The sequence below is a fragment of the Tinamus guttatus genome, unplaced genomic scaffold (assembly GCF_059628265.1).
Source record: "Tinamus guttatus ecotype Peru unplaced genomic scaffold, ASM5962826v1 Tinamus_guttatus_pri_ptg000079l, whole genome shotgun sequence".
In the NCBI taxonomy this organism is placed as follows: domain Eukaryota; kingdom Metazoa; phylum Chordata; class Aves; order Tinamiformes; family Tinamidae; genus Tinamus; species Tinamus guttatus.
The window spans coordinates 25,329-147,224 of record NW_028288613.1 but is presented as its reverse complement, the minus strand read 5'-3'; the positions used below and the strand labels follow the sequence as shown (position 1 = coordinate 147,224).

The 121,896-nt window shown below is 37.3% G+C and overlaps 3 protein-coding genes across 5 annotated transcripts; 2 read left to right on the top strand and 1 right to left on the bottom strand.

Annotated features, from left to right (window-relative positions):
- Positions 1–377: 377 nt before the first annotated feature.
- Positions 378–71,650, bottom strand: CFAP46 (cilia and flagella associated protein 46). The gene is made up of 60 exons (XM_088520008.1): positions 71,602–71,650; positions 71,224–71,372; positions 70,145–70,276; positions 68,919–68,983; positions 68,231–68,395; positions 65,567–65,690; positions 63,707–63,801; positions 62,765–62,872; positions 61,665–61,764; positions 59,485–59,583; positions 58,027–58,217; positions 55,989–56,217; positions 54,793–54,913; positions 53,278–53,401; positions 52,393–52,523; positions 50,724–50,866; positions 50,132–50,265; positions 48,580–48,792; positions 47,192–47,405; positions 46,705–46,854; positions 45,738–45,845; positions 44,025–44,206; positions 41,929–42,060; positions 39,863–40,028; positions 38,081–38,165; positions 37,819–37,957; positions 37,008–37,191; positions 35,178–35,337; positions 33,344–33,567; positions 32,329–32,454; positions 32,045–32,098; positions 31,806–31,967; positions 31,263–31,411; positions 30,006–30,104; positions 29,627–29,756; positions 28,653–28,799; positions 25,680–25,880; positions 24,340–24,446; positions 23,320–23,508; positions 22,637–22,769; positions 21,645–21,833; positions 21,125–21,313; positions 20,284–20,418; positions 19,199–19,378; positions 18,447–18,614; positions 16,207–16,304; positions 15,845–15,924; positions 15,311–15,453; positions 14,172–14,293; positions 13,672–13,751; positions 12,488–12,652; positions 11,080–11,156; positions 10,520–10,580; positions 10,394–10,429; positions 8,481–8,583; positions 7,628–7,740; positions 4,041–4,122; positions 2,331–2,467; positions 1,720–1,800; positions 378–570 (listed from the first exon to the last, which is right to left on the bottom strand). Exons 1-60 carry the CDS (start codon positions 71,648–71,650, stop codon positions 434–436), a joined length of 7,989 nt encoding a protein of 2,662 aa, XP_088376134.1. The 3' UTR covers positions 378–433.
- Positions 71,651–78,493: 6,843 nt separating this feature from the next.
- Positions 78,494–87,678, top strand: TCTN3 (tectonic family member 3). Its single transcript, XM_088520023.1, has 11 exons — positions 78,494–78,638; positions 78,953–79,061; positions 79,136–79,254; positions 79,890–79,925; positions 80,338–80,412; positions 80,514–80,639; positions 81,693–81,788; positions 82,019–82,116; positions 82,422–82,587; positions 83,369–83,506; positions 87,266–87,678. The coding sequence occupies exons 2-11, from the start codon at positions 79,022–79,024 to the stop codon at positions 87,485–87,487; spliced, it is 1,116 nt and encodes a 371-aa protein (XP_088376149.1). The 5' UTR covers positions 78,494–78,638; positions 78,953–79,021; the 3' UTR covers positions 87,488–87,678.
- Positions 87,679–98,119: 10,441 nt separating this feature from the next.
- On the top strand, positions 98,120–119,862 carry ALDH18A1 (aldehyde dehydrogenase 18 family member A1). Of its 3 annotated transcripts, XM_010228403.2 has the most exons (17): positions 98,120–98,240; positions 101,564–101,787; positions 102,741–102,890; positions 102,986–103,090; positions 103,954–104,112; positions 104,684–104,774; positions 106,817–106,941; positions 109,482–109,626; positions 111,443–111,516; positions 112,210–112,309; positions 113,337–113,557; positions 115,085–115,222; positions 115,319–115,514; positions 115,639–115,760; positions 116,922–117,108; positions 118,502–118,597; positions 119,637–119,862. In XM_010228403.2, exons 1-17 carry the CDS (start codon positions 98,147–98,149, stop codon positions 119,816–119,818), a joined length of 2,409 nt encoding a protein of 802 aa, XP_010226705.1. In that variant the 5' UTR covers positions 98,120–98,146; the 3' UTR covers positions 119,819–119,862. The 3 variants fall into 3 exon arrangements, with proteins under 3 accessions (XP_010226705.1, XP_010226712.2, XP_088376146.1); XM_010228410.2 differs by lacking the exon at positions 98,120–98,240 and having other exon boundaries at positions 101,539–101,787; positions 103,954–104,106; XM_088520020.1 differs by lacking the exon at positions 98,120–98,240 and having other exon boundaries at positions 101,539–101,787.
- The last annotated feature ends 2,034 nt before the right edge of the window (positions 119,863–121,896 follow it).

Here is a 121,896-nt window from a genome sequence, read left to right as displayed (position 1 = left end):
TAACCTCCTTTAAGAACTGTGTTTCTCACCAGGAAAGTATTTCTGCCTTTTTTTACTGGAATTTTGTGTCTAATTTAAGATATTTAAACTCAAAAATCTTTTGTAGTAGCTCACATTTGTCCAAAAAGGCAATACTGGAGTCAAGGTAAATAGATATCTAAATTATTCTTTTAAAGGTTTCACTGAGTTCAGAAAAGCACAGAATAGTAACTAATTGAAATATGAAATATTGAAAAGGCAACTTTGATATTTAATGCAACTATTTTAATATGAAACTGCTTATATCTAAAACAGAAATCAATCAATCAGCAAAACATACATTTTCTTAAGCTGATCTCTTAGGCTTTACAGAAAGGTATTGAGATACCTTCAGTGCAAGGCATGCACCATGTACCCTGTTGTAGTGTTCCTATTATGAGAAGTCTGGTATAAGTTATGTAATAACTACATTGGGTAAACCATATAACACACAATTAAAAACTGATGGATGAATTGCAGTAAAATCTGGAGGAGTAGGAATGTTCTGCTCTTCTGCTTTCTCTGTAGGAGAATTGTGAGAATCCTCTTCCACTAGGAAAAATAATTTTGAAATATTGTTATTTTCAAATATGTCTGAGTATGAGACTGCTTCGAAGTGCAGTATTTTAACACTTCTCTGCTTAATAACCTTCCTCTCTAAAATATAAATAAATGCTGCTATATCCAAGAAAGATTTTTTGAAAAAAAATAGAAAGAATCAAGCAATACTTACAATCTGACCTGTTCCCCTCTTTAATTATACGACAGTGTAATTTATAATCACTAGAATTTATTTTATTTACCCTTAAGAGCTAAATCCAATACCACAAAAAGGATTTTTATGATTTTATAAGGTAAACATCTTTTATTTGTAATAGCCAATATAAGACAAAAATGCTTATGTCCGCTCCCACAAGATGCCAGGCAGTGCAGGCTGCCTAAGGACTGCAGGTTTAACTTATCTTTTTGCATTGTATACCTATAGGACTAATCCACTATGCACCACAAAAATAAATTTACATTGTGCATGTTGTGCTGTTGGCCTAACTTTTCACATTACTTCACTTTGTAATAGTCCAGTGGAGTAAACATTTTAACTGTTTTGTCAGCTGTGACCAACTTCCAGAAAGAAATTTTACATACTTAAAATATTCTTACTCCAACTATATTATCAATGGTCTTCCCACTTTTGATCCTTACAAGGATTCTTTATTCTTTTAATTCTTATAAGAAGTGTCACAAAAAGTTGTCTCATTTGAAAGATTTCAAATATACCTGCAGACTACACATAGGTCTTCAATAGAATCAACCAATTATAACAGATACTTAAGAGAAAAAACAGGACTAAGATATCCTTGTACATTTTAATACAAATTGGTGAGAAGGTAGTAAGGACATATCAAGGTCTTTCATTTATTTATTTATGTAGGGTGCAGATGCAAATGAGTTGAGATTTCAAACTGATTATCTTCTAGTCTGTACAGTTTGCTATTTTTGCATTTTACTTTAAACAGAAAAGCTTTATCAGATCATTATTTAATTCAAGGTATACAGTGATAATTCAGTCCACAGCTCGCTCCTGCTTTTACACGAAACAAAAAATAGCAATACCTAAAATTATGGATTTACTGATTAAATACTAGGTTTTAATTCTGTTAAAAGACAATGCTAGGCTTTTGTATAAAGTTTTTCACTTCTTACTTTTAATTGAGTTACTGTGGATCTTCCTCTTTTGAAGGATATTGACTGTCTGCCCAGTTGTCTTCCCAATTCTCAACAAATCTGGAAAGAAATATTTTATGAGTTATTAATGAAAAATTTTGGGGAAAATATTTTTTCAAATAAATTGTTTAAAGAAATTACTTAAAAGAAATTAGAAATGAAGAAAACTTAAAGAAATTTACTTCTAGAATTTTTACTTCGTATCTCTGAGGGTGGCAGTTATCTTTGGGCTTTTTTGGTTGGTTTGTTTTTCCTTCTGCAGCTACTCTTCCACATCAAAATCTTAGTCCTACTACAGGACCATAAACGCTTCCTCCACTAAACTCGTTTCAGTTCCTAACAGGTTATTTTTCTGTTTGAAAGATCAAGCTATCAACAACACATGGTCATTCCTGTACACTCTTCACCTTTTACGGAGACTAAGTGGACTAGACCTAGAAGACTAGCCCAAGGAGACTAGGACTTCAGACAAGTTTTGGTAAAAAAAAAAAAAAAAATCATCACAGAAAGAGAGTAGATACACACAGCATATGAGCACCTGTGTACAAAGGCGTGAATAAATTCATACACAAACAATGAAGAATACATACTCTCAGATAAAATTTCTAGTCTTTCTGCATTCTCTTGCAGAGTCGTGTACCACTGGTTGGCTATTATAGCACGAACACCAATAAGGCTTAGAAGTATTGCTGTCTCTGTTGGTCTCTCCAAAGCAATACGTGCACAGCTAAAGAAAATCAAAAGGAAGAGAATAATAAAATTATTTGAATTAAAATATAGAATTAAAAGTTGACTAAAAATATATCAAGAAATTAAGCAAATGATACTTCTTAATAGATGGGGAAAGAATTTTTTTGAAAACTTTCGCCCTACAAAGAAAAATGCCAGATTGAGTTTTTCTTGCATGGTTGACACAGTACCTTATATTTAATATAAAGAACTATTGTAACTTCATCACTACATCTTCACATGATGGAACTTAGCCAGTGGATTGCTCCTGACCCTGTCATAGTACTTTTTTGGACATCTAAACAGATGGCAGTGGAGGAATAAACACGTAGACTGTTACAAAATACTGCAGAATAACTTCTACAATTCAGGGAAAATGATGGGCAAATTGTGAAAATGACTGTTTGATTTTGTTTAAGTTCCTGAAGGGATAAAGAAAACATTGCATTAAGAATAAGTTTGCTCTTTGGCATGCTTCATTTAGAATGAGCATGGCAGTAATTTTGGATGCTTAAAACCAAATCACTTCTAGAGTGGGATTCAAATTTCTTCTCCGGAATATTTAAGCAAGTAATTTGTTTTAATGCTGGACATGAATCTCTATAGCACTGAAACGGCAATAACTTAGAAGCTGAATCTTGCTTTTGTCAATCTCTCCTTTTCACGGTAATGTTAGCAGAAGATGGTAACCAAAGTTTTCTACTAACGTCCATTAAAATGATACTTCAAAAGCAAAGAGTGGGAAATTCACTTGTTTTAGGACGTAACTGTTTTCAGGAGGGGAGAGAGGATAATAATAATAAAAACACAAGGTTTTTTTAAACAGATACTTGTCTATATATGTACACAAGTTTTATATCGTACTTATATGTTACATTGTAACATGCTACACTGTAACATGCAATTACATGTTACATTGTAACATGCATTGTTGCATTCATTGAACTTGTTGAGAAACGTCCATGCTTATTAACTATATTTTTAGGAAGAGTCTTTTTATATTTCTCATTCATGGAATGAATAGTCAGAAAAGTCAAAAGGATTGTTGCAGAGCTGAGGATTAGATACAAGCTTGAGTTGGCTGCCTTAATATGGCTGTCCCAATGATGATGTGAATAGAAGTACCTGCATTTTGATTTGCTCTGTGTTAAGAGCATAATTTGGCTGCCTGAAAATTCACCATACATTAAATAACAAATGATTAATATCTGGGCAGTAAAACTATACTTAAACATATTTATATATTTTTAAAGATCGTTATATCTTTAACAAGAATCTTTGGAGATTCTTGAGATCAGAATCGGCAGGTAAGGGTCACAGCTAACATTTGGTGTCGTATTTTCTCCATCGGAGTATTTTCTCCGTTACTGCTGTACCACATACCTTTGATCCCATACGGCCCCTATGTAATGAATGGAACAAGAAGAGTCTGACTCCACATTTAGATGCAATTCTGAGTACTTCTGTTTGTGGAAGTAAATGAAAGTAAAGTATTTGTAACTTAATTTTTTAGCTTTGTTTTATAATAAAAATAATTACTGTAGAGTTTACAAGAGTAACTTTCATCCTACCTTTTGTGGATATCAGAGTTCATCACTCGCTGATAACTTTGCTTTGATTGCATCAGATCTAAAAGTATCATCAAATGGCATTCTAGAAAAAAACAAAAGGATCTGCTTGAGTAAGTGTATTTGCACTAACAATACTGTTTACCATAATAAAATAAAACAGACCTTTCTTTAGTTAACAACTTTCTTAAAGTACAGTGTAAACAGCTAATACAAAATTAATATTTTTCAATCAAAATTCAAATATTAAAGTCAAATATTAAGGAAAAGTGCCTCTCTAATATCATCTTAACATTATCTAGTATAAATTTGCTATACTTTCCCACAGTGGCTAGCAGGTTTGCCTATGCCACCTTAGTATAATTAATAACAAGGTCCGTGTACCATTTAATTACAGCTAGTAATTGATATGATTCCACATGATTCCATTCTAAAATCACAGAATTTTGTGTTGGAAGAATGAAAAAGTTATTGACCTTATCTCCCTTCTTCAAGGTATGACTGATGACCTTCTTCAAGGTATGATGAGTGAACAATGAGTTAACATTTGAAACTGCAAGACCGCTGCTGACGGGCCAACGACATGAGGTGGAAACTTCTGTGTACTTTCTCGTAACAGCAAGGTAGGGAGGTGGAAAGCCTTGTGAAGAGGGGTGATCTTGCTTTGCTAAAATTTGCGAACAACACCAAACTTGCTAAAGAAGCAATACAACTGCAATACTCGCTGAAGAACTGAAACTTGTCTCGCTGATGGTTCGAACAGCAGATAATCTTACAGCACTTGCCTGCTGATACTGGAAGAATCACCTTACAAGGATGACCATATCAAAGTCATATCTTCTTCCTTGTTATGGTGTAAAGGACAGGGTCCTTAGAGCAGGGATCAGGAACAGCACCTGACCAACTCCTCTGGCCGGACTGTGAGTAGCCCTGCCCTCCCTCTACCTGGCATGCTGGGCTAAAGTAACTTGTTGCAAGGTTGAGAGGCCCCTGTATGCTCAGGGGGAAGAAACACTATCACATTTTATTAGGACAAGCAGTATACTGAGCTTCATTTACTTGTGCTAATTCCTGTTTATCAATTGATAAACCAATCCCCTATAACAATCGTGCCCGTTAATGGTGGATGTTGTTATCACAAAGATCTTGCACTGCTGAATAAAATCAACTAACTCAAGACCAGCGGCTGTTGCCGATCTGGATTATTTTCCTGCCACCTTTAACAGGCTAGCGTGACAAGGACCAAGGAACATGCAAAACATTCCTTAAGGATGTTTTCCTTACAGGCCACCAGTGAAATAAACTTGAATATTTTCAGAAATACAAAGCTTTCCCAAGTGCCTGGTTTGCTGCAGCTTAAACCTACTACTCATAGTCATAGGCAGATAGAGCATTTAATTAACTTTCTCTTTTGATAGCCTTTAAGATACTTGATCCACCTCCTGATTCTATTCTGTAAAACTGTCTCTTAGGCACTCACTTGTTTATGATTAGCTGATCATTTCTACTTAAGTTTAACACCATCCTGTAGCTTTTACTGAATTACATCCTGTTATTTAATTTGAATTCTAATCCTGCATTTCAGGAGTTCCTGAATTACCTCCTTCTCAGGCTGTTCTCATTGCCAGGTTCAGCAAAGATATCCTCTATTTCATCATCCGAATGATCAACAAAAACATGTATTGGATCCAGGTTAGAGCCCTCAGGAACCAAGCCTGACCCAGTCTTACACTGCTTGCCACAGAAAACTACATCCCATGAGCATATTTTTCAAATATTTTTGCTCCCAATCAATAGCATGCTCAATAATACTGGATATTTCCTCCCACCTTGCCTATGGGAATTTCACGTGGTAAAGTCTGAAAGAGTATCACACAGTGAAAAAGTAAGACTACTACACATTCATAGGGCTTATTCCCATTCCATGGAAGGAAATGAGATTAGTTCAATGCAACTTGTTCACTACTGACCTGGACTACATTATTTGATTTCTTATTCTCATGTATTTTCCAGTGAAATTATGTTCTGGAGCTCTCCTTCATCCTCACTTTTTAAAGACAAGAAGTAGGTTTGCCTTTTTCAAGCACTCTGTCACCTGTACTCTGTGCATTTGGTAAGAAAATTAACTAATGACCCCATAGATCACAGCACTCACTTTCTGAAGTATTCCATAGTAAGTATCATTGCAAAATAAAACAAAATTTAACTTCATCACACAACCCAAAATCTACCTATCTAATTTTTTCTTTCCTTATGTTATCTTTGCTAAGTTCAAACACCTGCTAGGGTAGAGCAATAGTTTTAGTGAAGAGGTTTTAGCATAGACCATTTTAGAAGCAAAGAAAGCATTACAGACTTTTCCCTTACTAAGCTGGGGAGGGACAGTATCAATGGAATTCCTTTCAGGACAAAGAACCAGAAAGTATAATGAAGTGTGGGTTCCAAGCTTGCAAAATTGCTGTTATCAGCCACCACAAAAGACCTCCATAATTTTTTATAAAATGAAGTGTCTGATGTTTGCTAGCAATTATCAGACTACATATTTAATGCATTTTATATCATCCTAGAAGATCATCACAGTACTTTAATAACTCACAGTAATAACTAAATAAGATTTTTACAAATGCTCTCAGTTAACTTTTGCTGTCAAATCACAGAACAACTAGAAGTCACTTGCAAATAGTATTCTCTATACATTTGTATTTTATTACGCTGTATGTATTTCTTTATGTTTGTCATGCTTTGGCATGAAGTCATTCATACTGTTTAATTATTGGTGTATTCCCTGTCATAGTTTTACCCCAGGCCATCTATCACTGCCACAATTCTCTGGGACATGGTTCAAGGAGTATCATCAACCATAACAGTCCCCCAAAGGCAGCACGAGGAGAGGAGAAGAGCGCAGTTTCACATGCTCAGCACAGTCCAAAAGGCAGCTAACACTTGACCTGCTCTGACAACTCGGCTCTGAATTCAGTGTCTTCAGGATGTTCAAAGGGAACAGGAGCACAGAGGATTACTGGGAACCCAAAATACCCTCTTGAGTCGGAGCCTCATGCTCTAACACGAGAAGAATTAATTAGCTGTGAGGAGGCAGAAAAAGATACCTTCTCAGACTCTACAAAGGTTCCCCAGTACAGGGAAAATCACTCTGTATTAATCCAGTATTCAGGACAGTTCTGTGTTGCCTGCATGGGGCAGACGGGGTTTGGTGAAGTGGTGCTGCTGAGGTTGTTCTCAGCAGTAAAAAACACATTCTTAACAAATACTTGGTTCAAGAGAAAGGGAGAGGAGTTAGTGGAAAGCTCAACAGATGATGGCTCAACTTTGAGAACTTCTGTAATTTAAAATCCTACTGTTTGGAAAAGGAGAAAGAATTAAATCATTTGCGAGGAATAAAGAGAAAGCTGTGCAGAAGAATAAAATAAATGCAAAGTTTTTTCAATTAAAATACTCAATCTTGAGAAAAGAGCTTCATTGCTTACTTCAAGGATTCATAATGACAAGGTATGAAATAAACACATTTTTGTTATTTCTGGGGGGAAAAAAATGTCCTAATAAAAAAATACTTTGGAAGTTGCTTATCTCACTTGGGATGTTCATAGCAACCAGCCTGTTGAGCAACATATGAGACAGGAAGCGCTCCATCCCATAGAATACAAACGCACTGCAGTTGGTCAGCAGCTGCTCCCATTCAGCCTGGCTGCAAAGAAAGGAAGTTATTTTTATGGAAATACTGTACAAGAATATTTTTCAGAAAACATCCATAGCAAACACTTTAGAGTTAGTTGCTCTTGAAATATTTATTACAAAAGCAAGCATACAAATCAAGGAGACAAACAAACCTACAATATTCTATACAAAGAGTAGTAGCTCATACAAACTACTGCCTTATTAGTTTAATAAAAAGGTATACCTAATTTAGCAACATTTCAGCTCAGCAAACAACAGATAGACTGTATTTCATGGATAACTAACATGGATAACTCTGAGAACCCACCAACTCATGCATTTATGTAACTCTGAAACAGCAGTATTTAATCTAACTTTCCAAGGGAGTATTCAGGGTATGAAGAAATTCCGTTTTGAGAAGAGATGCAAATATTCACCCTAGCCAACAGCAAAAGCTATGCAACCTCGCAATAGTTCTATCTTTCTAATTGTTGTGAGACATGAGGGTGCCTACACCACTGCGTATTTAATATTACTAGAGAAGATTTTAAAGCACCAATTAAACAAAGAGTTATAAAGAGAGGTCCAGGGACGACTGTGTTGTCTCATTTACAGCACTGATTAAGTCCTTGAGATATCTTTTAGGCTTCTATTTCTATGACCATAAAAGTAAACTGCTCCTATAGAGAGTGAAGGGAATAAATTGGGAAGCAACACCATTATAAAAAAGAAACACAGACAAAAAATGAAAGTAGTTGAAATATTACAAACCTTGGAGCATGTGTGTTTCCAATAACTCCTTCCCACTGCAATGTAAATGGGTCATGGTATTTTTCTAGGATTTCGTTTATTTTTTGTGAGGGACTTACAGATTCTGCAATATTAGAATTTAATTGATATGAGCTCAGCATACGAGAAGGTACAATGCACAATATTAATTTCAAACATTTTAAAATGACAATATAATATTAAGCCTCATTTAAGCCATATTAGATCTCATTTTTTTATGACAAGAAAGTCTACTTTTTAAAGCTGTAGTAATTGTGACATTTACCCCAACCAGGTACAATTGCTTGTAATTGCCACTGGAAGGGATATTTTGCAACTGAGAAGGCTAATTCAATAGACAGCTTAAAGACTGAAGAAGTACAAAGAATAAACTCCAGCCACCCTGAGAAAAGTGTCAAGAGTTGAAAATATCAATATTGCTTGTGTAGTTTTGTTGCAGGGACTCTGAGGACTTAAGTAGATAGAAAAAACAGATCAGTTTCCAGAATCCTCAATTTAAATAATTTCAGAAAATTCCAAATTGACCTGCATTTTCCAAACTTATCTAATGGTAACTCATCTTCTCCCTTGGGATTATATTTTCCTAATACTGTAAATTAAAGATACTCTCAAGTCCAGATGTTGGGTTAATTGTAAACAGCAGTGAATTTTTATCTGCTGTGAAAGTGAAACTGCGAACATATGCAGATGTGTGCCAGTATCTACTGACTGTTCAGTAGTTTCCTCTGAGTTGAGATTAAGTGTCACAAAGATCTTTGTTAGATCGTTTTTGGAGTTCTACACCCAAGTAAGTTTATTAAGAAATGTGACTCCATTAAGCTATCGGATATAATTGGAGAAAAAGTGAGGTTAAATTGTATTATTGAAATATTTTGTGTCAGACTGAATTAATAGAACTTGTGGCTTTGATAAATACACTCTACAAGAAAATGGTAACCATTACAAATATCCTAACCCTAACATCTGTCTTAGGAACCTTCATCTCCCCAAATTAATTGTAAGGTGACATGCAAAGGTTTGATTTGCTAGACATGCTTTATGTATATATAAGCAAAAATATATATAAATTATGTATCCTATATACAAAAATATACTTCATTTAAGACACTAGCTTGAAATATGCCGTAGAAGTCTGCTGAGTTCCAACATCCCTGTCCCAATGCATTCCCATTCAGTACCATTTACTCTAAGTCTATTCATAGCTTTCATGCAGATTTCTTCCATAACAAAGATTATACAAAGCATCATATTCTTTCAATTAACCTATATCCTTTCTGGCCCTACTGATATTGAATCACAGAATGGTTGAGGTTGGAAGGGACCTTTGCTCCATCAGGGACACCCAGAGCACAGAGCACGTGGTCACATCCAGGCAGGTTTGGAAGATCTCCAAAGGAGGAGATTCCACAGCCTGTCTGGGCAGCCTGTGCCAGGGCTCTGCCACCCTCACAGGAAAAAAATTCTTCCTCACACAGAGATGAAACTGCCTGTGTTTCAGTTGGTATCCATTACCCCTTGTCCTGTTACCGAGAAGGTTACCGAGTGGTGGCCAGTGACAGAACAAGGGGTAATGGGTATCTCAAAAAACACTATTAACTAGTTGTTGAAAGAAGGCTTGTGTTTTCAACTGGATAATATAATAAGAAAGTAACTAAAGCAATTATTTGTTCAATATTTAGTGATATGAAAGAAATAGTAACAGAAACATTTTCTTTCCTAAACCTGGTTTTATTGTTTCATTGATGCACCAATTGACTGATGACTACGCATTACCGTTCTGATGAAAAGCTTCATTTTTTTGTCAACCGCTCAATGTCATGACTTCATTTTCAGTTACATAATTTTTAAAATTGAGTAGGTATTATTTAATATTATTTAGTAGTATTCTATATTACCTGCTTCTCTTCCTTCATTATAGGGATCCACAATATCTGATACACAGTTAAGTGTAAACAATGGAATAAAAATAATGGAAATTTATCTTAACTGATAGACTTAGCTAATAGTTTGTGAAAGGATACATTTGAAATTATGGGTATCAACAGACAGGCAATTAGAAGGTAAAACACGATTAATGGATGCCTACAATTACAAAACATTGATATTTAGAAGGTGAGATTTAAAGCAGAATGATATCCAACTGCCAACTGAAATTAAAAGCATAAGATACATTATATTATCTATCTATAAAAGATTTATTTCTAAAAAATATGGTTATATTCTATATACAGTGTACCATATTGTTAAGGGGAGGTAGTTCTGGCAACTTTAAGCACCTCTTCCTGGTGGATTGTTAAATACATCACATTTACATAAACAGTATGATCTTCCAAGAAACAACAACTCTGCAGTTATTGCAAAATCAGTAAAAAATAAAATAAAATAAAAAGATTCTTATGGGACTGTATAATATTTATTCCACTTCAGATTCCTAATATATATAATGAACTTTTCATGAATGCAGATCAAGAAAATATAATAAAAAATTATAGAAACTACTATAATTCTATAATATAAGCATACATATTACAGAGTAAAAATTAATCCTATGGAGCTTATTTAAAGAAGTAGGACAGTTTACCGCTTTGACATTCTTTTTCTGATCAGCTTTTGGTTTTGGTTCTTTAGGCATCTCAACATTGTTTTTCATTTCAATCTCTGTAGAATTGAACAATTGACAGTTTTAGAAATCAAAAATTTCTTGAAAATTATTTGTGTTTGTAAGGGTGTAATAACAACACATTAAGCTAGAGAAACAAAAATTTATTTCATGTAACAGAAACACAAGGACATACCGCAAACCCTCTTATCTAAAAATGGCTTAAAAGTGGAAAAGAAGCTGAGACATTACCCCTTAGACCCCTTAGGACAGGTTTTATTACATTTAGGAGGATAGAGCTGAACAGTAATCAGTGAAGCCCTTCCTAACCTATTAGAGTACTTATTCGTCATTGATGTTATTGGAATAACCACAGCTTCAGTGAAATATGCAGAGATTATCAGAAAAAAAAAGGTATCTCACATGTTAATCATTTTTTTTTTCAGGGATTTTAAAAGAGGACAAGAAAACGGCTTATTTCTCACTATATGGATGGCTATTGCCCAAGTATGGCTGTCAGTTATCACTGGAGTGCCCTGGAAGCTGGGGGAAATTTGAGATATGCATTAATACTCATTTGGCTATTGCTTTTCTTTCAGTGCACAGAGGCTTCACAGCTACACTTCCTCTCTTTTATTTGCTTCTACAATTAAGTTTCACTTTGAAAAGTGGTAAAACTGAAATGAAAAAAACTACATGTTCTAAAATTCCTATTTCTAATAGACATATAACAATATGTGAATGTGTATGTAGTTTAAAAATGTTTTAAACCCAGATTATCCATACTTCCCTATTTGTGGAAAAGAAGCTTGGAATAGAAAAACACAGGATAAATTATACTTAAGGGACCAAATATTACTGATGTGAACACAGTACAGGAACCTCTGCGTTGCAGAATACTTTCATGGTATAGAATGAAATTTTCTAATCCTATTTTTTGTCTAGACTCACTAGGTTTAGTAATTTAGTTAGAGTTTAAATGTGTTCTTTTATATGACTAATATACTAATATATATGACTAATATAACTTTGTTTTTCTGTAACTTTGGTAATAGATAAGCAAAGATACAAAGTCATACATAATGTAAGTTAAAGTCTTTCTTTTTCTTTCAAAATCCCTAAGTTATCTTAGAATCCACCAGACTTAACTTATTCTTTCATAGTATATGTTATTTCAAATTAGCTAGCACTGAAAATATATTACTACAAAACACACACTATATGTTGCATTAATACTTGCATTACTGCACATTGCTAATATTTGTATTACAGCCCAAATACTAGGAATCTATGGTATATGACAGTATTTCCATAAAATACATTATACCATTCATATTCTTCACATTTTAAGTATCTTGCTTATCGCTTTATCATACTAATTTAATAGTACCTGATTCTTCTACACACATTCGATTGTAGAGTATCTGGAGAGAAAAATCTCTGGATACAGAACATACACCCTCTTCTTGAAAGATACTCAGTGCTTCCAAAGGCAATTCCATAAGTATTGTATCTACCAATAATACCACACACAATCCAAACTCCACAGATGTACCTGAAGAAATACAGCAAGACTGAGATTTAGTATTTCTCAGTATGTATACCAATAGCTGAAGTTATTTGAAAAACTTCTATTGCATAATGCTTGAAACGCATTTCACTGTGAATAAAGTGTGTTATACAATTATATTTCTTTTGATGTAGCTCTCCCTAAGACGCAAGCTTGTAAGCATATGAATTTGTGAGAACTAATTCTTCAGAGGAAAAAATATCCTCATATTAATAGCCACACCATCCTAAAGTCATGTGCATGCAATGTAGGCAAGGAAGAGATATTTGGAAATGAAACACTGTTTGACTTAAAAATTATGCTTGGCTTAAAAAAAAAGTTTTAAAAGATCTCCTATCCAATGCTAACTATATCACTTTGTTGGAAGTTTTGTTTCTGTTATTTAGAAAGAAGTACTAAGTACCATTATGCCAACATTTTCCCATTTGGTACAGAGAAACAACAAATTCATGAAAGACAGGTTATCTTAGGTCTTTCCAGAATGACAAAATAAACCAGCTGCCACGTTGGAGAAAGAAACTCTTTGGAAAAAAAACATAAACAATTGCAATTTTATTTTTTTATTTTTTAGTGATTTTTAATTGTAAACTTCACTACCCCACACCATGAGGCAAAAAATCTTGTGATGGTCCACAAGCATTGCGAAAGTTCACTGAGTCAAAAGGAGGAAAACATAAAATATACAAAGGGATGAAGAGAGTGAAGGAAGTTCTCTTTCTATTAGCCTTTCTCCTGAAAAGACTGGTTTGTGATAAGGCCATTTTTCTTGGCTCTCTGAAACCTGTAGTTTGGAGGCCTTGGATACATGCATATCCTTCCAGCATATAAGTAACCGCTTTGGAAATACACTAAAATATTAAACCAGGCATAGAAAATGAATGCAGACAAAATCTTTTTTCTCTCTCCCTGACTTCAGAAAACCAAAAACTATAACGAAGATCAGCATTCTGATATATGTATTTACATATATTATATCCATGTATTATCCTCAAGAAAACACATACCTTGTATTTCAGTGCGTTTGGTATCCTTATCTTTCACTTTCATTTTTCCTGATTCAGTTGAAACTGATGCAGTCTGTTCTCTGGGAATATGAACATTGAAAATATAACTAGCATCAATACATAAACAAGTAAAGGTTTTCACAGGAGGCATAAAGAACAGGCAGTGCAAGCTCAAGGAAATTTAAGGCAGAGAACATATCCCCTTTGGAGATCCTAGCCCTTGGAAAACCCATCCTTAAATTGTTTAGTTATAATGTTTCACCTTCAGATCAATATGCTATGATTTGAGCTGGAGGAAAATGCTTTTTAGAAATGGATATTAGCATTTTATATTGTATATATAGTTACATAGTCCTCTTAGATTTGCATATACTATCTTGAAAGGAGTAAAAGGTCCATTCCATAGGTTCTATGCTTGCTAAAATCATTCCTGTATCGGTAGGGCCTGGGTCACAATTTTATTTCCTCAAATGATGATGAAACAATTCTGAATGTCTTACCTCATATCAAGAAAATCAAACTGTGACAGCACTGGTTTCAGATAGTCTTCCATAACTTCCACTATTTCAGAGAAATCTGATGTAAAATCCTGTACATTCTCATCTATTTTGTCTGTGGGAGACTGTCAAACAAATTTCAGTAAAAAATAGAATATTTACAAAATGGTATTTAGCAAGGACTTAAGGTGCAATATGTTAAATTGAGGCTACATCAGATTAATTTAATCATCATGAATTGGAAAATATGAATATATCAAACCAGTTTCAAAAAACCCAAGTGTGAACACCTATATATTCACTAATAGAGTCAAAATTAATGTAATTGAGAATGACAGGGGACAAAGACTTACATAGTGAATGTGTAGAACACTTCCTGTGATCTTGCAGCTTAAAAGTTTATACAAAAGCCACAGGCTTTTGCCACTGTGCCTTTACACTACACAATGAAATTTAGAAACAAAGTCTTTACAGAACTGAAACATCTTGTAGGAACACAAAACTTGTACAAAACTAGAATTTAAGAGTGTTCAAAGTCACAGATATAATCTGGAATCCAATTAGGTATGTCCTTGAAGCAGATGACAGTAACGGATTCATATTTCCTGCATTCAGATAAGCACTTACACTGAAAGAGATACTGTATGCTTTAGAAAGAGACGGTCCCATGTTGGGAACTGATAATTCTCTGGCTAAGTCTAATTTGTTTCAATTTAAGAGTTGAGTTAAATTTTTGGGGGGATATCTGGGGCTCTCCTGTAAAATCTTTTTCTTTATCTAGAATTAAAGGTGTGACAGGCAATGTGCAAAACGCAAACTCAAGAGTATACAGTACTTCATTTTTGTGGGATCTGGACTCAATTATAGCAAGTTTACACTGCACTAAAATACAGAACATTTCAAACCTTTTAAATAACATATTGAGATAACAGTGGAAAAATAATAGTAAGATTAAATCATAAGCAGAGCACAGACAGAATTTTTTAATTATGAAGCGCACAGATACATTTGCAACAAATTGAAATTTTATATGTGTGTATCTGTGTGTGTGTGTGTGTGTGTGTGTATCTATATGTATTTCTGACAACTTTTAGTACACGTTTTTCATCTTATTTTAAATATAAGATAATCAAATATATTACCTCATCTGTTTTGGAGACACACTCTTGCAAGTTTTGACTGCTAGTTTTTTTAAGACTATTCATCTTTTGCTGCTTGTAAAGACGCACTTTTTCCAACAAAACACAAAATATATCAGGATTCATGGGAAACCGAGAAACTTTAGCTTTAAAAGGAGGAAAGACCATTTTAAGACACTTAAAAAAATCATATTTCTAATTGAAGAAATGGTTATAGAGAGACACTCAGGATCTAAAACAGTATTTCTCGGTTTTCCTCGAGATATGAAATAACGGTTTACATAAATTTAGCACAGAATCTATACAGAAATATACAATTAAAAATCACTTGATATTTACATATAATAACTTTGGCCTTCAAATATCAATATAAATTATATAAATTGTGACTAGACACATGGCAACTGACTAGGAAACACCTTCCTCTGGTATTAATAAAAGTTACAACAATTATCTAAAATAGCAATAGTGAAACATATGAATCTGCTAAAAATACCAGGACAATTATTTTGATTCCTTAATATAACAGGCACTTACCCATTGGCTGAGTGGGCTTTCCTCTTTGTTGTGCAGGACTTACTTTTGGCTTCTCAATCACTGAACTGTACAAGTTTGATCTACAGAAAGCAGAAAAATGGTGAGTAGATTATCTGGTTTATTGGTAGGAAGCAATTTTATCAACTGCTGATAATTCAACAAATCTACAAAATTTAGTGTGAACAAAGTAAGAAATGTAAGGAATTCTTTTGTTGCTATATATCGAGTAAAAGATATTTTTGTTTGCATTTCCATGACATAAGAAAAGTTAATAAACAATCAATATAGCTTTTATTCACTGGTATAGAAAGATGACATTGGCACCAAACAAAATAATAAGCTGAAATGATGAAATTTTATACCTGTCTTCTGAATGCTGAAGGGTAACTATGTAAAAATTAGGTGGCAATTCATTCATGATATTAAAATGTTCAACAGGAATACAGAGATTTTTCCATGCCTGCACAATAATTCAAAAGTGACATTAGTTTCATACATTTTATAAAATACTCTCTCTATTCTATCACCAGAAGAAAACAGTAATTCTAGAAAAGAAGGTGTCTTATTTGGAAAAATAACACTCACAGAACATATTTTTGTGCAGTCCGTAAAAGATTAGAAATATTATCCTAAGCAAATTACAAATAGCTGTAATTGTTAGGCCACTTGATAACAACATGATCTTTTTGGCTGCTACACTACCTATGATGTAAAAATATTATCTAATAGTAAGCAGATCAGCAAAGGAGGGAGCAGAATAACTCATCATAACATCCACACTCATTTAAATCCTTCACTGTTTTGTTAATAACAGACATGTCACTGAAAAAAACTATATAAAATAATTATACCTTATGCTAAGAATGTGCAGCTGTTTTTGAGAAGACAAAAGCAGAAACCCCACGGGATATGACTAAACCCAGAATTTAGTCTCCAGATGAAATATTGGCCCTTACACAGCAAGCACTATAAACATCTCTGACAAAGCTAAGTCTAAGCATTCGTATTTATTTATTGTCCAGGTCGAAGTCTTTCCTGTGCTCAGGCACACTCCCTTTAACCTACTCTGCCGATGTGTGCATCACAGAGCTGCGAAGAACTCAGGAGCACAACTGTATGCTGTATACACTGCTCAATGATTTTTACTTCCAAGTACCTCTACACTGGTCATCTGGACTGCATGCCTACCTGTGCCTGGAGCACATCAGACACCCAGCTCAGTTTGTGCCTAGAAGGAATCCAGCTCATGCACTCACTGCTCCACGATGCAAACCAAAGCACAGTAACCGAGAACAGTCAGAAGACTGACTTTGAAAAAGCACACTCCTGATCAGAACTGAAAACTACCACTGTAATTTAAAACCCCTCTAGCATACTCTGAGAGAGCAGAGCTTCAGCGACCACTTTGGCTTCCTGAACCCCTGGCTGCCTGAGGTCATCCTGTGTAACACGCAGAGATAAGTAGATGCCTCGACTGAGCACTTTTGTTCCCGAGCTACGGAAGCACATGGTGCTGCTGCTAAATCTTTTCAGCTCTGGTATCTTCTACCTTTTAGATGATTACTGCAACTCAAATCAGTGTCTGCTAAATCAAGTATTATCCTCCCTTCTCTGTTGAGTAATACAGAACATACAGGAAAGAGCCAAAGTAAATAATATGCAAACATGAATTTTTCTCATGCCTCATTGTATCTCTACTTGCCGTATTTCGTAAATTCTCCTGGACCTGCATAAATGCCTGTCAGCTAATCCTTTGTAGCTAACTTCCTATAAGTTCTTTTTTTTTTTTTTTTTACTTAACTTTAAAGAGGTTTTTAAGCTAGGATTTTCTAAGGTTAGTTTTGGTATCCACTTTTATATCTTAGATATATGAAGAATACATAGCTTTCAATCAGTTTATATCCAAAGACTAAGAATATTTCTCTCCCAGAAAAGTTTAACCATGATTTGCTCCATGCATCATGAATTAGATTTTTACTGGTTGGTTTCTTTAAACATCTGGTTTTGCACCACCACAGTTTTCTGATGGCCAGAAACTCATGAAGAGTTTGCTAACAAAACCCCCAAAGCTACTTTATCGGGATCTTTTCATAGGGTAACACTTGCCCAGGTATCTCAAGCAAGGTGGTTGATGGGGGTCTCTGTTGCAAGGGTCCTTTGCAATGGTACGTACAGCTGGATAATTCAGTGTACAATGATTTCAATGGGTCGTGCATGCAGACATGCACAACTCCACTACCAGGCTACACTAAAATAGTTACTACAGGACAAGCCTGAATTTCATCTTTATATCTTGCTTCTAACTTAAAGTATATAGCTTTTGGCACACAGATAACATATCATAAGCAAAACTATAGGGCAGTGTGTTCAATACTAACAAAAACAGAATTTCAGTTCATAACTGCATCCACCAAGTCAATACCATGCTTCAAATTAAGAAAACAAAAATATTTAACAGAGTCCAAAGTAATGAGAAAAAATATTATTTAATTCCAGAAATAATATAACTACATAAAACACATGCATGTGTGTGTGCGTGTTTCTGTATAACTGTATAGCATACATATAACCTCCTCTTAAGTAGCACTACTTGAAAAGTTACCTTTGAAATAGCAGTCAGTTGCTGTTCCACATTTTTCTGAAGATCACTTGTATCTCTGTTTTGTTTTAAGTGGTTCTGAAAATGCAATAATGCTGCCAGCTGTGAGCTGCTGGTGTTTAAAGTAGCTGTTAGAAGAATATTCCTCATCATCGTGGAAGCTAAGCAGCTCTGTAAAATTTTTATATTAGTTTATTTTTCCCCACCAAAATATGTTTATATCTAGTATATGTTTATATCTAGTGTATATATATGCATATATGTATATATTGTATAAACATGCCTATTATTTATGTTTACAATGTAAACAATAATATATAAGTTTGGCAATAACTTATGACTATTTCTTAAAAATTAGTAGTTAGAACTGACTTCTTTGTCTGCCTTTATCATGTATATTCTTGCACTTAGTCTTCAAAGCTCAGTGGAAAGTACTATGCTCTGAATGCAGCCTCCAAGTAAGCTAAATCTTTTCCATGTTTCTGTGCTTCTGCAAGGGCAATACTGGCCTTTTATATTATCTGTCTTATCACTTGTTTTAACAGGCAATATACTGACACATTCCAAATACGCTATATATATATAAAATATATATATTTTAGACTTAATAATATAAATATATGAATACGTAATTATCAACAATACCACATGTTTTTTATACAGGGAATTAATGATCAATTTCTAGGCAACATTAATAGACATTTTTGCACATATAATTTTTACTGGAAAAACCTGTAATTCATTAGCTGTTTTACCTGATGAAGAGTCAAAAACTGGCTTGTCAAAACTGGATCAAACTGCCCAAAGCATTCAAGCATTTCAAAGCTAGCAGGAGCCAATACATCAATAATATTATGGCGGAATGCAATAGCCATGCATTGTAGCAGAACTTCACTGGATTGAGAAAGATAGTTCTGAGACGATCTATGTTTCTTCTAGATAATAAAAGTGTTTTTATTAAAATGAGCATTAATATTATATATCTGCTATATGTATATGGATTACGAGTGTTTTAGAAAAGTTAAATACTTTTTTGGTGACAACTTTTAATGTTTTTTCTCCATTTTGAGGTATTTAATATATATTCAAAATATGTAAATATGCATCTGAATCATTCTGCATAATATTATAAAATAGATACTTAAAGAATTATTAAAAGAGCATTTTTTTCCAATATAAAACATGTACTTAGGGAACTAGTACTTAAATTACAGCCAGTGTGAGCTCTTCAGAACACAATGTTGACTGAATTTTCAGTCACTTCTCAATGCAGTTGTTTCTGTAGTTCTCAGTACGGTTGTTTCTATTGACAGTAAATTATATGTAATTTCTTAACATGAATAGTTACTGATTATGCCTCATTAAAATACTATTAATTAGCAACCATACTACCCAAATTCCTAGTGAGTTTTGATTTTTATCACAGAGCTCAGCTCAGCTGGTAATATAGCTTAAATTTAGCAACGGTTTTATAGACTTTTATGCTAAAAAGTGTCTATTAAATATGGTTGTTCTATCAATTGCAAAATGCTGTTCCCCCAGAAAGGCATGTCTGTGCAACAAAAAGAAAGTTGCCTGTCCGTTTTCTCCTGGTGGATACGTGCTGGGTCAGTGTGAATCTAGAAAGGCAAAAAAGCTCCACAGGAACAATGTAGCATAGCATGCATTAGGAGGTAGGAGAGAGATTCATAGTAGAGTGGAGATGGATAGGTCATTTGTTCTTTCCTAAGGTCACCTCTATAAGCTATCAGCATTTCTACCAAAGAGAGCAAGGTAAGGTGACCGTTATTCCATAAAAAGGATGCATTCAAATTATTATGCAAGCCAGTATGCTAAATACCTTTAATTCCTGTGTTTTCCCCCTATATTTATCATGTTGACATTTTCTGGCTGATAAAATATTGCTCGTCATTTCCCTTTCACTGCATTCTGCTGAAGTCAGGCAAGGTTTTGTGCTGTCTGATTTAGCTTCCTCCTATTCATCATAAAAGGAAAAGAATAATTAATCTTCATTAAGAAGATTTCTTCATTAAGAAGGTTTCATTTCTTTTGGGAAAGTCCAGGTAAAGATGGAACTCACCTGTGTGACAAGAAGGCATATGATCCCTTGTGGTGAGTGATTTAGCAACAACACCAGGCATCAACATTTCTTAATATGCTACCATGATAATTTGAACAATACAAGCTAAAAAGGGCCCCAATATAATCTCTGAGATATCTGAGGTTTTTTCCTCAATTCATTTCTTATGAACAATATAACTAAATAGTGTAAAGACTCAGTTTTTCCTTTCTTACATGCACAGTGAGATTTGCTTTTCGAATACAAACCAAATATGTTTTGTTTGCACTGTTTGACCTACCTAGCCCTTTAAAGCATTCAAGGATTTTTTTTTAAGTCTGTCTTCTACAAATACTGGAACTATTAAACCTCAGGAAAAAAAAAAGAAACTGATAAATTATGATTATCTGAGACATGGCCAAATACATGAGGATGGCATTTAGGCAGAGGCACTTTCCTGAAATTACTTGTTTTAGGATATATTTTTATTATGATTTGCCTGCAAATTGTAAAACCTAGACTGAAATAAACAGTAGTATTGTAAGAGTATATTACAGAAAAAATATTTTGGTAGACAACTTTACACAGAAGAATTAACTTTCATGTGGAAAAGAATGCATACCGTAACATTTGGCTGCCAGTAAATCTCTGAATGTAGGGGATCCATGGTAACAGCAAGTAAATGAAGAGTTTTTCCAGTAAGACAGAGGCATTTGGATTTGATGTCAGGACAACCTCTACAGAGATTCTGTACATGTGCTAACTGAGCCAATGTAATGTGACCTATGGTGTGTTCTATATGCTTCCAGACCTAGGAAAATATATAGATATGTTTATATGCTTATAAATACATGTGCACACATATTTTAAAAAACATTACATATTATTTTGCATACAATATAGGCATATATGCACACATATTTGTAAAATCTGATTACACCTACAACTACAAAACAGCTGTCTCTTAAGAGGTACACAAGTGAATCAATTATTCACAAACACAAATATAGGTATTTGCTTTAGATATGATATCTGAGGTGTGTAATATTGCAAAGGCAGAGGCTTCATTATCTGGGAGAGAATATGGGGTAATATTCACTGGTCTGATTTAGTGGGGCATTTCTTAGCTCTAACTGTAATACCTGTTCGGCTGAATCATCTTCAGTTTTAACTCTGATGAATGCTTCCACGATTTTATGGAGTGATGTCTCTCCTACTTTTTTGAGCTTTTTTTCAGTAATAACAAGATGAAAAATATCCAGAAGAATTTCCACGAATTTTAGTTTCCTGTTAGACAGCTGTCTCTCTAACGGGATACTAATATTTGTAGTCTGAAATACAAATAAAGGAAAGTAAAATTTTATATTTTTTTTCATATTTACCTGCTAAAAAGTTAGACAGTTTTATTTCTAACTGAAGAAGCATAAGTTTGAACAGCAACACATCAATAGATCATAGATATCACCATAAACATAATTCAATAACTTAGAAGATAAACTTCAATGTCAAATGTACTACAAGGCAATGAGAGCGGCTGCGTGAAAGAACAGTAGTCAGGTTTTGCTTCATGTGTTTTATGCCCTTGGTAAAAATATGTAATTTCAAAGGAGATGTAAATGTGTATATAAAAATGGAATTTTAAAATTATTGCTTTTGGCAGCAGTTTTTTCAAGCACAGAAATATTCATCCTTTGAAAAGGCAAATAATGAACTAGATGTACCCAAAATACACCGAGTATTTAAGATTTTTTATGCAATATTTTGTGTAAAAATTTTATCTCTTGAAGAATATACACTTCATTATGCAGAATTTTATACTTGTGACGTACTTAGAAAATAAATTGATTGAAGTATCTCCAAGCTTAGAATTTTTCTATTGTAACTTTTACATAAATTTTCAAATTAAATAAAATTGATGTAGTCAAACACATGCTGTCATTCTGTTTGCCATCTTTACCTATTTAAACAGTATATTCTTCAAGAATGGAATGTTTCCTTCTGTATTTCTACAATGTCTATCACTGACCAGAGGAGGATAATGCCATTTGGAGCATTCAAGAATTATCTAAAAACATATGAATAGTAAAATTAAATTAGATTTTTTTTCTCTTAATAGTAAAACATACAGTCATACCTCATTAACTGCAAATAAGCTAGAAATATTATTAAACACTTCTTCTGCTTCATACACTCCCCTCTGAGCTAAGTTATAAGCATTTAGATAGTGACTATGTTTTTCTTCATTTCTTGTCTGCTTAGCAAACATCCTAAAAATAAAAAAAGAGAACAATAATTTTGAGAATGTTTAATGTAAATGCTAGATAAATTAAATTTGCACATGTATTTGTTAAGGGCGCAAACAACGAAAAGTAAGCATTTTCTCATTGTTTTTCAAGGTCTTGCTCTTGGAACTATTCTTTCCACTCCTCACTGCTGCAGTAAGGAAAGAGCCCAAGAGAGGCCGGCAGGCCGGGCATTGCTTGGGAGTAGCTCTTCACAGGGAAAAAGCCAGAACAGGGGAGTACGTAACGCGGTGAGGTCTCCAGAACAGGGCATGCTGCAAACCGGCGGGGGCAAAGCATACCCTGCTTTGTATTTCTGCCATTATAGCAATTCCTAAAAGTCTACAAATGCCTAAGAAGGATTGTTCTGGCTGCCAGTATGCCTTTACAGATGGGAAGACAGAAAGCTAGCTTAGTGGCTTCAACCCTTTTTTGGATCTCAACAACAGTACATATTACTAGCGCTATATAAGATTAACCCAATTCAAATTTAATTCAAATTAAATGAAATTTCCCATCAAAGGAATAAACTTACCTGTGAATATTTGCACATTCTAGCAAGATTTCAGCACTGCAGTTTTTATATCCATAAAAAAAGAAGTCTCTCTCAATCTGAATTAGTTTGTCATAAGGTTCCTGTAGCATATGTGGTAACTCGGAAGACTTGGCAGTCTTATTAGCAGTCATATAACCTTGGGCGAAGTGTATCTGAATAAGTGTTTTCCTAGAAATAAAAATTAAGTATAAGATAGTCAGAAAGCACTGTTTGTGTTTGAAAATGAATAGATTTCTGGTTTTTTTTTCACTATATAAATCAAAATAAATCTATAAGAAATCTCTTAATTCTTTAAATTTGGCCTGAAGAATATAAAATATTACTTACTCAGATTGGAACTGAAGAGGCAGTTGTTTCATTTATCTACCTTTTCAGGTTGTTTACGCTTTATCAGTTATATCATAAATACATCTGAACTGAGAAGATCATTAAATATTTCTAATACAAAAGCTTCAGATTTTAGGACACAGAAGTAGGTATGAATATTGTATTTTCTTCTTTCTTTATCTATGCATTTTAAACTTTCAGCATATGTCTTAATGCACTGTGTTCAAAATACAAAATAAAGTCTATACTTTGAATTTCAGTGTCACCAAACTGTTTAGATTCAACATATAAAGACATTGATCATGGTGAGGAAATACTAGGCCAATGCTGCAAACCACAGTAGTGCTGTGGAAATATCTGAGTTTAGGCACCTTTGCATGGAGAAATTTATCTTGCTTCTTTGGGTAATCTACACTATGAACTATATACGACAGGTTTTGGTACCTGAGCTACCTTACTAACTGAACAGTAAGTAGGGCTACATACAAGAATGACATTATTAGAAAGGAAACTTAAAGGAAAACAGAATAAGTAGAAATTGCTTGGAAAAAAAGAATGAGAATACATGGAATACACCATACTCAAATAAAGGTGAACAGTGAAATCACAATAGTCCTTCACCATAGCTGCACACTGGAGGCTGCATATACTTCAACAAAAAAAGACAGTTACCTGGCTTCAAGGGATGCAATCATAAAATGCAATTCAGATTCTCTGTTAGGCCTTTTTAGCAAAGTAGATCTGATTACATTTACAGTGTGTTCCAAAATTCCACAAGCCTGCACAGAACATCATTTTCATAATGTTATTTTAAATGTCTATGCATAATATTAAGCATTTATTTAGAAAAACCTATATTTTCTCCAGGAAATGTTAAGGATCTGAAATGCTGAAAATCTGAAATGTTGAAATTCCCTAATATTCCCCAAGATGACTGATTATGAACAACTGTATTTCCTAATTTTTCACTCATTTTTTGTATTTCTTCATAAAATGTAATTTTTTAAGACAATTTGAGATATATTTGTAATTAGGTATTTTGATATGATGAAGGGGATGGAGCATGTATGCACAAGGAACAAATGAAAAAGTCAGGTCTGTTTAGTCCCTAAAAGCCAAGGCAAAGAGTGGCATTTTATTTCTCTAATAAAAGGTAAATAGAAGATGGAGCCAGACACCTTTATGGAGGTGCATAGCAAAAAATGAGGGTCAATAAATCCAGCATGGAACCAGAGAAATTTGAAACAGGTATTGCCACCCGTGGATGTAAAGTAGGTCCCTAACTGCTAGTTTTGAATGAAAAAGCCACTGAGATGATGTTCAAAATGTCATCAATGGATTTAACCATAAATGAAAAATTTGCTATTGCAATGATATTCTTTGGTAGCACTGGGGAAAAAAAAAAAAAAAAAGAAAAACCCCAAACAACTTCTGTAGTAGCTATAGTGCTAAAAAACACAGCAAATACTCACACTGTACCCAGTTATTTCTGTCTTTTAATTTTTGTGAGTTTTCCTCAGAACAAAAAAACTTCTTTATATGGGACAGAATGGCACAGACAATCAGTAAAGGACAGGCACATCACAGGCACAGGCACAACAGCATTATCTTAGCACAGAAATCCATGAAAGTTAAAGGTTGAACAATAAATAGATATTTTATACATATAGGGGTTGAGTAGAAAAAGGTAATTACTGTAGTATCTTTCAGGGTCTCCAAATGAGTATTTGAAAAGGAAGCAGGAAATAATATTGAAGGACAAATAAATACATGCCATTTGTTATATATACAAGATTACAACTGCTGTTATTTTGACAAAAGGATACACAATTTAGGAAAAAAAACTTCTGTAGTTTAACACTTATTCTTACTGATCATCATCTGTTTGGAATCTGTAGCTAATATTTTTTGCATGCAAAACAGAGAAAACACTAAGCACATGTACATGTAATATCTCTCATCACTGAAAGCTAGGCACTATTGCCAAAAAGTGAAGAACAATAGTTCCTTACTATGCTCTGCTTTTCTTCTTCCTCTTCCTCCAGGATTGCCTCTACGAGACTAAGAGTGCTGTTGTACCAAAATTGCTCATTTCCTCCTAGTAGCCGTGCTTTCTCAAGGAGTGCTTTAGCTTGTCCATGTTTTTTTTCCAGGTTAGCCAACACAGCAAATAAATACAAGCACCTTGACACATCATACGGAGCCCTCAATTCCTAGGAAAGATCCATTACAGCCATTTATATTTATTTATTCCTATTCATATTTTACATAAAAATCACAAATATCCACATAAACGGGAAGTCAATGGTAGTTTCCTCATTCAGGTTCAAAACTCGCTGCTTACTACTTATGTTACACAGAGCACAGTTCTTCAGTTACTTACTACTCATGTTACTTATGTGTTGAAAAAACTCAGGAAGTGGCACTTCATATCAAGAACACTTTTTCAAACTTCAAATTACTTTACTTTTATGTTCCCAAATCTTTTACTTGACTAGCCAGACCAGCAATTTTTCTGATATTACTTTGTAGATAGATCTTTTGCTTTCATTTGTATCTGATGTTGAAGCATGTTGCTCATGCTGGCCGTTGTCTCGAAGCACATGGAGGACAAGAAGGTGCTCAAGTGTAGTCAGCATGGATTCACCAAGGGGAAATCTTGCCTGACTAACCTGATAGCCTTCTATGATGAAATGACCGGCTGGATAGACGAGGGGAGAGCGGTGGATGTCGTCTATCTCGACTTCACCAAGGCTTTTGACACCGTCCCTCACAACATCCTCCTGGGCAAGCTCCAGAAGTGTGGGATAGATGAGTGGACAGTGAGGTGGATTAGGAACTGGCTGGATGGCAGGGCCCAGAGAGTGGTGATCAGCGGTGCAGAGTCTAGTTGGAGGCCTGTAGCTAGCGGGGTCCTCCAGGGGTCAGTCCTTGGTCCAGTCCTGTTCAATTTATTCATCAATGACCTGGATGAAGGCACAGAGTGCTCCCTCAGCAAGTTTGCTGATGACACGAAACTGGGAGGAGTAGCCGATACCCCAGAGGGCTGCGCTGCCATCCAGAGGGACCTGGACAGACTGGACAACTGGGCGGTGAAAAACCTCATGCAATTCAACAAGGCCAAGTGCAAGGTCCTGCACCTGGGGAGGAATAACCCCAGACACCAGTACAGGCTGGGGACGGACCTTCTGGAGAGCAGCTCTGCGGAGAAAGACCTGGGTGTCATGGTGGATGACAAGTTGACCATGAGGCAGCAGTGTGCCCTCGTGGCCAAGAAGGCCAATGGAATCCTGGGCTGCATTAAGAAGAGCATCTCCAGCAAGGCGAGGGAGGGGATCCTGCCCCTCTACTCAGCCCTGGTGAGGCCGCATCTGGAGTATTGTGTCCAGTTCTGGGCTCCACAGGACAAGAGGGATGTGGAGCTGCTGGAGAGAGTCCAGCGCAGGGCCACAAGGATGATCAGGGGCCTGGAACATCTGCCCTATGAGGAGAGGCTGAGGGAGCTGGGCCTGTTCAGCCTGGAGAAGAGAAGGCTGAGAGGGGCTCTAATCAGTGTCTATAAGTACCTCAAGGGAGGGAGTGCAGAGGACGGTGATGGTCTCTTTTCAGTGGTGGCCACTGATAGGACTAGAGGAAATGGCCGGAAACTGAAACACCAAAAATTCCATAGGAACTTAAGGAAAAATTTCTTGACAGTGAGGGTGACAGAGCACTGGAACAGGCTGCCCAGAGAGGTTGTGGAGTCTCCTTCTCTGGAGATCTTCAAAACCTGTTTGGACGCAGTCCTGTGCCACGTGCTCTAGGTGACCCTGCGTGTGCAGGGGGGTTGGACTAGATGATCTCTAGAGGTCCCTTCCAACCCTAAGCATTCTATGATTCTATGATTCTATGAAAGGGGTGATGAGAATAATTTTTGTAAACTGGGAGAGAGAACAGCAGAGTTCTAAAGAATTGACCATGCCATAACCTTATGCTAGTTGTAAAGTATATACTAGCAGTGTACCAGATACCAGATACAATGTACTGTATAGTACAGACAGAATACTAATACATAGAGACAAACACAGGATACTAGTAATAATGAGGTATCTATAAAATATACTGTCCTCCATAATGTCTTCTGATCTTTTCTCAATGAACAATACCAAATTTATGCTTTAATAAGAGAAATATATTTTTCATGTTAAAAATACATTAACAGTTTTCAAATTCAGGTGGCATAATGTTTTAATAATCATATCTTTTAAAAAAACAAAGGATTTCTTGCAATAATTATGCTAGATTCCAGTAACCTGCATAGCCAAGGAGACTTGTAATGGAGAATAGGAGATACAAGATACGGTTATCTTTAACATAAATTCTTCATAATATTGAGAGGCTAAGTAGCTTGGTGGAACATATGGACACTTAGAATTCTGGCAGAGCTGATACAGAAGTCGTAATTTCAGCATAAGTAGCTGTTGCTAAAAACACAGTTAGCAGTAAAACCGTAACCAAGTTCAAAGTAATATAATCAGACTTCCAAAAGATCATCCCATTTAGAGGATGAGGCTAAATGTTCTCTCTCTTATGAACAAGTCTTGAATGTCTCTTAACTACACATGACAACAAGGTTTGGTCGGTCTCTGGCCTTTTGATAGCTACTGCAAAGTACCAGAGATGCTGACACTATTTTACAAGTTGAAATAATCTTTGGACGGTACCATATAGCTGGAGTCAAATTCTGTAAAGTTAAGTTTATCTGATTTATATATGTTCATACCAAAGTTATATTTTTTTTTACTTAAATTTTTATCAGCAATATGGATGTTTTGGTTAGTTTCTTTTAGCTTAACTACAATGTCCCCTCAGCTTAATAACATTTCTAGCAGAGATTTTAAAAACAACTTTTTTTGCTACTTGATTATGAGAAATGACTGCATAAAAAATGAACACTTTTTCTGCAGATATTTTACTAATTTTCTTTTACTTCTTTATTTCTGTACCTGAGTTGCGGTGAGGGCCTCTGAAAGCAGCAGTCTTGCTGGCTGATACAAGCCTAGCTGTATTAGTACTTCAGCTTTTTTTATCCATATGTAAGGGAAAGAAAGACCACTCAGTCCTTTTCCTGTTACTGCATTTAACTCCAAAATCTGCAAAATAATCAAGTACTAATCCTTCATAAATTTTAAAACAAAACTAGATTAAATACAAATAGATATCAATTATCCTATGCTATCCTTTATACATCCCACAATCACACTCTCTTTTCTAATTTAGGAATTCAAAGTTAAACCACAGGACAAAGAGGTTTATTGTGAGATTTGGATCTCATAAAAAGGCATTCAAGTATCAAATATAGAGTGGTACAATTAATTTGGGGGAGATTAACTTCAGATCTGGTACTGTATGGTAGAAGCTGACTCCTGGTAAGAAAAAATTACGAGACATAAAAGAGATCATTCAAAAGGACTTAGCAAAAACACATTTGATGTGCAGAAGAATGAAAGAAGGTACAAATAGACCGTAATGATATGACAAAAACGAGGGCATAAATGCCATAAGAAGCATGAAATTGGAGTTCAGCGTAAATATCTATAAGGCAATCTTTTCTCTTCTTAAAGAAGGGAAAAAAAAAACAAAGCTCTAACACTTGCAAGCCTTTAAAACAACGTATGATGGGGAACAAAACAGTATGCAGAGATGTAGCCGAGGGGAAGAAAAGATAGCCCCAATTCCACTTTTTTGACCTTGTATGAATACAGATTACACCCCTGCTGCTCAACAATACAGGAGTGATATACCAAGCAAATCCAACTGACATTCAGCTGACACCTGTCATCAGAATTTTAACTTGTATATTTTTTTTTGGGAATTGATGTGCTTCTGAAGTATAAAAAGATTTTAAAACAAGTTGACAAACAAAATAAATCTAAAGTTGAAAAATGACCTAATAAGGAAATGAATAAATATTAAAAACCTTTTCATTCGAAGTGACCACGTTCTCATCTTTACTACTATTCAGCTTAGCATTTTCCAAAAATGCTTCACTTTCTTCCATTTCAGCATGCACATTTTTTTCTTTTTTCAATGCAATCTCTTGTCTACACCTACATTGCAACAGAAAAAAGTAAATTGAAATATATTTTAGAAGTATTTTATCATAATATATTAATATATTATGCAGCTTTCCTAAACATTCTGTGAAGAGATACGAAAAAATCACACATTGTATTTTAAAGCACAAAAGGTATCACATTTGTGTTAAAAGACTATACTTTTACTATTTTTTTTCTGTTAGCTCTTATCAGTTGTAGGAAAAAAAGCTAAATACGCCCCTCTATAGTAGAAATACATACATTGCTTGTTCTAATACACTGATGAATGTTTCTCCAACAGTTCTCTCATGATATGAAGATGCTTCATTCAATTTTAAATCTGAACATATGAGGGCGATTCTAAGAAAAGAAGAAGAAATATTTAAGAAATAATCAGAATCTCCCAAATGCTGCTTCACATAAACATATGCCAGAGAGGATATATTTCATGTTTCCTAGTCCTTTTGTCTTAAATATTAATTAATATTGGCAGTATCAAACTTTTAAAACAAATTTGTTCAAAACGAAATTAGACCTCAATATATGCAAATACACTTACTAAACTGCTATTTGGTATACATACTGAATAGCTTTTCTGCATTGGACAGAGTATTTTTTATCCCTCCATCTAGAGATTGAAATAAAATGAAATAAAAACATATCTTGAGATGTCAAGAAAGAATTGTGTAGCAAAGCTTGGTGGTAGATTTCCTATTACTAAAACAACTTTATTATTGTAAGACAGTAAACTTGTTATCAACTGGTGATTCAGATAAACACATATCCATTTGTATATGTGAATATTTATCTATTCTAACTTGTAAGATTTCAGAAGCTTAAAAATACATTCTCTGATATTCCACAAACCATCTGAAATTAAGCAATTATTAATTACTGTCTATAATAAGTAAACATTGATCAATACATGCCCAAAATGTGTAATAAATTATTTTAATTAAAAATAACAGTAACTTGGAATGCAAAGGCACTTGCATGCATATTCTCTATTTTTGAATCGAAATACTCAGGGCTTAACGTGCTTTAAAAGAATAGAATTTTAAGCACAAAGTAAATATCATAAAAAAGAGAATGATTGCTACAGTTAGCGATGTTTATTTGGGTTCTAAAGTTGAAGACACAACATATGTCTGATGCAGAGTCTGGCATTTTGATAACTTAAAAGACAGTTTATTGAATTTTGCTTGGTCTTTGCTTTTTTCAGCTAGGTGATATAAAACGTCAAAAAATTATTCACTTGAAACTGGCCTGAATTTATAATCTTGCATATCTTTTCTAGTAGAGGTCAGGTTTAGCAATAGATAATTTTATTGTATTGAATGCTAAAAAAATCATAAGTCTTAATTAAAATGTATCAAAATGAATAATAAAAAAACTTACAAAATTTTAAAAAATTACAACTATGAAACAGTAACTATTATAAACTATTTAGCAAAATACTCATAGAAAGTCCTCTGCATTTTGTTCCTCTTTTATTTAAAATAAATAAAACATACAAACCGAAGATGATAGAGATCAGATAGACTTTTACATTCCACAACTTCACTAGCAATGACTTCAGCCAGCTGAAAGATGGGAAGAGTCAAGTGGGGACAAAAAAATTTCTGTAGCTCTTCAGCTAAAAGGTCAATAAAATATAAAGTACAAGTCTAAAAAGAAAAAAAAACAATTCATTTAATTAATATAGGCATAATTTCACAGAAAATATATTTCAAATGAATTTTCAGTTCAAAACTTTAAAGTTTAGTTCAAGCTAAATTTTAGTTTATTTAAAAAAATCTTAAATGAGCTTTCAAATTGAAAAAGCAGATAATTATATAGAAATTCAGTTAATTTTATTCTCTACGATAAGTTCATTCCAGAATATAGAGGATGGTCTAACATTTTTGAAGTAGTAACAAAAAAACCCCTATGTATTTCTGACAACTGTCCACGCCTATTTTTCACCTCACAGGGATAAAAATGCAGCATGGTTCTCTGCTATTCTTTTTTTTTTTTCCCCCCCAAAACTAAGCACTTTAGAATGTGGAGGAGCATACTTACAGGTTTGGGGAAATTTTCCTCATTAATACCATAACTATTTGTTTTCTGTTTGAATGCCTCTCTGATTTCACTGGGACAGTCATAGCTAGCCCATTCTTCCACATTTGCTGGTAAAATTGATTCTTTCCTTTTAGGCTTCTCTTTCACAGCAGAAGCTTTAACCTATGATTAAAAATATTCGTAAGACCAAAGTTAGCATTTTTGCTTCCATTAAGTATTCAACTAACATAAAAAGGTACCTGTTTAGTATCCTTTGAAGTTTTGTCTCTTTTCTGACCTTTAGACTGTGGGTTCTGCCAAACAGCAATGTTTTGATCAATGCAGCAAACAAAAAGAGAAAAAAGAAGAAGCACCCATAAACTGATGACCTGTCAAGTCTGTGAGACCATGAATGAAGATACGATACAGACGCAGAGACAAAACCTACAGAGAAGCTAGAGTTTTCATAGAAAAGCATCTCAACTATTCAACTCGTGACCCATGGCAAACATCGCCTAGAAAACAGATGGAAAGCGATTCTTACTTGTTTCTCTTCCTTTTTGTCCTTTTCTTTCCTAGATGCAATAATTGACTGCACACTCTGAAGAGTAGTAAGTTGTGAAGTCTTTGATATTACTTTCAGAATAGGTGTTGATGCTGACAGAGAAACCTAGACAATAAAAATAATTCCACTTTTTTCACTGAAAATTGCTAATTAGCATGATTATTCAATGTATGTCACTACCTACAGCTATCATAAAGCATCACACAACCTAGTTTACTTAACAAAACTTTCCTCACAAAACCAAAATTTCACTGACTCATAGATAATGCCACTAGCTCTGCAAGCATTTAGGAAGAGCACAATAATGCACTTAAGTAGTTAACTAATTTGACCAAACAAATTTACTCTCACTATATCAATAGATGATACCATCACTGTAATAGATAATACTGCTACTTGTTAACCTACATGGTTGCAAATTAAGCATTTTTTGTTGTTGTTTGTTTGTTTGTTTTTTGAACAACCAGTCTAGGCTGCTTAGGACTCTACAGTGAACAAATTTCACATGAAAGTGACTTTGCCAATATGAAAGAGAAGAAGTATGTTCTCTTTCTGGATTGATCTTTGATAGTCTTCTAGGGAACGTTATATAACAGAAGTTTCTAAATATACAAAAATACACATATTCATTTTATATATTTTGTATATTAATTACAGTGATTTGAAATAAAATTATGTAAGCTATAGCTTACTGACTAGTTGAAACATCCCAGCGATACCATTAACTCTATTTTGTCTTATATCTACTGATTTGAGACATTAGTATTACCAAGTATAGATTTTGTCCCTTCAGAGATTTTTCTAATACTCAATGCATAATAATTTCTCCTTTGTTTATGCTACAATTTTTATTTGACACTTAAAAATGAAAAACCCACCAACTATAAAATTGGAAACAGTATAGTAAAGATATGGTTAAAATATTCAATTAATAGCTGACACTGTCCACAAGGTACCTCAACATCTGATGGCCTCATTTAACAGCTGCTCTCACCTGCCAAATACGAATGATGCAAGCATATGCCATCAAACAGTGTTGCTGATGAAAAGGAGAACTATGACCAAAAATTATAGCCATTAAAGTATGTGCTCTAAAAAAAGCTTCCAATTGCCTAATATTACTCAGATCTTCCAAAGCAATTGTGGGCATCATACCACTTCCTCCAATGTCCATCTTCAGATTTTCTATAGGCAATAATTTCATTAAAGTATTTTTTTCTGTTAAAAAACAAATAATATGTCTCAGTCTCGGTATTTACAGAGTCACAGAATGGTTGAGATCATAAGGGACCTCTAGAGATCATCTAGTCCAAATTTAACAGTTAATTCAAAGTTAAATATCTTAAGTGAAAACAAACATGTAAAACATTATTAGAAACATGGAAAAATGGGAATCTGCTTACTGAAGTTGTTCTTCCTTTTGTGACACAATGCTATCTGTATCACATTTTCAATTATTAATAATGAAACAATTATGTAAATTAAGTCATAAAAGTCTAAAAAAGAAATGGCAAGCACACCTTTGACTATGTCTTCTTCATCATAAATCTCTGTGAAAGTCATTTTAACTTATCTTCAGTCATTTAAGAAGTGTTTCAGTCAAGTTTGGTATTTACAGCAAATAGCTGGCAAGGACGACATCCTAACTACCTTTATCTTAGCTAGTGGCGAAAGTACATTTGGCCATCATTCACTTCCAAACCAAAAATCCCCAATAATTCAGTGGGTCAATTTTAAGCAGTCAAAAATATAGCTCAGGCTCATTGCTGCACCTATAATGAAATGTCCTGATGGCTTCACAAATACAAAAGATGCTCCGCTACTCGAACCATCCTCCCTTGTGCTGTATAATTCTTGAATTTTTTTCAGTAATAAACTCATATACTTTATGTACATTCCAACTTTCCTTGAAGTTCACCTCAAAAACAACCAATTTTGAGGATTTTCAGTCTGAAGTACCATAAAGCCACAATCCTCCTTCAGTGTCAAATTACTGTATTACAACACTATATTAAAACACAAGGCAATGGCATAACACCAGCCAATAGTCCACGGTGATAGATGAAGTTGGAAATCTAAAAAAAAAAAAGCAACAGGCGAAACTAGTGAAGTTTGTACATGACTGCCACAACATAAGCAACATAGGGAAAGGAAGGTAAGTGTTATGAAGAGTCCAGCAAGCATAAACAGCCATCTGAAAACTGAATGGAAATATCAATAAAGAAAAAATTAAAAACTCTAAACTGCCATGAGACTGTGGGTAACACAAAAAATATTAGGAGAATATTGAGAGTGTAACTTTAATAATGTAAGTGATACTAGAGACATCACAGATTTTTCTTTTTCATTGCAACACCACAAGTATTTTTGTGATCCATTTAATTTATCTAGAAGAAAATAAGTCAAGAGCAGAGCAGATGTTGGTTATTGCCACACAGTACAGTTTCAGAAGGTGCTCTTTCAATTAAATAGTGCTGCAAAACTGGTTGCTGGGATCATGCCACCTGGACCTCCACACAGCTGCATCTGAAACCTACGGCTCAGCATTGCTTTCTGCTGGCACCTGCCAAGGGAGGAGGCGCTAGCGCCCACACCGGAGGGACAGCAGCTCTGCTTGTTCAGAGCAGGGCCCCAAGAGTGGCTCTGGGTGGCCTGCTGGCTTTGCAGACACGATTAAGCTTCCCTTGAAAGAGTTATTGAGAATACCAGAGAAAGTAGAGCCACATTCCCACATTGTTCCTCATATGCGCCAGCTACACTGTAAAATAAAACAACCTTCTGCATTTGTTACTAAGAAATTAATTGGAAGGCTATATGTATATACACACCTTCTCCTTGGGAAGGTGGCATGGAAGATTTCATACGCCGCAAGATATCTACTGCCCAGTGGAGAGTTTTAATAACTTCATCAAGAGGAAACTGGTTGCAATATAACCATTCAGCAAATTCCAGCAGATAATCAACTTTCTGCCACTCACTTTCTTCTTTCTGTAAAAGTGATAGTTCAAAGATTAGTTTATATTTGATGAGCACCACATGATGATAAAGCACTAAAATTATATTCAATACATTTTTAACAGAAACAAATAACTTGACAGAAAATAGTTTATTTGGATTACATAATCTGAAAATTACAATAAATTGAAAGTATTTTCAGAAAAGTATTTTCAAAAAGTTTTTCAACACTCGGTCACTTTTCTTTGAGCGGACTCACCTGAACTTTTACTGGATAGCAAGATTCAAATCATACACCATCCTGCAGCTTTTCAAAGATATATTTTTCCAGAAATTTCCAAGATGTAAAAAATAATCTAATGTCAATTAGTTATAGCATTCAATTGGCTAATTCATATATTTTTATACTTTCCATTACTAAAAGAATTGCTAACACTTAGTTCCATAACTAAATGATCACAAATATGTACTAAACTTATGTATAATTCCAGACCAAAGATAAAAAGTTAAAACCAAAACCCCATAAAATAATATTAGACATTTTCCTCCTTTCCACTGACAATGCCTTCAATGCTAAGAATACTTAAGTAGTGAAAGGGAAGACTAAAAAAAAAAAAAAAAAAGCTTAAATTGTGGAAATGATGAATGGCCCAACAGCACTTAAAAGCCAACTCAGCAAAGCTGAACAGATCTCCTTCCCCCCAGTTAACAGTACCCAACAACAGAAGAAAAGTAGCTTAATGAACAGCAAAAGTAATGAATGTTGATTTCCTGTAGAATTCTGTTTTCTCACAAAACATCAGATCATCACTGTTGTCATGACATTCATAACTCATCTTTCTCATTTATAAACATACTTTTCTTTCTGCGATTTCTCATAGAAGTTGTGCTCCTACAGTAACCTTTGTTGCCAAGTCTACAGAAGAGGTCTCAGAATCTCTTACAGTTAGCTGCCATTTCAACTAAACTAATATCTCATACCTGCTATCCTTCTCAAATTTGACTGAAGCTAAACAAATATAATAAAATTTAAAAAGTTCGGATGGTGGATAGGATAGAGGAATTTGGAAAGGTAAAGCAATTATTTAAATCTTACTTCCTTAGGAAAGCAGGTTAAAACCAAGGACAAAATGTGGCAATAAAGAGAGCAGAATATGCTTTTTGCCATATTGACATGACATGTTAAGTCTGATTTCTGGTAAACAAGTGGTCTATTTTAGTACACAATATGCTGCTTCTAAGCAAGCATGGTGTAAGTTTTCATGCCTTCAATTTTTTTGTGGATTGTACTCAGTAATTTCATACATACAATTTAGGACTACACAATAAATGAAAAGCAATCCATTAGCTTTAGTGGATGCTGGATTAAGTGTCAAACTTTAATATTTGCAGTGGATATTTAATGAAGAATTATCTTCAGGAAATGTAAATAATTATATAACTTTTTTTTTACATAACAAACCACAGATTTTTTGTTACATGCATATATTTCAGCTTTTATCTTACTGGTTTTTGTTTTTAAAGGAACAAGGTCAAATTAAGAGATCAGAAAATTAATGTATGAATATACACATCAAAACAGCGTCCACACATATGGCCTACCAACTGCTTCATTACATACTTTGCGACATTTGCAATCTCATGAATCCTTTATTAGAAGCATAATTTTCTCAGCCTTAAAACTATAATGAAAATTCACAAACCTGCAAAGCATCAATTGCATTTTGAAAACAGCTTAATTGCCCAGCAATACTCTTGGAGACTGTTACCAGATGATGCCACATGAGTGACAAATAATCTTCACTTTCATCTTTGAATTTCTGAATGTCCATCATAAAATTATATCCCAGCCTTGCCTTCACTATAACCACATGTTTAAAAATCAATCTAGAAGAGGAAAAAAAAATACTACAAATTACTCACATCTCTATTAGGAAATTACTTTTTGAGTAGGAGAGATAAACTAGTTCACATCAATATAGGGCAGAGATGTAAATGTTCATAAAACAACATAAATCTTTGCAGAAGATCATAAATCTTTGAACTCGGATAAGACTTTATCTAAACTGTACTCTAGATTTCCATAGACAATACTGTAGACAATTTAGCTTCCTTCTAACATAAAGGAATCTGCAGCTAGGAATATTAAAATTTTTTATTATTCGGAAATCCATTTTCCCTATTCCATTTTCTTGTAAAAGTTATATAGCACTTATGTATTAAAGTTTAAAAGCTGAAATTCACAAATATTATGAACAGTTTAATGATAAGAAGCAATGTCAACATATGTCTTTTCACGGAAAAAACACACCCATATTTTCAGCCTGTATTTCAAATGTTGTAATTGACAAAAATGTAACCACGGTATCATCATAACAATGTGAAAAAAAGAAAAAAAAAAAAAAAGAAAAAAAAAGGAGAAAAAAACAGACAGACCTTATGACAGAAATTTAAATTTTATACTGCTCAAGAATTACAAGACTCATTTTAATAAAAATAAGTCAATCAACTTACAGTCTGTGTCTAGTCCGAGGCAAAACCTGAACAGCTTCATCTAGCACTTTTAGTGCTGTCTCCCAATCAGCTTTATCAGCATGTATGTGAAATAATAACCCATATAAAGAGGTTCGCAGCGTCAGATCTTCCTCAGCACCTTTGAAGTGTGTTCAAATGATAAATGATTTATTCATATACTTCAAAATTAGGACAGTTGCATCACAAAATACTGTGGTGGACAGAGAGGTTTATAACCAAATCAAAGCAAAGAAGAACATGCCTGGGAGAAAGTGTCCAAGTGATAATTCATTACTTAGAAAATCCTTCGTAAGCCACTGATGCAAAGGCAATGTATCATTCTTTTCCTAAAAAGACAAAGAAAACTGTCCTTTATCTTTTCATTAGAATATGTCTCGAAGCATTGTTGTGCTTTTTTTTTCTCTGACTAATTCATAGATTTAATAACCTAGTGATATGAACTACAAACTGAATACAAACACTTCACCTTATTACTTGAATAGCTATTTGTGCAGAAAATGAAAACTACAACTGTTTATCAAGAATGAATTCTATAATGTGCAACCAGAACAGCAATAACCAGACTCAGCAGCGCTCAGACAGTATTCCTACCCTAATTAAATAACATGAGACAATAAAATACTGTATTGTAGAACCACGGGACAGCCGAGGGCAGCAGGATCTCCCCTTAACCTGGAACACTGGGCTAAAGCAACTCCTTATAAAGCTGAGAGTCCCCTAAGCATTCAGGTGGAAGAAATATATTAGCATTTGTCGACTTCTTGCAAGGCTGAGAGACCCCTGTACGCTCAGGGTGAAGAAATTCTATAGCATTTTACCAGGGGCAGTGTACTCCATTTAGTTGAGCTAATCGCTAATTATTAATTAATAAGCCTATCCCTATAACAATCACACCAGTTAGTGATAGATGGTTGTTATCACAAACATCTTGCACTGGTGAAAAAAATCAGCAAATGAAACATGAATTTAACTGTTAATGAGCTAGCAGCACACATTGTGCTTTTGGGTGCACATCATACTCACTAATTTTGTCTCCTAATGGCTTTGAATAAAGTAGACTAGTTACCATATCTGATTGCTAGAGATTTACATGTGACATAAGGGGAAAGCAAAATTAAGTTTCTACTCTTGTACTACATTGCTAGATGATCTCAGGTGCACACCTAGTGTCACACTGGCATCACTGAACTTGAATGCAAAAGTTACTACTAAAACTTTTAAGGTTTGATTTTATGTCCACTGAAATGCACGGAAAGCTCCGATCAGCTTCAGTGACAGGTAATTCTAGACAGAAATGTATCAACTACAGGGAATTTTGTAGTAAGAAAACAAAAAGCTCTAAACATACATGGACCTTTCATTGTGCAGAAGAAATTTGATGTGACAAGATCCGTTATCTGTTACACGTTACCTACACACTTAAACACTGCATATTATTTTAACAGGTTTCTTCAGTTTACATATATTGTTCATAAAGGAAATCTGCAGATATATAATTTTATCAACACCTAGCACTTTTTGAATTATAATTCTTCCTACCACCTAAGTGCCAAACACACTACTAAAAACTGACTTAAGATATATGAATTTTTTGTTTTTTCCAGGTAGAAATGAAAACAGAATCTGCAGTTGAGAGGAGCAGTAATCTAGTGGTACGTTTTTCTTTTTTTTTAAGGTCTATCATCATCCTCCATGGAAATGACAGATTTTTTGGGGAGGGGATTTTCTAAATATTCTCATTTGAAAGCTTCACAGAGTGAGACACTATTAAAACAAACAAAAAAAACAACTCCAATCCTAACAGTGGCCTTAACCAGAAAAACAGTAAAATGGAGAAAGAGTATGTGGTTGCATGCATGCATATATGTGTGTTACATGAATGCAGGTAAGAAAACTTTATTCCCCCTTAGGAAAGGTAACTCTGAAGAAGGTACCCATGGCTTCAAAGCAAAGCATAATTTTTAAAATCAATACCAGCCACTAAACACAAGCACAGCTAATAATAGCTGTTAGATATTCTTACCTGTTTATTTTTAGATTCTGCTTTAATTATATGCTTGAGAATTACTTCAGTAGATTCTTTAAGCTGTTCTCTGTCATATGGAGAACCTATCAAAGGTAAGCATGTATTCCAAAACTGTCTAGCTGCATACATTACAAGGGAATAATTTCCTGCTTCACCTGCATATCTGAAGAAAAGAAAGTACATTTTAATGGAGGAAAAACTCGTGCTCTAACCAGAATAAGGATTTTTCTGCTACAACAAAATCTGTGGCTTAGAGAGAGCTGAGAGAGCTAACTTTGACCTCTTCAGGGGCCTACTTGGATGAATCCCCTGGGCCAGTGCCCTAGAAGGAAAAGGGATCCAGAAGAGTTGGCACCACTTCCTCCAAGCTTGGGATTGGTGCATTCGTACAAGAAAGATGTCAAGCAAGGGGGGCAGGAGACCTGCATGGATAGGCAAGATGCTCATGACAAACCTGCTAACCTTCTATGATGGGATGACTAGCTGGATGGTTGGTGGGAAAGCCAAGGATGCTGTCTACCTTGACTTTAGCAAGGCTTTCGACAGTCTCCCATAACATCCTCATAGGAAAGCTTCGGAAGTGTAGGCTGGGTGAGTGGACAGTGAAGTGGATTGAGAACTGGCTGGATGTCAGAGCTCAGAAGGTTGTGATAAATGGAGCCCAAATTAGCTGGAGGCCTGTGGTGTCTCCAAGGCATCAATATTGGGCCCGGTACTGTTCAACTTGTTCATCAATGACTTGGACGCAGAGGGCACCCTCAGCAAGTTTGCAGACAATACCAAACTGGGATGAGCGGCCAACACTCCCGAGGGCTGCGCTGCCATTCAGAGGTACCTAGACAGGATGGAGAGTTGGGCAGAAAGGAACTTCCTTGCTGTGAGGGTGCCCGAGCCCTGGCACAGGCTGCCCAGAGAGGCTGTGGAGGCTCCTGCTCTGGAGATCTCCAACTCGCCTGGATGTGCCCAGGTGCCCCGTGCTCTGGGTGTCCCTGCTGGAGCAGGGCTTGGACTAGGTGATCTCTAGAGGACCCTGCCAACCTCAAACATTTTGTGAGTCTGTGATTCTGTGATCGCCATATACATTTCACCAATGAGAGGTTAGCATACCAGCTCACTGTAAAATATATCTTCCATTTTTGTATACATAGAACACCTTCCCATACTCAGCAAAAGCAGTAATAACCTGGTATTGCATTGATGTTTTTACTGTATTCCCATGCAACATAAGACTCTTCATTATAAAAATTATCAAAAATCTACGTGAGATTTTTTTCCACTGGTATAATCTCCTTTGTCTGAATTCCTATTCTGTTGGTTTCTCATTATAAAAAAAAATAAAAAACAAACAAAAAATCTTAGCATGCTAAGTACACATGATAGTACACAGTACAAAGTTATTACCACCCTCTCCTCTCCTTATGCCACATCCAAGCTCCTGTGCCCAGTTCTGGGCCCCCCAGTACAGGTAAGATATGGACCAAGCACAGCGAGATTTGCAGAGAGCCATTGAGATGCTGGAGCACTTGCCCCGTAAGGAAGGGCACAGGGAAGGGAATTGGTTTGTCCTGGGAAATGGTGGCTTCAGGCCAACCTGACTAGGAGATTATTTAGAAGACAGAGCCAGGCTCTCTAGAGTGGTAAATAGCAAGAGGAAGAGTACAAAGAGCATAAACTGAAACAGGAAGATTCAGACTGCCTGTTAGGGAGAAACCTTTTCACTGTGGGGGCAGCTGAGCAATGGAGCAGGTTAATCAAACAGGTCATGTAATCTCCACCCTTGGAGATTTTCTGGCTCTGCTTTGAGCAGGAGGTTGGACTAGAGGCCTACTGAGCTCTCTTCTAAACTGGGTTATGCTATAATTCTACAATGCAAAAATGCCAGGTACATGGAAGATGTGGTACTTGATGATCTTAGTAAGCTCTAAAATTCTGTCAAATCCTTTGTTAAGCATTCAAGTTACAAATATTTTTATCAACCTCAGGAGAGAAGAATAAGCTGTGCCAAAATCAGTCAAAAATTAACTGTATTTTGTATTAGTCTACTTTCTCAATATAAAACATACCTGGCACTCTGAACAAAGGCTTTTGATGCTGCTACACGCAGATGTTTTTTCCCAGACAAATTTGCCATTATATTCTTCCCCTGTATACAGGCCGCAGTACTTAACATTTCTTGTCTCATAGTGTTTTCAGGCCTGAGTAACAGCAAATAATTCAAGACTAGTCTTACAGAATACGATCCTATTAACAGTGCTTTCATTTTGTTACTAGGTTGACGTCCTCACCTTTTTTACATGCAAGTGCTTTGACATACATTTCTATTAAAACCAGAATATATTTGAAAAATTGAACATTATGTGAGCAGATATCAGAAATAAAATTTCTTCTTAACTCTAGCAAAAATAACCGTGGAGTCTGATAAAAAACAAACTATTTACACTTAATGAAGGGAAAAAATAGATTTGGGGGTTTCTCCTCGCTATTCCCCACTATCTGTACAGTGGTACATCAAACAAAAGATTAACTCAAAGTCCAAACTAGACATCTAGCATTTAAAAACAGAAATATGGAAAACGGGATATAGTTCCTGATATATATCTTGATATAATTCTTGATCTCCCTTGTGCCTGATAAAAACATGAATAAGGCCTTGAAGAAATTGACTTAAATTGTACTGTAAATTTAGAAGTGGAAAATATAGATGTCAATAACAGGAAAGAGATAATTCATAAAATGAAATTCCATTCTAGCATATTTGGATAAGGCTGATTTTTTAAGAAAATAGGTAACACAAATTTCATTTTTTTTAACGTTTTGGTTACAATGTACAACCATAATAAGACCTGAACTGTAGACATTTGTGAAGAAAAAGAAAATAACTTCTTTAGGGAACTCGTGTTTACTAACTACTCATTTCTCGGTGGTGAGAACTGGGCAGTTATGGCTGTGAGCACGAGAGGGCACCAGAGCTCTACCGCAGAGCTTAACGAGGCAATTCAAAGCCTCTATGTCTTTGTCCTTTAGGTGCCTTTTACCATAAAAAGATTGAGTAAGTTTATCTTTCATTTCTTCATTACTACTTCCTGTGGCAAAGCACAAAACGTTATCATTCAGTATATTCATCACACATTTTCTCTAGTTTTCCAATGCTCTTGAAGTATGTACTTCATTTTTAAGTATCTTATTTAGGAGAAAATTTGATTTCACACACATAGTGAAAAACTGAATCTGACATAGCTCATGCATTTTTTCATGGAGGGTCACAGAAAAATAAATGCTAAATTATATTCAAAATGTACGATGCATTTATCTTCCTATGTTAAAAAAAAAAAAAAAAAAAAGGAAATGAATTCAGGTTTGAGTAACTTGCATTTAGTTTTGGTGGAACTTGCATGAAAAGCTGAATCACCTAGGACTGTCATCATTTCTGAAATAAAGGATCCCACCAATACATCCTCTTATAACTGTTTTTTTTTTTTTTTTTTTTTTTGGAGATAGAAGTTTTAAACTAACATTTCAGTAAGGCCTTGGGCTTTTTATAAAAATGTCCCCATTGCTCCCATATAAATAGGCAGTATTAAACAATTGTGAGCCCTGCCACATGACCGCAGGAGACGGTAAGAATTTATAGTGAACACCATGACTTGGGGCTAGACTTAAGATCAAATCTTGAAAAAAAAAAAGCAGCTGCCATCACCTATTGTCACTCATAGCTTTGGCTTCTTCTGTGAACACTGGACAAGCTTCTGCATATCAGAGCGTGCACAGCATTGGAAGTAATTAGAATTAGCACAAGTATTAGAATAAGCTATTTTTTGCTTGGAAAACATAAAAATAGGATAAGACTGTGACTGCCAGAGACTCCAGAAAAGCACTGCTCTCCAGAAGACATTTAAAGGCATATGTGCCCTGCTGACTCACATGGAATAGAAAATTCATATCCCTTCCTGAACTGAGATCAGACTCAGTCTAGATTTTGCACTGTCTTTTACCCAGGCTATATTGGAGGGCTAAAATCTAGCCTAAGTACTTAAGTAACTGTTGAAGACAGAATTGGAAAAAAGAAAATTTGGTTCACTTTTGCATTTACCCCATATATTCATTCTTCAAAACTTAGCTCAAATATGACATATCATCACATAAAATTCTATATACTTACATTTCACATTTCCCAGTGTCATTATTGAAGCAAAAATTATCAGCTGACTGCAAGATCCTTTGGGAACAAGTCATCACTATTTCATATTCATGTGATACATATGCAAAATGCATAAGTCGTGTCAGTGTCTGTAATTCCACAAATGAATCTGACCAGGGACAATCTAAAGCCAATTTCACTAACTGTAAAAAATATTTAAAACTATTATCATGCTTTTATCGTGGTCTTTTTATGTACAACAGTTATTTATGCTTTTCACACCAGCTTCATGTATACCTCAGTATACATTCATATTACTGTAAGATTTTAAAAGTGAATAACGTGCCACATATATTTATTTGTGTAACGTACTAATAAATAAATACTTATATAATACGTATTACTTATGTAATACTTACATAAATACTTACAGCTGTACTTTCATAGCATTGAGAAGCATAACAAAATGGACAGTGGACAAAGAAACATCATTCACCCTGTGGTATTATGACTGTAATGTAAAACCAGCTACAAATGTGTGCGGCTTTTTGACCAGCACTATCTGTCAGCAATCACTGCATGTTCACAGTTCTCTTCTCCTGATGGTCAGAGTGGAATAGGACATTTGCAATTCAAAGCCCTTGTAGTTAAGCCAAAGAGAAGCGAGAGAGACAGACCTAGCTCCATAACAACATTGTTTTAAGGATATATAGTTTCATTGCAGTACCTAAATGATTTGCGAGCTTTTGTATGTGTCAGAAAGCATCACCTTCTGAATGAAGATAATGGGAACTGTTGATGAATGGGGCACAAAGAGAATATTACAGTATAGCTCTTCCAAACCAAGCCACTGTTAAAGCAAACTCATAATATTTGGTAGAAATATTTAGATCAAGTGAAATTAGACACCTAAAGATTTACCAGGAACCAGACCCTACTCTTTAGGGAAAAGGATTTCTACAGAAGTTTTAGATGATTTTGTAAGATTCCTAGTTGACTGATGGGGAAATATGTCACAGTCCTTTAAGAAAGCTCTTTACAGCAGAAAGTAAAAACGCTATATACAGTAAACAAACAGGCAAAACTGCAAAGGGAATTCTGACACAACTCACTGCTTTGAAAATACAGGGTACAAACCTTTTATACACCCTCTTTGTTTCTCTTGAAGAGGCTGGTAATCAGTGGGGCTGGAGGGTAAGTTTGGCAATATTCAGCATGAGCAATAATGGAAGGCTGATCCAAAGCACTTTAAGAATCCATGTTAAGAATGTGATTCCACTTTGCATGAAACCCACTTTATTTTTTAAATAACGAGTTTTAGTTGTCTTCTACCTTGCAACTTCCGAAGTAAGTTTACTGTAACACTATGGTCTGTGCTGAAATTCTGAGCACTTTGGATACATATCCTAAGATAAGGTTTTATCTTCTGCACAAAAACATAAGATCATCAATACAGATCGATTTAGAATGCATTTGCCAGCCATGAGTATAATCAGTTACACTAATGGTATCCTACCTGTTTTATGGATAAATGCAAGTATTCCATCAGAAAAATCTTTCGCTTGCTATAGTTATTAAATTTCTTGGAATGTTTAAAATAAAAAAAATGGTGTAAGAAAGGTTTCACAATTAATTATTTTTGTCTCCACCCAAAACTAAGGCTGAAATCACTTTTATACATGTGCATGAAAGTGCAGGCACTTTCTTAAAACTCAATAGTAATATAAAACTAACCTGAGATAAGCTGGGAACAGTGAAATCCATGAGACCCAAGTTGTTACATGAATACATCTCTAGACCAGTAAGAACTCTTGTGTTAGGATTTTCTGCTTCATCATTATTCTGAGTGGTAAGAGGAATTTCACACTTAGAGATTTTTTTTTCCAAGTAGACTATTATGAAAGACATTAAAGGAGATGAAAAAGCATAGTATCTACAGTTATCTCAAAAAAAGCATACTATCTACAGAAACCTCAATTCCTGTTGTAAGTAAGTCTACTGTTCTTTATTGTGCTGTTAAATGATAAATTTGGGTATTTTGCTTTTGTTTGTTCTCTTTACTAACACTGGGAAACTTTGAACTGCTACTCTTTCAATATATAGAAAAACATATCAACAATACAATGAATATAAATTCCATATATCCTGATATATGGATATATATATCCTAATATATGCTGATTTTACTTAACATGTTTAAAATAAAAAGTTAAGGATAAAATACTGATTTTCAACTTACTAGTTTCATATTCCATATATATCTATCAGTCTTTAGTATGGACTCTTTAAATATGTATCTAGATATAGGTAGATATATATATAAGGAGTTCACATTAAAGGCTAACATTCGCTGATTTTTATCAGGTATTTTAAGGTAGTCATTTTATTATTTTAAAAGTATCAATTCATAAAACAGCTTTGTTATACAGTCTTAATATGGCAAACATCACTGTACTTATTCTGGGTAACTAAAAACAGAAGGCAGAATTAAGAAATGCAGACCCATTGCCATACCTGACATGAAAATTTGTTGCATTTAGTAGTGATCTGTGTGAACACTTCCAACATTTTTTCCATATTGTATTCAAATATATGTAGAAAATACTCATAGATAACTCTATTATTGAATGAATCTATAAATGTAATTAGAATTATTCACAGAGAAGTTTCAGTGTTAAACCAGATTACAGAGAAATAATACCTCCTCCTCAGTCACAAGTTTAAGCCCAATCTGCTGATGATGCAACTGTTTTGCTTTCACCCATGTAGCAATGATCTGTTGTTGTACAGACATAGGTACCGTTTCAGTAGGTACAGTTCTGGCTATCAAATTTAGGGCAAATTCACAAATCTAAACACCAAAAAGACAAAGAGATTGAAATGTGCACAGATTTTGTATAGAACATAAGTTGTCAGTGAGCTGTATTACTGTTACCATGAACGAATCTCTATGCTTAACATCTCTATAACTAGCACGGCAAATAAAACTTGCAGTCTTCAGCTTCAACTAGTAAGAAACTTCACTATGGATTTGGAGAGCAGCTGGGATCAAACTATAAAAGCGGGCAGCTTGGTTTTCTTGACCGAATTTCTAGATTTTAAATTTATATGCAGTGCAATAAATAAATGAATGCAGACAAAAGAAAAGAAAAAAAAAAAAAAGGACTGCAATAATGAGGACTTTTTACCTCTATGGCTGCCTTGATATCAGGAAGTCCACTGGGATCTACTGACAAAAGCTGGGTGAAACTTGCTTTCTCAGGTCCCTTTGTCACAGCTTTTCTATTTCTGTCTGTTGTTGCATCTATTTTTTTCTTCTCAACAAGTTTTGGTTTTGGAATCCAGCAAAGAATTAAGCCCCGAGCCAAAGCATTACATAACATCAGTAAAATTACAGTACTTCTGGAAAAGAAAAAAAAAAAAATCAGAACTGCAAAGTGCATCACACCAAGACAAGAGAAAGTAATTAGCTTTACTTTAAAATCCAGATATTTTTAGAAAGAGGAGTTATGGATGTTACAAAAATATCCCATTGGAGAAGCAATTAAAATGTTTAGCTTTCATACTTTGTATCATATTCTTTCCTAGTCTTCCTATAACTGAAGCTTCTTTTTCCTCACAGAAAAAAAAAAAAACAACAAAAAGAAATATTCTTAACTATGTAAAACATGGACAATTTTCAAAACTTGGTTTTATAGTGGGCCAGTATATAGAAAATAAAAGCTATTTCATAATAATCTAAACCAAACACTTTTTTTTAATTTGCAATAGTGTATTATTTTATATGAGAATTAATTGCTGAACTGGAATTATCACAATTTTCTTCTGAGGAAGCTCAAACCAAAATATGACTGAGAGATTACTGTTGACTCTATTACCACATTCTAAATACCAGAATTAATAACTATTACTAGTCTTCATCCTTGCATAAACTGCACTCTAATCTTTGCTCTACAATATTGTTAAAACTCTTTGCTGCCGCTCCTCACAACTTCTTAGTGTTGAAGTCACTGTCAATCATTCTCCCGCTGCATCCATCGCAGAACAGTATTTCTCTAAAACACTGGAAAATCGGTAGTCCCATTTTCACGAGCATCCTCTCTTAATTTTCTTCTCTCTCCCCTTTTAGATTTCAGAACCAGTAAGTTACTATCTTATTCTGCATAGAAATACTTACAGTAAACAATATATAGTAAACTTCAGAGCAAAACACAACAAGCAAATACTTTTCAAATGCTTTTCAAGCTATCCTGAAAACAGAGAGTATGAAAGAAATTTTTCCTGATTCTTTTTGACAAGGTCGACAAAGCATTATTTCACAAGTCTTAGTCTAAAATTAATATGGCTTGCAGTAAACCGCAAAAATGTTGTATAGAAGGGTTTAAGCCTTCATTTTCAAACCACAAAAGAGAGTTGATTTTCTGAAATATTCCACATACTACTTCTAATAAAAGACAATAACAGCATTCATTCAACATTAGAGAGATTTACTCTGTTTTTTAGAGTATTTTTGGAATTCATATATTTGCTTCAGGGGGAAAAAAAAACATGCTCGTAAGCAAACTTATCTATTTACCCATTGTGTCCAACATTCTTGATTGCTCTAAGAAGAGTCTGCAGATGCTCAATGATCTCCCTCTGTCTGCCTGCAGTGATAAGATGTTTATTGTAGTTTAAGACATAGACCACAGCATTGTGAACAATCCAGGCTTCATTTAACTCTTCTCCTATTTCAGCTGCACGTTGAAAATTTTCCATAGTGTACTGAGACAAGGAGTTGATCCAGGAACTATAAAATTAATATGAACCTATTAATCCAAAATTTTAACACTGAAATAGATGCATCAGAAAAGTATATATGCAAGAGTATCTCAATAACAAAAAAAAGTTTTTTGGAATTACTTTTGGGTTGCCTTTATTAGGTTTTTATCTATTAAAATATTTTACCTAAATGGGGAGATGAATCGGGAAAGGAATTACTATCCACATAAAATGATTAGTCTCTGACATTCCAGTACTAACAGCTTAGAAAACTAGTACCTATAATCTGTTTCACGCATTGTCCATGGGATTTTATAAAAAGTGCGCATGAATCCACACATCAGTGCTAGAAATCATTAAATATCTATGACAGTTTTAACTGGATACAGATATAAGCAAGGCATTCCTTTCAAGTGTTTAGGAACTGTTTTTTTCACTTACATGCATGCCTTCTTACACTCAAGTGGATGTTCTAAATGTTCTGAAACACTACATTAATCTTTTTATAGGAAATAACATCTTTTCATAGCTTATGCAACATCATTCTTTTGTGCATATACCAATTTTTCAGATATTTACTGCATCCATCATTTAGAAAAAAATACTAAAAACAGAATCTTGAATGACAAGTCATGGTTAAATCAAGAAATCAAAAGCAGAAACTGATGCAGAGTATTACTGTACAACTGTACAATGTATACTGACAAAAATGCTTTTTTTCTATAGGTTTTTAGTTTGACAAGAAAGACAGTGGCACAATAAGTAAACTGGGTAAGCTAGAAACAGAATCCTCATCTTCTATATTCCTTGGTTCTGACCAGTTTATACGTTTTCCTGGTTTACTCAACATTTGCAAGCAAATGATGAGAAAAAAATATTTAATCATCAATAATGTGCAGAGAATGCACAGTTAACTTTATTTCACAGCTTAGGTAAACACTGCCGACATCCTGCTATTTCCAATCATGATGACCACTATAACAGAAATATTAGTATCAATATAAACAGAAAAGAGTTTAAACATCATCTTTAGAAGTCTCTCCCGCTCTTCTTTAGCAACAAATAATACTGTGAGACTAGAAAAAGGAAAGGTGCTATAGTCTATTCTCCTTTATTCATTCCTTTTCATTGGAAGCAACAGAATAGCTTTGCCAACTTAACTAATTCATTGCATGTTTGTTCAGGTACTCAAACATCACAAAAGTTTTAGGAGCTATCAAGAAACACATATTTGGGGAAAAAATATGTATTTTATATATCTTTTTTCATAAAGAATTTCATTGTCCAAATATCTATATATGTATATATAGATACATAAATCTCTCTATATAATATAGATTTATAGATCTTGTTATAAATAGAAACACCTGTATATTTTCCACTCTGGATCACTTTCAGAAAGACATGCAACATATCCTGTGGGATGCTGACTTGTATCTTCTGGAAGTACAGCACGATTATTCAGTTCAATCCCTTGCAATCTTAATAAATGAACCGTTGCCTAGAAAGATACAGAGAACATATTTTCTACACTGTTTATCATTCTGAAAATAGATTTTGCCTTAGTATTTGCGCCAGAAGGAAAAATACAATATTTATTTTTCCTGATTTTGTGTAGGAATACAAAACCTGCTTTGAGAAATATAATGTAAGGCAGTTCATAATTTTCCAGAGGTCCACAATTAATTTTATTAAATAAACTACTCCATTAGGAAAAATAACATAGAAAAACCCCTTTTATCTTACTGAAACTTTAAGGCTTCAGAAATACAATAGCGGATATAACAGGTTTAGAGTAATATCTTTCATAAAAAAGAAAAGGACTAAACAAATCACTAAAAATACAAACTATGGATATAGCTAGTTGTTTGGAGTAATTTTATGAAGTTGCTTCATATGCATAATTACTAAAGTCAATATAAAATGAAATTGAACAAATATGAATGACACTTTGTTTACCTCTGCATTAATGAATCTTATTTCTGCTAACATTTTGAGTAAATCTCTTTCAAAAGAGAAAGATTTAGCAGGCAGTAATGATTCCCCTGGCAAGCTGCTGCCTTGATCATCATCCATAACTATACTAGCTTTCTTCTTCTGTGCTTTGGGAAAAAAAAATCATTTAATACCATTAATATTATGAGGCAAAAAGGGAAAATAAAATCACCTTAATTTTAGAATTAAAAAGTCTTTATATAGCCATAGTCTTTATATAGTCCACCATAAAGAGTCCATGAATAAAGATTTTATATTACTTCAATCCTTTTTTCAGTTATGAGAATTTATTGCTCTCAAAACACATTCAAACACAAGTCTCAGTGTTCATACAAAAATTGTATTAACTTCATACAGTGCATATTCTCTAATTCAATTTTCAATGGAAGTGGGGTGATCTATGCAACGATAGAGACTAAAATCTCAATGTGCTTAAATCATGGATGGGGTAGACTTTCTGGAAAAATAAACAGTAACGAAGAGAAATGTTTAAATAACAGAGAGAAAGGAGCAAGATTATTTTAATTGCAACATGAAACATTAAGAAAAACAAACACACACACACACATAAAAAATTTGTCAGATTAGGTTTTTTTGGCCAGAAGCAGCTGCTTGACTTCTAATGAAGTTTTCTCTCTGAAAACATGACCCAGCTTCAACAACCTCATAGCAGGTTCTGTTTAGACATTTGAACAACCCCTGCTTATTTGTGAAAAGTGTCCCTTGATCTCCTGCTTATTCAGTTTAGACTTACACAGAAAAAATTATAAAGCTCTATAAACATCCAGAGCATAAGGACTTCAGAAATCTATGAGAGTGAGTAAATTAATGTCCTACTTTAAGAGAAACCTGGAAACAGTCCAGAGAAAAAAAATCTGGAATAGGTTCAAAAAGCTGTTTACTAGGATTTCATCTATTCCTAGCGGTAAGTTAACAACCGCCAGGAAAGCAGGCTTGATCAGACATGTAAAAGTCAGCAAGCAGCTCATATTTGAAACTGCTCCCTCCCTCAGTTGAGAACCCTCTGTTAACATGTCTCGTAGTTCTGTAGCAGACCAAGGTTCTCATACATCTTGAAGGAACCATTAATGAGGGAAAGAGGATATAGAATTTAACAGGTGAGTCTCAGCAGAAATGACAGATAATCCATTTTCCTTCAGCTTCATCAAGTAATTAAGTATGACAGAGAGGTGTAATATGAACAGCAGGGAATTAACTTAATTTCTTAACTAGGTATGTACACTTCACAAATGAGTATTTTTCTCTAATGCTGGTAGAAATGCTTCTTAGGCAAAGCAGGTTTTGCACTGAAAAATGTAATTTCTAGATTTGAAGACAAAAAGAGAGAAAGTTTTTCCATGTTTACCAACATGCAGTGAGAACCAACGAAATATTTCCATTGAATTACCATGAAAATTGATAACTCCAAATCTACCTCCAAAACTTACAGATACTATGGAAGTAGCCTTAGTTTAAAAAAAAAAAAAAAAAAAAAAAAGAGAGAGACTAAGACAATGATGTGTTACATCAGCTGGAATACCATACTAAAACTTTTGCTGACTCTTTCAAGTAACTCTAATAAAGGAGAGAAAAAAGTTCCCTTTAGAACATTCAAATTAATTTGGCCACTTACTTTTTTTCAGTTTTGTTACCTTTCTATACAAAGTATCATCATACAGGAGACAAAATCTGCAGGCTGTGCGGCAGACATCCCACACTCCTTGTTTACGTGCAACTTTTGCCAAATCTGCCCAAAGTCTAATTCTGTCAAATAAATGGTACACATAAAACTATTTAAGATATTTTATAAGAAGAATTACTTTTAATAGATCTTAGGATCCATTAAAAATATGTAAATTATGATGGTTAACATAAACAAGATTTTAAATCTAATAAAATTTATTACACAGAATAGCAACAGCAATGAAGTAAACTGCTGCCCAACTTTCCATTAAAATACAGAAGGAATAGAACCATTAATTACTCTATTCATTTTAAAACAGAAATCCTTTTGGCTTATGTTATGCTGGATAATAACTATACCAGAATTTCTAAACTTGTTTGGGGCATAGCCCTATCTACCTATTCTTCCTACAATTGATTTCTTATTGTTCTCAATAAGGACCAAAAAAAGATGGGATTGTTCTTAAAAAAGACACAGCATACAGTTCTGCAGAAGGATATAGAGAGACATTTGGGGAATATTTCAGTTGTACATCAAGTTATTCAGCATTTCCGATTTAATTCACCAATTCTTTCACGCATGTTTTTCAATAGAACAGATGAGTTTATGTGTGCATGTGAGAGAGAAAAGAGAAATAGAGTAAGAATATGATTATACTTCTTATGTGAATTTAATGGAAGCATTCAGACACAGAGCTACATGCATGCTTAAATGCTTTGCCAGGTCTGACTGAAACCTCTTACAAGTTATGACCTTAACAGCTGTTAAGAAGAACAGTTACTTTACACATTTCTAAACAACAACAACAAAAAAGTGACATTTATTTTCTATTACCTATCTTTGTCATTTTCATTTCCTAAGCGTTTCAAATGTCCATCAACTTTCTCCACACTTTTAATATGATGTTGTGCCTTTGCACTGAGGTAGCTTATTTGACTCCTACTTTTACCTGAGAAAACTTAAGAAAAGATAAAAAGAATTCAAGGCAATTTTGAAATATTATCGCTGAAAGGCACATGAGGGGAATACATTTGGATCCATAACTCATTTCTGAACCATTTGAAATATTGTCCTTTGATTGGTCCTTTACGCTTTCCCTAAAACAAACAAACAAACAGAAAGAAAAAAAAAAAACCCTACATCCATCTCTATTTTGCTTGTCTGTATCTTCAAACGTAACTGTCATGAGCAGAAACTGAGTCATGTCTGTTTGGTCCCAAAACATCCCCAGTATCACTCTTCTGGGAAGACTGCTCTAATCAAGTTCCCATCAACAGGAGATGGATATAGTAACAAAGTTGACATTCTTTCTGCATTTTAATAACACTTAAACATTCAAATTGTGGCATAAAGAATGTAAATAATCCATGTTTTAGAAAGTAAAACATGAATTCTTACTTAAATCTCTGTGCAGGATCCACAAGCAAAAAACAAATTAGAACATAAAGGCAACCATAATATATAAAGAAGACAAAGTGTAGTAGGTAATTAACAGAGAATATTATGAGGTGAAACTTCTAAAATACCATTTAACAATGGCAACGGGTAAGAATATCTTCAGGAGTTCCACAAAGAGAAAATAAATTACTGCACCTAGTGTGGAGTACTGTGTGTAGTTCTGGGCTCCCCAGTACAAAAGGGACATGGAACTACTGGAGAGAGTCTAATGTAAGGCTATGAAGATGGTGAGGAGACTGGAACATCTCTCCTTTGAGAAGGGCCTGAGGGAGTGGGGCCTGTTTAGATTAAAGAAGACAAGACTGAAGAGAATGTTATTAATATGTACAAATACTTTTAAGGTGTCAAGAGGCTGGGGCCAGACGCTTTTCAGTGATGGCCACCGACAGGAGAAGGGGCAAAGGCCACAAACTGAAACACATGAAGTTCTGCCTGAATTTGAGGAAAAACTTCTTTTTGACGGCAGGGGAGACAAAGTAGTGGAAGAGGTTGTCCAGAGAGGTTAATGGAATCTCCTTCTTTGGAGATATTCAAACTGCCTGGATGTGATCCTGTGTAAGGTGCTCCACATAACCCTGCTTGTGTAGGGAGTGTTGGAGTAGATAATCTCCGAAGATCGCTTTCAAGCTTGATCATTCTGTGATTTTGTGGCATGCTATAAAACTCAACTGAGTTAAAAGGGGAAATAAAATAATTTCCTTTTATAGTATCATGGTATCATCTCAGCTCCCTAATTAAGTCAGTAGGAAGTTTGCCACAGCATTCAGAACTATCGCTCCACACGGTACTATAATATCTACATTGCCACTAGCTTTTCTGACTCACCTCCAGGACTGGGCACAGCAAACACACGCAAGTGTCATACTCTTTAGCCACATGCACATACTCTACCTTTAGCTTCATTTTCACTATCCAGGACTATTTGAAATGAATCAGGAGCTAGTGCAAGACCTGCATTTACCAGAAGGGACCTCTTTTTCCTCACATTATCCTTCTGCTTTCCTTTTTTAGCCTGTGTGAAGAAAAGAGCTAATTCTTATAGGTACCTTCAGACCTATTAGAGTAGTATCTACATTTTTATTAAATTGCTATTTATATATCCCATTTACTAATTATAACAAAATGCAGATCATAGAATTTGGTACTTCACAGTATTATTGTTGTTAAAAGTGACCGTAAAACTGTAGACAAAAAATATTTATTTGGAAATCAGCAATAAAGTATTCTCATCTGTGGTGCAAAAACTGATAATTACTACAAAATATTAAAATTCCTAAGGTACCCAGAACCAACAGAATTTACAGAGGCTCTAAGTGTTTTTATTAAACACAATTAAACAGATTAAGTTCCTTATGAAGATTTTCCTTATGAAAAAAAAAAAAACTAGACAAAAATTTCATTATTTATTTGTCCTAACAATACTGAATGGTACTGACAGTACTGAATTTTAAGTTCAAAGAATACATCTTAATTTCTGTGAATAACCCCGAATTTGTATATATCAGAAATTTGTTTTAGCCAACTTACAATCATTTGACTTTCGCTCATGGGCAAAGACACCGTAACAGAATTACATGGAGTAATTCTTGGCCATGATTCTTACTGGGACTTTACATTATAGAATCTAGTATTTCTGCTTTCATTTTCATTTGAAATTTGACATAATGCCAATCGATTCAAAGGCAGTGAGGATACTTAATTCTCTGGATACTGCTCCTTAAAAAAGCTGTCTCATGCAACGAAATCTTAACTGCATTCTGCATATAAACGGGCAAAACCATAAATACCTGAGCTACGTTTGCAGATGAAAGCTGTGGCAAATTAAAACTTCACTTTTTTTTTTTTTTTTTTTTTCAAAAATGAGCCTGGAATGCAAATGGAAAAAAATGTCTATCCCAATCTTTAATCTTCAGAGTATGAACTGGTGTAACCACCACACCAGAGTCATAGGGCTTGTCAGGACAACAAAACAATGTTGATTTACTGAATGCAAATGGATGTTGGTGCCACCAAAAAACATATCTACCAAATAACTGTTGTCTATAAGACTTTAAAACTCAGGTACTGAGTTTATTCTTTAAGATTACCTGTTCAATCATCATTACTGCCTGATCCTCTAGACGCTCAGGTGATGTATATAGCATAGTGCACAAACGAAGACGGTTGAAAGTCACTCTTAGATGTTCTTGATACTGTCCATTGCTATCTAGACGTATAGCCTTCTCTAAATGTTCTATGGCAGCCTCTATTCTATCTTCATCTTCTTCAATACGAGCAATTTCCATGTGAACTTGGCAACGTAACAAAATCAACATGCTAAGGAATAAGAATTTAAATGTCATAATGAGGCAAACCAAAATTCTTTAAGACATAAAAACTACCTGAAAGTGTGACTCTGATTAAAAGTAACTGCCACATACCAAAAGACAATCCCCTTTTAACTTGTCTCTTAATTTCACTGTCATGTCTTCTTAACGAATTAAGAGAATGTAACTGTATTCTTCTTCCATTAGCTCTGCACAAGAGAACACAGCTAAGGAGAAGTGCATCTTGTAAACTGACTGACTTTATGTATTATTAGCAGAACTCCTTCAGTATTGCACCTGTCACTCAGATGTTCCCATTTAGGCACGTTAATCAAGTATCAGATTTTGAAAATAATTTATCAATTTGCATGGTGCACTGCTTCACCTCACTATAGGTGTGCACACTCATTACAGGCTGCATCTTAGCCCACACATTGCTGACATCACTCTATGAAGTCAACGTGTTTTTGATGAGGGCTGTGTAATCTCCAGTCTCAAGGACACAGTGCTACCTACTCATGTTCTGCCCCTATTCGTGGCAGCAGTGGAGCACTTGTTACTTGAGTTGATTTCCAGAGAGAAATCAGGAATCAGATAAATGAAAGTGATGTTCCAAATGACAGAACACAGGAAAGTTCAAGGGCTCTGGGGTATTATAACAAACATCATGCACATCCACACTAGAGCTAACTTGACTGAGCAGCAAGTACTGCCCTTATGCTGCTGCCTAAGCTAGTTACAATTCCTCTGACAACCAAAGCAAAAATGAAGGGCTTTGATGAGGCAGGCAAATAACAGGGAAAAGTGACTGATAATCAAAGCCACAAACGTTGCCACTGCATTCCTTCTCTGTAAAATATAATAAATACTTCAATAACAGCACAGAAATACAAAAAAGTGATTTTATTTGGCCAGTATAGAGCTGCTTATTCAGGCTTCTGTTTCTGCTTTTTATAACTAAAAGATTATATTTTAAAAACACTGAAAATACAGTCCTCACTACTCCGTAAATATCTTTATGAGAAGCTACCTAGTGTTCTGCTCAAATGAGACACCATACCCATTATAATAGTAGCTCTACCACAAAAGTATGATCTTTGTTCTTAGGAATTAGCAGCCAAAGTATAAGTCCAAATTTAATGAAGAACCAGGTACTCAGGCTCACTAATTCCACTCAAAATGACAAAAAAAAAAAGAAATTATTTGTGTTCTTAAGATTAAATACAGTCTAATCTAGGGCATTATAAGAGGAAATACCTCAGAGGATGACGAATCTAAAACAATTATTAAATACAGTAGGTTTTTCAATTAAAAACAAGTATCACAGAAGTTAAAGAAAATGCTTTCTTGCAAGTAATATCTTTTTTGATATATAATACAGAAGTCCTGATATTTCCCAAAAATCAATTAATTGTACTTTACAGTATGACCAGAAAAAGTCATGCTAATACTAGGATCTAGACCATATTCCAGCCTATTTACTCATTCTGCAGCTTTGCATTTTTTTCACATAATTTTGATTACATACAGTATTTTTTGCTTTCTAACTATGATATTTGCTGTACGCCATTAAACAACGGGAAATTTTGCTTGAAAGAAACCTACCTTCACACGATGAATGCGGAAATGTATCCAATATGCATATATTACTAACTACCAGAAAATTTTTGGAAAATTACTATCATATAGCTTGTGCTTTAAAATGAGTTTGATACTATGTTTAAAGGGCTTAGCCCATCCAGGTCGATATTATCCTTCAGTCATTAGAGCTTTCAAAGTATATACATATATATTAAAAAAGTATAGCATAGAAAGTTACCTGTCAATCTGTTCTAGGACATTGGCAACTGAGTGCAGTGGCTTTCGCACACGTTGATGCAAACTGTGTTGCAGCAGCGGCAAGCACAGATTCCACTGGGTAGTACAGACAACCTGCATTACACTGGGATCTCCTAATCGAACTGCTTGTAGCAGGATTAATTCAAGTGTTTTAATTGATTTCAGCTGAGCCTACGCAAGGGAAAAATTAATTAACATAGACTGCATTTAATAAATATGACTTCTTACATGGTCCTTCAAACAATCTTAGGGTTGTTTTCAACAGAAGACCACCCCGCAGCGTGCAAATTCCTGAGCCTTCCCCAAACAGCTAGTGTAGTTCTATGTCATGCTTTGCTTGCTTACTTATTTTAAGTCTTACACACTGGTAATTAAGGATTTTTTTTTAGGTACTCCATGACACAACTATGTATTTCAGGCAGAAGACTGTCAGCTATTCCCTCTTTTTAATGATAAATAGGAATTGGTAATTGTGAATTATTTATGAATTTAGAGGTCTTTGACTTTCTTTTAGGTAATAAGCTACGAATATAGTGTAGCAAGTGAAAAAATAATATAAATAGATCTTGACATACTGTCAATTAAACTATTTTGCTATTAAATTTGAAAGCAAAATCCTTACTTGAGTTAGCAGATATTAATTATTACATTCTTCATAAAGGTCACACAATAAATAAACCAGAAACAGCTGCATATACCATGAAGGAACATTCAGAAATACTTAAATGTCCTACATTTTATCTAAGCATATTAGTACTCTTTCACAATCTGAAGAATGAATGAGAACATGAAAATACAAAATAGGAAAATATGAAAGGTGACCAGCTTTTCTGCATCCCAAAATAAGAACACCAATACAGAAGAGTAACTTCAGGCACTAACATGAAGTTACTAACACTATTCATTTCCATGTGGCATGTTCAGTTTCTGCTTCAGAAACTACAGGTATCTCTATTAGCTCTTATGAAGTGCTTGCTGAGGGCATCTATCCAAACTCATTCATAATATCAATTTGAGCTCTCAATTTTGATTCTCTGAATCATAACAAAATGATCTGACTAGAAGTCTAAGAAAATCCTCCCCCATGTGACAAAGCTTCAGGAACAACCTGTATTTCTATGAAATAAAAATTTGTATGATATTCCACATAATATGCATTAACACATCTTCTGTAAATAGAAAACATGAAAACAATAGAGTACTGCCTTTGCACACCTCACTCCTGCCAAATTGTTCCTTGTGAACTAATGTATTTATGACCCTCTTCATCAAACTGAACTCTTAAGGGAGGCTTACTTTTCCCACTATTCTTCTTGGCAGCCCAGTTAAAAGTATATAAAGTAATTTCTACAGCAAAATAGAATTAAAATACAAGTTCAATACAATTTCCTATGTTTAAAAAACTTGCATGTTTCTAAGTTAGTGTTAAAGAACATACCTCAACAACTCCTTTGGTATAAGTCATAATTTCAGTGCCGAGTTTCTGGACTTCATATTCATATTCCAAGCACTGTATTTCAATAAGTCTCCCTGGATTCTATGAAACATTAATATACAAAATGTTATTTTTAATGAATTAAAAGGAACAAGTGATTATACTAAAACATCATTTTACTTTCTTACTGAAAAATCTCACTGTATTAGCTTAACTGGAAAAGTGAAATACAGTTAGAATTTGCTGTTTAAAGATTAGTCACATTAATTAAGTCAATGTTGCAAAATATATTGTATTATATAAAATACTTTTTTTTTTAAGTTGTTCATATCTAGCCTTGCATTAAGAAATACAGTGTACAATTGACTTCTCCTATGATACTATAATTTGATCTCCATTCCAGCAGATTATTGCTTATTAAAGAGATACATAATTGGAATAAACCGGAAACAGCTGAGTCAGGGATCATCTTGACAGATCATGTAACTTCTAAGTAAAAAAGGTGGGATTTTTAACACTTCAGGAAAGCTCTACCTATTAAATCATACAAATTACAAGAATGTATTATCTCAGATACTTCACAATTAGTTTCCTATGGAGCAGTAAAGAAAGCCAGAGAATATCTCCATCAGTCTTTATGAACTGTTTTCCAATCATTCTGTGAGATCTTTGATATTTTACTATCTCTCTATGACTGGAAAACAGATGACAGATCTTGTAAAACTTAAATGAATGCAGTACTTCTAATATGATGAAAAGACAACAGTGTGTACATATATATAGACAGAATCTATGCTATAACTCAAAAATCTGATGGCATTTGGCAAAAGGCAAAGAACTGGAATGCTGAAACAGAAGCAAACCTCTCCTACTGCTGTCACAGAAGAGATACTTGCTATTGCTGACTATACAAATATGCAAACCAAATTCTTGCAAATTCTTCACCTAGAGGATTTAAAAATACATTCCATCCTAATACTATGGAATTGTGTAACCTTAGATTTGGCAGAATTTTTCAGAGAGAAGAAAAAAGAAAAGAAGAGAGATTGAGGAAGGCATCTGGAATGGGAAATCTCAGTGAGGATATGCAATGCCTATAAAAGTTACTGAAGTTTTAAGTTATTGAAAGTAGGAGCATTATTGTAAGAAGTTAGAGTGATGTATTTGACAGTATTTGCCACTTACAGTACATTTGCATGCATGAGCATTTTGGGCAAGTAAAAGCTCACTCATAGGGCTCACAATGTCTGAAAATCTTAGGTATTCTTTGAATACAATGGTGAATAGGTCTGCTTCTCAGCAAAGAAGGAACAGAAAAAAAAAAAAAAAGCTTAGATCCAGATGAAGCAAAGAAACAACCAAGTGAGGACCACTTATAGGGGAGACCACACAACTCCCATTTAGTAATCTTTATAATATAAATATGACAGAAGATTATAACACGTATGAAATATTAACATATAACAAATCAAATATCACTTGCTGGAAAAGAAAATATTACCACCAAAGCAAAGAAAGGAAATGTGCAGGAAGAAGTGCTATCAGAATAAATCCACAGAAAGGAAAGATCAAGGAGTTCAATTTGAGGCCCATCTCTGGATTACTCTTTTCAGCCAAGGATCAACTGTGGCAACTCTGACTTTTGAGAAACTTGGGGACTATTGTTCATGCTCTATCCACTAGCTCCCTAACAGTGGTCCAGACACATGATCTCTTTTCTCATCATCAAAATGAGGATTCACATGCCATTTCTCAAGGTTGATTTTGTATTGATAAAGATCAAAGTGAATGCACGTAACATGAACAGCTTTTAGAGCTTACGTCCCAGTGACTGACTACTATCTCAGTGGATGGACTTGTTAAATCTTCAAAAGCTACAAGTAATATTTAAATTCCCACTCACTAGCTAATTTCATTCAAAGCATTCCACAGAAGATAATGAAAAATATACAGATAGAAGCTCAGAATTAATATTTATTTGCAAAAATTTACTGATAATTATTCTGCTCTGCTTATACTCTACCCTGACCATCTTTTCTCAAGTTTACAAATAGATCAGTTTTGCAAGTAACCATTATTAATCAATTAGCATTAAACAAATGTACAACAGATACCAGAACCATCAGTACTATTATTAACTTATAATTATGATGGAACAATTAAACACTAGTTTTGATACTTACAGTAATGCCAGCTCTCTTCAAATCAAGTATACAATTATAAGCAAGCTCGATGCTGTTTGATTTCACAGAAAAACGAGCCAATTCCAGAACCAAAGGTATCCTTCAAAACAGAAAAACGTCACTTCAAATGAATCTAATGAACTTGATATTGCTCTTTGACAGAAAATTGCTATATGAAAATAACCTTATCAGTGCAATATATTTGGGACCCTTGAAGTCATCAGAATATCAGAGGGTATGTGATTTAATACTCACAGTGCTCACAATCAATAAAGCTTACAGTAAAACATTAAAGATGGCTAAATGACAAACAAATCTGTTTTGGGAAAATTAGTAGACTTTAATACAGTTTTGGAAAAACTGTTTCTGAAGAAGAAAAAAATAAAGAAAGAATGAAACACATTCAATAAAAAGAGAGTGAAACAGTCAACAAAAGTTAAATTGCTGTTAATTCTGCAAATGCAATATTGTCAACTGACACACATCTTAATACAGTAAGGTAATAATGCTCAACTGTTTAGTGAGTAAGAACATGCACCCCACGCACAGAAGGAGACTAGGTTTTAAACGCTAAGAATCTCAATTAACAACCAAATAAACATAGCATATTGTCTCCACTAGGAGAAGCAATAAGATACCTGGATACAGTCAGAGAAGATTGATCTTGCATAAAAATGTAATATTACTTTCATATGAAACAATTTTGATATAACTAGTAGAATAGAGAATGCAGTTTTTTTCCTGCATTTGAAAATTATGCTGAAGAATTGCAAAGGGCCCAAAGAGGCTAAAAAGAATCAAGGTCCAAACCAAAAGACACTATCCGATTAGAATCTAAGATTTTTATCTACAAATAAAGGTTAAAGAAAAAATTAACAGTTTGTGTACAAACAATTACGTGGAACAAGCTATTTAATCTGGGACTCTTTAGTTTTATAGGACCTTTACCATTTTATATATCACCTAAATGTTAAGGAAATACAAACTAGTTTAAAAAGTTCACTTTCTTCAAAGTCAACAGGAATTTTGTCAATTACTTCAACACAGAGAGAAGCAGGTTAAAATTCAGCTTTCAGGGGGCTGTGACAAATGAAACTCACTTTTTATTGAGATCAAATTCTGGAGATACCTCGTATCGTTTCATAAGCTCATATACAGAATTCAGATTTGTGGTGGTGTCACTTGGAAAGTCATTTGTGTGCCACTGCCTGCAAGATATTATTGATCATAATTTTTCACAAGACAATACTTTGTATTGCATTTTTTTGTATTTCAGATTTTTGACGCAAAATCATAATTTTACAATGGATGATTCTTAGAGCATTTAAGTGGAATATCTGCATTATTAAACAACAACAACAAAGAAAGTCAGCAATACCTGCTTAGAGTATTCTCAACAAGCCACTCAGCTATGGAGAGATATCAACCAAGAACACTCCAGAATAAGAATTAATATTTCATGTGGTACATTTTAATATAAAAACAAGGAAAATGATGTGCTGAACTCCTTTCTTCTAATATTGACATAAATTATTTCACTTTTACAAAAACAGAATGAGTGCTTTAGAAGGAGGAGGTGTCGAGACTCTGATAAAACAAAGGGAGTATTTTGTTATGAAGTCTAATTTTCATAATTACTTCATAGCTTTGAAGTTTATAATTTTTAAAAAGGATTACGTTACGTTTCACACTTGTGGCTCGTTCATTGTACTTTAGGTGTGATTTCCCCATGTCATCTTCACTCTCTTATGCACGGCGAGTACTGAAGTGCAGTTTCATGGACACAAAGTGTCAATCTTTATTTTAATCTAGAATCTCAGTACAATTTACACCCTATTACACATATTCCCAAACAACTATTTCACCTTTAAACTGAGGTTGTTTTCCATGCTGGACTATTCAAACGGTAATTCTAGGTTTCCCTTAGACAACAATCTTTGTAGTAGATTTTTCTACTGAAATAAGACACACCAGAATCCAACTCTACATTTGGTAGCAACAAGTACCAAAATTCAAGTAAAAGGAAAGATTTTAATACTTACAATTTTATCATTTGCATTTTATAAATAATAGATAAATAGATGGATTTTTTTATTTCCTTCTCTACCTGGGAAATATCCATTAGTTGGTGATATACCTAAAAAATAATAATTAGATTATTAATATAATAAATAAAACTACAAAGGAAAGACATAGCGGGTATAAAATAAAGCAAGTTTGTTGTTTTCATGGACTTTAGAACACTGAAACTGTTATGACAGCCTGCGCTGCTCTGCATATATCCCACAGAGAACATTACCAAGTAGAGCTATACTAGTTTGCACAAATTGAGGATCAGAAATATTAACAGAAATCTCAGTGAGGAACTAGCATGTGAGTTAAAGTTCTAACTAATGCACTTTTAATCACACTTTTGAATAGCACTCATTCTGGGATCATCTCATCCAGCTATATGAAATGTAGCTGCAACTATAAATTGAATGGAACAAAAATATATTTAATAATAGAAATACATATTCTATATATTTATATTTTCTAATATATATTTATAATATATTTTCATTTTATAGTAAAATATATAAAAACCAGTGGTTACATCTATTTAACTTTACAGTTACATATTAAACATATGCATGATAATCTTTTATTCTGACTTGCATTGACAGCCATAATAATCACCTTCCACAGCCTAACAAAGCAAGCAGTATGATTGCCCCTCTTCAGCCTGTCCTAATGGAGAAAAAGCCTGTAAGACTAGTCTAGTGAATTGTTTTGCTTTTTACTGCATCTAGACTGTGAGGGAGGCTGTGAATCCACATATCCCATATATCATTTAAAAATTATATTTAGATTATACTTAGATATGCCCATTCCCTGCATGATTTACCTTCCTTGTACTCTGTGTATTTTCTACGAAATACTTTTTTTTTCCCAACACATTGTTACTTAAGCTGTAATGGAACAGCAGGTTATTGTACAACTTGAGTATGCCACAACTCAAGAATTACTTTATATATATATATATATTTAAATATATATAATTATATACAGGATAGATCTCACTTCTGTAATCTTGCTGAGATACACAGCTCGGCTGCAACTTTAGAAGCACCTTATTTTTTGGTTCAAGGCCATTGTTAGGTAGCTCAGTTCAACAGTGCTTATAAAAACTACAAAACGCATTCTGACTTAGCTCAAATGTTATTGATTCATTATTATTGCACCTCTGGAGGTTTTCTTGATTCAAATGTTAGAAAACACATTTTTGAAATACACTCTTGTGAAATAATTGGAAATGTAGAGAAACAGAGCAACAGATAGGGAAGCAGGGAAAGAAAAGCAACATGACTGCACATAATTCCCAAATCTTATCTAACATTATGGGTTCTCCTATTTCTGCTCATCATGTTCATCCTCACCCTCTTATTTGACAAATTAAGGGCATGCAAGAGATGTGAACTAACATGCCCTGCTTTGATTTTCAGAATACTTTAGAGGGGTAAAGTAGGGCCATTTGAGCGTTTTTCCACATGAGAAAATATAGCAACTAAATAAAGCCTGGCATTTGTATTTCCAATGGCATGAGGCATATAAATTACATCTGTGACACCTACCATGTTAACTATATCCAAACAGAATTATTTTTAGGATATCAGTAGTCATCCCTATAATAATATGTTGTAGTAAAATAAATTACATGGAACACCCTCACACTGCAGTTGGGAGCTCTTTAGCTTACAGTATCAAAAATATAAAAGCTCTACAAACATAAACATATCACTTTACTACTTGGTAGTTACAGCATTTGAATACGAGAATGGAAATATATAATAATTAGAATAATCTAAAATGCAACAAATCTCCTGGCTTTAGGATATTTTAATTATATTTTATAGCACTACCATTAGAGAAAATATTTGCGAGTATTTATCTGGAGCATTTTCTTTAATAAAGACTGCCGCAGTAGATGAAAATTCTTCAGCCTCTTTCATTTTCGAAGCATCGAGAAAGCACTCAAGTAAATTTCTGTAGATGAAATAAAATATTTGTACTGAGTATTTACTGCTTTCATATTACCTAAACCAAAGCCTTATTCATATTTTATAAAGAGATTCAATATATTCAAGATTCAAATTACCAATGATTTTCTGTTCAACATTTTTTCTACCAGAGCTTTTCTTGCATTTTTTTTTGAGGTTGTAGATAGTGAGGTTGTGGAGGTCTGTGATTTCTTTCACTGAACTTAGATACAGCAAATGCAACAAATCTGTTCGCATTCTGATCAGGTTTGCTTAGTGACCACAGACCCATCAATACCTCAACCTACATGTGCTCCTCAACCCAGAACCACCTGTTCTTACTAGCAAGTAGTTCAGACTATTTTAGCAGATAGGTCTTGTTCTTACAATGTGTATCTCAATCAAATATGTATGGCAATCAAGGAAGAGTAGATAATTTAAAATCTGTTCTTTAAATTAATATTTGAAAAGTTTTATATACAGAAATGAGTAAAATCTTACCAAAAATAAGTAAAATGAAAATTGTCAGAAAGTCACAGAATTCTTCTTACTGAAGAGCCGCAATAGATATTGAGTGTATTAAGCTAGCATATGTTATTATACATCTTATCATTGATCTGGATTTCCATAGCATAACTTTACTTTAAGCTCAATCAAAGAATTCATCACTTAATTAATTTATATTTATTAAAATTAGTTCATAAAATAAACTGGACACAAACATGACAAACAAGTCAGCATCAAAAAAAAAGAAAAAAAATCAGTAACAGACTTAAAGATACATAAGCCAATCTAAAATAGAAAGGCACACGGCCCTCAATAGCTATCAGCTATACAGTGTGATGACAGGAGAACAACCAAAGCCCTTTCATTGGAAATATACATATATATGTGCTTTGATATAACCCGAACCACCAACATGTAGGAATAAGGAATAGGAGGAAAGGTTGGCCAGGGATGAAAATAATAATGTTGATTGCTTGATGGATAAAAGGATTTTCTGAGGCCAACCTTTAGAAGTTAACAAGGAACATTTGGTGAGATATAAGCAGCATCTGGGAAGGTGGTGGTACAGGTAGGGAGGTGAAGATATAAGGATCACCTGGGAAGACTGCTAGAAAGGAGGAAGAGAAACCCTGGATGGAGAAGAGGTGGTGGGGCCTCTAGGTTGTTGCCTGCTCTTCTCTCTGTTTTCCCACTGCAACATAAGGAGTTGCATCAACCCTCGCTCTTGTCCAGGATCTCACACTTCTTAGGACAATAGTTTTCAAACCTATTTGCTAAAACTCTCCATTCTTTCCAAAGATAACATCTTAACGCACATTTTTTATTTTTAGCAGAAGTGACCAACAGATAAAAATATTCAAGTTCTACTACATATTTTTCAACCCACTGATGCTCTCTGAAACATTAAGTATGTGGGTGCCTTTGTACGGACACCGTTCCATGCACAAAGGGAAGCCAGACTGAATATCCATAACTCAAATAAAAAGGATATTTGGAATACAGTGCTGTGTGATATATTAATGTGCTATTCTCATTATTGAAAAAAGTTAAATGTAATATATCAAAAAAGTATTAATTTCTACAGTCACTTTAGATACAGCAGATATAATACAGGGTAATAAAAACATGTCTATTAAACTGTGTATTTGTACCTGTCTTTTGAAACACTGTTTAATTAGATTTCCTTTTCCATTTCCTTCTACAAGCAATAAGGACTTTTTAGTCATGCTTAATAAAAAAAACCTTGATGGGGGAAACTAACTACAGTATATCTCCTTCAATGCTTCATTTTCTTATAAAATATCAATTGCTAAAGGTGATGACTAGACTTAATTATATAATGCAGTGTAAATTATATTGCATTTGCTTCTGAACAGAAAAGGTGTGCAGAAATCCTAGATATTTCTTATGCATGACATGAAATTGGCTGACAAAACTATGACATAGATGGAAACATGGAAGTAAGGCATTTTTATTAGAATCTAGGTTACTGATCTTCCCCCAGTACCATATGAATAAGGATTATTAGACTTCTAAATTCCAGGGTTTTTTGCATAATACTAAAAATGCATTTTCTGAATCCATCCTTATTTGGAAGTTTAAATCTTGAATAACAAAAGTCAGTTGGTTAAAATCTTACTAGCCTTGTTTATGCAAGTTACTACTTCTCATAATTTCTGGACTGTTATTTTTAATAGGACTAGTTAAAAGAAGACCTATTTCATTTCAAGTCAGGCCAAGTTGGTTATTCAAACCAGTAGAGATAGCCTTTAATTTAATATTGAAAAAAATATATTCTTCAGATGGGACCAGAATGGCCCTGCTATTAATATTTTAATCTCAGAGTAAATATTAAAATGTAACATCTTTTATACTATGTGCACACTTGGACATCCTAAAAATTATAAATGATTCTGTAATAAATATACTTAAATTCTAGCACTGAAAAATGTTATTGAAAACTACCTCTGGTGGCAACCACATACACAAAGGACTGCAGAATACCCACGGAAAACAAAAAACAAAAACAACTAGACTTGCATCATGAGTTCTGCTATCCACTCCTTGTCTTGCTCTTCAGTTTGGTTTAGTGCTATAACAATCTGTGATAGGCTGGGAATAAGGCAATAGCTGAATCCAGGCTTAAGATATGGTCTCACAGCTTCCCAGTAAAGGACTGAGGCATTATATATCAAAAAATAATATCTGAAAAAACAACAGTTTAGGATTTAATGAGTTTTGATAAACATGAGATTATAAAAAAAAATAAAACAAATATTTTAAGACACTTATAGATAACAACTAGCCTTCACTCAGAACTGAGGGTATACATACTAAAATAAACAACAATAAGACAATTCTTAAGACTACACTTTATGCAGTAATTAACTGTATAAACTGGATTAACTGTATATTAAGTAATATACAAAAAGCTAATACAGTACTCTGCTTCTCTAGAGCATAAATAGAAAATGAGAAGAAGAACTGAAACACAGATGTCTTCCAGGCTTAAGCATAAGTTTGTTCAATCCCTTAAGCACTATTCCAGTACTCTTACACTGTTGCAGCATAGGAGTTACAGAGGTGCAGCAACAAAATGGAAGGAGAATCCACAAATCACCTTCCCCCAAAAAACTACTCAGTTAAAATATGAGATAACCAACTATGAAAACTTAACTTAGTAACATTTCCTTAGATTTAAAGGGTAAATCCAATCAATAAGGCTTACCTTGGATCATGCATCGCAAAGTCTATTGCTTTCAGAAAGAACATCACAAATTTTTCAAACTCTTCCTAAAGAAGAACAAAAATTGTTCAGGCATTTTTTATATCACTTCATAAATCACCACTATATTATCTTCATATTCCAACATGTTCATATCTCATTTTATTTTCAAACCATTCTCTAACAAAACTTGTGGGCATAATCAGAACTCATGCCTACTAGTATGCTTGCCTGATTTCAATATTTAAGAGTCTAATTTCTCCTGGAATTTAGTTTTTGGGACTGAAATTGTCCAACAACACAACACCAAATAAATATTTTTCTTTTTTAGGTCTTCAGCAAAGAAAGTTTAAATACTTCTAAAAGCAAAGTACTGGTTTGTCATGCTAAAAAAAAACTTCAGGTATTATTTTCTCTGTAAATGTTCCAACGTCCCTTGCTCACTGGAACTTGGCAAGAGAATGGTGTGTCAGGCATTATCCTTTTGGCATTTCCCAGAAGAAAAAAGGCACTCAGATTTGGTGAGTTGTAAGCCTTTTACAATTCTCAATGACTTCGTGGGTTCTAGCTATCAGATTCCTTGACATTTCTGTGAACAGCAAGCAGGCTCCTGGTTGGACTGACTCAGCCTCTTCCTATAACTGGAAAAGGCTATTTAGAATCTCTTTCTACTAAGATATGAGGTCTTCTCCTCTATGGTTTCTTGCTCAGCCAGCCAGTCAGCACCAAGAGAAGGACTTGGCTTTATGAAGGCAATCAGGTGGGACAGGGGAAAAGTGAAGAAAAAAGAAATTAAGATCTTAAGGTGTTGGATAATAGGAATGATTACTTGCAAAATGATATTAAGAGCAGAAAAGATGATAGGAAAGAGCAGAGGCATTAAAGAAGACTGTAACTGACTGAGAGAGATCATGGTTGAGAACAGAAGCCCATTTAGTGTGATCTCAAGTCAAAGATTTTGTATTTGTTTTTCTGAAAAAAATATTGACATAAAAAGTTGACTTTGAAACAATCAGCCTTCTGAAAAATTTTCCATGCATTTTTCTAATGTATCTGCAATATAGTCCTATTCAGCTTATAGTTTTGCATACTACCAAAATAGCCATTAACATACTTCGACTTTTCCTACTCTGGTATTTTCAAATGGCTGAAATCAATACATATATATCCACAAATAAATATATATTCTAAATTGACTTCAATATAATGTAACTTTCATAATTTCTCACCAAATTATCGGTAGAGAGTGGAGTGTGCAACTGGCCTTGGCACAAGTATGCTCTGCCAATAAATTGGTTTACAGGAAATCTTGCTTTAAAATACATCTGTAGACAGTCATGGCTCATTTCCAAACACCCCAGCTAAGACCAAAAAAAAAATCATTTGAAAAGTATTAAAATGCAACAAACAATTAAGCAGGAACTATAAGTTCTTAAAAATGCATGCCTGCTCAAACAGTGTAACATATATCAGTATACTCATATACAGACAGTTTAGCATAAAGCGGCACACCAGATCTTGTACAAAACTATTCTGATCTATTAAGTATTAATCTAAAGTCAGACTTTCTTCATTCCAAACATACAGTGAAATGGCTTTTTTTATTTAACTCTTGAGTTATTCATAGAGTATAGAGAAAGCTTTTCCTTTTAAAAGACATTAAGAGAATTGTTTATATACAGGTAAAGCTCTTAGCAGATTTCTTTTTTTATGAAGGATGGCGATTAGCCTGCAAGATTTTGTGCAGATGACAGTTCAACATCTCAATTTCCAGGCAGAAGATAGAATCTGAGTGACTTGCAGCTAGTTCTGTTATTAGCTGAAGCTATTGAAGCTCAGTCTGCTTGAACTCCAATGCCTTGCACCCATGGCCCGAAGATTAATAAATATTTCAAAATTAGAAATGTCTATTGCATTTTATAGAAATAAGCCAATCACCAACACTCTTGCATAATTAGAATGCTAGCTTGTCTTCCTATTACTCAGTAGGGACCATCCATTAAAGAAAATCTGCCAATCATAACTAAATTGCTTAGGATACAAGGCACAGCAAACTATTCAACGTTGCAATAGTAGGCCATGGTTATTTTGCACTAACTAAAAACTTCACTGAGTGATCCTAAAGAAGTGATGACTTTGGGAAGACCTTGAGATTTTACCGAAAATGCATGTTTAAACAATTTCTCTGCAAGGGCATAAAGCAAATATTTTTCCCAGGTCATTCTCACAATATCCCTAAGTAATGACTTATACCAGTACAGTTACACTCTCAGTCACACAAACTCCCTAAATTACACGGGGAGGCTACCCGAAGAGCTTGTTCGGCGCACAGAACATAGAGGTCAGTGCTGAAATTCTCCAACGAGTCAAGCGCAGACTTCCCGGGACTGGCTGATTTGATCAACTCATAAGCAGTCCTCAAAGCTTCAACATCTGAAACAGAAAGACTACAGAATGTAGCAAATTATTTGTTTCAAGGCAGACTGAAAGATGTTTGATTGCAATATTTTCAAACAGCTATATGGCACACTCTGCCTTTTAAGAAAAGAAATGGAATGTTATGGAAAAAAGAGCTAAGCAAGCGTTATTCAAAGTTAATCTTATTTCTAAGATGAAGCATTAATGAGCATCTTGACAGTTTTAAATCACTAATGTGGGCAAACAAACACATCCTACACGCCGTCACCTCGCTGAGCCTCCGCTGCGAACAGGCGCTCCCCGATGGCCACGTCCATCCCCTCTCAGCGCGGCGCGGCGCGGCCCTGGAGAGGGCTGCAGCGGGCACACGGGGGCTGCGGCGCGCCCGCACCGGCGGCCCGGAGCGCCGGGCCCGGCCCGAGTGCCCGTTGCCCCGCTGGCCCGCGTCGCCTCCGCGTCTCCTGGCAACGCGGCCCAAGAGGCGCCTGCGCGGCCTCGGCGCGGCCTCGCCCATACTGCAAGAAGCGGCCTCCGGCTGCCACGGGCCGCAGCGACACGGATGGGCGGAGCACGGCTGAAAATGCCACGAGCAGCAATACTGAAAACAGAACACCACGTAAAAGGTTTTCTGAAATAAGGCACCTGTGGCTCTGGAGTAAACCACAGCGAAGCACCCATCTATTGGTCCTACGGTCCTATCTGCCATCAGGCGTGTATGACTGCCTTTGGAGACCTTCAGGGTTTTGTCATCTCTGCACACTTCTCACAGTATGTCACCCAAGCGTGTCTCTATCATAAAAATCCTATGGAAAACAACAGTCAAGGAACAAGATACAGCACTCAAACAAGCAAAACCCCCACACCTAGAGGTTTCCTGACCTCATCAAGCTATACAAAATGAAGTGTTTTGGCCATCATGATTTCCACATAATCACCAGGTCATAGCACCTTCCGTGTGGAAAACACCACAGGCACAAAGACAGGACAAACACTTGCATATATAGATCCAGCTTCCAAGCCCAAGTCCCTCATAGTGGGAACTAAAGCAAACCTGGGCAGCAGCAGGACACAGCGCTGGAAGAGAGGACACTGCTCCAAAATGCACCATCGCTGATGAGGCACTGAGGAAGGGTCTCACTGTCACCTTAATTTAAAGAAAGATGGAGAGGCCACAAGGGTGAAAAATGATAAAAACAGAAAGTATAGCAAGACCCACCTAACATTTAAGGCAAGAGGCTCAGCTACTAAATAAATCAGATATTCTGTCTGTGCTGTAACAGTAAAAGATGCTTCACTTCACAAAGCATTGGAAACACTACAAATACAGGCACTATATCTGTAGGACCTGCAAAGAGCTTGACTGCAGGCTCCTGCTTCTTCTCTACCCATTCTCCTAGCTCCTAACTCCTGTCCACAGAGCCTGCCAAATTAATAAATCATCTTGTTCGTATGTGTGTTGATAAATAAATAAAACAAGTGCTTCTGACCTGCAGGTAATCGCCAGAATGTACACTGTAGCATGAGCATCTCAGAGAATTTATTCATCCTCATGAAGTATCTGTGACAGGAGATTGAATTATCCCCCAAATTAAAAACTACTTATTCCTACATAATGCAAACTGTAGCTAGCACATGGTCACATGGGTTGTGACATAATTGTGAATATAAAAATCTCTTAAATCTGTAATAGATGCTCACAAAAATAAAGGAACAACTATGTTAGGATTCCAGGTTTTAAATAGAAGAAACAGAGCTGAAAACAAGTTTATCAGAGAAAGATTATTCTAAGAAGCATGCACATTTTCCTAAAACATCAACAAGAAGCACACCACTTTCTAGATATAATCATCCTGGTTTCCTTTTCACCTGATTCCCATGATTCCCATGGTTCCCATGATTACTCAGGAACACAGGCCAAGACAATCTTGTGTCAAAAAACCTTCATAAAGAATAATGGGAGGTGGTTTTCTCCCCAGATAAGACTTCTGCAAAAAAAAGCAGGGGAGTTAAATATTTTCTTCTTGTTAAGGCTAAAAATTCAAAATAATAAATTAGTAGCAAACTTGGAGGTCTGCTTTCAAGTTAGTTCTATGAAATACAGGTGTACAAACTGTACAGATTTGCAGTTGCAGGTTGCAGAAAATAAATATGTAATCTAACATGGCTCAAGAGATCTAAATTATAAACACAATTTAAGAAAGGACAATCTCAGAGTAAATGAAAAATCAAAGATCTTTAGTAAACAAATAGATCAAATCATCTTCCATAAAATCATCTTTCATAAATCTACACATACTCAGCAGGAAGGATGAGTAGTCTTTGTATCTAGTCAGGACAGTTTGTCTTATTTAACATGTCCTATATGAAAAGGCTAGTCAACTGAGACCTAATACATTTCCAAATTAGAGAATACACATTCACTTTGGTTTATTTTACTTATGAGAGTGCACATCTAGCAAAAGGTTTAGGTTTATGCACAGTGAAAAAAATTATATTGACTTTGTATCAAATAAAGACATCCTACTGAAAAAATCATGCATAACAGTGCTCACAGCCTTCTAGAGCACAAGGTAACTGGTGTGCTTTGCAAGCGTTCACACATCCAGGCTTTTTCAAAGAGGGGAGATTTTTTCATGAATACCTGATTTAAAAAGGGACATATGCCCTAACTACCTGACCAGTCACTAACTTAAAATAATTAAAAATAACAAGTTAAAACCAGCTACTTGAATTTACTTGGAAATAAGCTGAAAGGGAATTAAAGAACAGTGAAAAATAAATCAATACAGGGCTGGAGGATGATCACATTAACCTTAAGGTTTTTTTTTTTTTTTCTTAACGCATGCCAACATAGAGTAACCTTGGCACTCATACTCTGTTAAGTCCGGTTCCCAACCCAAAGCTGGAGGTGAGGGTGTTTATCCTGTAGCTGCTGTGACACCAAGCCGGCTGCCTCACGCGCGCCGCAGCTGGACACAGCGAGATGAGTCGACCCGCCTCGGCCCGCCTCCTTAGGCAGAGCGGAGGCAGCCGCGCATGCGCCGCGCCGCGCCTCGCTGTCCGGCGCGGGCCGAGGGGCGGAGGTCTCGTCCCTTAGAGACTCGGTGACGCCATGGGTGACGCCAAGAGCGCGGCTCAGGGGCTGCTCGTGGTCGTGCTCGTGGCGCGCGTGGTCGCCGGCACCGCCCCCGCGCTCGGCGCCGCTGCGCGCTCCCGGCGTGGGCACCCGCCGCGCGGCGCCTGCGGTCTGCGCGACCCTGGGGCCGCCATCGCCTCGTCCAGCCTCGCCGGCGGCAGCAGGTGCCGGGGAGGGGGGGCGGCGGGCGCGGGGCGGCCGCGCGGGTTTAGCGGCGGCTGATGAGGCCCCTCGGAGCTCGCATAGCTGCTCAGAAAGGCGTCCGAGCGGGCAGCATTGTGAAGTCCTGGTGAAACGGGGCTTGGTCTGTGCTGAGGTTTTGGGGAGGGAAATTGGAAGCCCTCCTTTGAAAACAAAGCTTTAATGTATAGCTGAAGACCTTAAAGCAAGGGTAGCCCAAGAAATGCTGTCAGGGAGCAAAACAGTTTCAGCTGAGGATAAAACTCTCAGATCTCTCCTTGTGGATCACTGGCACTGTGGGAAGGACCAAGGGGAGCTCTAATATGTGGGCTCTGAGTGTGCTTTCTATTTTGCTTCCAGGAAATTAGGAGTGATTTTTAAATATGCAAACAGATAGTTCTTAAAAAGTTACTCCAGTGGCTCCCTGTAACTGATAATCAAGGCAATTGTACACTGTACTGTAATTTTTTGTGGGCCTATGGTAGCATGAAACCAAATGCTTGTGGTAATATGAAATTCTGCAAGAACAGCCTCATTAACAGTCTGCTTGGCCTGGGGGGGTGCAGGTCTGCTGGACAAGTGTGTGTGGAAAAGTCCATCCTATTCAGAGCTAATACACCATATGCTACCACCATCATTACAGCTCCTGGCGGACAAGAGCTGTTGTTCTGCGTGCATCCCAGTGACTGTAAGTGACCTTGCTCTCTATGTGGTGAGCTTGCGGAGTGCCTCTGCTCAGGGAATCTCCTTTCACAGTTTATGTCATACTTGTTACTAGCTATCTCAGCTGCTATAGTTCCTGAGAGACCATAGTGAATCAGGATATTGCCACCAAAGACAGACAAAAAATTATCTTTGCACTCAAGTTCTCTCTGGCTAGACAAAAAGCCTATTTCATCAGCTGCTTCTGTATCGGAGATATCTTACATATCTTATTACATATAGAGTAGCAACCCACTCTTTGTCGTTCATTGGGACTCATTAGAGTCTCTTGCTTAAACACATACCGTTTTCTGCATTTTTGTCTAGGAGTTTAGGCTCACAGTCCCATCTACTCCTGAGCTGTATCAGGAAACCATAGAATAATTTAGGTTGGTTGATCAGCGGTCATCTGGCCCAACTCCTGCTCAAAGCAGGTGTAGTTTCCTATTATCTAGTACTGCACTCAGTTTTTCACAGCTGTTACCTGAGTATTTTGAATACAGGGAATAACAAAGAAATGAGGTGTGTAGTATAACAAGCAGAAGTGGTCAAATTTTACCTATTCCAGTTTTCAGTAGGTCTAAGAGAGAAGAGTTTTGATGAGGGCTACAGTGTCATCACTGACATTCCAGTATGTGTCTTATAAGTAGCTATTTTTTTTCCCTTTTCCATACTGCTCAGAGTATTATTAAAAATGAGAGTAGAAAGATTCTGGATCTGTTATCTCTCCCACCTCCCTGCCAAAAGGAGGGATTGTCTGTCCAGATCAATGACACCAGATTGTTTTGGCCATTTGGACATGTACTTTTTAAGTATTTGGGCCCTTACCTGTCACACGATTAGGCCTACGATTAGGCCTACTGAATAAGCCCTAAACATTTGATAGCACATGTGTTTTAGGTGTAGTACATCCAGGCACAACTAAGTTCAGTGCTCTCAGCCTTTCTCGTGGTTGTTGTCAGAAGAATGTCTTGGAAAGATTGTCTGGCATCAGCTAAAGGATGATAAGGTCTCCTGGTAGGAGCAGTTTGCTGTCCTGGTCATCCTCCAAGGAAGCATCCAAACAGAAAGGCTCCTTGTCAGATGACTGTGAGAGAAGCCTTTCTAACATGACTGGTGACATGAACTGCCATTGCTGGATACATAATCAACGTTGCCCCAGAGGACCTCCCAGAAGGTGGCAAGTGGGACCCTCTACTGAAACTAATGAATGACTGTTTTGCACCAGGAGGTGCTGGTTCGTTATGATGCCAATAAAAAGGTGCTCAATATCTGTAAAGTGCCACTTAAAATGCCATTTATTGGATTTAACACTATAAGGAAAAAGAGGATCTGTATAGATAATCTTACATCCCTTCAGATGCTGGAAACCCCAAGTTGTGCAGCCTTGAATGGGCCTCTGATCAGGATGCAGCACATCATGTAAATCTTGTCCATGGAAAGACAACACAGCTCTTTGGTCTTTTGAATGCTCATAGGGTTTTCTTAAAAGAAATCTGCTTTGTTCATGATTTCTGCTCTTGAGCAAAGGTCTAGATGACCTCTAGAGGTCCCTTCCAACCTTAACCATTCTGTGATTCTGTGATTGTGTTTTTAGATAAAGACAAAGACACGCAGGTGGTATAAAAGGTCATGTGTATCTGTTTACATCTAAGGATTGTACCCTTAAGTGTAAAATAAGAAAACTCTTCTACTCATCTGTTACTGTGTAACTTGTAGGGACTTAATACTCTTTAAGACTTTATCTTCGTAAAAGTTTTAGTTGACAGTTCGAGTAACGCTATGATAAGATCCAAGAAAGCTATTATTTCTGCTTACTCCTTTATGCAAGTACGTCCAAGGATTTGCTTTGCCTTCCTAACAGCAGAATTACACTGAGACTTAATTCATTTTAATTTCATCTTTTCTGCTTCTTTCTGTTGCTCTCTAGTGTCTGCATAAATCTGTTTAAAATCTACATAAATTCTTTATGGTACTGCTATAACTGAGGATGATGCTACTTGCTTCTGTTGTCAGTATGACTTGTAATCCTTGAATGCATATGTAAGATGTTACATTAGGATATATTAAAATATTTATTGTTCAAAGGAGTTCATCGGGATGAGTCTATATAGTTTGTCATTAATCATCTGGCATTTTGTGACTCTGTTTTAGTAGTAATAAGTTAATAGTTTTTAACATTAATAATAATATTAAGTAACCCTAGATCAGGAAACAATTCCTGTGAGATACCAGTAGAAAGCCTGTCTTTTTACAGAATCTGAGAATTGTTAGGGTTGGAAGGGACCTCTAGAGATCATCTAGTCCAACCTCCCTGCTCCAGCAGGGACACCCAGAGCACAGGGCACAGGGTGGCATCCAGGCGGGTTTGAAGATCTCCAGAGCAGGAGACTCCACAGCCTCTCTGGGCAGCCTGTGCCAGGGCTCTGGCACCCTCACAGGAAAGAAGTTTTTCCTCATATGGAGGTGGAACTGCCTGGGTTTCAACTTACACCCATTACCCCTTGTCCTGTCACCAGTCACCACCGAGAAGAGCCTGGCCCCATCCTCCCTACATTGACCCCTCAGGTACTTGAACATGTTAATCTAATCTCCTCTCAGCCTTCTTTTCTCCAGACTAAACAGGCCCAGCTCACTCAGTCTTTCCTCAAATGACAAATGCTCCAGTCCCTTAATCATCTTTGTGACTCTACGCTGGACCCTCTCTAAAAGCTCCATTGTAAAAGCTCCAAAGCTTCTTGTACTGGGAAACCCAGAACTGCAGAACTTTTTAGGATGCGTTTAATGTTGCTTTTACTGAATTCACCTATTGGTAATGTTTTGTCATTAAAATGTCATAGGAGTCTAACTCAAGTGTCTTAGGAAATTAGAGCATGAATTGTTAGGTGCCTTCAGCAGTTTTAGTGCTATTGGAAGGTCCCATTGGTTTAATGCCTGTTTCCCATGAAACAGTGTAGGCAAGTGGTCATGACATCATTCTGCTTTTCACTCACATTAGTCTTTTAGCAACATTACTAAGGATTAATTAATATAAGGCACCACAGAGCTTAATTTCCAAAGATTTCCATTTTAAAAGTATTGGTACAATATTTATTTATAAACACCTTTTCTAATAACTTGGTGGTGGTAGATATTTTTTTCTCATTTCTACTTTAGCAAACCAGAACTATTTCCAACAGCCACATCTTATCAAAGAATCTGACTTTTTGAAGTTCTTGGAAAAGTATGGTGGGCACTCATTCTTAACACTTTCACAAGCACAGCGAGCCTTCTCTGCCTTTTACCGGGTGAGTTGAAATACAGTGGCAATTAGTTTTAAAATGCACCTTTGCTACAAGCTATTTTTAGTGAAGTTGCATGAGAACAAATTGAAAGAGTCTTCATGCATCAGTTTTCTACTCTGTTGTCCTTCTGTTCTTTTCCTTCCTTGCACAAAGAGTTTCTGATTAGTCATAATGTATTTTAAACTTTAGACAACCCTTAAGACAAAGCTGGCTCTATATAAAGGAGATGTATAAATCTGTCTTTCTGCCCTGACTCACATTTGGCCTTAGTTTTCCAGAGTTACTTTGTCTGTAATTTCTTCAAATTATCTTTTCAGGCTGGTGATCCAATCTTAACCTACTTTGATTCATTGTCTGTACTGAGCACTCTTAGACAGCCAGTCAGGATGGGAGCCAGCGGACTTTGTGTTGATGGAAATCCTGCTGGTTAGTAAAGAAAGAAGCATTTTTAGGGTGTTTTGCTTCTCTTTTCTCATAGTTATTGTCATCTCCTAACTCAGGTTTTCTGGACAGTAAAAGCACAAGCTGTATTCGGATTTTTGCCAACTTGAGCAAGAGCTGCATCACTGACCCTGCCCTGGATGCGGCCTCTTACTACCGTGACTTCACAGTGCTAAAGGTGAATGCCTTTTTTTTTTTTTGTCCCTTTTGTTCAACATCACATTTGCTTGTTTTGATGTTTTATATTTTTAATAATTTAAAGAGAACTGTCTCACATTTTAGACAGCGTTTATCAAAATTAAAGTTTTTTTTTTTATCTGTTCTATTTTATCATTCAAACAGTAGGTGCTGTTAGGGAAAGCAAAAGTGTTTGTCTGATTCAGTGTATTCTCTGTAAAATCATATAGAATGTCTGTGATCATATTAGTATGCAGTGATAGAATTTAACTCATGTTTTCAGGCCTTGCTTTGCCACTGAAGCAAAAACCTTACTTTTTCTTTAATGGAAACTGAAGAAAATACTTGATTCCGGGAGGGGGAGCTCCACAAATGGACAGAAGATGCTGATATTTCAAAATCATAGAGCAGGCCATTAGCAGGACCAAGAATAAAAGATGTATTTTCTAGTTTTAAAAATGCTTTCTCTGAAGTATATTTGTGAGTTCTAGATGACCAATTGATTTCAGGTTCCATACATTTGGAATAACAAAGTAATTTTTGTCACCATAGTATACAGACTCTGCTTAGCCTTCTGACTGTGAGCGCACACAAACCCAGAAAAACTTTATTATTATTATTGTTTGTTTTCTCCAGGTTCCAGTTAATGGCACCATTGTGCAGTCCATGCAGGTTGGTTACTTTTGCCACTGAAAATAATTTCTGCATCTGAAGTAAAGTGTATCTGGAATCTTAGGCATTCATAGTAATGTCCATGGGTTGGGAACTTCGGAGAATGGGAATGATCATTGTCTGGAAAAAAAGCTTTTAGAAGAATGTATGACATTGGTTTTAGGAAGAAAAAAAAAAACTAGGAATATAAGGTATTTCAGAAAGAATAGGCACAGACAATGTTGGAGTCAGATGGGCAGGTTGTTTTTGAGAAAAAAAAATGGGTGTCTATAGCAGGGTGATATCTCCTCAGATAATGGGAAAAAATGGGAATGTGAAATCTGATTTGGACAGAAAAATCATTGAAAAAGAGTTAGAAAGTGACCTTCCTTCTAAACAATTGCTGATTGTTAGTGTGCTTTATTTTCTCTAGGTAAAGATCACTCCAGTCACACCCCCTGGAGCTCCCTACATGAAAGGCAACATGTGTTACAATGTTGTTTCAGAGGTATCTGAGCCTTCTTTCCCTAGGGCAGCTCAGGTCTAGTTTAAGGCCACTGTACTATTACCTGACTCTATCTCTGATTCCCTTTTGTATTGGACTTTCAGGTGGTCTATGAGATAGAATTCAACAGCACCCATGGGATTCAGAATGTGTCTGTGCAGTTTAATGTCACCAGCATCTCTGGGAACTCTGGATCTTCTCTGCAGCAGCATTTCACTTTGCACTTCTGGGTCAGTGTCCCCATAGTCTTTGGGCTTTTACCAAATATGTGTGGTGTGTTCTCAGATCGTATATGATAAGATTAGGGCAGTGTCACAGAAGTGTTGTGCTACCAGAACCCTGGGAAAGAGGGCTGGCAATTGAAGGAAGGAATTTTAGTCTCAAGTAAACCGTGTAAATAGAAAGATTCAGACTTACTGCAAGCTTGTACTGTGAAATTTGGAACTGGCTATTCTGTTCAGCCTTTTTTGTTTTTTTTTTTTTGTTTGTTTGTTTTCTGTTTTCTTTTTTTGAGGGATGGAGTGGAGGGGGGAAAGAGGAAGCAGTGGGGAGGGTGAGATAGATCAGCGTCACTGGGGCATGTTTTTCTGAAGGACAGGGAGAAGTTAAGTGCTGTGCTCAAGATGTTCAGTGTTTGAGAACAAATTTACTATAGTTATTCCAGATATTTATTTAACTTTGCCCTTATAGTGGAAATAAGAATTACTTTATAAGGGGAGGAACTCTAGAAAGTACTAATGTATGTTGCAGTTCATATAAACTTTCTCTTGTCGATGCGGTATTATGTGGGATAAGGGTAACCTCAGGGGTTGATAACAGAGCTGTGGATGAAGTTATCCCCAGAGGTTCTCTTCATAAAACAATTCAGAGTTGGAATGCACTGCTCCGAATCAGGGTCAAAGCAGGATTTGTTCTGTAGATCATTGTCCTGGCTATGGAACAGCCCAGACTGACATGTTCATTGCCTTTGAGAGAAATGCTGAGCAGTATGAATTTCATGCCTCAAGAATTGTCTGGGTAGCGTTCACATTTCAGGACAATGACATTTAGTTTGCTAGCTCCTGGACTGGAGGTAAACTTGCTGAGTAAGGAAAATTTGGAAACAAATAATGGAGGTTTTGGTAGTGCGTAATATTTAGTTGCTCCAAAAATCAGTTATGTTTATGTTGTCTGAAAATGTGAATTTGTTCTTATAGAATGGATGGATCTGACTGATGATAATGTTTGCATTTTCCCCTGTAATAAACTCTCCTGCCTTGGTTCTCCCTTTTGCCTATTTATAGACAAGGACTCTTTCTCAAACCTTGCCTCGAAGTGGAAACCCTGGCTACATTGTTGGAGCACCATTGTTGATTACAAATGATGGTGCCAGGCAGCATGTATCCTTTTTGCTTTCAGGTTTTATTTGTCACTGAATTTATTGACTTTCTGGACTTTTGAGAGTATTCTTCAGTATTACACTGCAGCATTTGTCAGGCCTTTTGGTCAGCATTGAATCATAGTCCTCTGATAAGGTTAAGGAGAATCACGTGGAGTAGGAGGAATGTTAAGTACAAATTTTGGTGTCCGTTTATGCTTTTGTTTGGTTTCTTGACATGTAGTCTGTCAGATGACCATTTTACAAAGCCAAGGTGATGGAAGTTGCTCACAGTTCCTCAGGCAGAAAGTACGGTTTGGAAGAAATACAAAGACAGGATGCAAGCTCAGGTAAGAACACTCTGCAGTCACCGTCCTTGACACATTTGGAGGGAGTGGACTTGCTTGTCACTGTCTTCTGTAGCATTGATCATTATTTGCTAGCCTGACAAATTCATCTTTTCTCTTCTTGTTTTAGAAAGGATTGCAATTTTGTCCATTCAGTACTGATATTTCTACAATTATTCTGTTGACTCATTACAAGAGCAAAGAACACCATGAAATAGTCATTACTGAGGAGGGGAGTTTTTTGTCTTGAGAATAGTCCCTCTCTCCTGCAAATCACTCTGTCAAAGCTGTTATTTCCTCATTTCCAGACTATCCCAAGTACTGGAAGAAGGTGACTGTAGTTACATCCAGCAAAAGTTGTATAAGGCACTCCAGGGGATGAATAGAGTGGAAGACCTTGCTATAACTGGCAATGCTCGTTCAATTCGGGCAGAGGAATGGACCACCATTCTGATTCGGAACTGTAGTGTACAGGTAATACAAAAGCAAATAAACCAAATGAGAATTTTTTCTTCCTTGCCTACTCTCTCAAAAGTGATACAAGATAGGAAGAGGAAAAACAAACAGCTTCTTTATCTGGGCACACTTTCTTTGTGTAATGATCTCCAGTGACTTTCAGTAGTACCCAGAAACTTTTTGTTGTTCACGTTATTAGAATGTTCATCTTGATTAAATAAAAAAGGAACTGACATTCAATATTTGAGTGATGTTCTAGGAATTTAAAAGAGCGGGAAAGAGTTTAATCACAGAATTCAGTGTTGTACTACGAATTTTTGACAGTGTTATAGAAATAATGCTGCCTTTCTCCGTGTTATTTTGATGCTTATGTTGTTATTATGTTACTATTTTAATCTGTTTAACCATTGGCTTATCTGAATGAATCATTCTTGTGTTTTTCTGTGTATTGTGGTTATTTATATATTACCTAACTGAAGTTAAGAGCTTCCAATTGAAGTATTTGTGTGAGGCTTTTTATTTTTTTAAATAATATTTCATTTATCAGGAGAAGGCCTAACAAAACACAAAATCTAAAAGAGAGGTCTAATACAAGTTCTGTTCGGAAAGATGATGATGATAGATGGATGTACCTCTAAAGATAGACAAAGGCCTGACCAGAGTTATGGAGTTGGTGCTGAAGTGACTGGTTGAGATTCTGTGACCTGTGATACTGAAAATATTATGTTTTGTGACCTTAGTGTCCCTTTTTCACCTTAAAAGATTACTTTGAAATATTTAGGATGCGTTTTCTTTTCAGGCTGTGAATTGCACTTTGTGTTGCATGGTTCCTGTGACCCTGGAGATCCAGATTTTGTGGTCTAAGGAAGGCCTTTTGTCCAACCCACAAGCTCAAATACAGAGTGCACGATACTTCTATCAGTGTCAACCGCTAAAGGTATGAAGTTAAAACTCTCATACACTGAGGCTGCTACATGGGATTCACAAACTATTTAAGAAGCAAAGGATCTGGTGGTCTTGTTACCATTGAGTTGAGGTATACTGAGTTTTGCCAATGGTTTAGTTGCAATGGCACAGGTTTGCATTTAATGACTCCGTAGAGGAAGGTGATTTTATGATCTTACTAATACTGTCCTCAGTCAGTCATACAACTGGAAAAGATACCTCCTTTCCAACCCCAGAACTTTCTGCCATTTAAGGACTGAAACTTTAAAACACCTAGTTATGCTCCATATAAAGACATAGTTACAAAGGCTATGGTAACAAATGAACCTTTTTCTTCTTGCCCCTTAGAGTCTTGATACGGCATTTGACTTGATTTATATTTCATAGATCCATAGCCTGCTGCTAATCTGTGCAAGGGGGTATTACTATTCCTCTAGTGGTTCTAAAATCACCAGTGGATAGTTGAGGAAGACCCTAATGATGATGGCAGTGATTATGAGCCAGAAAAGAGGTTTCTAAGAGAAGATTACGGGATAACACCAGGAAGATAGAACTAAGATGACTGTGAAGGATAACACTGACAATCCTTTTCAAGTGTCAGTGGATCCTATTTTTGGCATGAGGCTGAGATGACAGTATCTGTTGGGCTGCACTGGGATTTCAGGCTTGCCTCTGTGGAAGGGTTTTAGCGGAGAGCTGCTGACACCTTGCAGTGATCTCAGGGCAGTGAGATAGGACATTGCTGATCTGGTGCTGCTTTTGGAACTTTGGACTCACTCTGAACAAGATTTTATATTCCTTGGTTGAATGTCTCATTATACGTCTTCTTCCTCCCCCCTTGAAGCAAGCTCTGGCAGTGTGGGTTAGTTGAGTTGGACAGTGAGGTGGATTAAGAACTGGTTGGATGGCAGAGCCCAGAGGATGGTGATCAGTGGTGCAGAGTCTAGTTGGAGGCCTGTAGCTAGTGGTGTCCCCCAAGGGTCAGTCCTCGGTCCAGTCCTGTTCAATTTATTCATCAAGGACCTGGATGAAGGGATGGAGTGCTCCCTCAGCAAGTTTGTTGATGACAGGAAACTGGGAGGAGTAGCTGATATCCCAGAGGGCCGCGCTGCCATCCAGAGGACCCGGACAGACTGGACAGCTGGGCGGTGAAAAACCTCATGCAATTCAACAAGGCCAAGTGAAAGGTCCTGCACCTGGGGAGGAATAACCCCAGACACCAGTGCAGGTTGGAGACCGACCTTCTGGAGAGCAGCTCTGCAGAGAAAGGCCTGGGCGTTGTGGTGGATGACAAGTTGACCATGAGGCAGCAGTGTGCCCTCGTGGCCAAGGAGGTAAATGGGATCCTGGGGTACATTAAGAAGAGCCTCTCCAGCAGGTTGAGGGAAGTGATCCTGCCCCTCTACTCAGCCCTTGTGTCCAGTTCTGGGCTCCACAGGACAAGAGGGAGGTGGAGCTGCTGGAGAGAGTCCAGCGCAGGGCTACGAGGATGATCAGGGGCCTGGAACATCTGCCCTATGAGGAGAGGCTGAGGGAGCTGGGCCTGTTCAGCCTGGAGAAGAGAAGGCTGAGAGGGGCTCTAATCAGTGTCTATAAGTACCTCAAGGGAGGGAGTGCAGAGGACGGTGATGGTCTCTTTTCAGTGGTGGCCACTGATAGGACTAGAGGAAATGGCCGGAAACTGAAACACCAAAAATTCCATAGGAACTTAAGGAAAAATTTCTTGTCAGGGTGACAGAGCACTGGAACAGGCCCAGATAGGTTGTGGAGTCTCCTTTTCTGGACATCTTCAAAACTCGCTTGGATGCAGTCCTGTGCCACGTGCTCTAGGTGACCCTGCATGTGCGGGGGGGTTAGACTAGATTCTAAAGGTCCCTTCCGACCTTAAGGATTCTATGATTATATGTAGTAGTAATAGTAGTAATACGTTCCCCTTGTAAATGATGTGTTTTCCCCAAAGCAAACTTTCCTCTGGGATAGCTTCTAAATCTGAAGTTTTATATGGCTCATATAAGACAGCTTGTGTTTGAGGAGAGAGCACAGAGTGTGTATCATCAGTAAGGATTAGTCAGTCAGGAGCCATGAGACCCAGATTTCATCTGCTTGAGCAACTGATGCTAATTATTTTAGGGCTGGAAAGAATGCTGCAAAGCAAATGATACAAAAGCAATTTTCTGGCAGCCAGAAAAAGAAAACACCTTTAAATCAGTACTGACTTCTTTAGTAGCAGTCCACAAATTACAGTTGTCAGTAAAGATACTTTGGCAACAGCAGCAAAGTGTAGGGTTTTTTTTTTTTAAAAAAAAAAAAAAAAAACAACACCTGATCACATTTGTATTTGGACTTCTTGAAAATAAAAGCCAACCCTCCAACCCTAAATGATGTAGAGCTACATGGGAAGATGCTGGAAGTTGCTTCTGACTGCCTCGTCTGCCATGGAAGAGTGATTTTGGTTTAGGGTTTTTTTTTTTTTTTTTTCTCCACAGTTTCTTGGATTTTAAATTTGAATTTGAAGGTCAAGATACAAAGCTTGGTTTTCCTGTGGCTTCTTGCTGACAGTTCTGTTTATGTATTTACTCATCGATTAGAGAACTTACTTCCATCAGGAATCTCAGTGTTTTTCTTCTGAGACTCATGAATTCTGTCTTTGAGATTTTTCAAATGCTTCCTGCACCATTTGCTGCAAGGCAATCTTCCTTATCACTGTCACATTTTCAGGAAAGTGAATGAGGTGGTGATTTAGATTGCTTAAGCCAATGGAGATGCAAAAGAAGGCATCCTGCAAGTAGATTCCCTCTCAGGAGGTTAGCAATGCATAGCAGAGAAGGAGCAGGAGTGAGCTGCTTCAGCGGATCAGATTCATTAGATGAGCCCAAGCTAGCCATGAATCTTCTCAGAATTCAAGAAATTCAAGAAACTCCACAAAATTCCTTACAGCATTCTGTTAAAACACAGAACCACTGAGGTCTCAAAATAATTCCAGTTCCCAGTTCCATTTTTACCAACGAATCTACCAATGTTCATTTCCTTTCTGAAATACCCTAAACTGTGAGAAGGAGGTTTATAAATGCACTGGGTCCCTGCTTTATTTTATTGATCAAACCATTGTGGCAATCTGAAAGATACAATACAGAGTACCTGCCCTGTGCACCAGTCTTGCCTGCTAACTATCAATTTGGGGAAATAGGCATTCCAGTAAAAGTTGTAGCTGGAATGGTTCATGATTAATTCCCACATCTTGACTGCTAGTCATCCCCAGTGGATCTCTCTGGCAGATGTTTCAAGGGGAGAGATGTTTACCAATCCTATAATAAAGGGTTCTCACCATTTACATTTTATCTGGCAATACAGAGTCCACAGCTCTGACAGGCTTCAAATTATGGCGGAAAGAGGAATCCAGGTGTATACCTAAAGCCATCCGTATCCTGATCTTCCTGCCTTGAATATTGTGAAGACCCAGTCTTCGCTCACTACAGGTCAAACGGCAGTCCTTAATCTCTCATGTTGCCTTTTTGTAAAAGGTGTTACAGTTTTTTGTATTAAAAATAGTGAAGAGCAGTGCCATAAGGTACTTCTCCTGACTAAACTGTTTCTCTGTACCATTCATGATTTATGAAAACCGCATGCAGAAGAGGATATGAGTGGCTGCTGATAGAGTACACCAGCTATTTTGGGTGGCCATTAGAGAGCTAAACCAGAAGTGTCTTTTGTGTTAGGGATGCTAAACTCTGTGCTTTCCTTTTTATTACAGTTCCTAAGCATGAGCATGGTGCCTTTGACAACTGTTGTTACCTTCACTGACATGACAAAATGGCCAGAACCTCCACGTGGTCAGCCCAAGGCATACTGGAAACTCCCATTTGACTTCTTTTTTCCATTCAAGGTAGCACTGACTGAGGAAAGAAGTTACAGAGATGATCTGGCTGGCTATTTTTTGGTGATTCTAATACTGTCTAGAATTTTCTGCTTCTGAAGAAACTCAGAGAGATGGGGCCTGTACTTAAAGTTCTGTAAGTGTAGTAATATGTTCAGAATATGACCCAGATTATGGACTTTTCTCCTTGTTCTTATACTGTGCCTATGGTATCTATGTGCCTTCTGTTCTTGGATTAAGCAACATGACTAACTTTTGTTATGTGGCCTCTCACGCCCCTAATTCTCCTTCTGTACAATCTGCAAACCTCATTGCAGTGAAACTCGAGGGCTGGGGTATGTCGGGAAATGCTTTATGTATGAAGACCAGAGGAAGGAGGAGGTGCAAATTATCATTCCATGATTCAAGAAAGTAACTGTGCTTTCTATACCAAGGAATATTGGTTGAAGAAAAAAGTTCAAACCAAGGATTTTAGAGCTGTGCTTATTCAGCTTTGCATCAGAGAAGCACCTCATTTTTCTATACAGAATCAACTGAATATTTAAAACAGGTAAAAAATGATCTAGTGAAGTCTCCCAGGAGCTTGAATTGTTATTTTGTGAGTAGACGTGTTTGCCAGTCACCTCTGAGCTGTCCTTGTTACATGGCAACCATGCATTTGTCAGTTTTGACTCTTCTATATTTCTTTTCAAATACAGATATTCAATTGAATATGCCTTGTTTTAATCACTGTATTAGCAACAGTATTAGGTGAAGCTAAGTAATTTGCAAGTGTTCCATCCATTGAAATATAACTGAATTTCACAATTGCTTGTCAAGGAAATTTCCTTTCTAATATTTTTTTTTTGTGGAAACTGAGGTGAATATAGTGTTTCCTAGGATTCTGCAAGCCAAGAAACACTCTGCCATGACTATGGGTTGGAACTGAACTGATAGTCACCGAAATGTAGGTGTACATCACCAGTGTAGTGGGTACATCACTGAGCCTTGTGAACTGTCTTAAAGAGAAAAATCAATTATTTTGGAAGGAGCTTGTAGGTGTATTATGAGGCTAAAATTTACTATGGTACCTTACTCGCTTGTGGTTCAGTATCTGGGACCACAAGGTAATATTACTCTTTTTAAAGTTGAATGAGATCACTCTGTCTAGTCTGAATCCCATAGGCTCAGGAATTTTCTCAATCATTCCTGCAAGCAATGTATGAACTACAGTATGCTTTTTTGGAAAATAATTTATTATTGATTTTAAATTCTTTAAATGGGGAAAATCTGCTCAACTAATGTCAAGTGCTCTAACAGAAGTGGTAGCAAGATAGAAAAAAGGAGAAATCCGGCATACCTTTGACAAAATGTTCCTTTGTAATTATGCGGTGCTTAGAACAACTTTGTGGCCTTTCATCATGAGAATTTAACCACCACCATGTAAAAATAAACTGAGAAATTTGTAATTAATCAGGCTATCAAAGGAACCTGGATAAAACAGAAACACTGGCAGCATAAAGCATACACATCAGGGAGTAACTTTATATATTTCATTTTGGAAAGTTAATTCTGATTCCTTTTGTGGTTTAACTCAGACAGAATTATGTGCAAGCAAGTCTGCTGCTGGTTCTGGGGCAGCACATCAAAGCCAGTCTGGACACATCCAGACACATCCGGACACAGCACATCCTGGTGTCAGGTGTGGATCATAGAATCATAGAATGCTTAAGGTTGGAAGGGACCTCTAGAGGTTATCTAGTCCAACCCCCCTGCACACGCAGGGTCACCTAGAGCACGTGGCACAGGACTGCATCCAAGCAGGTTTTGAAGATCTCCAGAGAAGGAGACTCCACAACCTCTCTGGGCAGCCTGTTCCAGTGCTCTGGCACCCTCACTGTTAAAAAAATTTTCCTTAAGTTCATGCGGAACTTTTGATGCTTCAGTTTGTGGCCATTACCTCCAATCCTGTCAGTGGTCACCACTGAAAAGAGGCCAGCCCCATCCTCCTCACTGCCTCCCTTGAGGTACTTCTAGACACTGATTAGAGCCCCTCTCAGCCTTCTTTTCTCCAGGCTGAACAGGCCCAGCTCAAAAAATGAAAAAAAATGCTTTAAAAACAGTCAACCGTCATCCCAACAGCCCTGTGTACATACACACAAACTGTATCTGTGCTGAGTACAGTCAGAAGACGGCAGCAATTCTCCAAATCTCTAAGGGCAGGGTAGGCAAGTCTTCCCACCTGCCTGGTGAGGTCTATCAGTGTGATTGGCCTTCCTAGCAAGAGGCAAGTTGTTGGTCTGACCACAGCAACCTTCAGCACAACATGTGTCCCACCAAGCAATGGCCCTATCGCAGCCTGCGCCCACCACTGCTGTAGCTGCGTTAAAACTTCACAAGCCTCCATCTCCTTTTATAAACCTCTTCACTTAATAAAGATTTTTCAGCGTGACATTTTCAACTCAAGTGTCTCAGCAGCTGTTACGGCCTTGCCACACTGATTGCAGAATAACTCCTAATTTTGAGGCACAAGGCACAGCACCAAGGTTTGTTGAATAAGACAAATGTACAAGAAAATGGTCACTGGAGAATGAGTCTCAAAGTCCAAATCAGAGTAGATTTACTGCTTCACGGTTGTTTGCAAGATGATATAAGTCAGTCAACAAGTCAGAATGATACGAAGATATGGCCGAGGTCTTCTGCCCAGTGTCACATAAGGCTCAGAAGGTCATAGCTCTTCTTCAAGCTTATCTCTGTATCTAACAAAATGAACCAGGCAAAATGTAGTTGACCCAGTATTTCTGCTAAAATTACCCAAAATCAGTTGAATCTCTTTGCTTGTCTCTTTGCTGTAAGAAATGAAAACAGAGGGTGAGATTGGGACAGATGCTAAAGGAGCTTGTTTGGATCACAAGAATAATTTGAGACACAGCCCACTAAAAGACAATTAAAAAAAAAAAAAGGAAGTTTTGCCGCCCTCACTGGGAAAATGCATACAGTTTGTGAAATCTCATGAGATTGGAACAATTGTGATTGACATGCTCTATTCAGCCAAACTTTCACCATTTTGCAGTTACAAAAATTAACAGAACACACTGTCCTATGTAAATTCTGCTGCACACCCAGCTTTTAATTGGATTTTTCTGTGGGGCTCTCCCGCTCTTGTCATGCTGGAAATGAATACAGTGAGCATTTTTGTGTTCTGAAAGCATCCTTGGAGTACCACTTTTTGCTTTCATCACAGATATGTATCTTTGCTTCCGGTGAAAAGACATCCTGAGAACGCAAATTAATATTCTAAGATCACTCTCCCCTTCTGCTATGTAAGCAAACACATTAAACCTCAAGGCAAAGCTAAAGTACACATCTTTATGATTTCTAAAAGTTGCTGTATTGTGCTTTTGTTTTCTTCAGGGTCAGAAAAAATGAGCCACTGCTTTATTTGTCTGCACCATCTTAATCACTGCTTAACTCCAGAGGTTTAAAGGAGTGGTCTCTTGCATGCTTACTATGCTCCCTACACTTGTCTGCTTCATCTTGCTCCACTTCTTCAGCAAGCTACTGTATTTTCATAAACCTTAAAAACAGGCACTGTGAGAAGGCGTTGCACAGGAACATGCCGGTCACTGCTGCAACCTCGCCCACGAGACGGACGTCGCCTCTTGTCAGGAGGCCTCACACCAACTACTTTATTAGAAAACTTATTTCGCTCTCCTCCGGCCGCGCTGTGGTAGCGCTGCTCGCACCAGTTCCGGGCAGCCGCAGCGCGGCCCGAGGGGCAGAGCTCCGTCACGCCGGAGCCCCCGAGCCCTGCGGCGGGGCCGACCCGGAGCAGCCGTTCCGAAAGCCAAGAGCGGCAACACGCAGCACGGGCGCCCGGCAGGGCGCTCGCAGGTGCCCCGAGGCCGCGACTCTGACGAAACCGCGAGGAGGGGGAGGCGCCGGGGAGCAGCGGCCACCGGCCGGCGCGCGCTGAGGCAGGGCCGCCGGGAGCCCGGCGCAGCGGCCCGACTGCGGCGCAGACGCCGAAAAACAGCGCGATCAGCACCAGACCGCGCCAGCCGCGGAGCAGGCGGAGCCGCTGGCGGGCGTGGGCGGCGGCTCCCGGCAGCTCCATCCTGCTGCCGCTGCCCCTCGGGGAACGGCGGCCGCATGGCGGCGCGCGAGGCCCGTCAAGGGGGTCGAGAGCCCCGCTCGCGCGCGCACCTCGCTGCGGACGAGCCAATGGGGTGCAGGGATCCCGCCCGCGCGCGCACCTCGCTGCGGACGAGCCAATGGGGTGCAGGGATCCCGCCCGCGCGCGCACCTCGCTGCGGACGAGCCAATGGGGTGCAGGGATCCCGCCCGCGCGCGCACCTCGTTCTGCGGGGGGGCAATAGGCAGCGGCGCCGCTGGTTTCTGCCGTTGCGCGCGGAAGGCGGCGCGCGGGCTCGGTGAGTGAGGCGCTTCCCGGACCGCTGGGCCTTGCTGCGGGGAGCCTCGCTCGGGCGTGAGGGGCGGCCGGGCCTGGGGGTAGAGAAGCTACTGCTGGCCGTGGCACGAGGGAAGCGGCCGCGGTGTGAGGCGACCGCTGGCAGCTGGTGCGGGGTCCCTGGGCAGAAGCGCCGCCGCTGCCCCGCTCTGGAAGCCAAGTGTAGCGGTGCTTTCAGTCTGTTCCTCCGTCCCCCTCTGCGAGCTGGGGTGGGGGGCGTTTGTGGTGCTGCAGAGCGCTGATGAAGCTCCCACCGTTGCGGGGTGCCCCGCAGGCCCTGCCTGAGGTGCCGCTCCAGGCGCGAGTATTCCCTAGCCCGGCTTCCCTGGTGACTACAGAGTGCTGCTGCTCCGAGTAGTCACTGGCAGAGAGAAGTTGCTGCTTGCGCCTCTGCAGACACTAGGCTAATCAATAAGAGCTGCGCTGGCCTCGTTCTGCAGGGGCTTTGGGAAAGCCGAGTATGTTGCTCCTCTCAAGAGCTCCCCCTCTCATCTACTCACAAGCCTTCCCCATGCCTGAGGAGGGGAAGGAGAAAAAAAAAAAAAAAAAAAAAAAAGGTTACTTCCTGGCACTTGTGTGACACATTGGAATGCTTATCTGGGTTTTGGCTGGACCCCTGCTGATAAACCTCTGCTAGTCACACAGTGTTTCCTCACAGGTGCTGTAACGGGATGAAATTAGATTTTTCTGTAAGAAGAAACCTGATAGTTCTCTGAAAGAAGTAATAAAACTGTAGATAAAGGTGTCTTGTTGGGCACAACTTGCACAGATTTCTAAGAACTTTTGATAAGGGCCTCTGTAAAGCAACTTTTTTTTTTAAACTTTATGTATTGTTATGGTATTGTGCTTCCCATAAGATATTCTTTGCCCAAGTTCTTGCAAGAAATGCATTCAGTAGCACAGTGAGCATCTCACAGGTTTAACTTTATTCATTTTTCAGTTGTTATGGTTTGTTGCAATATGAGGGCCATAAAAGCATTAGTATTTTCCTGTTTTTCTACAACATCCAGGAAAGAAAATATTCGTGAATCACTGTGGATTCACAGTAGCTATTTGGATACTCCAAAAAGTCAGCTCCAGGTTTAGAACTACCAGGCAAGAAAAAGAAGTTCAAAAACCCAAAAACATAACGTGCCACTCTGTAAATTCAAGTTTCATCAACATTTTAGTACTTTGCGTGTAGTTCTGGCTTCTTTCCCCTTACTAATTTACTGTATACCTCTTATATGGGGGAGGTACAAGGAGAGCAATTGAAATGATCATAGTTATGAAGTAGCCGTCATATGAGGAGAAAGTAAGGGTAGGTGCATCCTGAACTGCTTTATTAGTGACAGTGAAGTTTTACATGTTGCTGTGCTTCTCTCTTGCTGACATGAGTTCTCATGAGATTAGTCAGATGAATTACCAGATCCTTTAGTAGAACAATGTAGTGAAACAGCTGAGCATTAGGAGGGAGATGGGAGCTTCAGTCTGGATGAGGAAGGATGACAACACTAGCAATTCTGGTGCCAGACATGTCTGTGGGCACTTGTGGGAAGGAGGAATGAGAGAGGGTCTGTTACAGTATAAAATTGGGAGGGGAGTGGAGAAGGTGAATAGCCCCAGCCCATGCACAAGGCTGGAGAACTAGAGACTATTGAAGAAATGTTAACTGTTTCTTTGTCCTGCCTGTGTATTTTATCTAGGCAACTGCTGATTACTGTTTTCCTTCCCCTCCTATCAGGATGCAATACCAGCTTATTTTTTGTAAAAGCCAAATGCTTTCTTGATTCTCTCCAACCATAAGAGAAGAGGGGGATGCATCATTGTGAGGGACAGAGAAATTAAAAAAAAAAAAAAAAAAAAAAAAAAAGGAGGTTGGTAAAGGCAAATAGATCAAAAATAGGATAATGGAGAGAGTGCTGAACTTAGTACTCACTTAGCCTGTCCAAGGCCGAGCTGATGATAAATGCTGCCTTGAGTCATGTCCTGCCTTTGAGAAGTGACAGGACGAGGACCTGGAAATAGATTCTAGTCAGTGAATTTCGCCCAACCTCCTCCCACAGAAAATTGTGATTTACTGGCTTAGTAATGGCCAGAAGGCACTTGTTGAAGAGGTTACACAGTGAGACCTTGGAAGTGGAGTGTCACAGTGTCTAGGCCTGAAGGTAGACTATAGCAAGTCTGCCTGCCAGTTCAGAGTGTTAAAATAGCCTGGTGGTTTCTGTGCTCTTTCTAGGAAATTATATTTTGTCTAAGATTGCTCAGGGTATTCTCTGCCCTGAACTGCCTGAAACCATACTTTTTCATTTCTGATTTTCTGTTACACTTGCTGTGCACTGTAGTAGTGCACTGCTAAGCAAGTAGAAAATCTAGGATTCCTTGCAGGTAACAAGCTTTCATAAGAGCTATTAGTTTCAGGGGGAAAATGAAAGCATTTTGATTTTTAGCTTCTCTTCAATGTTTCTTACTGATACTTCTACCTCAGCATCAGAAGAAATCAATCTCTCACCAGCATGGGTTGAGGGGAACCTGCTAGTTTTTGTTTGGAAACACAGTTGAAAGGACTTGCAGATATTAAAAATTATCCAGGTAAGTCTAAAATAGGAGGATTTCCCATTTTTCCTACCTTTTTGAAAATCAAAACAAAGGCTTATCAGAAAATCAGCTATTGTGCTCATTCACCTCTCTACTCACTGTTTTGCCTTCCTGGAGTTCTGGAGCTGGATTTTTTTTTTTTGTCTTTTCCCCCTTTCCCTGCCCTTCCCCCTCCCCTCCCTTTTCCTCCTCTCTCCTCATTCATACCCAGCAGGGTTCTTTATTTTTGCTGATAATTAAATTGGAGAGGTAGAACAGGGTAGTAAGCAGGACCCATGTGTGCTACAAGAATAAAAACAATCGCTGTACCTGATCATGTGGTGGTCTGCAGGGAGTCTTTTAACAAAGGAGTATCTTTGTATTTATTTGGGGCTTTTGAGGGTTGTTTTGTTTTCTGTCAGGAGGACGTCATGAAATCCAGTGTAGCATTTCCTAATATTCAATACTTGTGAGTTAGGTTCTCTATAAATTCTTATTTTTGAGCTTTTTCAATCATTTTTCCCCACCCCTACCCTTATCATCACTCAATTACTGTTCACTCTCCATTATTTTTTTTTCTGCAGTCTTGAGACCTTGTGAGATTATTATGGTTTTTGATCCTAAAAGGTAAAACTTTAAAGATTCCTTTTTTGAAAAGGACCAAATATAGACCTTTAAAACCACGAGAATCAGTAAAGCTGGAATTTGTTTGAATTACAGTAAGCAAATGGGAATGTAACAGCATGGAATAGATAGGAAACTCTCTTTCCTCAGTTAAACAGGGAACTGTAGTATCTTTGAAGATGAGAAATTGCAGTATTTGTGGCTTTTACTAGTGGAGCTATAAGGCTGTTTTGTCTCCTAATTTAGAATTGAATGTGAATGGGAAATTGATGAAGAGCAAAGCCAGTGAGGAGGTCTAGGGTACAGTGGAGAATAGGAGAAGTAAAGAACTTGAGGAGGTAAAGCTGGTCTCAAAAGTTGGGCTGTTGGGCTTCATTTCCTATTCACATTGGATTTCAGACATTGGAAAATAGGGAGAATCAAGGTCAAGGAAAACTGGATGTGGGAGGTGGGTCAGCTGTCTCGACTAGCCTGGAACTAGACAGAAAACAGCTGTTAATGCTGTAACTGTAAAACCATGGATTTTGTGCTGCAACGTGGAGTAGAGTTACATCATCTGCTGGGGCAGCAGGGTGGAAGGTGTGCGTGCCGGAGGGAGGGACGACGTGGAGTCGGGGTGGCGGAGGTTACATCAGCCAGTGGGCTGGTGTTCAGCCTGCCCTGTGGGAGCTGATGTGGCTTGTGCAGGAGAACATCTGGATTGGCTGCTGTGGATCAGCTGCTGCCTGAGCTGGTCCTGTGCCACCTCCTGCGTCCCTGCAGTTGCAGCTTCTATCAGCACACTTTTGTCACGGCTATAACAGGAGGAATCAGGTATAGAGATTCTGGCACGTCTAAATGTTAAGGCCAGGAGTGACACCTGTAGGTGATAACTGCAACAAGTAATTTCTGTGAGATTTGTATTGCTAAGTTAAACTTCCTGTGCACGAGTGGGCTTTGCTGCCTGCTATGGGGTGAATCGCTTCTTTCCTCAGCGCCTGCCCTGCAGGATGGGGGGAGGCAGCTGGAGCTCCTAGTCCTGTCTCCAGTGCTGTTCTTGTACAGCCCTGCGTATGTTGCTTAACCTGTTTATGTGCTGAGCATAACAAAATGGAACAGTCCTGAGCTTCTACAGATGTTATTTTTGGTTTGAGATATGAAGATAGGATTAGAACAGTCCTTCTAGGAAATCAATGGCACATATTTCCATAGCTGCATGTGTCTTGCATTGCAGATTGCTGTGATCCAGCATCTTACTGGAATAGATTCTTGGTAGAAAAGTAATTGTATGATATGTTGTTTCGAATTGCCTGTTCTCTCTATGTATAAACTTCCGTAAAACTTGTGCAAAGTTATTTATGTTGTGAATACAATGTGTTTGAATTTTTTCTTTATGATAACCAGCTCTAATGTAGAGTTTCCTTTGGAAAGGTTTCTTACTTCTGAGTTCTACTTACAGTTGTAGGTTTTTTTTTTTTCCCTTATAAAAGATGTAATTAGTAAAATAAAAGCATTTAAATACCTTCTGTTCCCCAGAGGCAGTTGCATGAAATGCCTGGTATGTGGAAGAGAGAGCGCCAGGAAGGTTTGCTGTAGTCTGCACAAGCAGGGAGTACTTTGGTACAATTTGCTAGCTCTTTTAAGCTTGTCTTGTCATAGGAAGAAAGCTTTGGTTGCTTGCTAAGCTCTGTCGCCTGCTCAAAGTCCTGGCATTGGTCGTGACAGCAGCTTCAGGTAGAACGTTAGCCTACAGTGTCCCTCCTGTTCTAGGCTGTTAAAATGCTCTGCTGTGTAACTTTACAGCCTGAACAGGAGAGATGTTGTCTGTTGGTCGCTACCTTGTTGCATGCCAGGGTATGCGTATTGGTAAGGGTTGTAGCGAGGCACAGGAACAAAGCAGCGATGCAGGGTAATGGAGCAGTGTTGAGCATTCATGTGTGCGAATGCCAGCACTGCTAGGTGCTGTCGTTGCCAGTGTATTTGTAACGGCAGTCTTTCGATACGGTCACCATGGGCTCAGTTTGTCTTCTCTCTCTTTTCAGTATCTTCTCCATGCCACAGATTGTACAATGTTGCCTCTGTGACCTCTCTAATGTTGCAGAGGGGTGGATTGAAAGCATATGATAAAAGATTTTGTGAAAAGGGAAAGTGAGGTGGCAAGAGAATCTTCATAGTTTAAGCATTGCCCAGGAACACCGGTTTTTGCTCATCTCTGCTATTTCCTTTGTCATACTGCATGCATCACCTCAGCTAAACCTGTTACAGGAAATGGCTGATTGTATATCCCTCATATGGGGGTACTTTATCAAGTGGATTTAGAGTTACAAGAATCCTGAGTGCTTACAAGGGAAATGGTAATGACAAATAAATTGGAACTTAATATCTTGCTGTTTTATAGTGTTCAGGGAAAATTAACTTACTAATGCTTGTGAAACAGCTACAATGGTGATGAGTTCTGTCTTTTAAGATAGATTTAACATAAGAACAGTTTCAGTGGGTTGTGCAAAAGGATCAGTGTAATATAGTCAACTTCTTGCAGTTGTTCAAAGTGCATGCCTGTGCAAAAGGATAAGGCAGAGTAAGTGTTTAAAATGCTTTCCAGTGATATTGTCCCAGCCTGAAGCCACTTTTTGTTTAGGGACTTCCTGAGCCAAGTGAGGTTTCTGAGGTCTTAAAAACCTTTTTTGACATCTGCAAAACTGAGTTTGAGAGAGCAATACATGTGGGTGATTGGGAGAAGAGAGTTTTGCATGCTTTAAATGAGCCAGTGTGTGTTTTATATGCAGTAGAACTGAGATTTATGAGAAGGGCAATAGTAGATGTTCTGTTGTAGAATGTCTGGAGAAGTCTGGATGTTAAAACTTCTCACTATATATTGTTTTCCTCCAGGCTTCTCTATGGAGAAAGTTTGGAGACAGCTTTGGCTTCTCTTCATTGCAGCTGCACTCATTCATAGTCCTTCTTTTCCTTTTTTGGGGAGGGTAGTAGCATGTTTTGTTCTTGTATGGAGGAGGGTGTGTGGATGGAGAGAAATTACAGGTGTAAGTTCACTGATATTTAACCAGTTTCCTCCCTCTCTCCCTCCCTCTCTCCCTCCTTTTTCCCCTTTTAACTTGCAGATATCTTTGATTGGCAGAAGGCATCTCAAAATGTTGTGTCGAGCTGCTCTGAGCCCTCTTGCCTGTTCCCCTGGATGGTACTTTGTGTCATCGTCACGTGGCGTTGCAGCCATTTCCCGTTTGTGTATGTATGAGAGAAAGCACACGTTTCTAATGTTGGTCAGTTTGTGCCTTATGTTCTTTCTTATGAAGAAAAGAAAACTTCCTCATTAACTTGATTAAAAATTTACAGGCTTTGGAGTGAGCTCCAGGTGAAACTCTACCTTTTTACTGTTACTTTCTCCCTTAACTCAATAATATAAGCAAATATTATTCAAGTACATACATAGATGAGAGGGTGTATTTCTCATTCTGATGTGCATCTTTATAAAAGAATTCTGTTGTAAAAGAACTCTTACTGTGAGAGTTCTTTGTTTTTCAACCAGATGCATTCCTGGAAAGCAGGATCTGATGATGTCCTCTTCCCCATCTTCCCATTTTCAGCCCACAGGTATCTCGAGTAAAACAGATATTGGAAGATGGGAAGCTCAAATTTATTTGGGTTAGGCAAAAGTGCAAAGATACTACTTGCAGGAAACCTGAGCATAAATACATGAGTGTCCTGTGGACAGTGGTTAAGAATATAACAGTTTTATTATTCCCTAATCTATGAAATCCTATCTTGAGAGAGACCTTCACTCTCTATATCATTAGCAGACTGATATAGAGAATGCAGGGATAGCTAGATTCCATCTTGGTCTAGGAGAGTCAGTGGGATTAAAAATATTATCTGTTTACCACTGCATACAAGCTTGATTTCATTTCCCATTGGTCTGTGTGTTAATCTAATAGTTCTATCTTGTTGGTGTGAATATATGATTTATTAAATAAGGAAATCTTAAGTCCTGAACTACTTTTTTTTTTCTTTTTTCCTTTTTTTTCTTCTCCTGAGTTATAGCCCAGTTAACTTCTACATTTGAAGTGTTTCTAAACAAAATACATTTTCCAAAGTCAGTAAAATTCTATGAGAGTCAACACTGTGAAAGTTGTTCTTCAGCTCTGGAACAACTGACGGTGGTCAGTAGCCAGTATTGGAGCAACTTGGATTACTCAAGCAGTTGCAATCCAGAGTTGGTTTGAAAATTATCAGTTTTGTTTTGCTGTTTCTGTTGTGATCCTGTACGGTTCAAGTCTATTTTAAAATCCTTCATATTCACTCCTGAGAAACAGTCCATATGCAGACTGCATAAAAAATCTGTAGTGCCAAAAGTCTCATGCATTTGCATTTTTATTGTATTGTATTAAGTTATTTTCCTTTCTTTAATAAAGAATTAAATCTATTGACAAAGTACAAAGTAAATCTATTGGAAAAAAAACCTATAATCTTTAGAAATTTACTTGACTAAAAAGTTGACCAGATGACAATGTCAGTTTCTCCCTAATTCGGTGTAAAACAAAGTCCTGGACTTGTGCTATCAGAAATATTTTGCATGTATAACCTTGGAGCTTAATTTTTTATTTCTCAGTGCAGACTAAAATAATCAAAAAGACACGTTTTCACAGCAGTAGGCAGTTTTAACTTTAGTGGAGGTGAATGTAATTATCTATTCATTCCAGAAATGTTGCCTTTCTCCTCATTTTTCTAAAAAGTAAGCTTTTATTTTATTTTACTTTCACAAATACTGTTTGTTTTTCAATGGCTGCCTTCTTGAAACGTTCTAAACCCTAGAGCTCTAGCTGCAGAAATTGAAAACTCGTAAGCTGTTTTACTCCATTCTTGCCATACTATGCAGGATAGACAAATGGTGCATAATAACATTTAATACTGGAAAGAACTGTTCATTCTAAGTGTATTCTTTCCTTTTTATTATAGATCATCCTGTATTCACAAGTATTACCTCATGAAAACAGGGGGCAAATAAAACTAATCTCCATATTACATTTTTACTTCATATAAAGCTGTGACATCTTAATGTAGTCCTCACTTATGATTAATCAGTTAAGGTTTTTCTGTGTTTAGTGAAGGAAACAGATTTAATCATGTTTTACAGAAATAAATCCCTGTCTTCCCTTTTTTTGTATCTATGTGTTCATTCTTCTCTTACTTCTGCTGAAGCAACCTACAGAGTACTCATTTAACTTATGAATGTATCAATTTTATGTTACAGAACACCGGGGCATATGATTCAGTTCACTGGTTTGTAAAGGAGTCTCTGTATCTTCAGATATGATACTGGTCAGGATTATATTGGTGTTGTCCTTTGATTAGGATGTGCTTTTGGTTCTGGACTGTAGTGTCATAGGCATCTTGTTAATAACTTCAGAACTGTTCTCTTTCTTCTAGTAATGCTATTTTTGAGACTGTCCAGAATTTGACCTGGCTTAGCATAGATTCTGAGGAGTAACATGAAAAGAACTAGATGGACCCCCCCCCCCTTTTTTTTTCAGAGTAATATAGTTTGTTCTGTTGCATCCTAATGTTGTTAGACGTGTTTTCAGTTGCGAATAATCTTACCAGCATAATTCATTCTTCAGATTCAATTCATTGTATCTCTCCAAATTTCTTTCCAAAGTATATTAAAAGTGTTTCCCAACTTCCTTCATACCTTCAACTTAATTGTGGGACTTTTATGTGTTTGATCCAGCCTCCTTGGTAATTGGAATGGATCTAAACTCTTCGTTGCAGCTATTCCTTAACTGTCACTGTACTGGCTAATCTGCCGTGCTGGTAGCAGACTGGTTTGTCTCCACTGTCCTTTGCAGGCTTTTGAATCCAAGAATTTGCACAGACACTGCCTCTGCAGTGTTTTAAGTACAGTACCAGCCTGGCACACCTCGTATCTCTGCTGAGCAGCACTGAGACTGTCTGTGCTCCAGCTCCTACTTACTCTGTAGGAAGGCAACTATCAGTTCATGTGTTGATCATCCGTCTCTGCCTTCTGCTTATTCTGTTGAGTAGTGTGAGAAAATATCTGACTGTAATACATCTTTAAGAGCTCTACTCTTGTATTTTTTTTTAATTTTCCTTCCTTCTAGCAGTCAAGTGCCTGTGCAGCATTGCTGTCGGGAGAAGTCTCTAGCTGTACCCAGTGAGGCAAAGGGGGGAGTGTTTTTTAAAGCTAGTGGTCTTCTCAAGTAATCTGTATGGGCTCTTTTAAAGTGCCCTTCAGTTTGATCTTCTAAAGTCTCAAACTCAGTGTCGTGGGATATTGTCTTCTATGCCTCAGGGATGGTTACCAGTGTTCAGATTTTTTTTTTTCATTCTTCCTTTTTTTTCCAGTGATTTGAAAGCTGAATTCTCATTCCTGGTCACTGCAGAGTAGAAGTATGTATTGTGAGCTTCAGCCATGGGAAGGGAGGAAATGTTTTGTGGCTTGTAAATGTCTCGGAGGTCAGAATGAAGTGTTTAAAGTTCTTTAAGCAAGTTTCTCTTGTATATTTCCTTTTTTTTTTTTTCTTTAATGATAGATCTCCCTCGCCATACCCTGAGATCAAGAAATGAATCCATCCGTTGTTGGAGCAACATCCCATTTATCACCATGCCACTCAGCCGAGCACATGGCAAATCATTTGCCCACCGCAGTGAGCTGAAACATGCCAAGCGGATTGTAGTGAAGCTGGGCAGTGCTGTTGTGACTCGAGGAGATGAATGTGGCTTGGCTCTTGGGAGGCTGGCATCCATTGTGGAGCAGGTAATTCTGTACTGTAATGGAATGTTTGTTTTAACTTCAGAACTTGTTGGAAAAACTCATAAAACTGTATTGGCCTTTTTAATTGATATTCTGGTCTTTCCTTTCTCTGTCACCATGTGCTGTGCTAGTGTAGGCTATATAACTCAATAAATCAGTATTTGAGGGAGAAATTCTGCACAGTGAGACTTTGTGCAGTAAGATATGATTTGGGCACTAGTTTGACCTTGTGGGGAAGTGGCACTGAAGTGTGAGGTCTGCAGAAAGAGTGGAGCTTTCTTGATTACTTCAGCATTTGAAAAGTTCCTGTAACAGAAGACTTGAAACCTCATTGCTTTAAGGAAAAGCAAATGGGATCAACTCATAGACTGGTTCTGCTGCACAAAGTGAAATGAAAACCATTTGTTGGGGAGGAGGGAGTTGGATGTCTTCTCTGGGAAGAACATATGCATAAAAAATTAAATTCATTGAGGGCATTGAATTTTAAAAGGAAAAAAGGCCACACACCTCCATGGAAGGAGCATGAGTAAACTTTTTGTTTAGTATTGGAGTTAACTTCTAGTATATAAAGTTACTATATAGTAGCACCCTAGGAATGGATGGTGAATAAGAAGTTTGGAGGAAGCTGCTGCCATGTGACTTCTTTCTTCTGCAATAGCTGCAGAGGGTCAAGAGGTATAAAGGTGTTACCATGTAATAGGTACTGTGAAAATTCAAGCCTGATTTCATCATAAAAAGTGATTTTATGAAAAAGTTCAGCACAGGTTGTAGATGTAGCTAATAACTGGTCAGGAAGCAGTGCTGGACTATCTTAAAGGGTGGTTACCTTGCTGTGCACATCCATACGTAAGCAGACACTTGCATCAGCAGGAATCAGTAAGCATAATGTATCTATAAAAAAGAGTTGCTGGACTAGGAGTGATCTTGCTCCTATTTCTTGTGATCTGTACTTACAGGTGTCAATGCTGCAGAATCAGGGCCGAGAAATGATGATTGTCACCAGTGGAGCTGTAGCTTTTGGAAAACAGCGATTGCGTCATGAGATCTTGCTTTCTCAGAGTGTGAGGCAAGCACTTCATTCAGGCCAGAGCCAGCTAAAGGATATGGTGAGTGGCTGCAAGCAGTCCTTTTTTTTTCCCCTTGAATGCTGGGCGGAAGCTGCTCAAGTCACTGCCTGACAGCTGTTCTCTTAATTTTGTAGGCTATTCCAGTCTTGGAGGCTAGAGCCTGTGCAGCAGCTGGCCAGAGTGGACTCATGGCCCTGTATGAAGCCATGTTTACGCAATATAGCATCTGTGCAGCTCAAGTAAGGGATTCCTTCTTTCTTAGACTGGCCTGATACTTCAGTTAGCGATGTAATTACTGTTTTTTTTTTTTTTTTTTCCAAGGCTTCATAAGCTGCTGTCTTTACTGTAGTCTTGTATTTCCATTGCTGTCCTACTATTGAGGTCAATTAATGAGGTATAATTAGTAGTTAATCCTAGGTGGAGCAAAATGCCTTGTGTTTTTGGAGTGTGCGCATGGCTTATCTATAGTGGTCTGTTCTTGTTGTTTTTTTCCCTCTATTAAGATCTTGTTACAAAAACTAGAAAGAAAAGGCTTGTGTTCCAAAGTGAGGATTTAAAAATCACATCAATCTATCTGCTCTTCAAAACTAACTAGTAGCTGGTGGTATACCTAGCATGGGTGTCTCTTTGCTGAATGCTACAACTCTGTGTATTGAACTACTATAAGAAAATGCACCATGCTCATCTTAAATATTCTGTGAAGGTTTTAGAGTTGATGCAATTCTGTAACTTTTGTAAACACTCTCAATGAATTTAATTGCATACTGTAAAATTGTCACTTAGAGGATCTTCTTACTGTGATATAGTACAACTGATATAATTAAATGTTTTCAGTACAGCTAGCAGTTACAATAGATTACTGTGATATGTCTGCTTGAGAGGCCATTATAGGTTCCACTGGAAGGTACGGCATATACATCTGAAAATGTTGTGGAAAGAATGTTTCTCACTTGCATTCTTTATCCTTTAACTGTAGCTTATGTTTTTCTGGAGAGCCAGAGGGCTTGAATAACCTGTTATGGTACTTCAATACATATTTCTATTTTCTTCTCATCAGGGAAGATGACAGGCTAAGTATATATTATTTTTTCCCTCCTTTCAGATTTTAGTTACCAACCTGGATTTTCATGATGAACAGAAGCGTCGGAACTTAAATGGAACATTGCATGAACTTCTAAGAATGAATATCGTCCCTATAATTAACACTAATGATGCTGTTGTTCCACCTCCAGAGCCAAACAGTGATCTGCAGGGGGTAAATGTGGGTAAAGTATTGCAAGGGGGTGGATCCTGTTTGTTAATGGTACAGCATTAATATTTGGTTTACTAACACCATGATCTGGGACATGCACAAGCTGCAGCAGGGTGGGAGGGGAAGAAATTACTAATGTGGATCATCTATCAACCCTCATGCTCAAAGCAGGGTCAGGTAGAATAGATTGCTTATGATATTTTCCAGATGGGTTTTAAATATCTCTAAGGATGGAGACTCTACATCTTCTCTCAGCAACCCCTTCAGTAAAGAAGTTTTTTCTCTTTGTTTTCCTGTGTTCAGATGGGATTTCCTGTGTGTCAGTCTGTGCCCGTTGCCTCTTGTTCTGTCACTGGACACCAGGATAGAGAATATGGCTCCTGCTGTCTCTTGTTTTGATGCAGTTTTACAGCATTCCAAAAGGGTATTTGTTTTCATACAATAATCAACTCCTAGAAGTTTTCAGCAGAGTATGAGCAAAGCAGACGATAAGGGCTTGGCAGTGCTGGTGTATGTTGTGGCTACGTACTTCTTAGTTCCTTCCCCTGTGTTGTGTTGCTGATCTGTATATGCATTCCAGGTGATTAGCGTGAAGGATAATGATAGTTTGGCAGCACGCCTGGCTGTGGAAATGAAGACTGACCTCCTGATTGTTCTCTCAGATGTAGAAGGTTTGTGAACTATTTCTTCACCTTCTTTGATCAAGATGATCTGTACTCTGTCAATTTCAATGTCAAGGAAGTAACACAGAATCTATGGTTGGAAAAGACCTTTAAGATTGAGTCCAACCGTAAACCCTTCAACACCATCCTGCTAAACTTCCCCAAGTGCCTCATCTTCAACGCTGCCAGGGATGGCGACTCTGCCACTTCCATGGGCAGCCTGTTCCAATGCTTGACTACTCTTTCCATGTAGAAATTGTTCCTAACCTGAACCTCCTCTGGTGCAATTTTCAGGCCATTTCCTCTAGTTCTGTCTGTAGATCTTCTGGAGAAGATACTGACCCCTGCTTCCCTACAACCTCCTTTCAAATAGTTGTAGAGAGCAGTAAGGTCTCCCCGAGCCTTCTCTTCTCCAGACTAAATAATCCCAGCTCCCTCAGCTGCTCATATGTAGAAGAACTCTTTGGAATGGTGTCTGAATGCTACTCCGTAGTCAGAGATGCCTTGCATTGCATTTGCTACCAGCGGAATGGGAATTCTTGGTGGAGAAATTTGGACCTTGAAGTCTCATAGACAGTAGAACCAACCTGTACTGAGTTTTGCTGATATCTTCAGTTCATATATTTTACAGTGGCAGTTATAGAGTACCACATACATAGGCTTTGGCTCATGCAACAACATCGGGCATATGCCTCAAGGAGCTATCTGCCATATCATTGAGTCTGGGCTGGTGAGAATGCGAGTGAACTCGAGACTTGTTCTGAGCTGTGGTTCCTCTGCTAATTACTCAGGATTTTATGATATAGTCATGAGTAGTATGATTAACACAGAGCCATTGCTCTGTGTTTATAATCAGGAGCATAATCTGAACACTAAATAGTTTTCTAAACTATTTTTAATAGTTTACAGAAACCTGGCAGTAGACAGGTTCTGTCATTCTGTGACAAGCATCTTAGATACTTGGATGCTGTTACAAGCATATTAGATGCCATGGACATTACTTTCCAGAAGTCTCGAGCTCACTAACTCTTCTCTCTCTGATACTATTTTGACTGATACTGTTTCGATCGTGGGACCTTTGCTGTTTGTGAAGCAAGTCTGCCATCTATTGATGCTGGAAAGGAGTTGCAGTTCACTCTTATTTCTGCATCATCCAACTCATGTAATCTTTTCACCTCTTCCATATATGCTTCTTTAAAGTTAGATTTGCATGTAATGCTCAGTTGATCCTGACGGATCCAGTCCACATCATAGTTCTTGAGGAAGGAGTTACTTTTCCATAAACAGTTCCTTCTAAACCTGTCCTTCTAGAGAACCTTCATGGTTGTGTGTAGTTAAAATGACACTGAGAACAATTTAGTAAAAGCAATAGTCAAAACAATTAGTTCAAACAATACATTTACTCATCTAGAGTGATGTGTTGCTTACAGAAAGATGTGTCCTGCCCTCCACAAGCTAGCACTTTCTGGGAAGTGTGGTGGTATTTTAGGGCTAGTGTGCTGGGTAAATGAAAGGGTAATTCAATGCAGAGCATTGTTACGTAAAATTATTAGATTCACAACAAAACAAACAAAAACTAAGGGTCTTTTCTTAGCAGATTCTAATAATACAACTTTTTAGATGTTTCTAAACTGTTCAGTTTATCATTCTAAAAGCCAGCATTCGGGCATATCATCTGAGATTTTGGTGGGGAAAATTATTATTTTTCCTATTTGCCTGTGTGCTTGTGTATGTAAATCCTGGTTTATGACACAGCAAAGCTGTTAACTTGTTTCCAACGTTCTCTCTAACCTCACTCTAATATATGTACATATAAAAATTACAAATAAAACCTTGCATGCTTTTATTCAGTGTGTGGGTGTTCTGTTTCCTTTTGAGATATAACTTTAGAACTGATAATTCTTCAGCCTGCCAGCTAGCGCTTCACTTTCACTGAACCCTGCATTCCATCCTGTGCAGTGGAATACAGCTTTGCAGTTTCCATAGAGATTCTCCTTGAACTTTAGAACTCAGGATACATAATGTTAGCAGATTTTTATTATTTATTTTAGGACTCTTTGACAGCCCTCCAGGATCTGATGATGCAAAACTCATTGACATATTCTACCCGGGAGACCAGCAGTCTGTGACATTTGGTACGAAATCCAGAGTAGGAATGGGAGGCATGGAAGCCAAGGTAGGAGCACAGAGCCTTTGACCTATCCTGGGAAGGAAAGGGGGAGAAAAGGAAGGGGAAAGCAGAAGATTAAAAATAAATAAACAAGGTGGTTGAAAGACCAGATTATTGTGCTGCCTGTCAGGAGAACTGTGACAGACTGGAAAGAGGCAGCGAGGAACCTTGTGAAGCTCTGCAAAGGAAAGTGCAAAGTCTTGCACCCCTGCACCAGTACAGGCTGGAGGCTGACTAGCTGGAAAGCAGCTTGCCATAAAAGGACATGGGGGGTCCTGAGGGATGCACAGAACGAGCCAGCGGTATGCCCTTGCACTGAAGTAGGTCAATCATATCCTGGGGTGCATTAGGAAGAGCATAGGCAGCAGCTCAAGGGAGGTGATGATTCCCTTCTCAGCCCTAGTGAGAAGCATTTGGAATGCTGTATCCATTTCTGGGCTCCCGAGTATGAGAAGAATGCCTCAATATGAGGAAAAAATAGTAGCCCAAAGCACAAATCTTGATTATCAGAGTGAAACTTAAGCAAAAATTGAGCAGTTGAAAGTCCTGTAGTGGTCAAGAGCCTGGTGTGCTATAGTCTGATAGGTATATCTCACAGGTGTAGTTTCCCACTGAATATAGACTGTGATACATAGTTGTAGAACCATATAGGAATGGCATTATGACTAGTAGTTTTTGTAATGAAATAAATGAGACAAACATAATAGTGGGATAGTACTCCTAATAGCTTCATTGAGGCGGGGGGAAAAAAAAAAAGAGCACAGGCAGTTTACCAGCAAATGGTCACATTTTGGTGTTTGTTTTTGTATATATGTGTAAATCAGTGAGATGTTGCAAAGGGGGATCTTATGGGAAGAGGATAATCAAAGGACTAATAAGCACATGGGATTTTCAAGAGATTTAACTAATAAGATGATCCTACTGTAAACTTCAAATTCTTTAGAAGTACTAAACAAACTTTAGCATGCTAACACTGATGTTCAGAAAGGGAACTTATGCCTATCTTGCTAGCGGAATGCCTAGAAGGATAACTGTCCTCAAGTCTACTGCCAAAAAGCAGGGGAGGAATTGACAGACTTTAGCATGCAGTTGTTTTGGTAAAACCTTATTGATATCAACTCCCATTTGTCTGTACATCAGATGTTTTTAGACTTGGTTCTTGCCATAGATCTTATTTTATGCTTTTTATGTATAAATTGCTTCGTACAGCGAGATTCTTACCCTTGAAGATGATTCTTAAGTGCTATGCTACAGAACTCCCCTATGAAACACCAAGTGGGGAAGCACACCATATAAAAAGATGTTAAATCAAAATTGAAAAATCTTCAAACATAGCCTACTCAAACAGACTGTGAAGACAGTTGTGATATTCCCAGGCAAAAATAGAAGCAAAGGGAAAAAAAATCGAATGAGAACAGTAACAGCGTGTGAAAAAAGCAGGTTAAAGCCTTGGATGGTGTAGAGAATAGGATGCAGAAAAAAGTCGAGGAGATGGGAGATGGGGACTGGTGAGGCTGTTCTGGGGCATGCTGACCCAGCTGTGCTGTACTCCGTGCTTGGCTTATGGCCATGTTATGTGTGCCGCATACACGGGCTCTGCTCATTATCGTACATTGTATCACCTGATGCTTACATGCTGTTTACCTGCTATTAGCACCAACCGAATTGTAACACGGGACAATCACATGCTCAGTAGTTATATAAGAGCCTAGGTTCCCCTTCCCCTCCCACTCCTTGCTATGGACAGGTGCTCAGTGGTGCCTGGAATCTCTTCCTCCTGCCGGGAAACTGGGGAGACCTCGTGCGGAAGCAGAGGTAATAAAAACCCTAATTCGACCACTGTGTGCCTGGTGTTTGTGTGCCCGCTCCTGTTAGGCACTCAAGTGACCATGTCATCGCCCCTGTCCCTTACAGATGAAAATCTGAGTGACTCTTCACAGTACTTAATAACTTCACCAAAGAGTTAAACAATGAGAATTCCTCTACCTCTTGAACCATGGATTCTCATGAATCCATGACAAATGCCTAAGCTAGTCAAACTTCAAGGGAGTAATTCAGATAGCTAAAGGCATTAAATAATGTTAATTATATTTGGTCGTGTTTGGGACCTGAACATGAACGGTGCTCTGTGGTAGGAGTAAAATCACATAGTCACTCAAAATGCATAAATTATTTATTGCTTCCAATTGTTGCCAGGAAAATTGAGGTTTTTGAGAAGGAAAATGAGGTCTCTGTCTTAGGAAGAATTTCCACTTTAAAATAATTGTGAAAAAGAACATGGGAAGTGTATTTGCAAAAGTCTTGGAAAAAAAAGCAGGCAATTAGAGAAATCTGAAGTATATTCATAAACTGGAAGCTAATAAAAGAAGGAAAAATAAGGTTCAAGTATAGGATCTTTTCAGTGTTGTATTACAGAAAGTTCTATAATGCTCTTTGAAAACATAAAAGACTAATATAAAGAACAAGGAGGAGCAAGAATTCTTGTGAAGTGTGGGGATTCAAATATCAAGTAAATTTCCTGGACTTGTCTTTATCCTTCACTATAGGTGAAAGCAGCTCTGTGGGCCCTCCAAGGAGGCACCTCTGTAGTTATTGCAAACGGAACCCACCCGAAGATCTCTGGTCATGTCATCACAGATATTGTAGATGGAAAAAAAGTTGGCACGTTTTTTTCAGAAGTAAAACCTGCAGGTGAGTACAGAGGTAACATGTCTGAGTTGCAGAAACTTCCTGAAACCTTGTAATAACTTGACTAGACCTACAAAGCAGTTGGGAAAGCATGTCCTGCCTGACAAATGTCTATTGAAAGGTATTTTCTACAGTTGGAACAGAAGCTTTCCATCCTTAGTTGTTCCTATTAGTTGATAAAGTGTTGCCTCAGGCTTGCCTTCAAGTAAATTTTTAGCTATTTTTTTTAGCCTTGGGATTATGATTCTTAGCCACTTTTACAGAAACTGTTCCAAAAATTTGCCCATCTTTATTTCTTCTGTCTGAAACAATTTTTATTTATTTATGTGGCATCTCTGTGATGGGGCGAAATCATAATTTGACCCAGCATTCAAGATGCATGTAAACCTTGGATTTATGAGATGGGAGGAGTAATTTTGAGTTTTAGTTATGATGTCTTCTGTTCTCTAGGTCTTTTTTAATAATTATGAGAATTGTACTGCTTTTTAATACTGATGAGGTGATGTTTTTATAGGACTGTTTATTATAATAGCAAGACGTGATTGTCCTTTTCCCCCTTATCTGCATCACTTCGTTTATGGTAGCTTAGTGATTTGGCTGCAGAGGAACTTGATTCTTTCCAGTTAGTCCCACTAATAAGAAGTTTCTATCAGCAGTAAGGGCTTACATCTTGTTACCTTTTCCCAAACACTTATGGTGGATGGCACAAGTCCCTGAGGAATTTTACTAGCAAGCCTTCCTCTGCTGTGGACAGTGCTTACTCTAATTCTCTTTTTTTCCTCTGCCTTCTAAAACAGGCTTTGAAAATTCCTGTAATTTTTCCTGTAATCAACCACATCTTTTACTATGCAAGCATGTCACAAAGAACACCAATAGATACTGTGCTTCATCATGTGTCCACTAGTTCTTTTCTTACAGTTCCCGGGATGTTTCTTTTTACGAATTTCAGAGTCCTGCTTTGGCAGTTTTATTAAATAGAAGTAGAGTCATAATTGTTGTCTTGAAGGTATCTGTTTTACTGGCAGCTCAAGGGGAGGGCTAACGAGACAGTTTAATGATTTTATCCATGAGCTAATCCAGAACTCTTAGGGCAAATGTACTGTGCCAGTGAGTTTTACTTCTGTTTCAAAACCTGTTCTATATCATTTTAGTTTAAGGCATCCTTTGAGGTCCTGCTGCAAAATGTCTTTTGCGTAGGAACCTTTCCAAAATGAGCACAAGGAAAGACAGAGGAAAAGGAATCTTTTTTATTTTATTTTATTTTAATTTTTTGGGGAGGGGGGGCAACTATTACTTAGGTTGAATTTTCTTTGTATATACTATGCCATTTTGTAATCATTTCTGAGATCCTTAGTTGACTGTTTAGGATTTTCAAAGGATGACTCCTTGTTTTCAATAGCCTCCCATTCCCTGAGATTTGTTAATCCTGGCATTCTCTTGCCCTTTGTCATTTCATTGTAACACCTGGGTTACACTTGTGTTTTTTGGTTCTGATGTGGTAACCTTACAGAATCTGTATCATCTCCCTTTGAAAAGGATAAACTTGGACACCATAGAGAGATTTTTGTATCTGATACACTTCTTCCTGTTTTGGCATACAGTTCTCTTCTTGAGTACATCTTTTAAATTCTATACCAACTTTTCTGCTCTGATTTGAGAGCTGGAAGATGCAAGAGCTAGTGCTGACTTCCATAGATGCTGTAACTTTGTCTGCAGGCTGTGCCTTATTTTTGGTGTGATGTGTGTGTTTATTTTGTTTTTGGGTTTTTCGTTTGTTTCTTCGTTTCTTTCAATTTTGGGGTTGGTTTGCTTTTTGCAGGCCCTACAGTGGAGCAGCAGGGTGAAATGGCTCGAGCTGGTGGCAGGACTCTAGCAGCTTTGCAGCCTGAACAGGTGACAGAACAATATAGTCTTGCTCATCAAACCTGTGAATGCATGTTAAGATTTAAAACTTAGAACAGACTTCATGGGCTCCTTAGTACAAAAATCTCTTCTCTGCCATGGTGTGATTGTGGGTGTGCCATATCCATCACTTGGATTGTGGTATGCTGTGAAAGAGTAGAAGAGCGTAAAGATGGTGTGTTTCAGAGCTGCAAAGTATTTTGCACATTGTGTTTATACAAATTTTGGTATTTTAATAACATCTAACATCATATTGAAATTATTTTAGATCAGAGATGCTGAAGAATTGACTGGAATATTTTGTCCCTTTCATTCCTGCTTGTACAAGTACACGCAAAAGAGGAATGTAGACAATTACTGTTTTGCAGCTGGGTAGGTAAAAGCAGGCGTCTGTTGTGAAGATCGTAAGGTGGTTTTAAAGGAAAAACTTTGGAAGTTTAGGTAAGAAGATTGGGTGTGGAAAGTGAGAAAATTTAAAAAAAAAAAAAAAAAAAGCTAAGTGCCAACTGAATTATACTGTTCAGCCTTATTTTTCAGTGTGATGCAGGCTAGAGAAATCATCTGTTCGCAAGTATTTCTAGAGTCCAGATGATAATAGGATTTGGCCAGTGGAAATTAACTATAAGGGACCAGAAGTAGCGTAGGTTTTGAATAAAATGACAGTTCAGAAATTTTCTCTTTCAGAGAGCAGAGATTATCTATCGTCTTGCTGATTTACTAACCGATCAGAGAGAGGAAATTCTCTTGGCAAACAAAAAAGACATGGAAGAGGCTGAAAATAAAGGTAATATTACAGATCTTCCCTTTTATCATGAACTTATCTCTAAGGAAATAAGCATCGTTGGAAGCTTCTGTCATTGATATTGAGTAATATGATTATCATAGATTAATGAATCCAAGACCTTGAGGATTGGTCCTGTAAACAGCTGAAGCTTGTGTTGCTACAGAAAACTAATGTCTATGTCGGAGAAGATCCTGGGGTCTTGTAAAAAAAAAAAAAAAAAAAATAGTGCCAAGGGAGACTGATTGTGGAAATGGAATGTAACAAACATGCTTTTGTTATTGTCTTGCACAAAGTGACCATTTCCTGGATTTGTGAAGATAATGTTTGGTTCCTGAGGGTAAGGTATACTTAAACTGATGCTCTCCAAAAAGAGATATTCCTTTTCTATTGGGGGAGGTTCTGTGTAGGTGGCTTGGAGTAAACCCATTCTTTTGTGTTATTCTAATCCCAGCTTCTCAGCTAATTGTTGGGGAGATGTAAAAAAATCACACAGTGTGAATTGTAATAATTTGTGTAAGCCACACTTACTGATCAAAGTGCCAGGAGCGATGCTGCTGGTAAATTTATTGACTGAACATGCTTATTGACTGAACATGTTTAGACTAGAAAACTTAGGCAGTTCTTGCCCAATCTGAACAAAAATGCTTATATGTATGCCTGTGCTTCGAATCTTCTATCTTTAAAACAGAAAGATTCAATGACTGTCCAAACCTTATGGAAGTATTGCAAAGATAAAATCTATAAAAGATTCAGGTACTGGAAGTAGGACAAACTTTATTTTTGTAGATGTTGACATGACTTATTTAAATGACATTATGTGAGAACATAGTAGTATGTGAAATCATAGGCTGATCTGAGCAGTTTTGTTGTGGCTGCCAGATTTAGTGCTTTGTGTTTTTCATCTGGGTAGATTTCTTACTAAATGGTGGAACATATCTGATTTTTCCATAGGCTTGCCACTTTAGGTCAGTTTTGCTTGAGTCGAGACAGGCAAAGCTATTTTAATCATGATTTTTCTTTCTTCTAGGAAGATTGGCACTTCCTTTGTTGAAACGACTGACTCTGTCTACATCAAAGTTGAACAGTTTGGCTATTGGGCTGCGTCAAATTGCAGCGTCCTCACAGGACAGTGTAGGCCGGGTAATTCGGAGAACACGGATAGCAAAAGACCTAGAGTTGGAGCAGGTGACTGTGCCTATTGGTGTACTCCTTGTGATCTTTGAATCTCGTCCTGACTGTCTTCCACAGGTATGGAAGGAGGACAGAATGCTACACTTGGGGAAATACTTTGGTAACAAAAGTAGATGCATTTCTGATCGTGTGTGATTAGAAGTCTGCAAGAAGTCTTGTCTCTCAAAGGACTCTTGCTAGGATGTTTATCAGTTTTGTTAGTACTCTTATTTTCTACATGTGTGTTTTCAAGATTTGCTTTTGTAGTTTTCACTGTTACTCAGGAAAGCTTTTTTGATAGTGCAGCACGTAGAAGGAGTTACCTTGCACTCAAAGGGTGCAGATCTTAGTGCATCTAACAATGTATCTTCACTGCCAACTTGCAAAATATGAAATTTCTACTAGTGAACACTTGTCTTATGTGTCCATGCTGGATATGGCTGTACTGTTGGGTGAGGATTAAACTGGAACTGTTTAATACAGAAATTATTAACTGTTAAAAGTGTGTGATAAAAATTAAGCTTAGCGCATAAAGCTCAGAAGTTTCAGGCTTTATGGTGGTCTGTCCAGTTCCAATTGCAGTATATGTATATAACATATGTACAATAAGTTAGAAATGGCAGTCTTAACCATAGTGAGATGGGTATGGGGCAAAAATGGTGTTTTAAGTTCTAAAGTACTGATGTTCTGGTGAAATCTCGAATGATTTACTAGAAGTGAGCATCATTCATCTTGTTCCAAGAACAAGTCGGACATCTTCCAGGCAAATACTTTCATCTGCAGAGCTGTGTAAGACAGGTATTGCTGTGATTGATAATTATAATAATGCATGAAACTATGGACCCTGAACTGAGGTTGAATAGACACCTTGATCTTGTAAGTTTTTTAACTTCTGAAAATCTAATTCGGCAACTCTAGTAGATTTTTAAAAAGAAAAAAAAAAAGGTCATTATTAGCACTATTTCTGATTATTAATGGAGGTTTTTGAGCAGATGTCTCCTATATAATCAGATGCTTGAGGAGCAAGTGATGATAGAAACACTTAAAAAGGAAGTGAAACAAATCTTCCAGTCCATTTTTCAGATGTTGTTTTCCATTTCAGAGTGAAGGGGAGTATGTTTTAGGGAGAGTTCATGTAGAAGGAAAGGAGCTGGTCTCCTTTGTCTGCCAATAGTTCCTGGGTGCCAGCTGTGTTCTTCACAGATGACCTGTATGTTCCAGTGTGCCCTTCTGAGCTTCCACCCCAGACTCTTGCCTCTCAGCCAATTTCTTCCTCCTCTTGGCCTTATTCCTTCTCCTGCTATGCAGCTCATGTCAGAGCCTCTGTCCATGGTGTCCTAGGACTTGTTCATTGCATTCTTCCCCCTGCCAATAATACTCTGAAAACTCAAATTTGTATCTGAAATGCTAACGGTTAATTTTTGGAGTCACATATTGTTACCTGGAAAAAATTCTTGGTGCCATAAAATGAAAACAGTAGATTGACTTTTAATAAATCAGAGGGTTTTAAAATCCTGGGCTTGCTCTATTTTTCTTCTACAGAAGACACAGATAACTTTTTTTCTTTTTGTCTCCTTCCCTCCCTCTTTAATTCCTTTCCAACAGGTGTCTGCTTTGGCTATAGCCAGTGGAAATGGATTACTGCTTAAAGGAGGGAAAGAAGCTGCATATAGCAATCAAATCCTTCATCATCTGGCACAAGAAGCACTCTCCATTCACGGGGTCAAAGATGCGGTGCAACTAGTGAGTGCCTAGAATTAAACTGACCATGTTTTTGCTATAATATGCATAGAAAGTACAGGTAGAATTCAGAGTTCACACCATATATACCATTTGCAGGTGAACACAAGAGAGGAGGTAGAAGATCTGTGCCGCTTGGATAAACTGATAGATCTAATCATTCCACGTGGCTCATCCCAGCTAGTGAAGGATATCCAGAAAGCCGCTAAGGGAATCCCAGTGATGGGACACAGTGAAGGAATCTGCCATGTGTATGTGGACATGGATGCCAGCGTTGAGAAGGTCACGAGAATAAGTAAGCTGGGAGAGGATGACTTGAATCTCATGGACTTATTTGGAGTATCAGAATTGCTAATTAATACATTGTTCAAAATCTTTGTTATAAATGTTATAACCAATTATGTGCTCTTAAATCTCAGTCAGAGACTCAAAGTGTGAATACCCTGCTGCCTGTAATGCTCTGGAAACTCTCTTAATTCATCGAGACTTGCTGAGAACCCCATTGTTTGATCAAATCATAGACATGCTGAGAATAGAACAGGTTAGTCAAGCATTGTTTCTGTGTTTTTTTTGTTGTTGTTTCTTTTCATTTTGTTTTTGTGTATGTGGTGTGTGTGTCTTTGCATGGGTTTTTCCATTCCTTTTAGCTTTAGAAGCACTTGATCTGGCTGCCATAGCCCTTTGCAGTTTTGTTAGGGCATGACACTTGTTATCCATGTGTCTCTTGATACGTGTAAATGAACTGCTGGAGAAGTTATTCACACAACCTCAAGGTTCCCCACATAAATGATATGAAAGTGGCTTCTTCAGGATATCTATGTACTATTGTTAGGATATAGATATTCTTTTATATATTCTTTTCATACAACAAAAATTATCTTCTAAGAGCATATACACAACCTTTATCCATCCTTCTTAATTTTGACTTTTTTTCTGGTAATCTCCCACATCAAAAGCCTGTTTTTCTTGAATCTATTTCTTTAGTTTCCTACCTCAGTTAATCGCCCCCCCACTCTTTTTTTCCTCTCTCTCCTTTTTGAATCTGCTTTATCCACACTTGCATGGGGATTTATCTGCTCCATCATTTCTAAAGTATTATAGCTTCCCTCATTGTATGGGTGTCTTACCTACTATTATTTAATGCAGAGCTCAATAATGCATTAAATATTTATAACAAGTGTAATATATCTGTATGAATCTTCTAGTTTTGGACTGATTTTTGGTCTGAAGCCCATGCTGCAAAGACAGCTGATGTCAGTTTACAGAAAAGAAGGGTCAAAGCAGGTCAAGCTTCTAAGTTTCCTCTGGGTGAGGCTTGCAAACTTGGAAGCATTTCTGTGATTATTCTTTGCGTTGTACTTGCTGTCTCATTATAATGTAGGTATAAGGGTTGGATGCAAAATTATAGCTGTTTTCCCAGTACTAGCATTGTATTGTCCTATGACTTATCCAAAGTGATGCCATTGCTTTAAACAGTTTAAAGTGAGCTCTGAGTAAAGTAAGCCTGAGCATGTTATGACAGGTAGCCAGTTTAGCACTTTTATCTTAGTATCATGTTCCTAGTTCACTGATCCACTAGGTTTCCCAAAACTTAGGTTAAGTTTTCTTACACTGCCTATAGTCAACCCTTAATTTACAAGCCATGTGTTCACCTGGAAGGTGTTGTTACAATGAGCAGTACAAAATATTTCTGGTATTGCAGGTGAAGATTCATGCTGGCCCAAAGTTTGCCTCCTATTTAACGTTCAGCCCCTCAGAAGTGAAATCTCTCCGCACTGAATATGGCGACCTTGAGTGCTGCATTGAGGTGGTGGACAGTGTCCAAGAGGCTGTTGAACATATCCACAAGTACGGAAGTTCTCACACGGATGTTATCGTCACAGAGAACGGTGCGTGACCGATCTGCTTCATTACTGCTCTAGTTTGACTGCAGGCTCTGGTGTTAGTGTTACAACTTAATATTGCAGCCGTGTTGCTTGTTTCTGCTGCAGGCATGTTTAACTGGAGGCCTATGAGATAAAGCTACAAGACAGTTCTGTTCAGCTCACTACATTACAAGGAGACATGTGTTGACTGACTGGCCAATGACATCAGCACATGCTCTTGCAAAGCAAATTGATTTTACGTTACTGTATTGAGCAGTCTGAGTTCAACAGAGGGTTTTTCCAGGAGTACCTCCTGATTGTTGATCAGGCTGTTACCACTACATTGCCTTCCAGTATCGTTTGTGTCTGGCAAACAAGGATCATAAACCCTTTTTTTCCCCTACCTCTCCCATTCCTATATTTCCCATTTCTGCATCTGTATTAGGGAAGCTAGATTTGTCTCCATCATTCCCAGTTTCCTGCCCCTTTGATGTTCTGAAGTTGTGCTCCGGCCTGCAACTGTGACCTCGTCCCATCTTTAGCACATGTCCTGTTTGAACTCTGTGCAAAGTCAAAACTTGGTTGTTGCTGCACCCAGCCAAAGGATGAGTCTCTGTCCCAGCCTGGAATTCCTGAGGATCAGCCATAGTCAGGTCATGTTTATCTGTAACTGATCAGAGTGACAGTGCAAGTTTGTTCCTGTAACTCCTTGAAACAGATCTTAAGATCAGATTCTTAAAAACAGGTCTTAAGCAGATCTTAAAACAGTGTCTCTAAAAAACATGCATTCAGTGCCTTAACTTACTTTCATAGGACCTGGTGCGCTAGTGGTTTGCGCAAAGCAGTGTACTGGAAATTAAGCTGGTCTTTAATGCTGGTTTTCATGCTTATAAAAGGCCTCCTCAAAGTATTAAGGCTTGCATGAGCTTGCTGAAGTGTTGCATGTCTAGTTTTAAACTGGATTAATAAGCAGTGGTACTTCTGCTTATATTTCTCAAATATGATCTCTAATATCAATGTTAGGATTTTTCATCATCTGAGACAACTACATGATCTAAATAATGGAGTGCTGCCTCTGTATTAGTTGGACTGCAAAATACTGTTTGGAACTTCTTTTTCCTTGTCTCATAAAAATCCCCATTTGCAGAGTCTAGACTAGTTTGGATTAGTCATTTTATAACTTTCTTGAAACTTTTGTAAGTTTCCTGTAACATATGAGGCTGTGTCTACTTGAAAAGCATACTTGGAAGAAAGTACATATCAACATATTTAGTCCAAGCTGTTTATATATAAGCATTATGTATTACATTTCTAATGTCACATCCATTCACTGTATTATGTTGTTTTTATTGAAGCACCTGCTCATTCTCTTTGTGTTGTATTTTTTGTTTGTTTTTCTCCCCTCTGCCCCGCCCAGAAAAAACAGCGGAGTTCTTCCTCCAACATGTGGACAGTGCTTGTGTCTTCTGGAATGCCAGCACCCGATTCTCTGATGGTTATAGATTTGGACTTGGTAAGGGAGAAGAGGCTTGAGGGGTGTCACAGTAGGGTTTGCTGTTCTGTGTAGATCTCCTCTTGGAAGATAGGATTAGTTACTTTTGATCTCACTACCTAAAATAAGGCTTTCAGAAAAGATACTGTAGGAAAACTTGAAATGTGAGACTTTCATCCAAGCAGATTAGCTTGGTATTAGTTGAATATCTCTTTCATGATGGAACTAGCTGATACTGCTATACAGAGTATCTAGATTAATTTAGCAATAGAGAACAAAAGTGTTTAGGGCTCCTTTGAAGCTCCATTCAATTTGAAAAAAAGTATGGTGCATGCACATAGTAATAGAACAAACACAGTGTAGTATCTGAAATTTGTGAACTGTTTTCATTTTGCCCCTCTTTGTATTGATGCTCTAAAGAATATCATGCTTTGTTCCTGCTGAGTCGATTAAGCTGTTGTCTAATGTGCCAGCCCTGAAGTTCTGGGGAAGAAAAGGCAGGATCTCAACTGAACATTGATTGCTTAAAGAAACAGGCGCACTGCTGAGCTATTGGGAGTTGCAAAAGGCAAGAGAAACATCCTTCCCTGAGGTAGAAATTCATACAGTGCCTGTAGCAGGATCTTACTGTGAAAGCTGGACCATTCAGGGCTCTATTTGCTGAAAAAACTTTACTGAGGATCTTAGTAAATCTCTCCTTCAGTATGATAACAAAGGACATAAAATCACAAATTTGACTAATTCAACAGTTAGCTTTTAAAGGATAAACCCTCAGGGCCCAAGTCTGAGATGCATGTCAAATATATCTGCTCTTTCTTACTACTATCAGGCTTGCTTTTAGAAGCATCGGAAGTATAAACATTACATAATTACATAATTTATAATACTTTGGTTACTCTCACTTTTCAGTTGGAATATCTAAGCATAACTTTTGGCCCTTGGAAAGGGCCAAGAAAGGAAGGACAAAAAAATACTATTCTTTGTCTTTCAAAATGATGCAAAGCTGTGTAGATCAAAAGCCAACATCTTCTGAGAACACCCTACCTTCTGTTTCCTGTAGGTGCTGAAGTTGGAATTAGCACTTCCCGTATCCATGCACGTGGACCAGTAGGAATTGAAGGACTCTTGACTACAAAATGGTTGCTGAGAGGGGACAGTCATGTTGTTTCTGACTTCTCAGAGCATGGCAGCATGAAGTATCTTCACGAGAGCCTCCCTCTCCCACAGAGAAATACCAGCTAAGAATATCTGGTGTAAAACGCAGAAGTCTAAGTGTTTACTGAAAATGTTCAGGTTTCGGGGGACCCTCTGGGGGAGGGAGGTACTTCTTCATCTTTAGACACTGTTTTTCATCACTGTGCAGTATGACAAATACAAAACGATCCTGTCCGTGAGACTTTTTTTTTACTGATGCTTACCCTTTCCTATCTGCAGGCTAACTTCTCTTCCCAGAACCATGCACCTTCAGAACATACAAATGATTCAGAGAGGCTTAGATTTTGTGTGTTCTGTTTTCATTGCTCCCTGTAGTATAGTATATGCACAACATGGTTGGTAGTGTACCAGAAATTTCTTCTCGAGCCTTCCTGTCCTATTCAAACATCACTTGTCCTAGAGGATGAACTTGGTGGTTTTCTCTTCAGTCTTATGGTTTTAGGAGCTCTTGAAAGCTCTGAAGTTTTGACACTTTTCTTTGTATTTGTTTGCTTTATGATTAATGGAATAGATTTTCAAAATACATAATAATGTTTTGAGAAAAAAATTATATTGCATTTCTTCTAACTGTTGACTACCGTAGATGAGTATCACAGTGTATATTAAGTGGATTTTTCTTACCCACTTGTATTAAATGGATTTTCTCATTGGATTTATATGAAACATAATCCCCATCCACCAAGCAAGACTACTTTAAAACTGTTTTTTTTTCTGAATAAAATTATTTTAAAGTGTACAATGCATAGTGTTTGATACTGCTGTAATTCTCTAAAAATGCTTCCTCATGTATACCTTATCAAGTTAATGTAGACTGGCATTATGTGTTTTCAGACATTGCTAATATTGTTACTTTACACAACAAATCAATACCTGTGTGTCCTTCAGTGGATGATGGTGCCTCTACTGCTAGAATGCCAAATAAGTTTTCAGTATTAAAGAGTTGATAGATTTTGATAGACAATTAACCTAATATAATCAGCGTGGTGGATTTTGTTTTTTTCTAGGTTGGAGACAGGTGACAGTACAAAATAACTAATTTCTCATTTTGAGTACTTCTCACCTTGGATTTTCAATGAAAACTATTTTGTTTTATACTGGTTTTAATGATTACTGTTAATTTTGGTAGACCAGAAGGTCTCTGGCAGTTCAGTTCAGCTGTACTTTTTGACTGTAAATAAGGATGAATTACAAGCTCTTTGGGTAGACCTATGTAGACTATCACGTGAGTATTTGCTCCTGTCACCTCTGCTTCTTTGGGGAAAAAACAAACAAACAAACAAAAAAACATAAACTGTAGGAAAGGAAAGGAGGCTAGTAAAACATCTATTTGGAAACCAGGTATGGTGAATCAGGTCTAATACTACTACTGACTGTCACACCTAGCCATCTAAAGTGACTGTTGTTACCGGAGGTTGAACTTGACTGTTCCTGAAAGTGACTGTTGGTACCTGAGGTTGAAATTTTCCTGTCTGGCACTTGTCTAATATAACTATGGAAATGTTACCTGCATTGGATATGTTACTATGGATATGTTACACTGCTGCCATCGCGTGTCCGAACATCGCTACTGCAAGGGCCCGGGGAGGGCCGCGCAGGCGCAGAGCGTCGGGAGCGCTCACTGCTGCCATCCCGTGTCCGAAAATCGGTACTGCAAAGGCCGGGGAAGGGTCTGAGTTAGATGATTGTCTACCAATTAGGAGCCTTTGTATTTGCATCACTGGTTACTAGAATTATCGTCCGAACGATGTCTGCACATCAGTACTGCAACGGGGAGGGGGAGGCAGCGCATGCGCAGAGCGTTCGGCGCGCTCACTGCTGCCATTCCGTGTCCGAAAATCGGTACTGCAACGGGGAGGGGGAGGATGCGCATGCGCAGAGCGTCTGGAGCGCTCACTGCTGCCATCCCGTGTCCGAAAATCGGTACTGCAACGGGGAGGGGAGGGCAACGCATGCGCAGAACGTCGTCCGGGCTCACTGCTGCCATCCCGTGTCCGAAAATCGGTACTGCAAGAGCGAGGGGGAGGCAGCGCATGCGCAGAGCGTCTGGAGCGCTGACTGCTGCCATCCCGTGTCCGAAAATCGGTACTGCAAGAGCGAGGGGGAGG

Coding starts and splice junctions, on each gene's coding strand:
- CFAP46 (XM_088520008.1), bottom strand. CDS start 71,650: ATGGACGTGGCCATCGGGGAGCGCCTGTTCGCAGCGGAGGCTCAGCGA. Junction 62,873..63,706: donor AAAATGCAAATGATAAAATT/GTAAGTATTAAA, acceptor AATATCTTGCAG/GCAGTGGCACACAAATGACT. Junction 53,402..54,792: donor TAGTGAAAATGAAGCTAAAG/GTAGAGTATGTG, acceptor TCTTTTCTTAAG/TTTTCTCAGGTAAAAGTAGG.
- TCTN3 (XM_088520023.1), top strand. CDS start 79,022: ATGGGAGCCAGCGGACTTTGTGTTGATGGAAATCCTGCTG. Junction 80,640..81,692: donor ATTTCACTTTGCACTTCTGG/GTCAGTGTCCCC, acceptor GCCTATTTATAG/ACAAGGACTCTTTCTCAAAC. Junction 83,507..87,265: donor ATCAGTGTCAACCGCTAAAG/GTATGAAGTTAA, acceptor TTTTTATTACAG/TTCCTAAGCATGAGCATGGT.
- ALDH18A1 (XM_010228403.2), top strand. CDS start 98,147: ATGTTGTGTCGAGCTGCTCTGAGCCCTCTTGCCTGTTCCCCTGGATGG. Junction 115,761..116,921: donor ACATGCTGAGAATAGAACAG/GTTAGTCAAGCA, acceptor CTGGTATTGCAG/GTGAAGATTCATGCTGGCCC. Junction 118,598..119,636: donor TGGTTATAGATTTGGACTTG/GTAAGGGAGAAG, acceptor TGTTTCCTGTAG/GTGCTGAAGTTGGAATTAGC.